The 144,179-nt window shown below is 42.7% G+C and overlaps 3 protein-coding genes and 1 long non-coding RNA gene across 9 annotated transcripts in view; 1 reads left to right on the forward strand and 3 right to left on the reverse strand.

Moving 5' to 3' along the window:
- Positions 1–6,387: 6,387 nt before the first annotated feature.
- LOC142740625 (uncharacterized) lies at positions 6,388–7,748 on the reverse strand. The gene is made up of 2 exons (XR_012880821.1): positions 7,436–7,748; positions 6,388–6,624 (listed from the first exon to the last, which is right to left on the reverse strand). It is a non-coding gene; the product is annotated as an uncharacterized LOC142740625 (long non-coding RNA).
- A 239-nt stretch (positions 7,749–7,987) lies between these two features.
- On the forward strand, positions 7,988–57,104 carry INTS6 (integrator complex subunit 6). Of its 3 annotated transcripts, none has more exons than XM_075851774.1 (19): positions 7,988–8,530; positions 8,696–8,773; positions 14,441–14,590; positions 25,482–25,571; positions 28,428–28,611; positions 30,271–30,396; positions 32,630–32,784; positions 36,289–36,441; positions 37,259–37,391; positions 38,844–38,938; positions 39,018–39,128; positions 39,382–39,597; positions 39,677–39,803; positions 40,488–40,630; positions 41,164–41,395; positions 49,313–49,678; positions 55,580–55,673; positions 56,470–56,604; positions 56,721–57,104. In XM_075851774.1, the coding sequence occupies exons 1-18, from the start codon at positions 8,420–8,422 to the stop codon at positions 56,561–56,563; spliced, it is 2,658 nt and encodes an 885-aa protein (XP_075707889.1). In that variant the 5' UTR covers positions 7,988–8,419; the 3' UTR covers positions 56,564–56,604; positions 56,721–57,104. The 3 variants fall into 3 exon arrangements, with proteins under 3 accessions (XP_075707889.1, XP_075707892.1, XP_075707890.1); XM_075851775.1 differs by having other exon boundaries at positions 8,460–8,530; positions 8,701–8,773; XM_075851777.1 differs by lacking the exon at positions 14,441–14,590 and having other exon boundaries at positions 7,989–8,530.
- A 1,403-nt stretch (positions 57,105–58,507) lies between these two features.
- On the reverse strand, positions 58,508–87,215 carry SERPINE3 (serpin family E member 3). Of its 2 annotated transcripts, XM_075850049.1 has the most exons (9): positions 87,073–87,215; positions 80,093–80,378; positions 75,883–76,116; positions 73,965–74,162; positions 71,243–71,441; positions 71,030–71,130; positions 68,401–68,487; positions 63,110–63,193; positions 58,508–58,720 (listed from the first exon to the last, which is right to left on the reverse strand). In XM_075850049.1, the coding sequence occupies exons 1-9, from the start codon at positions 87,163–87,165 to the stop codon at positions 58,677–58,679; spliced, it is 1,326 nt and encodes a 441-aa protein (XP_075706164.1). In that variant the 5' UTR covers positions 87,166–87,215; the 3' UTR covers positions 58,508–58,676. The 2 variants fall into 2 exon arrangements, with proteins under 2 accessions (XP_075706164.1, XP_075706165.1); XM_075850050.1 differs by lacking the exon at positions 63,110–63,193.
- Positions 87,216–143,951: 56,736 nt separating this feature from the next.
- The window catches only part of FAM124A (family with sequence similarity 124 member A), a 74,746-nt gene continuing 74,518 nt past the window's right edge, over positions 143,952–144,179 (reverse strand). For all 3 annotated transcript variants that reach the window (XM_075850054.1, XM_075850053.1, XM_075850051.1), the window contains exon 4: positions 143,952–144,179. This exon is cut by the window's right edge. The gene's annotated coding sequence lies outside the window, so the exon portion shown is untranslated.

Below are 144,179 nucleotides of genomic sequence, written 5' to 3' on the forward strand. Positions count from 1 at the left end.
AGTGGTTTACAGAGGGAGGGAGCTCCCTCTGTAACCCCCGGGCCCCACCCCCCGCGATGGATCGCGGGTGGCGATTGTTGCTATGGCAACCAGGAAGCCGTTACTAGGCTTCCTGGTTGCCCAGGTACGGTAGCCTATTAGGTCCTGCCCGAGGCAGGACCTAATACCATAACTGTCAAATGAAGAATGACAGTTACGATGCACTACATTACATAAGTAGTGCAGTGCATCGTAACGGGGATCAGAAGACCAGATCTTCAAGTCCCCAGGTCAGTGTAAAAGAAAAAGTAAAAAATTTGAAAAAAAAAGTGAAAGAAAAATAAATAAATAAAAGTTAATAAATAATAAATAAATAATAAAAACAACACTTGTCCTGTTTCCTTGATCAACTCCTTTATTAGAAAAAAAATTAAAATATGAAAAAAAAATATACATAATCGGTATCGCCGCGTTCGGAACGGCCTGATCTATATAAATATCACATTATTTTTACTGCACGGTGAACACCGTAAATTTTTTTAATAAAAAACAATGACAGCATTTTATTTTTTGGTCGTCTTGTCTCAAAAAAAATTTAATAAAAAGTGATCAAAAAGTTGCAAGTAATGCAAAATGGTACCAATAGAAACTACAGTTCGTCACGCATAAAACAAGCCCTCCCGCAGCGATATAAACTAAAAAATAAAAAAGTTATGGCTGTCAGAATATGGCGACACTAAAACATGATTTTTTTAGAAAAGAGTATTTTTATTGTGGGAACGCAGGGAAACCTAAAAAAACGATATAAATTTGGTGTCGCTGTAATCGTCTCGCCCCGCAGAATAAAGTTAATATGTTGTTTATACTGCACGGTGAACACTGTAAAAAAAAAAAAAAAAAAAGACACGTGCTGGAATGGCTGTTTTTTGGTTTCCTCATCTCCCAAAAAATGGAATAAATAGTGATAAAAAAATCGCATGTACCCCAAAATGGAACCAATAAAAATTACATCTCGTTCCACAAAAAACGCGCCCTCACACAGCTCCGTCACCAGAAAAATAACACGTTATGACTCTCAAAACGCAATGATGCAAAATGATGCTAAATGACGGCCCAGACTCATTTTTACGTCCAGTAGAATTTCACTAAATACCCCACATTGTCATTTGCTGGACCCCCCAGGTGGACCCCATGGACACAGCGGTGATGAGGAAACTTTAGGGCCTTGTGCGGCTTATAGGGCTAGTGAAGAAGTAAAATATAAGGCAACACTGGAGCGCAGATATTTTGTATAATACCCAATTATCCCGGCCTGTGTATAAAGGATTGGTTCAAAGCGACCACATCAATCCATGGATTATTCATTCTCCCCATTATTACATCATCCTATTATGACCTGTTGCACTCCGCCAAGCTTACATATACCCCGATGTACTCCGCCTAGCTTACATATACCCTGATGTACTCCGCCCAGCTTACATATACCCTGATACACTCCGCCCAGCTAACATATACCCTGATGTACTCCTCACAGCTTACATATACCCTGATGTACCCGCACAGCTTACATATACCCTGATGTACTCCGCCTAGCTTACATATATCCTGATGTACTCCGCCCAGCTTACATATACCCTGATACACTCCGCCCAGCTAACATATACCCTGATGAACTCCTCACAGCTTACATATACCCTGATGTACCCGCACAGCTTACATATACCCTGATGTACCCGCACAGCTTACATATACCCTGATGTACTTCGCACAGCTTACATATGCCTTGATGCACTCCGCCAAGCTTCCATATACCCTGATGTTCTCCGCACAGATTACATATACCCTGATGTACCCCGCACAGTTTACATATACCCTGATGTACTTCGCACAGATTACATATACCCTGATGTACTTCGCACAGCTTACATATACCCTGGTGTACTCCGCACAGCTTACATGTACCCTGATGTACTCCTCACAGCTTACATATACACTGATGTACTTCGCACAGCTTACATATACCCTGATGTTCTCCGCACATATTACATATACCCTGATGTACTCCTCACATGTTACATATACCCTGATGTACTCCGCACAGCTTACATATACCCTGATGTACTCCGCACAGCTTACATATACCGATGTTCTCCGCACATATACACTGATGTACTTCGCACAGCTTACATATACCCTGATGTTCTCCGCACATATTACATATAGCCTGATGTACTCCTCACATGTTACATGTACCCTGATGTTCTCCTCACAGCTTACATACACCCTGATGTACTCCGCACAGCTTACATATACCCTGATGTACTCCTCACATGTTACATATACCCTGATGTTCTCCGCACAGATTACATATACCCTGATGTACTCCTCACAGCTTACATATACCCTGATGTACTCCGCCCAGCTTACATATACCCTGATGTACTCCGCCCAGCTTACATATACCCTGATATACTCCGCCCAGCTTACATATACCCTGATGTACTCCGCACAGATTACATATATCCTGATGTACTCCTCACATATTACATATACCCTGATGTTCTCCGCACAGATTACCTATACCCTGATGTACTCCTCACAGCTTACATATACCCTGATGTACTCCTCACATATTACATATACCCTGATGTACTCCGCCCAGCTTACATATACCCTGATGTACTCCGCCCAGCTTACATATATCCTGATGTACTCCATAGTTAACATATACCCTGATGTACTCCTCACAGCTTACATATACCCTGATGTACTCCGCCCAGCTTACATATACCCTGATGTACTCCGCACAGCTTACATATATCCTGATGTACTCCATAGTTTACATATATCCTGATGTACTCCGCACATATTACATATACCCTGATGTACTCCGCACAGTTTACATATATCCTGATGTACCCGCACATATTACATATACCCTGATGTACTCCTCACAGCTTACATATGCCCTGATACCACATATGAGGTATTCTGGAGAACCCGCTTAACAATTTATGGGATGTGTGTCTACGGTGGTACAAGCTGGGCACAACTCATTGGCCACTGAAATGGCATATCTGTGGAAAACAGCAATTTTCAATCTGCAACATCTATTGTTTACTCATTTTTGCAAAACACTTGTGCGGTCAAAATGCTCACTACACCCCTAGATCAATTCTTTGAGGGATCTAGTTTCCAAAATGGGGTAATTTTTCGGGGGTACCACTGTACTGGTACTATAGCTCAATGCAGCATGGTGTCAAAAAACGAATCTTATAAAATCTCCACTCCAAATACTAAATGGCGCTCCTTCCCTTTAGAGCCTTGAGGTGTGTCCAAATAGCAGTTTATGACCACATGTGGGGTATTTCCCTACTCTGAAGAAGTTGCTTTACAAATGTTACGGTGCTTTTTCTCCTTTATTTGTTGAGAAAATGAAAAAATTGTAACTAATGCTGTGTCTTATTGGAAAATAATGTAATTTTTCATTTTCACTGACCATTTCTAATAAAATATGAGACACATGTGGGGTCAAAATGCTCACTACACCCCTAGATGAATTCCTCAATGGGTGTAGTTTGCCAAATGGAGTCACTTTTGGGTAGTTTCCACTGTACTGCTACCTAAGGGGCTTTGCAAAAGCGACATGGCGCAGAAAAACCAATCCAGCAAAATCTGCTCTCCAAAAGCCAAATGGCGCGCCTTCCCTTCTGAGCCCTGATGTGTATTCATACAGTACTTTATTACCACATATGGGGTATTTCCGTACTCTGGAGAAGTTGCTTTACAAATGTTATGGTGATTTTTCTCCTTTATTTGATGAGAAAATGAAACATTTTTACCTAAAGCTATGTCTTAGTGGAAAAAAATGAAATTTTTCATGTTTACTGCCCAATTCTAATGAAATCTATGAAACACCTGGGGGGTCAAAATGCTCACTACACCCCTAGTTGAATTCCTCTAGGGGTGTAGTTTCCCAAATGGAGTCACTTTTGGGGGGTTTCCATTGTACTGGTACCTTTAGGAGCTTTACAAATGCGACATGGTGCAGAGAAATCAAACCAGCAAAATCTGTACTCCAAAAGCTAAATGGCGTGCCTTCCCTTCTGAGTCCTGCCGCTTCCCCAAACAGCCATTTATGACCACATGTTGGGTATTTCCGTACTCTGGAGAAGTTGCTTTACAAATGTTGGGGTGCTTTTCATCATTTATTTCTTGGAAAAAATAAAAATTTTGAGGTAAAGCTACATCTTATTGGAAAATAATGTAATTTTTCACTTTCACTACCGAATTCTAATGAAATCTATGAAACACCTGTGGGGTCAAAATGCTCACTACACCCCTAGATGAATTCCTCAAGGGGTGTCGTTTCCTAAATGGAGTCACTTTTGGGGAGTTTCCACTGTTCTGGTACCTTAGGAGCTTTACAAATGCGACATGGTGCAGAGAATTGAATCCAGCAAAATCAGCGCTCCAAAAGCTAAATGGCGTGCCTTCCCTTCCGAGTCCTGCCGCTTGCCCAAACAACAGTTTATAACCACATGTTGGGTATTTCCGTACTCTGGAGAAGTTGCTTTACAAATGTTGGAGTGCTTTTCCTCATTTATTTGTTGAAAAAAATAATAATTTTGAGGTAAAGCTACATCTTATTGGAAAATAATGTAATTTTTCATTTTCACTGCCCAATTCCAATGAAATCTATGAAACACCTGTGGGGTCAAAATGCTCACTACACCCCTAGATGAATTCCTCAAAGGGTATAGTTTCCCAAATGGAGTCACTTTTGGGGGGTTTCCTTTGTTTCGGCACCACATGACCTCTTCTAACCTGACATGGTGCCTGAAATATAATTTAAGAAAAGGAAGGCCCAAAAATCCACTAGGTGCTCCTTTGCTTCTGGGGCTTTTGTTTCAGACCCGTATCGCACTAGGGCCACATGTGGGATATTTCTAAAAACTTCAGAATCAGGGCAATAAATATTCAGTTGTGTTTCTCTGGTAAAAACGTTCAGTATTACAGGAAAAATGGATTAAAATTGAATTTCTGCAAAAAAAAAAAATGAAATTTGCAAATTTCCCTTCCACTTTGCTTTAATTCCTGTGAAACGCATAAAGGGTTAAGAAACTTTCTAAATGTTGTTTTGAGTACTTTAAGGGGTACAGTTTTTAAAATGGGGTGATTTGTGGGGGTTCCTAATATATAAGGCCCTCAAAGTCACTTCAGAACTGAACTGGTCCCTAAAAAAATAGGCTTTTGAAATTTTCTTGAAAATGTAAGAAATTGCTGCTAAACTTATAAGCCTTGTAACGTCCTAGAAAAATAAAAGGATGTTCAAAAAACGATGCCAATCTAAAGTAGACATATGGAGGATGTTAACTAGTAACTATTTTGTGTGGTATAACTATCTGTCTTACAAGCAGATACATTTGAATTTAGAAAATGCTAATTTTTTGCAAATTTTCTCTAAATTTTGGTGTTTTTCACACAAAAATATTGAATATATCGACCAAATTTTTTCACTAAATTGAAGTACAATATGTCACGAGAAAACAATCTCAGAATCACTTGGATAGGCAAAAGCATTCCGGAGTTATTACCACATAAAGGGACACGTCAGATTTAAGGGGTTAAAGGGAATGTGTTGCTAGAAAAAATTTTTTTTTTTTTAGTTAAACAATTAGTGTGTAGGTGATTAAACATTGTTCTAATTTTTTTTATGTTTTTCACGAGTCAGGAAATATTATAAATTAGATTCTAATTTATATTTCCCAGCACTGGTCACTAGATGGAGCAATTCCCAAAATTGCAGCATTGCATGTGGTAAAGCTTTATGCTGCAAAATTTGGGAAAACTCACTCGCTCTAGTGAGCTCCCAGAATCCCCCCCTCCTTTATCCTGGCTAGTGCCGGGAGAAACGAGGGAAACGGTCAAACCTCCTACACTGTGTGTCGCCATTTTTTGAGCTAACACACAGTGTAGTAGGTTTACATACAGTAGTAAACACACAGCAAAACACTTACATACACAGAAATAACTTACCTGCTCCAGTCGCCGCTCCCTTCGGTCCGTCTGCTACCCCTGCTCCAAGTGCACAAGTCCGGAAACCGCAACCGGAAGTAGTAATCTTACTGTCCGGCCGCGACTTCCGATCTACAGGAAAATGGCGCCGGACGGCGCAGTTCAACTTGGACTGTGTGGGAGCGGCGCATGCGCCGTTCCCACGCAGACGGCGTACAGCATAGTGGATGGAACGGGCCCCATTCGCATTCACTATGGGACTGTAGCTGCCGTATTCCATGTCTGTATGTGTCGTTAATCGACACATACAGAAATGGGGAAAAAAAATGGCAGCCCCCATAGGGAAGAAAAAGTGTAAAAATAAAAAAAAGTAAAACACAAACGCTTAAATAAATATAAAAGTTTTTAATAAAACACTAACATCAAACTGATGTAAAAAAATGTTTTTTTCGTGACACTGTTCCTTTAAATCATAGGCTAGATATGTTATCATAGCAGAAACACGTTACTCAAGCGGATCCAGGACTAGAAGTTCCTTAGTAAACATGACCTCACACTTGGGTGGGGTTTGATGTTCTCTCTACTCCCATGTCTGGTGTCACTGCCTGTTCAGCACTCACTTGCACTCTATTAATACAGCACAAAGAAAAGTGCAGTTCATATAGGAGTTTGGCACGAAATCTGCGCCAGAACGTTAAACACAAATAGGCCATGGACATTATTTTTTTTTAAATTTCTGAGTCCTCGTCAGAGATGTCTGAAAATATGGCATCAAAATCCAGAGGAACCCAGCAGATAAACATGAATCCCCCGTCTTGCTTTATGCATTATGTAACCTTCAGTTCTGCGTCTGCTGAGAAATATCAGAATACCAACTCCCTGAGCATGATGGGACTTGTAGTTCCACACGAGTGGTGGTAGTGGGGGGTAAGTGGAGTGATGTTACTTTATACAGTTGTGAATGAGGGCAGGTGACTGACTGGTGTCTACCCACCGTATCTCACTACTCAGGAGGGCACGATGCAATGCCACCCTTCTAATAATGGTTAACTGATCGCTATCCCTCGGGCGCAGACCCCCCTCCCCGGGCAGACACCTCAGAACGAACACGAGGGCTGAAATGACAGGAAAGACACTTAATTATCAAATGCTACTCTGCCATACGCCACAATAATAAATCGGCCGATAATCTGCGCTTCACTGCGGACCAAGAGAAACCATCTCATCAGGTTATCGGACACGCTCACTACTCAGCGCTATATTCATGGCATTAACGTGCAACCGGGAATTAAGTGAGGCAATGCAAACATTTTCTCCCCCTCCCCCCGGGGCCTGAATACATTTATATGGTCAATGCCGGGATGTTTCAGCAACAAAATTAATAACGTTCGTCTGACTGCGACACTTTATTTGGAGCTCAAACTAGACTCTAACCTACCCCGAATGACTCAGACATCCATTAGAGATAATATCAAACGAGGCCCTAGAAGGGCAGGTATGTGCCCGGTCAAGGACAAAACAAAGACAGCTCGTCCCGCGAGTCATTCTGCCTCAGATAACCTCTTCTACACTAGCACCGGAATCCGTGGAAATAAGAAAGAACGTAGAGGCTTTTATAGAATCGTTTCGTGCAAGCACACAGCGCCACATCCCCTGCCACCGCTCCTCTGCTGACGACTGAGGGAAAATCACTAACGACGACGCCCGTTATAGACTCGCGCTCCCTCTCATGCGCGCTCGCGACGATAACCTTCCCGCCCATCCAGAGACGCGTTAAGCTCCTCCCCACACAACGCGCGCTCGTTTAACACTTTCGTACCGGGTAGAGTCCTATCTTTGTGATGGGCAGGTACGCATGCGCAGCAACAGAATGAGTTAACACTAGAACACGCTCTCAGACTGAAGCCGACTGCTCATGAATATGCTAAGTAGGCGCAGCACGACTACCAATAAGAGCGCCTGGTCCTCTATCACGTGGCCAGTGACGGAGACGTACTAGAATCTCTAGAACCCCTCCTGCTCGCCTTAAAAGCTGCGAGTGCGAAAGGAAGCGCTCAGTAGAGGGAGACAGAGCCTGCGAGAGGAGAAGTAGTGCTGAACTCATTCAAACTTCTGTCACATCCAACCGGGGAAGGGGCCATAAACCAGCCAGTGCAGCACCCACAAACAGAACACCAAGCCATAGGCGGCGACACGGGGTTACCTTTAGAGTATAAGAGGCCACCACTATAATTAACCCCTTCTAGGCAGCCTCCCACAGGAGCCCGGGGCCACAGACTGTCACACAAAGAGGACATGGTGTTGCTGTGGAGGAGACACATTGCGTAGTGTCAGGGAGGCTCCTCACCTCCTCAAGTCGCTTATCTCCTGTGTTCCTCTCGTTGGCCTCCGTGAATGGGACAGCCCATGTAGCAGCAGCACTATGCCCATTTTACTTTTCCTGCTAGATACGTCCGCTTCCATGAACCAGCGCACCTACCTGGGCACCACATACCTGGACATAGCAAAAGGCGCTGTAGAGACTTTCATGAAGGTATAGTACCCTGTCAGTGAGCAGCGCCCCCTGCAGGCAAGCGAGAGTGCAGTAGCTCCCCGTGTCACACTAAAGGGGGCTCTCCTCTCCCCTCAGGAAGTGCAGCCGCTTCTCTTCGTATGTCCTCTCCCTCCTTGTACTCATCCCCATCTCTCTGTTTCCCAGCTCAGATCTCGGGATCCTGCTAGCAGAGGAGACAGGTACATGCTGGTCACTCTGGAGGAGCCTCCTTATGGGATCAAGGTAAAGCGCTCGCCATGATGCATCATCACTACTTCCTGCCTCTGTGTGTGCCCTGTGCTGTGCCCGGGTCAGTCCTGGCATTCAGGGTGAGCACACACAGCTACACTTAGGAGCTGACAGGAACATGGCCGACATCCCCCGCCGCCCCCTCCCCTCCAGCTCAGCTGCAATGAACTGTGGGAGATGTGGATACAAGTTATAAGTGACATTCCCGGGGGGGAGTTTACATTGCTGGGTTCAGGCCCTGGAGTACTGGGCTCATTACACTCCTGAGGCCCTGGATGTAAACCACAAACAATGTCTGCTTCTTTCTTCCTTCTCTTCCCTTTGTGTAGTTGGCTTAGTCTGACCCTAATAACTTGTCACTGTAGTCATGGGGGTGACTTGTTACATATTCAGGATGAGGCTGCTGGGAAGTAATGTTATAGATCATCTCTAGGTGTAAGGAAATGTCACTAACAATGAGCGCTCTAACCATCTGATATAAAGTGTTGGGGGGGGGGAATCCCACTTGAATGGACATAAGCTCTCATAAAGCCCCCATATCGTAGAGGTTGCAGCCTGTGACTAGCTCCGATAGGGTTCAGGCACTTTATGGGTTTTTATAGCACGTTCCTGTTTGGGAATTGGTGATCTGAGCTCACAGATTAAAGGGTAACTACACATTTGACAAACTTCTGACGTGTCTTCTTCCCAGCACTGAGACACCCACCAATCGCGAGAAGTGCTCTTGTGAGTGCTGAGCTGTTCGGCTTTTTCCGGAGATCAATGTATCGGAATACGGACTCAATAGAAAGTCTATGATCCCGTACTCCGATACATCGGCTTTCCGGAAAAAGGCGAACAGAAACTAAGCTGAGCGCTTCTGCCGCTTCATTTTAGTGGTTGGTGGGGGGTCTCAGTGCTCGGAAACACCAGCAATCAAAACGTCTGACAGGTCACTATGACCTGTCAGAAGTTTGTCAAACTTTTAGATACACTTAAAACTCCCTGATGGCATATTGCAGGGATAAACCAAAAGTTAGTCTAGCTGTATGTTCGACAAACTTCTGACATGTCATAGTGACATGTCAGAAGTTTGGATTGGTGGGGGTCCGAGCACGGAGACCCCCCACCAATCGCTAGAACGAAGCAGCTGAAGCGTTCATGTGAGCGCTCAGCTGCTTTGTTTCTGTTCGGCTTTTTCCGGAAAGCCGATGTATCGGAGCACGGGCTCAGACTTTCTATTGAGTCCGCACACGATACATTTATTTCCGGAAAAAGCCGAACAGAAACGAAGCAGCTGAGCGCTCACATGAACGCTACAGCTGCTTCGTTCTAGCGATTGGTGGGGGTCTCTGTGCTTGGACCCCCACCACTACAAACTTCTGACATGTCATTATGACATGTCAGAAGTTTGTCAAACGTTTAGCTACACTTTAATTCAGGCTTCGTTGGTTCTTTTCCATTAGGCTTCAATTGCTTGACGGTCAGAGGCTCCATTAGGGGCCACCGTTGCCTATTCCGTCATTCTTGCTGGACAAAACAGCGTAACGTGCTGCTCTATTTTTTCCAGTAAAACGACCGACACCATGGTGGAAACTCAATGGAATCCATTAAAGTCAACGGGTTCCGTCAGGTGCTATTGGTTTACGTCATGCAATGGATCAGACTGCTCAGTTTTTCTGTTTTGCACCTATGACGGAGCAGAACGGAAAACCAAAACGCAGATGTTAGCAGAGCCAGAATAGCAGAGCATGCTGCAGTGGTATATCCAGAAAAAAAAATTATACTTGCTGGAAGCATGACTGATGTTTTATAGTCAATGAAGGAAAAAACTGATCAGTCATCATGACGGATCATAACAATAACCATCTTGGCTTCTGTAAGAAGTGGAAATCGTGACGCAAGTGTGAACAGAGAAGAAGGTAGATTTCCCCTTTAAAATTAGGTTTTGAAGCTTTGGTTTCGTTTTGTCTGTATGGGCAATTTTGCATAAACAAATGCGGCCTCTCCCACAGCCGTTGCGTTCTCTGGTATCCGTGAGATAGGAACTGGATTTTAAAATAGGGGAGAACTGACAATGAATGTAAAAAAAAAAAAGTGGGGGAGATGCCTATTGCATCGAATCGGGTGTCAGTTTTCATCTGTGGAAAATAAAATGGTGAATTGGTTGCTATAGGCAACGTCCTCACTTATACTCTGCTATGGGTTTAATAAATACACTAGTGTCATGGTTTAAACTAAGCCATTACAGCTGTGCTGGGTCCATTTTTATTTGGATAATTGCAAATCCAGACGGACCCTCTTAATTGGGCCCTATCCGGGTTCCTGTATTTTTGACTCTTAAGAGTGTGGCAGACTGCAGCCTTTTAATAGCGCTTCATCCATAGGTGCTGAGGGAAAATGTTCGGTGACTGCCTGTCCACCAGCTAGGAGCCTAGTAGTAAAAGCAGACCATTTAAGGTTGCATTTTACACGTCACGGTCATATAACGTTTTTGCTGCGCACTTTTTTTATTTGTAAAACCGTGATTTTTCGTCAATATTCAAGCAAAAAAAGCTGACTGCAATGTGGGATTACGCCCTATAGATTGTCAGATGCACAGCAGTTATTGAGCACTGTCTATACGATAGATTGTCAGCACCGCTAGCTCTATTGGTCATTATGTAATTGTCAGAAAAGTCAAAAAGGATCAGTAATTTTTTTAATGGATACTTTTTATTTTATTCAGTTTTATTTTTTCATTGACCGCTATGGTTGTAAAGAAAGAACAAACTCTGCCCTAGTGGGGTATATTTGCATGTAGTCATAGTGGTAGCAAGAAGACGAACCGGAAAAAGCTTGTACATGCATTTTGCTGCACCACAATTCAGTCACGGATTGCACCCGACGTGCTCAGAATTTCTGTTTTCGATACTTCTACCTCGCTTGACCGATTTGATAACTGTCTAGAAAAAAGGCATGGCTAAAAAAAATATACAATTAAAATGTATTAGACATGCTATTTTTGTATATACACTCCCTAGCCATGAGGTGGCACAAGGAAGGGAAATGTTAACATCTGCGTTGGACAGGTTCTGTCAATAGAGGCAGAATAAATAAAGCCTGCATTGCTATTTCTCCCATCAAAACAATGGACATCTCAGTGGAACCCTATGGATCAGTTTTTAAGCCAATAGGGTTCGTCTGGTGCCGCCGGTATCAGTCACGCAACACATTTTGCACTAAGTCGCGGTTTCTGTTATAAATGAAGCCTAACATAGCTAACGAGTTGCGCCATATTTACCTAGACCCTTGCCATTTTTGCCTTTACAGCTACCACCCTTCTCTAACAAAAATGAAGAGCTCAGTGACAACATGGCCCCTTCCTAGAACGCCATCTTTCGAACAAGTCTTTGTTAGAAATTTCTGCACTACTATATCCTACTGTAGGTTTGTTGGAGGTAAACGGGACTTTGGGACCCCTAGGTTCCAGTGAAAATAAATCTCGTTTCTCTACGATGTCCGTGTGTGCTGCTGCATTGCGTGCCTCCAGCTTTGTGGCGACCGTTGGGGAGTTGCTCTTTCCTGTTTAGCATGGCAAATGCCTCCAGGATGAATTGGAATGCCAACCACGAGCCAGGCATTATTGCCCAACATCAGTGCCTTACATTAGTAATCCTCTAGAGGCTAAATGTAAGGGTGTCCCTCCAGCCTCTTTAAAAAGAAACCACAATCGAGCGGAAAGCCTTGCTAGAACCACCTCCATTTAATGCCCATCTTTTGGCCCACAAACAACTGGCTGTAAAGTCAGGGCCAATATGAAAAAAAGCTTGTAATAAGTTTTGTTCACTTTAGCCCTACTGAAGAAACAAGCAAATTAATTTGTATAAATAAGGTACAGACATGAACCTTTTTGTGGTGTGTAATATTCAGAAATAACTTGGAAAAGTGTTAATCCGGCACACATGGAAAATCCCTAAACTGTCCATGTAATGTATAAAAGACTATATTAGAAACCTGGCAAGTTCAGAACCCCCTTCAAGGAGCGCCCGTCCGTTTTTCAATTGCATTGAAATAGTTTCTTAACTAAAAAAAAAAGTCCTACAATTTTCAATGTCCTGTAATGGGTAATGAGAGGTGTAAACATCTAAAATCTCCTTTCTTATGTGGAGTCTCATATGTAATTGAGACAAATCCAAGCTAGAGGACAGGTCATTAGTATACGTTTGGTGGGAGTCAGACACCCGGACCCTGTTTGGATTAGCTGTTTCGGCTGCCTCCTGGCACCAGAAGTTATGTGGTGGTCAGCGCTGAAAACAAATGGCTCTGACCACTGTGTAGCGGCTGTACGGCAGCTCTGCTCCTATTCAAGGTTTAAAAAAAAAAAAAAAACTTTTGACGTGTCATAAGTTCTGATTGGTATGTATGTGGGTGCTGAGATTCTCAGAAGCACTTGGCTGTGCCCTCTTGGCTTTCATATTGTCTCTATTTTTTTTTTTTGTATTTTTCTCGCCTGGGAGAGGCTAGCCACATATGGTCAGCAGGCTTTCTATTAGACGGTACGCTGCTTTTATACAAGCACTTCTGCATCTTCTATCTAGCTATCTGTGGGAGTCTCAGCACCTGGACCCCCATGATCATGTCCATTTAATAAAAAAAAGGAAGCCGAAAATAAGCAATGTTTTTTGTGGAATGTGAAGATGACCTGAACGTTGGTAAGTTGTAGTAAGTATCATAAACACATCGCTATCCTGGAAATGTCCAAACTTTTGTTATGAATATATTGTGTGAAATGAACTTGTTCATAAATTGGCACTTATTACTCCATTGCTCTCTAAGGCTGGGTTCACACCTGTGTTTTTAGAAAAATACTAGTCATGAAATCGGTCAACAGATAATTTTTTTTTTATTTTTATAGAATGCAAACTGAGGCAGAATCAAATCAGTTTTTATCAGCTCTGTCACAATTTATTTTTTTCTTTTATCCTTGAAGTCAATGGACAGAGGATTAATTTAAGCTGATTGAATTGACGTCCGTTGCAGAATTAATGGTGGCCATACACATGAAATAACTGGTGGTCGAATGCTCATTTTGGTCGACCGTTATTTCACCCAACTTCTCCTTGGCTTAGCATACGTGTTTATTTTAATGGGAAGAGAGGATAAGCCATTGTTAGGCTCCTCAGGCAGCTGCTTATCTGGCATCAGGGGAAAGTGCGGTATCTCTCATTCACATTTTAGGTTCGGGCTACACGGTACGGTGCCTTTGGCTGAAACACCGGTTGCACAGCCAATGATGGTGGCATGCCCCTGCGTGGACTGCACGTGAGTTATTGTGGCCCGATCGCGACCTGCAGATGTCTGCCACTGGCAGTCGCAAGAAGTCCATCAGTTTTCGATTTCTTACGATTGTTGGGTCGCAGCACAGGAACATTGACTTTCATTACTTTCGATACTACCTTCCCCAGCGTGTAATCTTTGGCCGTGCGACCTGTTTGCAGCCAAAGTTGCCTGGTAGCCCTAGCCTTATAGTTGGCCTGTCCTGCTGAAAGCGGCGGGTTCTTGTGTATGGGCACCTTAACAAAAAAAACCTACTGAAAACAAACTCTAGTGTGAACCTGGCTGAATTTATTGCTTGGAGGATATTAGCACTTGGTTCTTTTGCAGAGTTTGAAGAGTACGTATCCTTTACTTTCTTCACAGGCTGGATGGAAAGAAAATCACGCTACTTTTATGAATGAGTTAAAAAATCTTCAAGCAGTTGGACTCACCAGTCTTGGTCAAGCCCTAAGGACGTCCTTTGATTTGTTAAATTTAAATAGATTAGTAACTGGCATAGACAACTATGGACAGGTAGGTCGGAACATGGGAAGGAAAACGCTTTCCTTCGTTCATGATTATTGTATCATTAATATTTTGACACTTAACTTGCATCGGTTTTCATAGGCAAGTGCCATTCCTACAGAAAAGGTCAGGGGTTAAGAGGGGAATATCTTAGAATTTCATGCTGGTAGAAATTCATTTAAGTCTATAATATGACAGGTTTCTTGCAACAAGAAAAACCTTAACATGTAGTTACCGTAAGGTTTTAATATAGTGCAAAAAAATAAATTTAAGAACTCTCACTTGACATACTGTACACCCTTTAAAAGCTGTTATCTGGTTGCCATGGGCAACACTAACCCCTTTTTTGTTAAAGCAGTTTGAATGCCAGAGCATTCGAACCCTCCCCCCCCCCCCCCCCCCAAGGAAAATAAAAATCAACATAAATTTTGTCTAAATATATTTTAGGTACATCCTAAAATGTGTAGATTTATTTGGTCTCTTGTTAAATAAACAGGCACATTAATCTACCCTTAGCAAACCATTAGTTCCCTAGAAGGGTTGTCTGGGACATTTAATTGATTCTTAGGACAGGCAATCAATGGGGATCCTGGAGATTGGACCACCACCCATCAGTAAAAGGAAGGAGCTGCGGTATCCGGCACAGCCAACACAAGACAACATACCTGGATAGACGGGGGTTGCTACAACCCATTTGTTCTACTGGTGGGTGAGGTCTTGGGGGTCTGAGCCCCAGTAATCCTACTTCGGTGACTGAGGATATGCTATCAATTAAGTCTCTGACAATTGCGTTAATTTACTTGAGAACATTAATCTTGCGCTATTGAGTGTAGTGAGAATAGAGCAGGGCTTCTATTGCTGCTCAAGGCCTGCAAATACAGGTGACATTAATGCAGCAAGTTACCTGCACGTGCTGGGTTGTGGGGAGTTTGGTTTCTTTTCTTGTGGCTACTACTATTTCATAAGTATTGAAGCATCAACCTTTTCTGACCTAACCTCAAGCTTCGCTTTAAGGTAAGAATAATCCAACACATAATTCCCAATGCTCACATGAAGAATCGTAACTTTATTCAATATTGGATATTCGTCTGAAAACCTCTACACTAATTTTGCTACTGTCTAAATGTATTTATTCCTTGCAAAAAATTGAAGTCGTAAACTCAAAAGTTCTTCTAAAGGGGCCCAGGACTTCCGTAGCAATCGGTTTGTATCTTACCCTTATACAAAAAATGCAACGAAAAATGGATGACAAAAAGGACTAATGGCCTGTTTACACTGGCCAGTTATCACAGATTGTTAGTTTCTGAGCGATTATAACGATAATTGATCAGTGAAAATGCAAATTGATCAATAATATGATTTATCATTGGCATGATCGTTAACTTATAAATGACGCTCCTCGCCCGCAATGATGGAAATGTACATCAGATCCTCCGCACCAACCGTTTGGGCTTGTCATGGAAATGAATAAAATAGATGTCCAGGACTGATTTGACGAGTATGGTGAGGGTATGTTCACACGGCAGCGTCCGTAACGGCTGAAATGACGGGGCTGTTTTCAGGAGAAAACGGCCCCGTCATTTCAGCCGTAACGGCATGTGCAGGCGCTTGAACGCCGCGTCCATTACGGACGTAACTGGAGCTGGTTGTCCATGGAAAACTGCTCCATTTATGTCTGAAGAAGTGACATGACACTTCTTTGGCGCGGGCGTCTATTTCCGAGCCGTCTTTTGACAGCGACGCGTAAATATACGCCTCGTGTGAACAGACAAACGTCAGCCCATTGCTTTCAATGGGCAGATGTTTGTCAACGCTTTCAAGTCGTAATTTCGGACGTAATTCGGGGGTTGTGACAGACACAAATTACACATTTAAAGGGGTCAATGACCAATACAGATTTATTTTTTTTATATATTATTTTCTAGCGTGAAGACTCCGCAGTCTGCTAACAGTGGTAGTAGTCATGATCGATGGCTAACAGACTATTTGTTAAATGATTCAAACAAACGTGAAGCTCTTTAAGAAAATGTGAGATCAACCCTTTACTAAGTTATAATCTGCAATTGTTCCTGCCCTGTCATTGCAAAAGGCTACGGGTTTAAAGATAAATAAGTGCTGTGACATGCAAAGTACAACTGTTTTGTGGAAGGGTCTTAAACATATAATAGTACTCTACATACTTACTTTCAGGGTTAATTATTTGCCCTCATCCAAGATGGCTACTATATAACTTCCTGTTAGACACATGGTGACTCATCGTTAATTTGTACAGATGCAGCTTCTAACCAGAAGTCGTCCCCCTTTTTTTTTTTTTTTTCTGGAACGAGCTTTGTGTTCAGGGAATAAATTGATTGTAACTTTTTTAAGATCTTCAGTGTGCACATGATATAGATTTATCAGCTTTTCTAGTTATAGTACAAATCAGTCATCAATTGGTTCTTGTAGTGAAATATTTTTTTCTAGGTTTTCTTCGTTTTTGTTTTTTTTATTAAAGATGTGCAAAGAAAAATGATATAGGTTTTAGGGAACTGTGAATAAAGCTGATCTCCCAGCAGTTCTCATACAAAGTTTTTCGTTGCAGCTATTAGACCTGATGCAATGCAGCACAAAAGACTGAAGATTCAGCTTTGTCTCCTCATGTGAGACGCCCTGAGACAATGAAGTTACTTTGTCAGTACTAGCAGATTACAATGCTGCCAGATATTGTGTATTGGAGTTCATTGTAGAGATTATTTCAGGGAAAATCTGTAGTGCTCCTCCCAAATATAGTAGTTGTTACCAGAACCTCATTTTAAGCAGAACTCTGCTCGAAGCCTGTATGGCCAAGGCTAGCTGTAAAGGATTTGCCAGACACCGCTTCTGTGTCGACACCCGTGGGTAATCAGTCTGCACCTGTTCCTATGTCTGTGAGACTGACTCCATCTTCCACCACTCAGGATGGCAGGCTTAGGAGTGGGAGAGCCTATCACAGCCTGGCCAGACAGAGCTAACTCCCTGCCCACTGTCTATTTATACCTGCCTTTCCTGTTCCTCCTTTGCCTGTGATTCTGCTCTACTTGTTTCCTGGCTCTGCTGCTGCTGCTTGAACTACTGATCCTCTGCTTGTTATTGACCTTGGCTTTCTGACCACTCTCCTGCTCAGCGTTTTGTACCTCGTGCACTCCTGGTTTGTCTCGGCTCGTTCACTACTCTCGTTGCTCACGGTGTCTCTGTGGGCAGCTGCCCCGTTTCCCTAGCTTCTGTGTACCCTTGTCTGTTTGTCTGTCTTGCACTTACTGAGCGTAGGGACCGTCGCCCAGTTGTACCCCGTCGCCTAGGACGGGTCGTTGCAAGTAGGCAGGGACTGAGTGGCGGGTTGATTAGGGCTCACCTGTCTGTCTCCCTACCCCGTCATTACACTCGCTGTGGCAGACACAAATCAGCTATGGATTCTCAGCCAAATGTTTCATGTGGATTTCATCCTCTGCAGATTTTTCATTGTAATGTAATCTGTTCTGATTTATTTATAAAAAAAAATTCTGCTACGTGTGGATGCACTGTACTTTAATGGTTGACTCAACGACTTAGTTTCACAAATCCATAATTTTCTTCAGGAAAACAATCAGAGACTTGTTTCGACAGCTCAGGACCCCCAAAATAACTCCTCAATGTCCGCTTCCTGGATATGTGCAAGTGTGACATTTGAAGGACTGTGATAGAATATTAGGTAGAATTGCATAACGCTAAGGCTTAATTCACACATTGCAGATTTTCTGTGCGGTCTCCTTTGAAACCTCTTTAAGATGATATCCCAAAATTGCATTGAATAATGGTCTTCTAGAGCCTCTGCGCTCAGTCTATGGTATGTGTATGCCAGAGGGTACATGCCATTCCTCTAGGGGTTACTGAGGAATGGCATGTGCATTAACTCCTTAAAGGGGTAGTCCAGTCCTTAAAGTGATGGCCTATCCTCCTGGGACCCCTGCCGATCAGCTGTTTTTGAAGGGGGTGCAGTGCTCGTTCGAGAACTGCTTCCCCTTCATCTCTACTTGCTCACCGTGACTCGTCGAAACACATGTAGCGGCGGTTCACAGGTGTTACAGCATTCTCCCATTCACTTCAATTGGAGAAGGCAATACCTGTGAATCGCCACTACATCCGTGTCGACGAGTGACCATGAGCAAGTAGAAATGAGGGGGAAGCAGCGCTCGTACGATTGCTGCACCCCCTTCAAAACAGTTGATCGTGGTCCTGGGAGTCTGACCCCAATTCATGAGCTATTGATGGCCTATCCTGAGGATAGGCCATCAATTTTTAGGTACTGGACAACCCCTTTTAACGATCACGCCCGTTTGTGCTTTAATGACCAAACCTTTTTTTCATCCTTACATTACAAGAGCCAAAACTTTTTTTATGAGGGCTAGTTTTTTGCGAGGCATGTTGTATTTTTCAATGGCACAGTTTTGGGGTACATTTAACTTTTTGATCAGCTATCCTACTTTTAAAAAAAAAACGCAACTGTTTTTTGTTTGTTTTTTCTACACTTGCCGTAAAAGATGCGGCAACTGGGTAATTTGTGCTACGGGCCGTTACGATTGCGGCGGTATTAGTGGTTTTTTTTTCTAAATAGGCCATTTTTTTAAGAAAAAAATAAAGTTTTTTTTATTTAATATTTTTTTGGGGGGGGGTAGTTTTTGAATTTTTAGTAAGCTTCATTAAACTCCATTATTTTATTTTTTTATGTACCACTAGGGGACTTTAAAGAGGCTCTGTCACCAGATTTTGCAACCCCTATCTGCTATTGCAGCAGATAGGCGCTGCAATGTAGATTACAGTAACGTTTTTATTTTTAAAAAACGAACATTTTTGGCCAAGTTATGACCATTTTTGTATTTATGCAAATGAGGCTTGCAAAAGTACAACTGGGCGTGTTTAATGTAAAAGTCCAACTGGGCGTGTATTATGTGCGTACATCGGGGCGTGTTTACTACTTTTACTAGCTGGGCGTTCTGACGAGAAGTATCATCCACTTCTCTTCAGAACGCCCAGCTTCTGGCAGTGCAGATCTGTGACGTCACTCACAGGTCCTGCATCGTGTCGGCACCAGAGGCTACAGTTGATTCTGCAGCAGCATCAGCGTTTGCAGGTAAGTAGCTACATCGATTTACCTGCTAACGCCGATGCTGCTGCAGAATCATCTGTAGCCTCTGGTGCTGATGCGGCCGACACGATGCAGGACCTGTGAGTGACGACACAGCGTGATCTGCCAGAAGCTGGGCGTTCTGAAGAGAAGTGGATGATACTTCTCTTCAGATTGCCCAGCTAGTAAAAGTATTAAAAACGCCCCGATGTACGCACATAATACACGCCCACTTGGACTTTTAAACACACCCACTTGGACTTTTGCAAGCCTCATTTGCATAAATACAAAAATGGTCATAACTTGGCCAAAAATGCTCGTTTTTTAAAAATAAAAACGTTACTGTAATCTACATTGCAGTGCCGATCTGCTGCAATAGCAGATAGGGGTTGCAAAATCTGGTGACAGCCTCTTTAAGCAGCTTGCATAATGCTTTGGAATACATAGTATTCCAAAGCGTTACTGCCTGTCAGTGTGTGGATCTGGCATGGCCTAATACAGTTACTGATGGTGGACCTCTGCTATAGTAACCCATCGGCACCTCACAATTGCGTTGCAGGTAGCCGATTGGCTGACAGAGCCCCCTCCCTCTGTCAAACACCTTAGACGCTGCAGTCACTATTGAACGTGACATCTAAGGGGTTAAACTGGCGGGATTTGAGTCCTCTCCAATCCTGGCAGTTGTGGCAGGACCATGGATGTGTTTAACAGCCCTGCTCCTGCCGCTGATCTTGTGGGCACAGTAGCAGTACCCACAAGATCCCAATGATGTGTATATATAGTAGGAAATAGGACCCGCTTGTGACGGATATATTAATCAGGGGTCGTTAAGTAAAATAAGCAATAGTGTAGGATCATAGCCCGGGAGTGGGGGGTGTTTATTTGAGATGGGGTACTTTGCTTAGGCTTCGTTCACATCTGTGTTTGGACTCCGTTTATGGGTTCCGTCGAAGCTTTCCGTCAGGGGAGCCCATGAATGGAAACCATAGGTATTGCATCACCAATGGTGACGGATCCGGTGCAAATGGTTTCCATTTGTCACCGTTGTTTAAGGGTTCTGTCGTTTTGAGGGAATGAATAGCGCAGTCTACTAGGGTTTTGATTCCGTCAAAACGATGGAAGCCTTAAACAACGGTGACAAACGTAAACCATTTGCACCAGATTTGTCACCATTGAAATCAATGGTGATGCAAACGGAAACCTATGGTTTTTGTTTGTATTCAGTTCATGGGGTCCCCTGACTGAAAGCTCCGATGGAGTCCCAATGCAGATGTGAATGAAGCCTTAGGAATGTTGATAAACTGTTCTAGAGGGATGGTCCTCCCAAAGAAGATGGCCAGTATGCATAGTATATGATAGAACGGAAAATCTGATATGGATATAGAGGTGGTCTTCTCAAAGGTGTACTAATCTATACTGAAGAACAGTTTATTTGATATAAAGACACAGGCTCCTCTATCTTTAGCTTTATGCTAGTGTCTGGGTTTCTGGTATTTTTGAGGGCAAGAACAGCAAAGTCTACAGTGGCATCCTTTCTGTTAACCCCTTAGTGACCAGCCCATTTTAGGCCTTAATGACCAAGCTATTTTATTCGTTTTTCTATAGTCGCATTCAAAGAGCTATAACGTTTTTATTTTTTCGTCTACATAGCTGTATGAGGACTTGTTTTTTGCGGGATTAGTTGTGCTTTTTAATGGCACCATTTTTGGGTACATATAATTTTTATATTAACTTTTATTAACCTTTTTGGGGGGGGATTATAAAAAAAACTGAAATTCCGCCATTGTTCTATGCGTTTTTAAATTGACGTCGTTCACTGTGCGACGTAATTAACATGTGACCTTTATTCTATGGGTCGGTACGATTACGGCGATACCACATATGTGGAGGTTTTTTTATGTTTTACGACTTTTGCACAATAAAAACACTTTTGAACTAAAATTATTTGTTTTTGCATCGTCTCTTTCCAAGAACCGTAATTTTTGTATTTTTCCATCAATGTAGTGATTTTTTGGGCTTGTTTTCTGCGGGACAAGACGTAGTTTTGAATGGTACTGTTTTGGGGTACATGGGACTTATTGATTCATTTTTATTATGACTTTTTTGGGGGGCAATGGAAAAAAATTGCAATTTCGCCATAGTTTTTTGCGTTTTTTTTTTACGGTGTTCACTTTGCGGTTTAAATTACATATTAACTTTATTAATGGAGTCATTACGGTGGCGGCGATACCACATATGTGTACTTCTTTTTTTTTTTTTTTTTTTTTTTACACTTTTACTAAATAAAACCCCTTTTTATGGAAAAAAATGGTTTTATTTATTTTTTTACTGTACTTTTTATTAATAATATTTATTTCACTTTGATGACTTATTTTATTAGTCCCACTAGGGGACTTTACTGTGCGATGTTCCGATCGCTGCTATAATGCTCTGGTATACTTTGTATACCAGAGCATTATTGCCTGTCAGTGTAAATCTGACAGGCAATCTGTTAGGACGTGCCTACGGCGCGTCCTAATAGGAATATGTCCAGGGCAGAACTGGGGGCTTTTATCAAGCCCCCGGCTGCCATGACACCCCATCGGAGACCCGCGATTGCATTTGCGGGCCGCCGATGGGTGACAGAGGGAGCGCACTCCCTCTGTAAACAAAGTTAAATGCCGCGGTCGCTATTGACGGCGGCATTTAACGGGTTAAACGGCCGCGATCGAAGTAAACTTCGATCGCGGGCGTTGGAGCAGGAGCTCAGCTGTCATCAGACAGCAGAGCCCCGGCTCCTGCCTGCACGGGAGACCCGTGCAGGACTTAGACTAGGCTGACGTGAAAAGGCGTCAGCCTAGCCTAAAGCCCATTAGTGAATCACGTAAAAATGCGTATTGGTGGTCACTAAGGGGTTAAAAATTCCAAAACTCTGACAAGTCAATGGTCTGTCAAGATTTGTTGGATCACCGCTTTTATTCCTCCATTATGAACAAAGTGAAGTTCTGCACACACTACAAGTTACAGAATGTCCTTTGAATAACATTATATACCCTATGATACTATTAATTTTAACAGGTGTTACAGCAATCCTATTTTTATTTTTTCCCTCGGGCTGCAGCACAGCACTTTTTTAGAGATGTGAGATACAAATTTATGTCCATCTCCATCACTGTTCCCCACCAAACTTCAACAGTTCATATAGTGTGTATAAAATATTGTTACATTATGTCTAGTGCCCTGTTAATTATAAAAAATAAATAGTGCAAAAAGAGAGCCCAAAAGTAGCTGTCGAAATGCACTTCTCGGCTTAATGAAAATTTGTAAGCCACCTATGCTTTTACAAGGCAGTGTGCTATGTCGATCGCTTGTTGTACTCTGCACAATTCACTTTGAATCCTGAGGAACATAATGTTTTTAATCCTCTTTTATGAACTGTAGCCAGTAGGTGGCTTGTTATACTGAGTTAGTTTTTTTTGTTTTTTAAATTGACCTTTAAAAAAAAACAAACAACCTAATTCTTGATGCAGCTTCTATGTATCCTTTATACATAGAAGCTGCATCATTCGCTATCAGCTGAATCAGTCAGTAACGTGAACTGACGGCTCGGCTGAGAGCAAGTCCTGTGTCTTAATTAACTTCGATGTGATCGATATTATGGTGATCCTGTGTATTTTAGAATCACACAGGTCCCGCTCTTTACCCAGCTGTCAGGTCACTTCACTGACTCTTCACTGAGAAAAATGTCTATAAAAAGACTTCAAGCTGTTCACTCTCTGAATTTACTGCTTTATCCATATGGACTATCTGCTCACTGAGGGATGAGGTTACAGCTGCCCATAGGAGTCTATGGAGAGGAGAGGAGGGAGTCGGAGCAGAGCGGCAGGTACACGTGCCTCAGCTGCTGGTAAATGTTCTTTCTCACTCCAGTGCTGGATTCTCAGCTACACTGCTCCAAACCTCCTGTATAATCTCCTCCATTATGCTGCAGCTTGTATATATGAGAGCAGGATTCTTTTCTGCACTGTATAGAAAACATGATCGCTATTAGTTGCCGCCCACTAGCTCCAAGAAAGCTGAGAATTAGAGAGTGAGACTGCAGAGGGGAAAACTGCTAAATAATGCAGAATACAAGTCATAATGGCCTGATATAGTGTTAGTCCTCATGTACACATATGCTGGCTTATTCTGAAAGATTAGGTATGCTTTAAAGTAGGATGTCCTGATGGCAAAGTATTATTGGTGACTTTTAAATACACGGTTTCAGCTAGGAATTTGATTCCGCTGCGTTTGTTTCGCTCACAAGAACTTGGTTGCCTCACCTCTATGTGCAATAAGATGGCTTTTCACATCCTGCATGTTGTAGGCACGTTGTAGACTTTGGCCTATTATCAGCCTGGTCACAACTTTGCTATTAAAGGAAAGTGAAAACAGTCGTCTACACCTTTTCCATTCTGCAAGTAGGGAGGAAAGGGAGGCTTTCATTTGTCTGGTGGGGTTTGCTAAAATGCAAAGCCATATACTAGGGCAGCCTCTGGATATAAGGGTATCCTAGGAGTTGTAGTTTTGCAAGTGCTGTAGAACCACCGTTTAGAGACTCTTAATAGGGGAGGTGTTCCGAAAAACCAAAGTATGGCTTCATAACCCCTCGCAAAAGGGCTAATACTTGTTGTGACCACCTGTTAACATTAGGAAGGGCAGCTCTGGAGTACAAATCGCTGCTGTAACAAGTGAAATTCCAAGCAGACACAGAGCAGGAACATTCACGAGCATATGTACGTTTAGAGGATATATTATGCACACTGTATTCTGCTGGCAATTTTAAAGAATACCTGGCTTAGATTATATATGAGAAAAGTATGGATAAAGCTAAGGCTACATTGTGGCTAAGTTGTGATGCAACATTTCTCCCAGAGAAAATATGCTGGAAGTGATTTAGCAATTTAGCTTTTTCCCCATACAGAGTGCCATCACATTAAAAATAAAAGCAAGTTATCCTAAAATGCATCTGGAGAATTAATGAGCGAATACAGTCATTGCCTTGATGACCCTGTAGGGGGAGCCGTTGCCAGCATAAGTTGCTCCTGCTGCATATTGATTTTATCTTTGTAATGATGACTACTATGTTTTGCATACTCCCCTATACTACATGTATACAGCACACAGTGATGACATTATGTGAGTCATAAATCCCTCCATTTTTTAATGTCCCTATTCCATAATTTATCCTTTTATCTCAACTATATCAGACCCCGAGATCACGGCATGCAAGGTTGAGATTGGGGGTTGAATTCACTCCAGGGGAAGCATCTTGGTTCAGAATCAAAAGATGGGCCAAATGATGTTAGAAAATTCTCCAAACTAATAGGAATACCACCTAGGCTTTGAGATGAATGATCACTTTGTTGCTAATAGCCCTGACGCACATTACTACTCTGCACTTGATTTAGTGCTTGTATTGCTGGGTGTTGTGCACACAAGATAATTCAAGCCTACTAGCCTGACCCGTATCGGCTCTGTTAACGAAGGTCAGAGGTGTAACTTAAAGTTCCTGGGCCCCAAAGCAAAATCTGAAACGGGGCCTCCATCTATCGTGCCATTTATAATACTGGTGTCTTCATATGTGACCGCTTCTTTGGGCCCTTTTAGGCACCAGGACCTGGTCGCGACTATCTCTGCACCCTCTATAGCCACGCTGCTGGCTAAGGTCTATGTTGAAACTATGCCGTTTTAGTTGGCTGCTTTTAAGTAAATTACTTTTATTTTATCATCTTTTTAATTTTGTTGTCTAATTTTCTACAGGGAAGGAATCCATTTTTCTTGGAGCCTGCCATCATTATAGCAATAACTGATGGAAGTAAACTAACATCAACAAGTGGTGTGCAGGAAGAAGTAAGTAACTTGTGTTCTTTAGGTCTCCTGCACACTGCAGAACCATGTGCACGGAGCCTATAAGGGGGCGCATGGAGTTCCTACAGCTCTGCATGCTCGTTTATCGGCTGTACTGCTACTTTATGCCACATTAATAATCATCGTTGTCGGCAGCACCTCTTCCTGTGTAAACAGGGAGATGTGCTTCCGACATGATGAAAATGTATCCGGATGAATTATCGGAGTAACATAAGAAATCATTACTCCTTGTTGAAAGGAGCAAACGAGTGCCGATCAACGAGCTGTCTCGTTGATTGGCACTCGTTTTCCAGGCCTGTGTCGGCCCGAGTAACTAGGGTTGTCGTGATACCAGAATTTGGACTTTGACACCGATGCTTTTGTGTAGTATTGCGATACTCGATACCAAAACGATTCTTTGCCAACAATAATAATTTAAATATTCGTATTGTAACATGAATTTAGCCTGAGTGGGCGCACAGTGTAGTATCGAAGTACATGAATTAACTGTATTGAACAGTTTGAGGGTCCACAGCATCAAAATAGTATCGCTATTTGCAACCCTACATGTAATATAGGACCTAAAGGTCTGGGAAATTTTGCAGTGATCTTTTCAACACCTATGAATTTAATTGAGCTGATAACACAAGTGTCCGATTTTATTTCATGTGTTTGGACAATTCTCCCTGAAGATGGCCATAATCTTTAGAAATCCACTAAGAGCAAAGTCCTATAATGCCCTTATATTATCCAGTTAACCCTTTTAGGACCAAGGCTCCTGATGCCTGAATGTCCACAGAAAGACTTCACCTTTTGGAATGCCACATTCTCTAAGGGTGGATATATTTTTATTTTATGTTGTACTTTAGCCCAATTGTATTTCTTTGAGGGGGGGGGGGGCACAGATAGGACATTAATGTGGTACCAAGATAAAACCGGTCTCCATTTTTTACAATTTATGCAGGGGGAAAATGCTAATTTCCCTAATTTTTTCTTTTTTGTCATTTATCATGTTTATTTTAACCAGACAAACATATGTCCCAAAATATCTGCTCTCTCCTTTGTATAACGATACCAAAAAAGTGGACTTTGCACCACCTCACATCTTCGCTATAATGCATGAACCAACGGTCACCTTTTTTTCTTTTTTTTTTTTTTTTTTCCAGGTCCCTCTTAGAGGCTCTGTCACCAGATTATAAGTGCCCTATCTCCTACATAATCTGATCGGCGCTGTAATCTAGGTAACAGGAGTGGTATTTATTTTGAAAAACGATAATTTTTTAGCAAGTTATGAGCTAGTTTAGATTTATGCTAATGAGTTTCTCAATGGACAATTGGGCGTGTTTTTACTTTTTACCAACTGGGCGTTGTACAGAGGAGTGTATGAGGCTGACCAATCAGTGACCAATCCGCTTCATACACTTCTCATTGTTCCAGCCCAGCATGATCCACAGCACAGTGTGATTGTGCAGTGAAAGAAGCTGGGCGGGAACAATGAGAAGTGTATGACGCTGATTGGTCACTGATTGGTCAGCGTCATACACTCCTCTGTACAACGCCCAGTTGGTAAAAAGTAAAAACACGCCCAATTGTCCATTGAGAAACTCATTAGCATAAATCTAAACTAGCTCATAACTTGCTAAAAAATTATCGTTTTTCAAAATAAATACCACTCCTGTTACCTAGATTACAGCGCCGATCAGATTATGTAGGAGATAGGGCACTTCTAATCTGGTGACAGAGCCTCTTTAACTTTACGTGGGATCTGTAAATGGGCGCAAAGCACCCGTGTACATAATTTTGTATTGATGGGATAAGAGCAGATAGAGGTGGGCTAGAGAGATGAAAACTAGTGATGTGTAATAATTTGTGTGGTTTTGATGTAACATAGATTCTGTGATATAGATGCATTATTTTATACATGTCCATGTGAATCTCGTCCCGGTCACAGAATATAGTCCCAAACGGTGCAGGTGGCTTGTGGGAGGTGTTAAAAAAAAATGAACATAAAAAAATAATAATTTGGCCTTGATTTTTATTTTTTGTTTTTATTACTTGTACTATTTTTCTTTTTCTGGAGGAAGCTGGGATAACATGTTTCCCAGCATTCCTCTGTAATCAGATCAGATATTAGTTATCTAATGCCCGCTGGGTATTAGATCACGATTAGCCGTGATCTGCATATAGAGGAATGCTGGGAAGACACAGATCATGTCCTCCCAGCATGCTCCTCACCTCCCTTAGACTGTTGGAAGCCAGTGACGTCTTGGAGCGTCACATTTCCATGGCAATGGCCAGTCTTCCTGCGTTTGGGTCTGCATTTGCAGAACTCGACACTCCTGACTTTTTGGTGTGTTTTGTGACAGGGATCTGATCATTTCAACTCCTTGTTACTTCAGGAGGAACGAGCTGATAAATTTCAGCCCGATCTCTTTAATGGCAGAGCGCTTTACCGCTTGATCTGCCATTAAACAGGATGAAGTTAGTTTACATAGCTGCAGCATGAGGAATATGCTGCAGCGGCAGAAATGGCCAGATTGGCAATGTAAAAGTGTTAACCTGTAGGTGGATGACTTCTGTCCTGTGGCCAAAAACATAAAGGAGGCGTTTCCTTCAAAGCAAAAAGTACAGTTGCCCATAGCAACAAATAAGTTTTCAGTTTTCATTTACGAAGGGCCTCTTAAAATTTGGTTGCTTTGCGCAACTGCGAATTATTATCCATGCACCAGCTCTGAGAAAAGCCCTCACATTGTACTCCGATTCTAACTTTGATTTATATTTCTGACTATTTAGGTTTCTCGACAAGTCATGACCTGTCATTTGTTTATGTATAGCATCTTATTCTATATTCTTCCTTAGCTCCACTTGCCTTTAAATTCTCCATTGCCTGGAAGTGAGTTAACAAAGGAGCCTTTTCGCTGGGATCAGAGACTTTTTGCTTTAGTTCTTCGGCTTCCTGGTGCAACATCTGTTGAGCAGGACCAGGTGACTGCTGTTCAAGTCGATGAGTCCCCAATCACGCCTATGTGTGATGTCACAGGTGGTGAGTATATTTTTGAGCAGAAACATGGAAAACTATAACCTATTAAAACGCTAAGGCTGTAGGATTTGGATCCACCAAAAAGTGGTGGAAATTCTCAATCTTGCAGCATTTCAATTTATCTACGTAAATTTAGCGGAGTTTCCGACTATAAATTTGGCAGCCTTTCTGTGCTAAATACCAAACACTAGACACATGCAGTACACTAAAATAGTTACTGCTAAAATCTTGGTGACCAGCACGGATCTGCATCACGTGCATCCTAATCGCAACTTTGTACATAAAGATAATTTTATGTAGCACTTTCACCCAGCCCTAATATGGGAGTATCGGTATTAAAGAGGCTCTGTCACCAGATGATCAAACCCCTATCTCCTATTGCATGTGATCGGCGCTGCAATGTAGATTACAGTAACGTTTTTGTTTTTTTTAAAACTATCATTTTTGGCCAAGTTATGAGCAATTTTATATTTATGCAAATGAGCCTTTCTAATGGACCCAACTGGGCGTGTTTTCTCTTATTTCCAACTGGGCGTGTATTGTGTTTGTAACATCTGGGTGTCTTTACTTGTTTTACTAGCTGGGCGTTGTGAATAGAGGTGTATGATGCTGACGAATCAGCATCATTCACTTCTCATCGTTACCACCCAGCTTCTGGCAGTGCAGAGACACACAGCGTGTCCTCGCTCGTCCGACGCGATGAAGTTCCTGTGGGAGGAAGTGACGTTACAGCGTGATCTCGCGAAATCACGCTGTGTGTCTGTGCACTGCCAGAAGCTGGGTGGTAACGATGAGAAGTGAATGATGCTGATTCGTCAGCATCATACACTTCCATTCACAACGCCCAGCTAGTAAAACAAGTAAACACACCTAGATGTTACAAACACAATACACGCCCAGTTGGAAATAAGAGAAAACACGCCCAGTTGGAAATAAGAGAAAACACGCCCAGTTGAGTCCATTAGAAAGGCTCATTTGCATATATATAAAATTGGGTCGTTCATTGTATATGGAATGTCTGCATAGGGGACAGTAGCATTGTTTTACACCCAGCGCTAGGAGATCCGGTGATTGTATACGGACACTGGTGCACTTTGGGGATTGTACTACTGTTGTGCCCAGGTTAAATGCTGTTTCCAGTGAAATATTGTTACAAACACTGAGATATATTTATCATAATGACTCAGTGTTTTTTGTTTAATACGCTTTTAGATTTTCACGGTGGGGCTTATTTCACAGTGGTGTGTTACCCCTGTTTTTAAAACGAGTTACTATTAAAAGGTATATTTTACTCAGTTGTCACTTCAGTGAACCTTCTAATTTCTTTATATTGTGGGAGCACAATTATATTTATATCAATTTATACAGTGAATTTAACTTTGATAATTGCTCTCAAATGTATCATTCCTCTGCCGAGCCTTGGTTAATACTTGTATATTATTGATGCCTGACCTGGTCTAGACACCATTTCTTACAGTGCATTAGTATTTACCCCCATCTATTGTTAAATGTGTTCAGATATCCGCTCAAAAACCGTCTGATAATTATAGGCTGAGTTGCCTCTTCCTTTTTTTTTTTTTTTAACGTTTTTGCTCCCGATCTTAAAAGATAATGTTAACGTCTTGTATTTATTTAACGTGTCACTTTTTTTTATTTCGTCAGGTCGTTCATATTGTGTTTTCTCGCAGCGAATGTTAAACCAGTGTCTGGAGTCCTTGGTGCAAAAAATTCAAAGTGGGGTTGTCATCAATTTTGAGAAATCTGGGCCTGATCCCCCACTTTCTGAAGGTAAGTGAACTTTGTATTTTCACTTGCTTTAGATGTTTGTTAGTTTAGCTATCTGTTATCTTGTTACAGAGCTATACGGTTCACACGGCAGAATTTGCATGGCGGTTACCGCCACAGAATTATTCCTGCCATTGACTTCAATGGGAGGTTTGGCCGGAATCCGGCCGAAGATCGTGCAGGACGCTTCTTTTTCCTACTAGCTGAGAAAATCTGCTTGCTGGAAAAAGAAGCGTCCGACTCATTGAAATAAATGGGAGCCGAAATTTTGCGGTGGCCTCCGCTGTGTGAACAGGACCTTATACTACAGATTTAAGTTTTGCTACTTTTTATTTTTTTTGTAATTTTTTTTTATCTTGCCCTATTTTTAGCTAGTTAAACAAGTGTTTTATTCAATTATTGAATTTTGGTTACAGGTTTTGTTATTGCTATGCCTAACACGGTTATACAGTGCCAAACTAACAGGCCCCCACTGCTACTGTATGCAGATCCCGTTACACCTCTTGTGCCTCGGAAGACTGCATACAAATGCTGCAGTGGTGCTTTCCTGCCAATAAGTTACTATGGTGATTGAGCACTCTTTATCAACCTCAAAGAATAGTCCCCCGATCTGTAACCAATGATTTATATTCGCAACAAAGCTTATAAAATACAGATTTTCAGAATGTTTTTTCTCATGCTGTGTGTCTTGTCAGGCCAGCTGGCGTGAAGTTAGAATAATTTGATACTTGAATGGAATCTGGGAGGCAGAGATGTTCAATATTCTCCATGGGGAGAGGGAGTTCTTGTCCTTAGTATTTTGGATCACTACCTCTGGCTGTTGTACAATCTGAGGCTGCCCTATACTTGTCTTACATCTTGGCAAGAACTGCCCGTCTTACAGTGAACCTACCTGTAACTTACAGCTTATTTGCATTGCAGTTACGTATTCTATCTCATTAACTTTGCCCAGTAAAAATGTTGCCATTTTTCTATTTCCTGAGTTAAGGTTAAATAATAAAGGAACTATGTACACAGCGCAGCAGATTATAAATCTCCTAGGTCTAGGCTATACAGACCCTATGGCGCAACTATGTATTACATTATACATTTTGACCATTGTAACTATGTAAGGCTCTGTTCACACTTCGTTCTTGCCTTCCGTCGGAAGTATACATTGGTGGGATTTCCTGACCTATGTCTGAGTGCCAGCTACTGAATGTGCAACTGTATAGGCACAGGTCGCTCATATGACCTAGAAAGAACTATACCAGGCCAGCGTATGGCAAAAAGTCTTTTGGCAAACGTGAAAGAGGCCGATGGATATAATTGGTGTATGTGCTGGCGCTTTACTGGTACATGCGCTGAATGTAGTGCACAAGTGTAATGTAAACACATCCTAATACTCATTTTCAGCCACCTGTATCTTCCACAAGGGGTTGCAGCAGCCGTACCTGCAACAATATGCTGATCGCCAGCACGGCTTGTCTTCGTTATTCTTAGATACTAAAGAGGAAAGGTGCTGCTTTGCCGATGTGTAGTCTAATGGCTTTGTTCACACGCTTAGCAAAAAAGTCTGATAATACGGAGCTGTTTTCAAGGGAAAACCGCTCCTGATTTTCAGACGTTTTTTTTAAGCCACTCGCGATTTTCACTGCGTATTTTACGGCCGTTTGTTTGGAGCTGTTTTTCTTTAGTCAATGAAGAACGGTTCCAAAAACGTCCCAAGAAGTGACATGCACTTCTTTTTCGCAGGCGTCTTTTTACGTGCCGTTTTTAGAAAACGAGGCGTAAAAAAAGCCCCATCTGAACAGAACCCCGTATTTCCCATTTAATCAATGGGCAGATGTTTGGAGGCGTTCTGCTTCCGTTTTTTTTCAGGCGTTTTTCGAGGTAAACCCCCCGAAATACGCCTGAAAACACTCCGTGTGAACAAACCCTATCTGTAATCGCAACTGACTGGACTGCTATGATGCAAGCTGTATTCTTGAACAGATTCTGGAGATTATATAGCGATCTATGGTCTAACTAGCTATTCCTCCAAGTTCTCCTTTTGGATAGATTTGGATTTCTTCTGTCTTTAACTCCGTTAGCGAAACTATAAGCTTGTTGAATTTGCACATGATGATTTTAGAACTCCTGTTTGTATTGATTTGTATTCTGTCTGCTCTCCAGAACTGTAAGCTGGGGGTTCCTCATATATTACAAATCTTTTGTTAAAGATTGTTTGTTAAACCTTTCTTAATGTATACTTTAGATGGAAGTACAGATGCCATCAAACCAGTCGGACTTCAGGCATGGCACAACTGTCGGAAATTAATCTATGTTCGACCAAATCCTAAAACAGGAGTACCACTGGGCCACTGGCCGATACCTGAATCATTTTGGCCTGATCAGAATTCTCCGACCCTTGTAAGTTCACAAACATTGTGCATGACATAGCAGTGCAGGTATCTTATTGACTAGATGGAAGTGATCACATCAGGAACAGCCAAACCATACAATCGTAGACGAGAGGGCAATGAGGAAGAACGCTGCAATGTTTAAAGTTGTTACATTCGCATTATCTATAAGAAAATTGCAGTCGGGGGGGGGGGGGGGGGGTTAGGGTCCTTTCACTCCTTGCGTAAATACCATGGATTTGCGGAAAATCCGCAGCATAATACAGTAGCCGCAAAGTGGATATGACTGCTGCAGCGGCAGCTAGCGGGCCGGCTAAATGCTTAGCAGTTTTCCGCAATGGACATTCCAGGCGAAAAACTGCACCACAGTCTGGTGCGGTTTTTCACCGAAATTCCCTGCGGATACCAGATACCGCGGCCCGGTGGTTGGGATCACTGATCTATACAGTTGCAAGAAAAAGTGAGTGAAGCCTTTGAAATTATCTGATTTTTATTGATTAGTAATAAAATGTGGTCTAATTGTCTATAAGGCCTTGTTCACACGGCGCTAAAAAAACAACCTGTGTAAAAGCATCAAACACTAAAGTACAGGTGTTTTTGACTCCTTTCTTGGCGCATTTAATTAGGACTCACATTGACTATGGGAATTAGGCACGTTTTCGGCGTGTCTTACGAATTGACCTGATTTTTTTTTTTTACACGACGCGTTTTTAAACACGTCCATGTAAAAAAAAAAACCTCGTCTGCACTACAATGCGTTTTTCCATTGTCAATGGGAAGCTTAAAGCATGCGTTTTACAGCGCGTAAAACGTGCAGAAACTCGTCAAACACCGCGGGAACAAGGCCTAATTGTGACTCAGATAAACACAATCTAACGAAAACCCCACAGACCGTTGTACTGTTCATGTTTTTTGAGCACATTGAGTAAACCTCCACGGTGTCGAAGAAAAAGTGAACCCTTGAATTGAATAACCTGTAGATCCTCCTTTAGCAGCAATCGCCTTCACCAAACGTTTTTTTTGTAGCGCAAATCTGATTTGCACAACGTTAAGGAGGAATTTTGGACCATTTAGCCTGCAAATTTGTTTGTTCATTAATATTTCTTGGATGCCTTGCATGCAGTCCTTCAGGTCATGCCACAGCATCTCGATAGGATTGAGGCCATGGACTCTGACTTGGTCATTTCAAGACACAAACCTTTTCAACCATTCTTTAGTTGATTTACTTGTGTTCATCGTGTAATTTTCTCGTTGCATCACCCAACGTCTCCTGCTTTAGGTCCCTGACTGCTGCCCTTATATTCTCCTGTCAAATCTTTTGATACATCTTTGCAATCATTGAGCAAACAAATTCAAAGCGTCCAGGCCCTGAGGCAGCAAAACAGCCCCAAACCAAGATACTCCCTCCACCATGCTTCAGTTAGGATGAGGTGTTGGTGTGCAGCGTTTGTTTTTTCTGCCAAACATTGAGTCGTTCATTTGTCCTAAAAAAGATTCCCCTTTTGTAACTGTCCATAGAAAATTTTCCCAGAAACATTGTGCAACATCTTGGTGGTCTCGGGCAAACTCAAGACACCCTTTAATGTTTTTTACATCTGCGGCTTCCTTCGTGATTTCCTTCTATGAACACCATTCTTGTTCCGTGTTTTTCTAACAGTGGACACATGAACAGAGGTTTATGGAGTTTGTCGATGCTTCATTAGGTCTTTTGCTGTTACCCTTGGGTTCTTTCTCACCTCTTTCAGCATTGCCCGTTGTGCTTTTGGAGAGATCTTAACAAGACGACCGTTTCTAGGGAGAGTAGCAACAGTCCTGAATTTTTCCCATTTGTGGAAAATTTGTCTAACCGTGGATTAATGTATAACCAGGTCTTTAGAAAATCTTTCGCAGCTTTTTCCTGCTTTAGCCATTTCTCTAACACATCTTCTGAGGTCTTCTGAAAGTTGTTTGCTTCAAGGCATGGTTCATACTAACCAATCTTTGTCAGTCACCAGGCTTTGTGTGCCTTTAATGAGAAAAGCTCTTGAGAAATCCACACTTTTTTTCAATCTCCTTAATTGAAAAACTTTTTGCCAATCAGCTCTTGGAGAAGTCATTAACACAGAGGTTCACTTAACCCTTTCTCCCTGCACTGTGGATGTTTACTCAATGTGCTCAAAAAAAGACATGAACAGTTCAATTATTTGTGTTATTAGTGAAGTCAGATTGTGTTGGTCTATAATTGTAACTTAGGATCTGTCCACAGCTTCGTCAGGGCATACTGTTCTTGCGAAGTCATAGGAACAGAACGAAAAACCGGAACCACGCATGATGGAAACCAATGGCACCTGAAAGGACCATTGACTTTAATGGATACCGTCAGGTTTCCGTCTTTGTGTCTGTCGTTTTTCCCAGAAAAAAACGACACCTGATGCAGCCTCTAATGCACTTGATGGCAATTTGACCATGTTTTATTAGTAGTTAAAGAGGGTCTGTCACCACATTATAAGTGCCCTATCTCTTACATAAGGAGATGGGCGCTGTAATGTAGGTGAACACAGTGCTTTTTATTTAGAAAAACGATTATGCTAATGACTTTCTTAATGCCCTACTGGGCGTATTTTTACTTGGGTCAGCGTCATACACTTCTCTGTACAACGCCCACTTGGTCTAATCCGTGACCAATCCGCGTCATACAATTCTCTCCATTTATTTAGTGCTGTCTTATACTAACACATTAACGTTACTGAAGTGTCTTGACCGTGAATAGACATTCCTTCCAGCCAGGACGGGATGTCTATTCACAATCCTGACACTTCGGTAACGTTTCTGTGGTACTTACAGCAGAGCAAGCGTAATCTCGCGAGATCACGCTATAAATGACAGGTTACAGTGAGCTTATGCTTGCTGTGCTGTAAGTGTAGGAAGGAAAGATGTAAAACTAGCAATGTTTTGAAGTTGTTGCTGTTTAAGGGTAATGTGGGACATAATTTAAACATTACCCATGACTGACCTATCTGGTCACATGCCCCTCCATCAGCAGCCATCTTACGGACAGGAGGGAATGCTTGCTGACAAGGGTACAGGGCTTCGCCGATATAGCAAACCGTGCAGAACTTAGAAAAATAATGCATTAGTAAGTGGCATGTATTCATCTTAAACACACATTAGTTAACATTAGACCTAAAGTAGCCGACCCCTTTATGATGGAATAACTACGGCTTGGGGTTGCAGGTTTAAAAATAATAGATTTTAAAGTAACTTTTGATAGAGATCCCTATATGACACATAATTTGGTTTTAATTTAAAATTAAGAAAGTTGGAGGGGGGTAAATTCTGCACAACGTTTTCTTGTGCAGACTGGCTGGATTTGGATGGTGAGAACTGGATAAAATGTTTGTAGATTAGGCAGTTTTTATGCACAACAGACGTCTTGCAGTAGATTGAATGAGAACCTGTATATGGCTCAATGGAATGTCTGCAACCTTCAGTCCCCTGTGTATAGGCGAATTGTTTTTCTTTTTTCCTTCTACAGCCCCCTCGAACCTCTCATCCCATTGTGAAGTTTTCTTGCACCAACTCTGAGCCAATGGTTATTGAGAAGCTGCCATTTGACAAGTATGAACTGGAGCCATCACCACTGACTCAGTATATTCTGGAGAGGAAATCACCACATACTTGCTGGCCTGTAAGTTCATTTGCGTGTGTGTTTGTGTGTGTGTGTGTGTGTGTGTGTGTGTGTGTGTGTTTTGTATACTTTCTCAAAGATCTCTGGGTCAAACTATAACTCCGATGCTTTGTTGCATTAAGTTAATTTTCAAGCAATGTCTTATTTAAAATATTGAAAGTATTGAGTTTGTCTAACATTCTATATCCTTTGGACTTGAAGCAGTTTCCAGATGTAATTCAGTGTACCTATTTTCCTTTGCTTTTTGCTTGGTTGTGCCATTTTAAAGGGGGTTGTCTCTTGATAGACGTTGGTGGCATATTGCAAGGATATGCACCAAGGGCCAGTGATTGGCAGGGATTTCATTGTTTGGATTCTTCCGATCAGATATTGGTGGCATTTCCTAGCGATATGCTGCCAGTGTCTGATGAGACAACCCCTCCTAATAAACACTTTACAGGGATTCTCTCAACAGACCGTTAGTGTCAATAATTAAATTATTAATAATTCTGTAAATGTATCAACTTGTCTGTGTTTTTTTTATATCTGCCAATGCTAGGGCAATGGGGCGCTGTCTTCCATGTATGTGTGTTGCTCCCCCTCCCGTCCTGCTCATCATACATTGACCGGACAGCAGTCCTGCTCTGATCTTAATATATATTTAAATAAATACACATACAAGTGAAGTAAATTTTATGTTGATTTGGCCCCCCCAAAAAACTGACATGAGTCAACCCCCTATATGACTGCGTGCATATACTCAAAACCATCGGGACTTGTATACAAGGGTTTGGTGATCTGAACTATTTGCGTTTTGTAACTATCTTCTTATTTCTAGGTGTTCGTGGTAAACAGTGCTAAGTACAGTGAACTCGGTCATCCTTTCGGTTACTTGAAAGCCAGCACTGCCCTAAATTGTGTAAATCTCTTTGTGATGCCTTATAACTATCCTGTACTTCTCCCTTTACTAGGTAAGTATTTGCCACTGATTTTTCTGCTGAATTTAGCTTTTACTGCTTTCAGATTATCCTCATATGAATGGTTCTATTTATTAGACGTATAAGCGCTCAACTTACTGAGTGGAAAATGTCCTAATGAGTTTTAGTTGCTCAAACGCAAAAGACCTCTGACGTTTTATGTAATGACTGATACTTCTGAAAAATAGGACGTTAACCGTTTAAAGGTCACCAGGGTCCAATAGCCTAGACTCCAAAGAGGTTGTACCACCATAAAAATGTATCCCCTGTCAAAAGGATAAGTGCTTGATCGCTGGGGTCACCCATCACAAGAACAGGTGTCCCAAGTCCGCTGTTTGAATAGAGCAGCGGTCACACATGCGTGCTGCGGCGCCGTTCATTCTCTGGGATTGAATGAGATAGCAGAGTACTGTACTCTTAAAAAAAATAATAGGGCATTTATAATCTGGTGACAGAGCCGCTTTAAAGAAGCTTGTTTCTATATAGTGCAGCATAGGCTATTTTTAAAGAATAGTGTATAGGCTCTTGTGTATACCTGGTTTAGTTTTCATTTATGGGTTGTCTACCATCTTGGTTCCCTCTTCAGCTTTGATATGGTTCCCCTAATGCAGCCTATATTTCTTATGCGTCTGTATTTGCGGAGGGCGGGTGTCAACACACTGCACTTGCTCTGCTTTGAGTCCTATCTAAGTGCAGCAAGTGATCGATCAGTGACCTAGAACTTCTGTCCTCACATTGCTGTCTCAGTGTATCCTATGTGGTGCAGCTTTAGCCGGTCTCCTGCTTGTGATAAGTCTGTTTTTACACAGGAGACAGTGAGGAGCAGCATCCCACAGAAATGCATTAGACTTTGCACACAGAACTCATAGTATGAACAGTTAGTGTAAGTCAGGGGAGTTTAGACTGCAGCTAATCATTGTATGGACTCTCCTATTATATCACTGCACTCATGGTCCCTTAGGGCAGAAATGATCTCTTCAGCAGCACTATATGCAATCGGGAATACAGATGAACAAGGAGAGGAGTTGGGTGGGGAGAGGGGTGGTCTTAGAGCTGACAGGAGGGATTTGATTGATGTAATCCTGTAGTTCACAGGAAGTCAGCCACACAGAAGAGACTGCACCTGTCTACACATGAGATCATGGTCTGTTTTAGTGGTCAGACTAAGATCACATGACACAGGTGCCCATAATGAAAGGGTTCAAAATACAAGGAAACCACTCAGCTGGGAAGAAACAAATGACACTTCTAGAATATTTCTTGCTGAGTTAGCATGATATGTGCAAAAAAAAAAAAAGGTGAAAAATTAGGTAACTTTGTTTAGTCTTTAAGAATCGGTTTTGAATGTACTGGGACAATAAAAAGAAAAAAAATGTCTGCATAGGTGGAACTTTTTGTTTGTCTTGGACTAAAGAAAGCCTATTAAGACGCCTCTTTTCTTTACAGATGACTTGTTTAAGATCCACAAGATTAAGCCCTCTATGAAATGGAGGCAACTTTTTGAGAACTATGTGAAAACAATGCCTCCTTACTACATTGGAGTATGTATCATGTCCATGATTTATGTTTATGGTTTGCAGGTAGCCAAAATCCCTTGTAACTTGATATTTTATTTTCCAGCCTCTAAAGAAAGCATTAAGGATGATGGGTGCTCAAAACCTCATACCAGAAAATCTGGAGTATGGACTGAGTTATAGTGTTGTCTCCTACCTCAAAAAACTTAGCCAGCAGGTACAGTGTGATACATTTGTTGTCTGGATCTGTCATTGCCTATCTGGAGCAATACAATACTACGTGCCATGTCACAAAATGCTACTGTTATGACCTAGTTGGCTGGCAAACAGCTAGATGTCTGATCTGCTGCCTTACTAACATTTGCTGGAAGTTCAGATATACCCCATCGATTAACTCTGATATGCAAATTCCGCATGTGATTCTGGAAAGTTACTTCTGACAAAATGTCGGTTTTTTTTTTGTACTTTAGGCGAAAATGGAATCTGATCGAGTCATAGGTTCCATTGGGAAAAAATATCCACAGGAAACTGGTATTAAAGTCATAAGTGGCACAAGTATACCGTCACTGGCCGTCAGGAAGGACTTTAAGCAGTTATTGCAGGAAATTACCGGAGAAATGCCACAGAGAATGCTTGAAGTGAATGTGAAGGAGTTTGCTGGCTTCCAGATAGCCCTGTTGAATAAGGTATGTGTCGGACTTATCTAGTGTTTTTACATAGCATCTAGTGTGCGTTCTCATGTATTCACTTTTTTTTTTTCTGCAGGACCTAAAACCACAGACATTTAGAAATGCCTATGACATCTCAAGAAGTAATCTCTTGGATCACCTGACCCGAATGAGGACAAATCTCCTTAAGTCATCACGCAGGTTCTTCAGCGGACAAGATGAAGGTGAAATGGTTCTGTCTGTTACCTCACTATTTTTACAGTAATATACCAGCCTCGGGTTAGTTTTTATTACCATTTTGGGAAGTACTGAGGGTAGAAAATTCTGTGGCTACTGATAAAGTTTGTGCTGAGCTGAAGAGGCTTTTCCTGGTGTGATGTAAGAGCTGTGCTCTGGGCCAATTAGAGGTCTCGCTCCTCCTGCTGCTCCTCATCCCCTTGCGTAGCATGTCATCTTCTACAAACACTCTAAGGCGAAGTTCACACTAGCGTTAGTATAAGTTTACCTCTCTTCCGTCAGAGGAAAAGAGGCTCGAAAGATTTAACGGAAAGCAACGCTTCTGTTAAAATTACCATTGATTTCATTACAAACTTTCATATTCTCACATGTACTACTGATGCAAAAACATCATAAAGAATACTCTTCATTTACATGGGACGCAAACTAATGCCAAATTTTATCAGTTTGCTTTAGTCTTTATCAGTCCTGATGATTTTTCTACAGGATCAGATGTAATGTAGGTCAATGGGTGGCAGATTTCTGTCTATTCTTGATCCAGTTTAGATGTAGAGCAAAAAAAGTACCTAAAAAAACAACTGAGAACATGACCTGTTATATATTGTAATGTGGTCACTCACTATGTACTTGGCTTTGAAGTCAAATAAAAATTCATCATTGTCCTTCCACAGACCAGTTACACAGTATACCTATAGTCCAGATGGGAAACTACCAGGAGTATCTAAGGAATATCCCTTCACCACTAAGAGAGCTGGATGCTGATCAGCCCAGGAGAATGCATACATTTGGAAATCCCTTTAAACTGGACAAAAAGGTACGGTTTTCAAAATCATAGCATTTTAAATAATTAGAAGTGTAATGTCTGTGTGTAAAATTAAAGGAGGAATTGTATTGCTGATCCTTGCGTAAAAGAGGACACAAAAATGCCGCTCCGTTCATGCTCCATGGGACTGCCCGAGATGGCTGAGGACTGTACTCTATCTCCGGCAGTCCCATAGACAGTGAATGGAGCAGGAGGTCGCATGTGCAACTTGCCGCTCCATTCATTTGGAGGAACGGGACCTCTGTTCTCGTGATAGGTGGGTGTACTAACGGGACCCCCACTGATCAGCATGTTCTCACCCAATCTGTGTTTAGGGGATTACACTTAATCTTGAGACAACTGCTTTAACTTGGCTTGGATTGATTGAGCTGTGAATCTTAACATTCAGCTTCTACATTTGATTTGTTCTGATGAGTTGTAATCCATTTTTTGTTTCCGTTCTGCAAAAATGTTATGGTCTTCCATTGTAAATGCTCTCACTAATGCCTGGTTAAACTGCATAATTTCATTTTCTCTCTCCTCAGGGTATGATGATTGATGAAGCTGATGAGTTTGTGTCAGGTCATCAAAATAAGCACAAGCGACCAGGAGAACCGAATATGCTAGGGATCCCGAAAAGGAGGCGGTGTATGTCTCCATTGTTACACAACAGACCTCTGTCTCCAGTTGTACACAACCACATAGGAGAGACAGGTCCGCCATCTCCTGCAACCCAGGGTTCGCCAGATATGCAAAAAACAGGGGCGATAAATAAACGTATGTATTTAATACTGGTTCACATCCTATTTATAACAGCACAGTGTAGAACTACAAATGTTTGTCTGGAAAATATATATATATATATATATATATATATAATAATTTTTTATTTTTCAAGGTCTATACGATTTGTGCTTTTAGTAACTTGAGGACTGCTTGCAAAGTGTTTCAGTGATAGAAATGGGTGTATTAAAGTTTGGCCTATATCTACTTAAGAAATAGTAGCCCCTCAACTGATTTGGTTGTTAAAGGAAATGTATCAATATTGAATATTTGGATCAGGTTTTTATCATAAATAGGTTCTTTTTTTTATTTATAAAAACGCTATATATAAAAAAAGAAAAACGTAATAATCCAGTTTTCAGTCTTTGAATGGAAGCACACACAATACGCTGACATTTTGTCTTTTCTACATCTCGCTTGTACGTTTTGTTGTGTAGACTTGGACAGGGTTAGCAGAGGGCCAGGGGATTTTAATTACAGCTCTATTGTAGGGCTATAATCCTAGATAAGGCAGGATAGCAACACTGTATCCGCAAAGCTCTGTGTGCATCTCCTGGTCTTTGGGGGAGGGGACTGTACTCTCACTCCCTGTAAACTTTACTTGGTTATTGAAAATTCTGACTCTTTATTCATTGCAACTTCCTTGAAGCGCACGTACACCCTGCAAATCCAAAAGGAAGTATGTTCAGGGGCCGGATTCAAATTTAACAGGTTCCCTAGTTGCCTGACAAAGATATGCGTGCGGATGTCGGTAGAGTAGCAAGGAAAATTATTCTTACTTTGATGTGCAAATAAAATGACAATATTCCAAATACACCATTTATCAATGTGGAATATAAATGAGTGTATGTAACAGTAACAGAGTGTACATTTTCTAAGACAATTGGTACCAAAACTAAACTCCGTACATAAATACAGTACTAGAACCAAGCTCGTACATATATACAGCACCAGAACCAAGCTCAGTACATATATACAGCACCAGAACCAAGCTCAGTACATATATACAGCACCAGAACAAAGCTCCTAACATAAATACAGTACTAAAACTAAGCTCAAGGGTTCACACCTATCCGTTGCATCAGCAACAGTTTTTTTTTGTCTTTTAGTGATTACAATTGATGGCAACTGATACATTTTTGCATCCGGCTTTTTCACAATTTTTTACTAAAAAACAATCGGTTATCGTTAGTTGTCAGTTCTTACCAGAGTGGTCCTAAAAAATGTAGTCTAGGCTCTGAAAATGTGCCAATTTTATCAGGTGGTGAATAGTTTGATTGGATACATGATCGATTAGATACATGTTGTGTACTTGTCATTTCACAAAACTTCTCACGTGTGTCCTATTCAGTGCAGAGCCGAGGCAGGCGCCGAGTGGGAGAGCCCAGAAGGCAGCTGGCACTCACCTCACCTTAGGTCAGAGCTGTGTAGCAGCCTTGTGAACCTGCAAAGGCGCCAAACACTAGCCCTAACTTAAGGGAGGAGATAGTTTTTTGGCACCTTTACAGCTACTCAATCCCACCCCACATTTCCTACCCACCTCATACCACACCAGTAATGCTGTTTCTATTCACATGACCGGGTCCGTTTTCACATGACCGTTTTGACGAACGTTTTGCATTTGTTCCGTGTTTGTGATCAGTTTTGCATGTTTTTCACTCTGTTTTAAAAACTGATGAATTACATTTGTAGAAAAAAATGATCCGGAGTTCCAAATATAAAATGTAACTTTTACTATTTTTTAAAATTCAAAGTACAAACCTACAAATTTCATATATGCCATCAATCATATTCTTGGTGCAGCTTATGAATTGTATTCCTTTCTACACGCTGATATGCCTGGTGTAACTTAAGGGTGTAAAAATCATAGCACCCATCTGGCTACAATTCATACAGTGACTACAGTACTGATTAGAGGCAGAATAAATATTTACATTAAGTGACTCACCGGTGACTTCTCAGATTCTAGTTCTTTTCTTCTCCCTCTGGTCCAGACATCTATGATTGATTATTCCCGGCCACGACCCATTTATGCAGTTTTCCGCAAGACTGGGTGGCCTTTGCTTGCACCGGGGCCCCCTCCGGTGCTAGCGACGCCTACGGGCATGAGGGCCTGTGTCACCCGGTCCATAAATGTTAGAGGCTCGGCGGCGCGGGCTCCGTAGTAGCGCCGCCACCGGGCCCCGTACCGGGCATATAGGGGGTGTGTCGGCTGGCGGTAGAGGCCCCCTCAAGCCGCGGGCACCGTAGCAGCTGCTACCGCGTTAGTTACGCGACTGCATACATTCAGGTCTGTATTTGCCCATTCAAGAGGGATTTTAGTTGTCCCCAATCTGGACGATCTCAAGTCCCTGTACAAGGAGTGCAACTTGACCAGCCTACAAATTACTCTGGAATGAGTGACTTGTTTCAGATGGATACTCATCCAATCCAAATCCTGTCTGACCTGTCCGACTCACTTTTCTGGGAATGATGTTTGATACAGACGTCTTTCTCAGGAGAAATTGTCCACCCCGCACCATAGGGAGTCTGCACTCAGCGGGGCACTCGCATCTCTCTGCTTTTTATATGAAAGTTCAGGGCACAATGGTGGCTACCATCAATGCCATTCCCTTTCCCCAGTTTCATAGGCGTCCAGATTGCGATCTTCTCCAGGTGGAATCTCTCGATTTCGTAGACCACCGAATCCTACTTCCCTTGACTGTCCACCGGTCTTTTTTTTTTTTTGTTTTTTTTGTATTGCTCCTCACCCTGGCAATCCCTCGAGGCCACATCTTTCTCCTGCTCCGCTGGCAGATCCTCTCAACAGACAACTGACGTCGGAGGTGCCTTCGTGAATTTTATAGGATCGGACATCTGTCCCACCAGGAACCTATTTCCCCCCCCCCCCCCCCCCATCAATATTTTGGATCTGAGGGTTCACTCTTCCTCTGTCACTTGGACAAGACTTGTGGCCGTCAATTTGGTCCAATTCCAGACAGACAATGCGACAGCAGTCACCTACCCTCAATCACTGAGGCGGGACACAGAGTTTGGGGGCATTAGTGGAAGCATCCAATATTGTGAAATGGGCGGATCTTCATGTTCCTGCTCTCTCGGTAGTCCACATTCCCGGGGTTGACAATTGGCTCGTGCCTTATCTCTGTTGCGAATGAGTTGACCCAGGGGATTGAAGCCCTTCATCACGAATTTGTTAACCTAAAATGCCAGGTCCCCCTCTTCGTCTCCAGGTCTCGGGTACCCAAGATGTACATGGTTAATTCTCTGGGATCGCCTCAGCCTGATTTACATATTTCCCCACTGCCTGGTATTCTTAAGCTCATCAGTTGGATCAGAGTCCTGGGGATTCCGACAATCGGTGTCACTCCAGACTGGCCCCACCGTTGTTGGTACACCAGTGGCTCTACTAGCAGACTTTAACTGGTGCTTACCATACGGCACCATCTGCTCTCTCATCGGCCTCTCTTCCACCCAAGTTTACAGTAGCTATGTTTAGTAGCGTGGCTATTGAAGCTGCAGTGCTCAAGGCTTATCGCTGCAGGTAATTCAAACCGTGTTTAAAGGCCCGGAAGCAATTTTCAGCCTGCATTTATCATCTTACTTGGAAGACTTATCTTCAGTTGTCAGGATCGGCATCTTCTTCCCTTGGTCTTCTGCTTGCCCAGGCTCCTGGCTTTCCTCCAGGAAAGGTTGGTTTTGGAGGGTCTCTAAACTGACGATCCATCTGGTCATCCTCCTTTGACTCTCCAGTAAAATAAGGCGGAGCTCTGCACAGTACCCTTTTTTTTTTCCCCCCAAAAGTAGTCTCCTCCTAACGATGATATCATTTTGCTGTCCTTCTGCCAGTCTCCGGTGTACCCTAAGTAGCGCTCTGTTCAGAATTTCAATGTCGGTGCCTTGCGGGTTTACCTTTTGGTCACTGACTCCTTGTTTGTGGTAGCAAAGTGTCTGAGGAAGTGCTTTGCAGCCTCTAAGGCTATTATCGCTCGATGGCTGGGGTTTACTATTCGCGAGGTCTTTTGGATTGAACCCCTGCTCTACACTACGGCCTATTCCACTAGAGCAGTTGGTGCTTCCTGTGCTGCATACCATCAGGCTTCGGGGTCTTCTGTTCATGTCTGCACAAATTCACCACATTTTACAGACACATACATTGGTGTCAACAGACACTTCTCTTGGTCGCAAGGTGTTGCGGGTTTCTGTATAGTAGATGCTTACGTTTCCACCCATTTGGACTGTTTTGCACCTCCCATGGTCGATGTCCTTCATTAAGACTAACAAAAAAATAGGATTTTTTGAGTGCCCACTGTAAAATACTCTCATCCAGTCCAGGAGGGACACTGCTCTGACCTTCTTCTTTTTTTTTTTTTTTTTTTTTTTTTTGTTATGAAGTTTGAGGACGTGGTGGTTGTTCTGTTTTTTGTTTTTTTTTCTCTATGGTTCTGATATTATTATTATTCTATTACCTTGTGATCTCCTTCTCTACAGACTAGCTCAGTGCCTGAAAGAGGGATGTATACTGTAGGAGGAGCCAGCACTTTCTATTTCTTTTTTGTGATTAGTGTCATGCCTCTTAGGGGTAACCTCATATACCCATGGTCTGAGTTGTCGCCCTCCCCCCTCTCTCAATGGACCGGACGAGAGGATTTTTGAGTACTCAACGTAAAATCCTTATTTTCTGCTGTGTTGTGGTAACAAAATGAGTGGTTAGATAGTACAGCTGTCAGTTTCCATATTCTCTCTCCTTCCTTTAGCTACAGCAGAACTTGGAATGGTAACCAAGACTACTGAGGCTACTGTTACTTCTGTAGAAAGATACTATTGTATAGTTATCTTTTCAAAACTTGGACCAGTCTTCTGCTCCAAAGAAAGATCTAAAATCAGTGAAAGTTTTGCAACTCTTTATGTATAATGGATTGGTGTGCACCACAGAACCACAAACACATTGCACAGAGTGCTGTTTCCATCTGTTTTCTACTTGTATATAAAGTAAATTTGAATCAAATTGTTGTGTAAAACTAGTCTTTACTTGATGGGTGTGTATTGTAGTTTAAAGGTAAGAGTATTTTAGGGACTAGATATTTAGAATGATTTAAATAACGAACACCAATGTGGCTAAATAAAATGTCTGGGCTTTGTATTTTATATTTTTACCATTTTTATTTTCTATGTATATTGTGGCTGCTGCAGAAACACCATCTATTAACGGATATGTATGTGTCAAATCTCTGCCTTCCGTGGCAGAGGATTCATTTTCTAGATGGTGATGATGTATAGTTGGTACTTTTTTTTTTTCTTTTTTTTTTTTTTTTTAACCCGGGGGAACAACGTAATGCAGTAGATACATAGTAAAGTCTAAATAAATGTCTATCTCAAAAAAAGGCATGACAAATCAAACCGTTGACCATTATGATCACGCAATGTAAGATTATGGTGGGGGGTGAGAAAACAAATTACGTTTCTTTGTTGACTCGCCGTGCATGTAAATTAAACCATGCAGATGATGATATTCACATATTTTAGTATAAACGGCCCCTCCCACATCATTAAATTATATGGAGCACAAACTTAATACGACCCATCACATGGAGGCGAGGACAGGCGAGGATCTAAACCATAAGGCCACGAAGTGAAGAAATAATAATAATGTGCGTTGTTCTCGCCCACACCAAAAAACATCCATGATCCTGATCACGTCTTACAAAGGTGTATTCTCCAGGAGCACCTGTTCTTGGAAGCAGATCTTTCATTCAAAGCAGCATTTTATTTTCAATTGAAGACTATGTTGAAGCAATGAAATCAAAGTTTTCCAGGTGTCAAACTGTTGAACCTGAATTTCCTTTTGGAGTGAAGCCTCTACCCAGTCCATTTTTAGTACATCGGAATGTTTATCCAGGAATAATTTGAGGGTGGGCCCTGGTCAGCAAGTTAGGTTTGTAATATGGCTTACACCCCTGCCGCTACCACGTAATGTAGTAATTTGTGTGCTCCGGGTGAACGTTTGTGGATCTCTGGGTCCATATATCCAAACACTGCCCACAATGCTGTATCGGGGACGAGAGTTGTAAGGTGAGCAGTAGTGAACGTGCATATACAGGACCAAAATGTGCGAGCCAGAGGGCAGGACCATAAACTATTATAGAGTGGGGCATATGTGAAGTGTCATAGACGTGGATTTTATAGCCCACAAGCTGGGTCAGGTAAGACCTGTGGGCAATTATTAAGTAATTTCAAGCAGGCCGAAGGGCGAAATTTGTGTGCCTGTTCTAGATCTGCTAGTATGGCGTTGTAAGTTGGGGTCCGGTCATCATTCCTCCATTTAGTTAGAGGGGTCTGGGTTTGAGAGTAGTCAAGGGTAATATGAATGAATTGGTAGTTTTTAGTTATTTGGCTTTTGGGGGAGTTTTGTCTAGAGAAATTTAGGAGTAGGGTTCCATTCCTGTTCTGATAAGTGTTTTAGAACCTGTTTTTTATATAACTCTCGACTTGGAGGTAGTTCAAGTGGTCAATGGGGAAATCTGGAAACTTGGAACAGATCTTCGAAAACGTATACTTAGAACGACGCAGGATTCTTTCAAGTTGTTCTAAGGTGGTAATCCCTGACATGTGCCTTCTGTGGAAGATTGCATGTGGGTTGCCATCCCGGAAGTGGGGGTTACATATTAAGGGTAGATTAAGAGATATCTGGGTGGAAAGCCGGCGTCTAATTTTCTGCCAGGCTTTCCAAGTGTTAAAGAGTAGGGGATTAGTTCTCGTGTCAATTGATCATCCCTCATATGGGTGGTATAGTAGACCCGACAAAGCACGTCCAGAAAAAAAAAGCCGTAATCCAGAGAAACAGATGTGACCTTCAAGTGTGAAGTGTTTCCAAGCGGAAAGTCTTTTTCCTAGTTCTTCAATATGTGAGATGTTAATTCTATAACGTTTAGCTGGATGCCTGGAAATTTGGATGCCCAGGTATTTAATTGCATTAACGTTCCAGCAGAATGGGAAGGCTGATGCCAAGAGAGGTTTAGAGGGTCCTGTTAACAAGAATGTTTGTCGTCTTTGTTGAGAAAATGGCCTAATAGTCGGCCCACCTTTTCCAGTTCAGCAATAAGTGGAGATAACACCTTTTTCGGATCGGAGACTATCAACCGGATATAGTCGGCAAAAGCAGCGACACTTAGTTCTAACTCCTGCAGTGTAAGTCCCTGGAAAGTTGAGGTCATGGAAAGGTGACGTAGGAGGGGATCAATGGGGTGATTAAACAAAAGGGGGGAGGGGAATTGCTACATATTTAGCTTGTGCTTCTGGATTTATGACCAGTTCTTCTTTTCTGCCCTATGGCTAAGGACAATGCATCGATCAGTAGGGTAATTTGAAAACTGAAATATAATCAGATGCATGCTGTAAATTAAATAGCCACTCTAAAACACCATGTCCTTTTTTAGGTCCATCAGTCTGATGAATAATTTCTTAATATCTCTATTAGGGCTCTCGCACACAGTGCCACTCGGGCCGTTTGTCACGGCATCTGTTGCGCCCAATAGTTTTCACAGACCCATCCACTTCAGTGAGTGAATCGGGTTCATGACAACTGACCCGACTCTCCGATACGTCGAAAGATAGAACATGTCCTATCTTTCCACGGACGGGACTCAGGCAGCACACGTTGGTGTGCAAGAGCCCGAAGGTGTTGGTGCTCAGATTTTCTGATTTGTCAGATACATATATAAATGAGAAAAATGTCTTCAGCCTGTATCCGCCAATAGGGGGAGCCAGGGAGCTTAATGCATACAACCTTTGTGGTCAATCTACCAGCAGTAAGCTCCCCATAGTGGTGGATGCAGTCTAAATGGGGTATTTTTAGATTAGACAGATTATTCCTAGGTACTTAACTATTTATTTTTCTATTTTGTTTATATAAAGTTCCTGGCTTGCATAATACGATGTTGGCAACAGAAAATGCAGAGAATCATGTTGAAGACCAACTATCCACAGATGTGTTCATGGATAACTCAGAACAGTTTGAGACTTTGTCCCAGGTTTCCTTAAACTCTCTGGAAAGTGCTGAAGATTCCGCAGAAGATGGAGACACTGACGGCTTTGGTTCTGATCACTCAGATCTATTTATTGGAAATTCAAACGCTCCCGGAGACATGGGAAATTGCTTTGGAAATGACACGGCTGCGTTTTCACTCAAGATGAGAAGGTTACGGCCATGTCGGAGCTATGAGGAGGTCAATGTAGAGCTAAAAAGCAGAATAATAAAAGAGATCAGGAGGCCTGGAAGAAGTAAGTATACGGATCATGCAGCCTGAAGTCATGATGATCAATGTCTTTAACCCCTTCCCGACATTTGCCGTACATGTACGTCATGGAAAGTACTGACTTCCCGCATCTTGCCGTACATGTACGCCAAATGTTTGGGACCGGCTCAGAAGCTGAGCCGGTGCCATCATCACCGGATCTCAGCTGTATCTTACAGCTGACATCCGGCTGTAACGGCGGGGACCGAAATTAGCTTCGATCCCCGCCATTAACCCCTTAAGTGCAGCGCTCAAACGCGATCGCTGCACTTAAGGTGTTTGCAGCTCATCGGAACCCCAGTAATGAAATTGCCGGGGTTCCGGTGGCTGCAATGGCAACCGGAGGCCTAATACTGGCCTCCCGGTCTGCCTAGCACCGAAGCCGGTCAAGATCCGCCCGGCGGCGGAGCCTGATCGGCTTCCGTAGCTGCAGGCAAGATGGCGCCGGGTCAGGAGCTGATCCGGCGTCATCAGCGGTGGAAGTCAGCTGTACTGTACAGCTGACATCCACCTGTAACGGCAGGAACCGGAGCTAGCTCCGATCCCTGCCATTAACCCCTTCGATGCAGCAATCGAAAGCGATTGCTGCATCGTAGCGGTTACTAGCAGATCGCCAGCCCTGACAGGCAATCGGGACTGGCGACTGCTGTTATGGCAACAGGAGACACAATGGTCTCCTGCTCTGCCATTACGGAAGCCGATTTAGGCCCCGCCGGGAGGCGAAGCCTAATCGGCTTGCTGTCAGTGAATGACTGACAGATCTAATACATTGCACTACATAGGTAGTGCAATGTATTAGAAAAAAAAAAATCTGACCGTTGGAACTTCAAGTCCCCTAGTGGGACTTGAGAAAAAGTGTAAAAAAAAGTATAAAAAAGTGTAAAAAAAAGTGCACAAAATAAAAGTTTGAAAACAGTAAAAGTTTCAAGTAATCAAATAAAACACAATCCCCCTTTTACTCTTATCAAGTCCTTTATTATTGAAAAATAATAATAAACCATATGTATTTGGTATCGCCACGACCGTAACGACCGGAGGTATCAAAATATGATATTATTTATTGCACGCGGTGAACAGCGTAAAAAAAACCGTAAAAAACGTTACCAGAGTTTCTGTTTTTTGGTCACTTTGCCCTACAAATATTAGAATAAAAAGTGATCAAAAAGTCGCACGTATCCAAAAATGGTACCTATAAAAACTATAGCTCGTCCCGCAAAAAACAAGCCCTCATACACCTCCGTCGACAAAAAAATTAAGAAGTTATGGTTCTCACAACTTGGCGACAGAAAAAATACATTCTTTTTACAAAAGTAATTTTATTGTGCAAAAAGTTGTAAAACATGAACAAGTTCTATAAATTAGGTATCGCCGGAATCGTACTGACCCGCAGAATAAAGTTAACATGTAATTTATAACGCATGGTGAACGCTGTATAAAAAAAAACCGAAAAAAGCTGTGCCAGAATTGCGTTTTTTTGTTTACCTGGCATCCCAAAAAATAGGATAAAAGGTGATCAAAAAGTCGCATGTACCCCAAAATGGTACCAATAATAACTACAGCTCGTCCCGCAACAAACCAGCCCTCATACCGCTACGTCTATGAAAAATAAAATTAGTTATGGCTCCAATAAGTCAGGAAATAAAAAAATATGCAGTTGTGCCCGAGGGGAACATTTCTTCTGTTTGAAGAGGCGATTTTTCAAGGACCTAAAATTAGGGAACCAGGAAAGGGAGGGCCCAAACATATCCGCTGGAAGCGACGGTGCCCGTATTATACCAGGACAACACTTTCCCAGCAAAATTCCCCAAACTACAAAGGCGCGGAGTGTGGACCAAAAGGGGGATAAGAAATGACACCATTTATCAGTGCGACACCGGCCTGTGCGGAAAGGATTGCTTCACAGCGTAACACACATCTATGGATTATTTTATTTTATTTTTTTTTAACCCCGTTATTATACCACCTGACTATGCCCCTTATATACTCCGCCCGGCTTACATATGCCCTACATTATAAACGGAAACACCAGTAAGACTCCAAACAAAACTACTACCAAGCAAAATCCACGCTCCAAAAGCCAAATGGCGTTCCCTCCCATCTGAACCCTACAGCGGCCCAAACAGCAGTTTCCTTCCACATATATGGCATCGTCATACCCGGGAGAACCCTTTTAGCAATATTTGGGGTGTGTGTCTCCAGTGGCATAAGCTGGGCACGACATATTTGCCACTGAATGGCATATCTAGGGAAAAATATAAATTTTTAATTTGCACCATCCGCAGCGCATTCATTTATGGAAAAGACCTGTGGGGTGAAAATGCTCACTACACCCCTTAATAAATGCCTTGAGGGGTGCAGTTTCCATAATGGGGTCACTTCCCAGGGGTTTATTTTTATTATTTCACATCTGAGCCTCTGCAGTTGTGAACCAATACTTTGTAAATCGCCAAATTAGGCCTCAATTTTACATGGTACGCTTTCACTCCTGAGCCTGATCGACTGTCCAGGCAAGAGATTAGGGCCACATGTAGGGTGTTTCTAAAACCAGGAAACCCAGCATAATAATTAGAGAGCTGTCTCGTTATGGTGGCACAAGCTGGGCACCACATATTGTCCACATATCTGTGGAAAAAATCCCATTTTCACTCTGCAACATCGAGTTCACACTAATTTCTACAAAACACCTGCAGGGTTAACATGCTCACTACACCCGTAGGTAAATGCATTGAGGGGTGTAGTTTCCAAAATGGGGTCACTTCTGGGGGGTTTCCACTGTTTTGGGCCCACAGGCACCCAGAAACCAATCCAGAAACATCTGCACTCCAAATGGCGGTCCTTCCCTTCTGAGCCCTGCCGTGTGCCCAAACAGCAGTTTATGACCACATATGGGCTATTGCCGTACTCGGTAGAAATTGCTTAACAAATGTTGGGTTCTTTTTTTCCTTTATTTGTTGCGAAAATGAAAAAATTTGCGCTAAAGCTACGTCTTATTGAAGAAAAAGGATTGTTTTTATTTTCACTGCCCAATTCTAATAAATTCTATGAAACATCTGTGGGGTCAAAATGCTCACTACGCCCCTAGATGAATTCCTCAAGAGGTGTAGTTTCCTAAATGGTGTCACTTTTTGGGCGTTTTCATTGTTTTTTCCGCTCAGGGGCTTTGCAAATGTGACATGGCCGCCGCAAACCATTCCTGCTCAATGTGATCTCCAAAAGCCAAATAGCGCTCTTTCCCTTCTAAGCCAAGCCGTGTCTCCAAACAGCCGTTTATTACCACATGTGGGGCATTGTTTTACTCGGGAGAAATTGCTTTACAAATTTTGTGGTGCTTTTTCTCCTTCAGTCCTTGTGGAAATGAGTAAAAATAAGCTAAACCTACATTTTCTTTGAAAAAATGTTGATTTTTATTTTCAGGGCCTACTTCCAATAATTTCTGCAAAAATCCTGTGGGGTCAAAGAGCTCACTATACCCCTAGATAATTTCCTCAATGGGTGTAGTCTCCAAAATGGGGTCACTTGTGGGGGGTTTCCACTGTTTTGTCTCCTCAGGGACTTCGTAAATGTGACCTGGCCTCCGCAAACCATTCCTGCTCAATGTGATCTCCAAATCCAAATAGCGCTCTTTCCCTTCTCAGCCCTGCCGTGTCTCCAAACAACCGTTTATTACCACATGTGGGGCATTGTTTTACTCGGGAGAGACTGGTTTACAAATTTTACGGTGCTTTTTCTCCTTCAGTCCTTGTGGAAATGAGAAAAAATTAGCTAAACCTACATTTTCTTTGAAAAAATGTAGATTGTCATTTTCAGGGCCTATTTCCAATAATTTATGCAAAAAACCTGTTGGGTCAAAACGCTCACTATACCCCTAGATAATTTCCTCAATGGGCGTAGTTTCCAAAATGGGGTCACCTGTGGGGGGTTTCCACTGTTTTGTCCCCTCAGGGGCTTTGTAAATGTGACATGGCCTCCACAAACCATTCCTGCTAAACTTGAGCTCCAAAAGCCAAATAGCGCTCTTTCCCTTCTCAGCCTCGCCGTGTCTCCAAACAACCGGTTATTACCACATGTGGGGTATTGTTTTACTCGGGAGAAATTGCTTTACAAATTTTACGGTGCTTTTTCTCCTTTAGTCTTTGTGAAAATGAGAAAAAAAATCGCTAAACCTACATTTTCTTTGAAGAAATGTTGATTTTAATTTTCACGGCCTACTTCTAATAATTTCTGTAAAAAAGCTGTGCGGTCAAAATGCTCACTGTACCCCTAGATAATTTCCTTGAGGTGTGTAGTTTCCCAGATGGGGTCACTTTTGGGGGATTTTGACTGTTTTGGCACCGCAAGAGCCCTTCAAACCTGACATGGTGCCTAAAATTTATTCTAACAAAAATAAGGCCCCAAAATCCACTAGGTGCTCCTTTGCTTCTGAGGCCGGTGCTTCAGTCCAGTAGCACGCTACGGCCACATGTGGGATATTTCCTAAAACTGCAGAAAATGGGCAACAAATATTGAGTTGCATTTGTCTGGTAAAACCTTCTGTGTTATAAAAAAAATTGTACTAAAAATGTATTTCTGCAAAAAAATATGAAATTTGTAAAATTCACCTCTACATTGCTTTAATTCCTGTGACATGTGTAAAGGGTTAAGACATTTTCTAAATGCTGTTTTGAATACTTTGAGGGGTGAAGTTTTTAAAATGGGGTGACTTTTTGGGGGTTTCTAATATATAAGGCCCTCAAAGCCACTTCACAACTGAACTGGCCCCTGTAAAAATGGCCTTTTGAAATTTTCTTGAAAATGTGAGAAATTGCTGCTAAAGTTCTAAGCCTTGTGAGGTCATAGAAAAATAAAAGGATGTTCAAAAAACGATGCCAATCTAAAGTAGACATATGGGTGATGTTAATTAGCAACAATTTTGGGTGGTATAACTGCCTGTCTTACAAGCAGATACATTTAAATTGAGAAAAATGCTAATTTTTGCAATTTTTCGCTAAATTTTGGTGTTTTTCACAATTAAATACTGAACATATCGAGCAAATTTTGCCAGTAACATAAAGTCCAATGTGTCACGAGAAAACAATCTCAGAATCGCTTGGATAGGTGAAAGCATTCCGGAGTTATTACCACATAAAGTGACACATGTCAGATTTGAAAAATGAGGCTCGGTCAGGAAGGTCAAAAGTGGCTAAAGAGGGAAGGGGTTAAAGAGGATCTGTCACTACTTTGTTAATGCCGAATCTCCTAATCTAATAGGCACTATCACACTGATAATTCCAGCGAAAATTGTGTCCCAAAACCTTTTATTTTAAAAGTTGAGCTGATTTCTAAATATGTAACTGAGGCTATACTAGCCAAAGGGGCAGTAACGCTTGCTTTCTCTTTGGGTGGTGGTTGTGTAGTCTGTATGACACTGTCCAATCGGCATCATAAAGCTTCTCCCCTTGCCTGCACGGCATGATCTCCGCTTCAATCATGAGATCACGCTGTGTTTACACTTCTGGCCGCAGCTCCTTCAACACATCGTCTCTGCGCTCATCCAGGAAGCCAATCAGAAACGAAGCGACTCGGCACTCACCCGAGGTGCTTCTGCTTCGTTTTAGCGATCTAAGAAAAAAACGACACCGCTTCTATGTATACAGGATACATATAAGCTGTAGTGTAAAAAATTTTTTTCATTAAAAAGTACTTCAAATCCCAAAACACGGATTTCAATTAAAAAAAAAAACATTCAAAGGTGTACATATCCTTTAAGGGCCAATATGTGGTATTTACACCATTCGCTTCTGAACGTAGTTTAAAATGTACCTAAATTATCTTGTCAAAATATGTTCTAGTATTCATTCATTGTATTCCAGGCTGTTTTGTATTCATGTTTCTATTCATTTTCTTGTAGAGTATGAGACTATTTTTGCATTGTTAAAAGATGTGCAAGGAAGTCTGCAAACACGTCTCATCTTCTTACAGAATGTTATCAAGGAGGCTGCAAGGTGAGTGGCACTCGATTGTTAAAAATTCTATGGAATTCCATGAGATTTTTTTTTTCTTCTCGGGTATGGGAGAAGAAGAGGAATCTACTAAATCTACTAAATGTATTTTATTTTTTTGTATCTGATTGCAAAGCGAGAAAAATAATTCTGGAACGCCAGTGTGATTCCGTAGATACTAGAGTAGTGACGTTTTGTGTGGGTGTATACTATAAAATGCTGCATTGATTTCATCTGCGCTTTATATACAGCTGAAACTCAATGCAGCTGTTATAGCACAGACCCATAGATCTCAGATCATAAGTTTTAAATGTAGACTGTAAGTTCTAAGGTCTAGACCAGTGGTCTACAATCTGTAGCTCTCCAGCTGTTGCAAAACTACAACTACCATCATGCGCTGAAAGCCTTACTTGAGGGCCTCAGGTCGGAGACCACCAGTCTCTACTGCTTCTATCCTCCCTGCTGTGTGAACAAGTCCTATTCATTTCTTGCTGTATAAAGAGCACAGTGGTTCACTGGTTAGCACTGCTGCCTTGAATGAATCCAGATGATTGTGTGGGCTTCCTCCTACACTACAAATACATACTGATTGGTTCATTTGAGGGCTATGAAACTGGCACTAGGATGAATGGTGCTGTGGGATAGGGAAATTAGATCGAGTCCATTGGGACACCGCGTCTGATCTGGTGGTAATTTCTGTACAGCGCTGTGGAAGATGTTGCCGCTACAAAAGCACCAGTAAAAAAGCTCCCTGTGCTGTATATCTGTAAATTGATATCTCTTTTGTCCTATTGATCAGGTTTAAGAAACGAATGCTGATTGAGCAGCTGGAAGGATTTTTAGAGGAAATTCACATGAGAGCAAATCAAGTCAACCACTTCAATAGCTGTTAAATGGCCTCGTGGAGACCCCTACTCTCTGTTTTGGGTGTAAAGTATGTGCACAAATGAACATAAATTGTGGCCAAATGGTCTGAACCGTCTGAACACTGACTTGATATGCTTAAATATGCTTCCCTTTTTTTTTTTTTTTTTTTATGTACATGGATAGTATCAACATGATGCCTTTAATGGAATAGTGGGACGTTTTTACGAAGATCCCGGTGATCACTGACGAGCTATGCTGATTTCTCTCAGGTTTCACGGCATACTCTCCTCCACCTCACATACAAGTGCATCACCGGCTGCAATCAAGGTATTTGCCAAAATCTTACCAGGATTAGAGGTTGTTCAAAGACTGATTTTATAGCATTGGAAGTCTGAAGTGTCTGCATCGGACGTGCCCGCTTTCCACAAAGACTTTTTAAATGCAATTTGTCATTGATACATAGCTAGACAGAAGCACATGTGTTGAACAAAGTAATATTTTGTACATAATTATTTTGAATATATTATTGTAAGTTGTACAGGTGTATTTTGAAAACTATTTAAAAAGAGGCACTTTTGTTATTCCATTAATAAATAAAAAAAGCTCTATTTTAATATTTGTAATTTGGGTATTTATTTAAAGGTCTTCTTTAATTTTTATTAAAACCTTTTTTATTTAGTGGTTAAAGGCCCTGTTCACTGTATTGTTATGGTTTCCATTCATAACCGCTACGCTGGATCTGTTTCCTTATTGACCAGATCGACTTATAAAATGGGGTCTGTTGGTGCTCCGCTATTTTTGAGGGAAAGAATAACTAATTTTAAGTATGTAGATTAGTATTGTGTTTTTGTAAAATGTTGACAATAGTTTTTACTTTAAAAATTCCCTGGGTGTGGCCATATTGAAGACACACCCTTCCTGTATTTTTTTTTTTGTACAGACCGTACAGCCAGGTTTATGCTTTCACCGCTAAAATGAATGGAAGTCAATTGACAGAGAAATGTCTTAGATTATCATAGTCTCCGAGAAGTGATGTTGTACAGCGTCTACCCCCAGAAACCAGGGAGTGGCAGGAGACGTGCATCCTGAGACTTTTCTGCGTATTTGCTGTTACTATACTTCTATATCGAGGCTTCCAGTAGATCTGTTTATTTGCCCACGACGACCCTGTTTCAGTGGCCAGTGTGAAAACGGCAATGCTACAAGATTTTTCTTTTTTAGGTTCGTAACAAAGAATAAAACTCTATTATTGTGAAGGTTTAAATCCTCCTGTGATCAGGGACAGAGGCTTTAAGACCAGGCACGACTATCGTTAAATGCATAGTCCTACTCCTTGGCGATAACAGACGGTTGTGGGGAGAAGGTAATAGAAGCTGGACACGCAGCACCCGCTGAGCAATTCCTTGAGTAAAAATTTGGCGTGGCCACATCCACAGCATGTTATGAACTGCAGCAATCCAAGCAGGATCTCTCAGTGCTACATCTTTAGGTATGGTCCGATCAAGAGGTCATAGAACTAAGAATCGAAAACGTACTCATTTGAATGATCTGACATTTTAAGGCCAAAATGGATGTGACACTGTATAGTCTAAACAAAAACTACCTGTCATGTAAACTGCACCAGCCAAAATGAGTGGCCCCTTATAGCCATGTGAACTAGTGGGCATGGAAATGGCTTTCCTAAGAAAGTTGTGTATTCATCTTTTTGGAGAGGTCCGTGACGGTTTCCAGGCTCCAATAGCAGATAACGTGATATTCTATGGGGTTTGTCCGCTAAACAAAAGATAAGTATGACTAGTCATCTATGGCGGTGAACTGGATTCTACTGCCTATGGGCAGCTTGTACTGCAGACTTTATCAGTAGCGGTATCCAAGAGTCTTGCTTAGATATTGTTCCTAATGAATGATTTATTATGCAAGATATTTATGATTTATGCTTTTTTTTTTTTTTTTCTTTAAAAGTCGTTTGGTTTATTTATCGTAGTCCATTACATGGCGTATTTACATTTGTTGTGGTAATAATATAAACGTAACAAAGCGTTGATGTTTTACAATTAAGTATCTATAAATATAAATGGTTTCATATTTCATAAAAGCAGACATAATAAATATTCAGTATCTTTGTAACTGTACACACATTCAATGCAAAGGATTGGTAACTCTTCCGATGAACAGCACAGATCCTGCAAACAAAAGAAACCAAGATGGTGTTAGCGCAGGAACCTAGGCCCGTTTTAAAGGACGATGGAAGCATTGTGTGATTTCTTTCAACTACCTTTCTTTTGTTTTTTTGCTCATCTTTTTTACACTGTAGTTTACAAATATTTGATAAGTCAACTAACCGACTAGGATCTCATGGCTCCATTATATTTTACATATGGAACATCAGAACAGTGGAACAAAGCATAAATAAGTGTAATTTATTTTTGGAGATTATTTGTTAGAATACAAACCCTATTTTGTAAAGTAGTTTGCCTTAAGATATTGACGCAAAGTTTTATTTCTAACTTTACAGTAGAATTTCCAAATCTCTCCACCCCTAACCCTAGTTTATGTTCATGGGAATCCACTGCTAAAACTGAATTTGCAAGTGGACTGAGCAACACAAGTCCAATGTCTGCAGAAACCATTGATTTTATTTTTTGCAATTCTATTATTTATTGGAGCTGATATGGTTCTGAAAACATTAGACTATATTTGAATCTAGCAATACAGGTATAACTTGATACATAACAAGGTTCCCTATTGCCCGAAGCGGAATGTTTAATCAGAAAATTACATATTCAAACCTGGTTTTAAGTCTATAAACATATTTTTAAAACTGACTAGCCAAATAAAAAATAAATTAAAATCTTAATTCAAATTTTCACACTGAGCAGTCCAAATAAGCAGAGGTTTCCTTTTTATATCGCTCACTAGACAATTTTGTTCTATAGACTGGAAGAGTATGAGTAAAGAACGGGGAATTTAAAGAGGCTCTGTCACCAGATTATAAGTGCCCTATCTCCTACATAATGTGATCAGCGCTGTAATGTAGGTAACAGTGGTTTTTAATTTGAAAAATAATACTTTTTGAGCAAGTTATGAGCAATTTTAGATTTATGCTAATTAGTTTCTTAATGACCAGCTAGGCGGTTTTAAATTTAGACCAAATGGGCATTGTACAGAAGTGTATGACACTGACCAATCAGCGTCATATACTTCTCTCCATTCATGTCGATTTGTACTCCGCAATAAGATTTTGTGAGATCACGCTGTGCTGTCACATACACCCACATTAACTTTACTGAAGTGTCTTGAGAGTGAATAGACTTTCCTTCCAACCAGGACGCGATGTCTATTCACACTCCCGACACTTCGGTAAAGTTTGTGTGGGACTTACTTGCACAGCGAGATCATGCCGTGCTGTCATTCACAGCGTGATCTTGCGAGAATCACACAGCACAGCAGAAGTCCCACACAAACTTTACTGAAGTGTCGGGAGTGTGAATAGACATCGCGTTCTGGATGGAAGGAAAGTCTATTCACTCTCAAGACACTTCAGTAAAGTTAATGTGGGTGAATGTGACAGCACAGCGTGATCTTGCGAGATCATGCGGTGCAGAGTACAAATGGACATGAATGGAGAGAAGTGTATGAAGCTGATTGGTCAGCGTCATACACTTCTCTTTACAACGCCCACTTGGTCAAAAGTTAAACGCCCAGTAGGGCATTAAGAAACGAATTAGCATAAATCTAAAATTGCTCATAACTTGTTAAAAAAAAAAATGATCGTTTTTCAAAATAACAGTGGTTTTTATCTACATTACAGCACTGATCAGATTATGTAGGAGATAGGTGGTGACAGAGCCGCTGTCATGACTGGTCACCTAGATAAGGCATGATCGCTGGGGACGGGGGCTGTACCACATTACCTCCTGGGGTCCTGTTAATTATTACTTCCTGTATTAATTGACCCTACATTGTCCATTGACTTCCATTTATTTCAGCTACCGTAAAGCGTGCGCACACTACTGCACTGTCTATACAGACAAGAACTGAAGATTGTTTTGCCAATGTGGCCACCTACAGGAAGTATTGGAAAGAAAAATGGCAAACATTTCTCTACTATAGTCTTGTATTTAATTTGAGCTTCATTAACCCCTTCCCGTCGTAAACAACTCTCAGATTTTCATTTTTTCCTCCCCACATTCCAGAAGCCATAGCGTCTTTATTTTTCCGTCGATATAGTACTATGAGGGCTTGATTTTTGCGGGACGAGTTGTAGTTTTTCGTAGCACGATTTATTTTGCCGTATAATGTACTTGGAAGCGGGGAAAAAATTATTTGTGGGGTAGAAAATGAAAAAAAACTGCGATTCCTCCATGGTTTTTTGCGCGCTGTTACGGAATTCACTGTGCAATTAAAACAACATGTTAACTTTATTCTGTGGGTCAATACGATTACGGCGATACCAAATATATATATAGTTTTTTTTCTATATTTTACTATTTTTACATGTAAAAACCCTTGTGTGAAAGAATTTATTTTGCGTCGCCAAATTCCGAGAGCCACAGCTTTTTTATTTTTCCGTCGATTAAGTGGTATGAGGGCTTATTTTTTGCGGGATAAGCTTTAGTTTTTAATAATACCATTTTGGTGTACATGCGACGGTTGATCACTTTTTATTTCATTTTTTTGTGAAAGATTAGGTGGCCAAAAAATAGACATTCTGCCATTTACAATTTATTTTTTTTTTTATGGTGTTCACCGTGCTGGTTAAATAATGATATATTGTAATAGTTCAGACTTTTACGGATGCGGCGATACCAATTATGTTTATTTATTTTTTTTACTATGCTCTAGGGGGAAAAGGGAGGTCTATTGAACTTTTAATATTTTTTTTTTTACACCCCAAAAAATTTTTTTTAAACTTTTTTTATTTTTTATTAGACCCCCTAGGGGACTTCAACCAGCGATCGTTAGATCGCTTGCACGATATACTGCAATACTAATTTCTTGCAGTATATCGTGATTCTGACAGGCACCTATTAAGCCCTGCCGGAGGCAAGGCTTAATAGGTGTACAAAGATGGCGGACCTGGGGGCGTTCATTAAGCCCCCAGGCAGCCATAGCAACCATCGCCCCCCCCCCCCCGCGGTTGCGGGGGGCGCGATGAGCTGATAGAGGGGGTCGCTCCCCCTCTTTCTGACGATTTAAATGCTGCGGTCAGTATTGACCGCGGCATTTAATGAGTTAAACTTGCGGGATCGCGCTCGAGCGCGATGCCGCTAGTTACTCTGAAGTGTCGGCTGTAACATACTGCAGACACCCGCATCATATGGAGCGAGCTCACTGTTCGAGCCCGCTCCATACTTCCCCCTACCCATCTTTGGCGTATGGATACGTCCGATGTCGGGAAGGGGTTAAGATGCATGACACATTCCCTTTTTAAAGAGGCTCTGTCACCAGATTTTGCAACCCCTATCTCCTATTGCAGCAGATCGGCGCTGCAATGTAGATTACAGAAACGTTTTTTGTTTTTTTTTAAACAAGCATTTTTAGCCAAGTTATGACCATTTTTATATTTATGTAAATGAGGCTTTCTAAAGTACATCGGGGCGTTTTTACTTCTTTTACTAGCTGGGCGTTGTGATTAGAAGTATCATCCACTTCTCTTCAGAACGCCCAGCTTCTGGCAGTGCAGACACACAGCGTGTTCTCGAGAGATCACGCTGTGACGTCACTTCCTGCCCCAGGTCCTGCATCGTGTCGGACGAACGAGGACACATCGGCACCAGAGGCTACATTTGATTCTGCAGCAGCATCGGCGTTTGCAGGTAAGTCCATGTAGCTACTTACCTGCAAACGCTGATGCTGCTGCAGAATCAACTGTAGCCTCTGGTGCCGATGTGTCCTTGCTCGTCCGACACGATGCAGGACCTGGGGCAGGAAGTGAGTGATGTCACAGCGTGATCTCTCGAACACGCGCTGTGTCTGTGCACTGCCAGAAGCTGGGCGTTCTGAAGAGAAGTGGATGATGCTGATTCGTCAGAATGCCCAGCTAGTAAAAGAAGTAAACACACCCAGATGTACGCACATAATACACGCCCAGTTGTACTTTAACTTTAAACACGCCCAGTTGTACATAACTTTAAACACGCCCAGTTGTACTTTAGAAAGCCTCATTGGCATAAATATAAAAATGGTCATAACTTGGCCAAAAATGCTCGTTTTAAAAAAAAAAAAAAAAAACGTTACTCTTATCTACATTGCAGCGCCGATCTGCTGCAATAGCAGATAGGGGCTGCAAAATCTGGTGACAGAGCCTCTTTAAACTGGTTGCTTTTATTTATTTTTTTTCTGGAAACTACACCACACCTAGCTATGGCCTGTTTGGTATTGAAGCTTCGCTGCATTCAATTGAATGGGATGAGCTACAATACTAGAAACAGCAAATGGATATGTGTGGTGCTGTTTCTGGGGTGGGGAGAGCAGATAGTAAATATTGTTAGAGGTTGTCCAAGATTAGGAAGAAGAAAAAAACCATGTGATTTACAGTTTGGGTTAGTCCATTAAAACCCCTACTATACCTGAGCTGGCTTGTCTTAGAAAAAAGAAAAATGGTCTATCGGCTTTAAACACAGGCATGCGGGATCTTTTCAGCAGCACCATTGCTGTAAGATACAAACGTTAATAGGAATTATTAGTATTGGCATCAGGGCTGGCTCCAGGTTTATGTGGGCCCTTGGGCAACACAGACTTAGTGGGCCCCTTTGCAGGGGATCTCACGGCGGCAGTGTAATGGCAGAAAATGTCACTTTGTGGCCCCATATAAAAGTTAGGCCCTGTTTATGCCCCCAGTTTGTACCCCCATAAATTTAATGCTCTCTGTAGGTAGTGCCACACAGCCCCCCCAGGTAGATAATGTGGCACAGCTCTCTGCCTTCATACTTAACTAGGCCTCGTTCCTGCAACAAACTGAGCGAATGAACATTGACTGGACCCTTGCGTAGGCTGGCCTGATCCAGTGATGTCATCATGCCGGCCTCCACGGGGAATCCTGTGCATGATAGGCTGCAGGCCCTGTAGCAGCCGCTATGGGAACTAAAGCGGTAGTTACACCGCCTCCTAGACAGGGGCACCCTCTAGAAGCAGAATCCCCGGCAACGCTCTGGACAGGGATTCCACACCTGGAGGAGCCATGACGGCAGCACCCGGTGGCCAAGTGGTCCCCCCAAAGGGTAGTGATGCCAGCCCTGATTGGCATAATACTGAAGTCAAAGAAGGTATGAATGCGGCATTATCAATAATTATTTACGTGGAAATTCAGATGGGTGTATAAATGAAAAATGCAGCAATTAGCTCGTGACCTTTTGAAAAGCACACACTTTTATGTCGGTGACTAATTTATGGCTGCAATGAGGACAGGAACTGACTGAGAATTAGGAAGGTAAGCTTTGTTAGCCCTGCAAAAAGCTACTGTTAACTAAAGCAGATCTTGTCTATGTTACACGTACAGTGGAGCTGCAGCTCGGTCATGGTCCCTCTACAAGCTTGCTAGCTCACATTACACCTGCCACACCTTTTTCCTTCTCTGTTAGGATATGTGCACACGCAAACTCAAAAAACGTCTGAAAATACGGAGCTGTTTCAAGGGAAAACAGCGCCTTATTTTCAGACGTTTTTTAAGCCACTCGCGTTTTTTTAGAGTCTGAAAAACGGCTGAAGAAGTGACATGCACTTCCTTTTCGCGGCCGTTTTTTTTTTTTTTTTTTTTACGCAGTCGTTTTGAAAAACGGCCACGTAAAAAAGGCCCCGTCGGAACAGAACGCAGTCTTTCCATTGAAATCAATGGGCAGATGTTTGTAGGCGTTCTACTTCCGACGTACCCTTAGACTGAATTCACACACAGCATTTAATTTTGTTTTTGGTGATGTTTCCCCAAAACTGCAGCTAGATATTACTTTAACCCCTTAATGACCAGCCTATTTTGGACCTTAATGACCAAGCAATTTATTACGTTTTTCAATCGTCGCATTCCAAGAGCTATAACGTTTTTATTTTTGCGTCGACATAGCTGTATAAGGTCTTGTTTTTTGCGGGACAAGTTGCACTTTTTAATAGCACCATTTTTAGGTACATATTATTTATTGATTAACTTTTATTAACTTTTTTTTGGGGGGGAATAGAAAAAAATCTGAAATTTCGCCACTCTTTTTAGCGTCCTAAATCTACGCCGTTTACCGTGTGATATAAATAACACATTAACTTTATTCAGTGGGTTGTTACGATTGCAACGATACTAAATTTGTATAGTTTTTGTATGTTTTACTACTTTTACACAGTAAAAACGCTTTTTTTTCAAAATTATTTGTTTTTGTGTCTCCATATTTGAAGAGCCGTAACGTTTTTATGTTTTCGCCGATGCGGTCGTATGAGGGCTTTTTTTTTGCGGGAAGACTTGTAGTTTTTATTGGTACCATTTTGGAGTAGATGCGACTTTTTGATCACTTATCACATTTTTTTTAAAGTCAGTATTCACAGAAAACAGCAATTTTTCCATAGTTTTTTATTATTTTTTTTACGGCGTTCACCGTGCTGGTTAAATAATGTAATAGATTTATAGTCGGGGTCGTTACGGACGCGTTGATACCAAATATGTTTAACTTTATTTTGTTTTTTTAATAGTAAAGCATTTTGTAAGGGGAAAAGCTGGGTTTTTTTCATTTTTTTTCACATTTTTTTTAAAATTAACTTTATTAAACTTTTTTTTCACTTTTTTACTAGTCCCACTAGGGGACTATAATATGCGATTCTGCGATCGCATTTATAATACACTGCAATACTTTTGTATTGCAGTGTATTACTGCCTGTCCGTTCAACACGGACAGGCATCTGCTAGGTCATGCCTGCGGCATGATCTAGCAGGCATTCACTCCAGGCAGACCTGGGGGCCTTTATTAGACCCCCGGCTGCCATTACAGACACAGACACTCGGCGATCGTATCGCCGGGTGTCGGTGGGAGAGAGAGGGAGCTCCCTCCCTCTCTCCAAAACCACTCAGATGCGGTGCTCGCTATTGAGCACCGCATCTGAGGGGTTAAACGGGTGAGATCGATACTGATATCGATCTCACACAGCAGAGCAGGGACGCTCCCAGCCCTCAGCTGCCTCTAGCAGCTGAGAGCAGGGAGATCTGACAGTTCCCTGCTCTGTAAACTTATTCCGATGCCGCGACGTAAAAAGTCTATGGCATCGGAATAAGGCCCGTTAGTGACCGACGTAGAAACACGATGGGCCGGTCACTAACGGGTTATAGTCTTCAGTAAAATAAAAGCGCCTACATACACAATTTTTAGGTTTGTAGTGTTTTTATGGGTTGGTGGGGTTTTTCCAAATGCAGGGGATGCTCTAGGTACGGTGTATTTTCTGAAAAAAAAAAAAAAATCTATAGGTTTCCCTATAGAACTTGAAAAAAATGCATGTAAAGATTGCAATAAATTGCCAGGAGAAACACTTAAAACGCATGGCGTTTTTACATGCATTAGTAAAATGCTGGAAGTGTGTGAGGAGACACCTGTACTTATCTCACACTGCTGAAATTGAATCCGTGCTGATGCAGCCATGAATCCCAAAACTACAGACCCCTTGCTATTCCGTTTCGCGAAGGCCCTGTTCATCAGTTGTCAGTTTATTGTGTACATCGGGAGAGCTTTCGAAGTACACACTAAACTTGTCCATATGGCTCCATTAGCCCAATGGAGGCCAAAAGCGTGTCCTTTTGGCCTCCGTCAGGCTTGTATATGTCGGTTTAACTCTTTTATTGAAGAATAGAATTGTGTAGTAGACTATGCTATTCCATTGCTGTAAAAGTATACCACACAGTATACTTTTTTTTTTTAAAACCTGGGAGCCTATGGGTGATTATATCCAATGTATGGCATATGTCACAGGCATCTATTTAATAGATACATCGTGAGCTTTCCAATAGCCTTTCATGACGTATCTGTTAAACTGATTCCATTATAGTCTATGGGTGACTGCTCCATTGAACTGATGCAGTGGCATCTGTCACTCATAACCCCAGTTCACGATATATCACAGATACCAAGTCTATGTTGCCGCTGTTGGGAGGCTTCACATGTTGAAGCTTACATTCGGGTCATGTATATCCTTACTTACATTACCTAGCCTAGTATCCTGCTGTCACATTGCATATATATTTGTATCCTATCTCTGTTTTGAGTGGAATTATTTTCATTTGCACTTTATTCCATATTTCGAACTACTAGTAACACCAGGTTAGGTGTAGATTTTAGGACATAGATTTCTTTGTTTCCTTCATTCTATTGTATATTACAATTGTCATGACCCTACGTATTTCATACAGTCATCATACCTTACTATGGGTTGGTACTGCATTTGGTCCTGTGCTATAACGCACATGGACCGGTTCTTGTTTTAGATGCTTTTATATAAATAGATATAATGCTGTTTATTTTGGGTGTGCGCTAGTCCATAATGTGTTGCTTTACTCTCAGTTAAATTGTGCTTTTGTGCACATTTTGTAGCACCCCTCCTTTTTGCCATGACCTCGGTGCCCGGTCCTTTTCAGTTTCACAACTGTTAGGCATGGGTCGCAGACTACGTTTAATGTAAACGGCGGGAACTTTTTTCCAACGTATACGCTAAACGTATACAAAAAATGCTGATGTGAACATTGCCTAAGATCTTTAAGGTAGTGTAGCATATCTCAGCAAGGTGGAAGTTAAGAGCTGCAGTAACTCAAGTCTCCTCTGCTGCATATTGAATTATTTGGAGTGTGCAGCCTGCAAGTGAAAAAAAAAAAGCTAATAAACCGCATACAGCGCTCTTCAGTTTAGATTAGAAACTTTATTTTATACACAGAGATTAGTATACTAAGAAGTTTTTAAGTGGATCGCTGGCGGATAAGCATTATAGAGTAAAAATGCCCCAAATTCCATCTTCCCTATCCTGAAGTTCCAGACTGTGAAGCTTTTTGACTGGAGTTGTGAACTACTGACACTCCGAGAAGCAGTTGCTCTTTTGTCAATTATTTTTCGGTGGCAGCACTGGGGTTCTCCGTTTAAGGGTATGTTCACACGAGGGCGTCCGTTACGGCTGAAATTACGGGGATGTTTCAGCCTGAAAACATCCCCGTAATTTCAGCCGTACCGGCATGTGCAGGCGCTTGAACGCCGCGTCAATTACGGGCGTAATTAGCGCTGCTATTCATTGGAGTCAATGAATAACGGCTCTAATTACGGCCAAAGAAGTGACAGGTCACTTCTTTGACGCGGGCGTCTATTTACGCGCCGTCTTTTGACAGCGGCGCGTAAATATACGCCTCGTGTGAACAGACAAACGTCTGCCCATTGCTTTCAATGGGCAGATGTTTGTCAGCGCTATTGAGGCGCTATTTTCGGGCGTAATTCGGGGCAAAAACGCCCGATTTACGTCCGTAAATAGGCCGTGTGAACATACCCTAATTCTGACTAATGGCAAGATCTAGGAGCCAGCACTATAGAATGTAATGTGATCCTACACTACTGGCACCTGTACTGTAGCTATGAGAAGTCTGCAGCATGTGCTGCGGCTGATGTCTGCAACTATTTAGAAGCAAAATCTGCTTGTTTTATATAGAAAAACTATTATTTTTCAAAATCCTGCACTATAATCGTATATTTCTATGATTGAAGGTACACTTTAATCGGTTTTATATAAAATTGACCCCAGCTATGTAGTGAAATTGTGAGCCCCAGTGGAGACGGGGACATTTTTGGCATTCTTTGTACAGCAATAGCACAATATGTTGGCACTATATAACCTGGAGTATGACTAAGTGTGACCCTTTACCCACCTGTAACACCTGAGCCTCTTGTGCCACCTTCTTCCACTTCAATCTCTGCTTTGTGTATTGCTTGAGAAACGTAAAGATTTCTCTGTTCTGAAATTAAAATAAATGGGAAGTCCATTTCAACAAACTTTGCATAAATTAATAGTACAGGCGATTATAAGAAACTTTGTAATATATCTCATCAGAGTAACAAGCCTCTTTCTGCTCTTATCTGGCTGTTTTTCTGCTCCCCTCAACTGACTTTTACTATGAAAATTCAGCTATATCTGTCTCTTGGACTGCAGCTCACATGTATCAGATTAGATGTGTCTATGGAGAGGGGAGGGGGAAAGTATGAGATGGAAGTGCAGGAGATAAGAGCAGAATGACAGGCATCACAACCAAAGCACTTTATTCATGTCATTACAGGTCAGTACTTCTCTATATACAGTAGTGTTCAAAAATATAGCAGTCCAACATCATAAACCTGATAAATCAATGTTTTTGGTAGAAGTGATATTTCTGCATAGCAAATAATTTACTTGTAAGTGTAGTAGGAAAAAAATAGAGCCAAGAATTAGGACATGCATTAAACCATTAATTGAAAGGGGGTTGTACAAAATAATAGCAGTGAGAAGTTCAAATGGAGAAGTCATTCATTCTGTGGCATAACAGGTGTCTATTTTGGCCCTTATTTAAGGTAGGAGGGTGGCAAATGTTGCACATGTTGGTTATAGTGTGTTTCCTTCTGAAATTCTGGGGAAAATGGGTCGTTCCAGACATTGTTCTGATGAAAAACGTACTTTGATTAAAAAGTTGATTGGAGAGGGAAAAACATATAGAGAAGTGCAGCAAATGATAGGCTGCTCCGCTAAAATGATCTCAAATGCCTTGAATTGGCAACCAAACCCTGAAAGACGCAGAAGGAAGCGGGGAACTACTGTTCGAATGGATCGAAGAATAGCCAAAATGGCAAAGGCTCAGCCAATGATCACCGCCAGAAAGATCAAAGAAGATCTGAAGTTACCAGTAAGTACTGCTACAATCAGAAGACGATTAAGTGATGCCAAGTTACCAGCAAGACCTTCCCGCAAAGGTCCACTTTTGAAAAAAAAAAAGGCATGTCCTGAATAGGTTAAAACTTGCCAAGGAACACATTGACTGGCCCAAAGAGAAATGGCACAACATTTTGTGGTCTGATAAAAGCAAAATTGTTCTTTTTGGATCTAGTGGCCACAGACAGTATGTAAGACAACCCCCGAGCACTGAATTCTAGCCACAGTCCACTGTGTAGACAGTAAAGCATGGTGCTGCAAAAATCATGATATGGGGGTGTTTCTCATAACATGGTGTTGGGCCTATTATCGAATACAAGGGATCATGTTGCCCTATGCCGAAGAAGAAATGCCCTTGAAACGTTTCAACACGACAATTACCCAAAACTCATCAGTAAGCGAACAACATCTTGGTTACAGACAAACAAGATTGAGGTATTGGAGTGGCCAGCCCAATCCCCTGACCTCAATCCCATAGAGAACATTTGGGGTGACCTAAAAATTCAGAAGAACTGTGGAATGTCGTCCAATTGTCCTGGACTGAAATACCTGTTCAGAGGTGCCAGAAGTTGGTCGATTCCATGCAACATAGATGTCATGAAGTTCTCAGAAACAATGGTTATGCCACTAAATATTAGTTCAGTAAAGTGAAATATATGAAACATTTTTTCCGTTTATAAAGAAAAATATTGGCACTACTTTTTTTTTGAACAGCCTAAGGCCTGATTCACACGGATTTTTTTGGAGGAGGAAAATTCTGCCTCAAAATTCCGTTTGGGATTTTTAGGCAGATTTGGACCTGCCTGCATGTCGTTTGCCGCGAGTTTCGCTGCGTTTTCCGCTCGCGCCCATTGAGTGCTACGGGCAGAAAACGCAGCGAAATACACTCTCTGCCTCCCATTGATGTCAATGGGAGGTCAGAGGCGTAAACGCCCAAAGATAGGGCATGACGCTTCTTTTCTCGACGACACGGTTTTTCCGCTCGCAGTAAAAAAACGCCTCCGCCTCCCATTGAAATCAATGGGAGGCATTTCCATCCGTTTTTTGGCGTGGTTTCCGACGCGGTTTCCGTGTCAAAACTCTGTGTGAACAGGGCCTTCTATTCCTTTTTCTTTACTTTCTGTAAAGGATTAACACAAACTGGATACATTTTGTTATTGTTTTGATTTGGAATTGAATGTGGAGTATTGTATTGTAATTGAATGTATTGTATTTCCAGTGCATTTGCACTTAGGCAAATAAAAGTTATTATGATATTTTACTTTTATTTGCTTTTTTATACTCCCTGCTATATATTTTATTTTTTTTAAACTACTGTATGTCCTGCATGATCTTGGGGCTGTTTCTGAGTGAAACAGAAGGTTATGGAGAAGATTCTCCTCTTCTTACTGTGTGTAGTGTATGACAGCCAGTTTGCACCCCCAGCTCAGGGTGAAATGTAAAAATCAAAGTCCTATAATGGTCAGAATTAGTGCTGCTCCTCATGTACACACACGGTAGCTTATCCTGAAAAGTCAAATGAAACGGCAGGTATCCTATTCTACATAATAGTATTTAGTGAATGTTTAATACATACATATTCCATGTAATAAAATTACCTGAAATCCCCTTAAAATTGGCTTTCCTTGGATCGAATAGATCTGAGACTCCTAGGGCCGGCAATGTCCTCCTTAAATCACTGTAGCTTTCTAATTTAAATCTGTCAAATATAGACAATTCCTAAATATACATTTTTTTTTTTTTTTTTTTAATAACATTAAATTGGTTTGTTTGAGCCCTTATTTACCTATTTTAGAAAATAACATTTTTACCTGGGCAAAAAGACGTCCATTTTAATTCTTTTCATAGAGTTGGACCACGCTGCAATGCTCTTTGATGTCAAGTTAAATTCAATGGAGGATAATGGTGTGTTCCTGTCTGTAGGACGTACCACAAACATACTGACTGTATTCCCAAGATAGGGCAGCTCGACTACTGTAAACTTTTCAAGGGATGGAGTTTCAAATTGACCTGTAAAAGAAATTGACAGAGGACGGTCATAATGTGGTTATAATGGAACATCATTTAAGGGGTCTACCCAAAATGTATATTTATACATAGAGACGTGTCAGTAGATTACATCATGGAGTTGGTAACCTTGCAACTCAGCCGATTTCAAAAACTATAGAGCATCTAAAGCCTTTGGCACCACCGAGAGATTGTCATCGATAAAAAAAATTCTAACACTACAGTCTAAGGCGGGATTCACACGACCGGGTCGTTCCCGAGCCCGAGTGTCGGCCGGTAAAATCGGCCATTTTGCCCGGCCGGTTTGCATAAAGTTATGCATCCGTGCCGGGCCGGGCAGATCCGGACAGTGACATCAGCGGCAGCTCCTGAAGGGGAATCCCCATGTGTTCGGGGATTCCGCTTCAGGAGTTTCCCCTGATGTCACTGCCCAGATATGGACAGAGACATCAAGCGCTCTGTCCAGGAGCGGAATCCCCGAAAACACGGGGATTCCGCTCCTTTAAGGAGCTAAAGTGCGGCTAGCACATAGCAGAGCGGGGAGATACCTCCCCGCTCTGCTATAGTGGCGTCGCTACAGTAGTAGTAGCAGCCGCAGCAGCTGCTGCTACTACTACTAGCGGCGCCATCGAAGGTGTCGCCGGGCCAGGGTGCTTTTAACAAGCAGGGGAAGGGAGCCAGCGCAGCGCTCCCTCCACCTGCTGTACACCCCGGCCCTGCAACACAGTGTACAGCGATGCCATTCGTCAGAATGGCATCATCTCCTCCTCCTCACATGCACTCTGCGCTGTGAGGAGGAGGAGATAGAGCGCAAGCGCCGGGAAACCCGGCCATCACTCGGAACACATTCCGGTGATGGCCGTGTAATACCCGGCCCCATAGACTTCTATGGGAGCCGGGCGGCCGGGTGTCCGGGCAAAGATAGAGCATGTCCTATTTTTTGACGGCCGGATTTTCCGGCCGTCAAAAAATCGGTCGTGTGAATAGCCCCATTAGGGGTCTATTATTCCTAATGCAGCCGGGTGCCAGCCGATTTATCAACGGCCGGCACCCGGCCGGGAAACCCTGCCGTGTGAATGAGGCCTAAGCAGACTACTATTCATTTTAATGGCCGAGAGGGAGCACCACAGCCCCTTCATTCTGGAAATCGGTGCCCGTGGTGAACTATGTTGCTGTTCTCTTCTGACGCATATCCCATATCTGACACATTTTAGATGGATTTCCCCTTTAAATAACATATCAGATCTAGCACTCACATTTTAGAGGACAACTAAAGAGTTAAGAGTCTTACAGCTTCTATGGCAACCTATCAGCACCTCGCGATTTCGCCGCAGGGCTTCGATGGGCTTCGAGGGAGCTCCCGCCCTCTTAGGTGCCAAGGTCAGTAAAAGCTACTGATTTCTCCCACACGCACACTAATTATTGCTTTCTAGTCCTAATTGTGCGCTGCTGTAGGACGATCAGGAAAGAAAGAATTGCTTACCTGAAATTGTAATTTCTTGGAGTTTGCAGGCAGCACAGATTCCCACCCTAAGGGTATGTGCACACACAAACTCAAAAACGTCTGAAAATATTTTCAGAAGTTTTTTTTTTAGCCACTCGCGTTTTTCACGGCCGTTTTTGGAGCTGTTTTTTCTATAGAGCCTATGAAAAACGGCTGAAGAAGTGACATGCACTTCTTTTTCGCGGCCGTTTTTTACGCGGCCGTTTTTCAAAACGGCCGCGTAAAAGAAACGGCACGTCGGAACAGGGGCAATCAATTGGCAGATGTTTGGAGGCAATCTGCTTCCGATTTTTCGGCCGTTTACGGCCCGAAAAACAGCCTAAAATAACCTGTGTGAACGTACCCTAATACATTCTTTTCACTGCTGCATAAAATACGGTTTGAGTGGTCATTTCTGCCTTTTATAGGCAAAGCTAAGCTAATTGGTGATAGGTTAATAACAATTAACTGATCTCTTCAAATCGTACCATAGTACACTATGCAGAAAAGTGATATCGGGTCATGATAAAACCGACTAGGCTATGTTCACACAGAGTTTTTTGACGCGAAAACCGTGCCAAAAAACTCGTCAAAAACGGGCTGAAAATGCCTCCCATTGATTTCAATGGGAGGCGGAGGCGTCTTTTCCCGCGAGCAGTAAAAAGAATCGACATGCCCTATCTTCGGGTGTTTACGCCTCTGACCTCCCATTGACTTCAATGGGAGGCAGAGGAAGCGTATTTCGTGGTGTTTTATGCCCGCGGTGCTCAATGGCCGCGGGTGAAAAACGCCACGAAAATCGGCGTGCAGGGAGAGAAATCTGCCTCAAACTTCCAAACGGAATTTTGAGGCAGAATTTCCTCCTGCAAAAAACTCGGTGTGAACATAGCCTTATTCAGTATTTCAGTTTGACTCCTGGACAGCTTCGAAGTCTGTATTAATAAAATAACGGCAAAGCAGCCGATAACTTCAGTCTATTACATAATTTTGTATATTGATTGTATTCAGTGACTACTGTTATTGTACCATCAGTCATTCCTTACCATAGTTTACATCTGCAGTTTGATGCATCATGGGTACTTTCATAACTGATCCATCTGTGCTAATAAAAGGCAATGTCTGGGTGTCGGTGAAAGAGAATTTTGTCTTCCATTTACTTTTAAAATACATTGTGCTCACAAGTGCGATCTGCGTAAAACCAGTTCCAAAATGTCCCCCAGGCACCAGTGTCTCTATTCCACCTGTAAAAATAAGCACGTTTCTCTTAATTTCAGTTCTTTATTTTACACGAGACACCCTTGTATTTCCTTAAATTGCTCACTAACTTTTTCAACAAACTTTGAATAGATCAATTGAAGAAAAGACCAGATGTATATGTATAATATTTTTTTGCTTGTTCATCTCTCATTAAAATTATTACAGACAAAAACTGGAGGTGATGACCGTAGCAACTCCGCAAATCACTGCGATAAATTGCTTTGGGCAACAACTACAGTTTTAATACATGAGGTGCAAAGTACATCTTAAAGGGGTTGTCCTCTTTGGACAATCACTTTTTGTTAGACGAGTCCCCTGACAAGCTGATCTCAAGGTATCCTGCTGCTGGGTCACCCAGCATAAGCTGTATTCTGTGGAGGAGCTAAGCAGCAAGTCCTTAACTTTCCTGCAGTGCCACCACAGGTCAAATGAAGCATTACACAGTTCCTATTTACCGTGTAAATTTACCTATTTACCGTACTATTGACCGTGTAATGCACTGATGTGCTGGCTCCTCCAGGTGCCACTCTCTGCTCTGCCTAATAGTAGATGAAGGTCAGAGACATTTCCATCTATGAAGTCAGAAAAATAGGGAATTTGAAAATGGGTTTTTGTAAACGAGACAACCCTTTTAAGTGAAGACAGAAAGTAGTCCGTAGTCCCTTGCCCATTTTTAGAATGCTCCTTCAATAAAAGAACCTTCATCCTTTTATATAATACATCGCAAAAAGGTTTCCTAGCATGTTTGAAAATTAGTTTTGAGTGATATCCAGGGCTTCTTAAATGAAGTACAGTACGAGGGTCTGTTTGTGTATATTCTGTACTGTTCAAATATTTTAGGCAGTTGTGAAAAAATGCTGCAAAGTAAGAATGCTTGCAAAAATACAGCAGGACCGGTCACAGGACGGAGTGGTGTCGTCCTGAAGAAAGACTGTGCAACTAGACTCTGGTCCCCCGCCAGCGCTATAAAATCTCATAATCAGCGCGACGGGGGACCGGAATATATTAGTGAGTACACTGCTAACACTTTTCGATCCCCACATATCCCTCATACATTTAATTTTAGTTTTATTAATTAGATTTAAGTCTGTGGAAGAGAAATTGCGTGTTCTGTTTTTGTAGCTATTTTTTTTATTTTTAAAAGCTTCCCTAGGTGAGGCCATATTGGAGATATTGTCTGTGTAGACAGTGCAGCAGGGTGTATGCTTTATGGCAACTGAAATGAATGGGAGTCAATGGACAGAGAAACTTCATAGAGTATTACAGTCTCCCGAACATAATAGAGTACAGCTCCCTCCCCCAGAGACTAGGGAGTGCATACAGAGCCTTTTCTGTGTGTATAGTGTTACTATTCTGCCTTATCTAGGACTTCAGCAGTAAAATAAAGTGGTCATTAAATCCCCAGCCCCCTGATGATAGTTAAATGACTCTGCTCATCCTTTCCCAATCTATACACCAAAGCTGACAAGTGAGCTTCCGAAAACAGGAAGCATCAGCTTACTCTGTCTGCTCTAGTGGTCATTGTGAAAACTGCAATATTTAAAATTTTGTTTTATGTGAATAGTAATAAAATAAAAAAAAACATTATTAAACATATTGAAAAATAATGTTTAAAATTAAAACCTGAAAAAATAATGTCATTCTGAGGCTACATTCCCTCTAAAGTATATAAGAAGTGTATACGTACTGCACATAATTACTCACCTCCCGTGTTCCTGTTTACCCACTGGTTTATCTGACTGGCTGTCCTGTTGTGCTCAGTAAAGTTAGTCAGCTGGAGGCTGCTGTTTGCCCATTGTGCAGCGTACTCCGTAAACTGGGTGGAAAGAGGTGTCCCTGCTTGGACAAATAAGGCGCATGCCAAATGGATGGAAGTATCTTGGCTGGAGTTGGTGAGTTCCCGATGCATTCTTTTCATAAAGTTCTCCCCTATTTTATCTGGTAGTAAATACAAAATGTACAAATGCAAATCAATATTTACATAACGGGCACAGAAACATGTTTTATATTACATTCTCAAAAAAAGCAGGTAACATGCAATTCTCCCACTTGCTAGTATGAACAGTGCTAAAATGGAGCAGATCTCAGGGAGCAATAGCTGTGTGAAGATTGTTTATTAATATACGGCTCATCCATAAATATGTTCTATTTGCATGAGATACATATCATAGATACATACGGCTTGTACGGATAACTGACATGTAAATAAACAACACTCTCCTCCTCGTGTTCAGCCATCGCCCCAAAATCTGTGCTCCGCAACCAAATTGTACTTTTTTGGATCTGCTGTTGGAGACCTCCATCAGTACTCTTATAAGCTGTTATGATTTATGACTGCTCTTAATGCAGAAGGGGACACTTAAAGGATCATTGGGACTATAAATAACAGGCACTAGGAATTATATCTACATATACGGGACGCTCTATGCAAACAAACCGTACAGCCTCAAAATCTGCTTTTGGGGACCACATTCAAATACATAATATAGCAAAGTTATATTCAGTGCTCTCTTCAAGAACTATGCAACAACTATTGAGGCCCTGTTGGATCTAGTGAATGGTTGAAGCACACTAGCCCATAGAGCAGCCTTGGTGGCCACAGTAATCAGAGTTCACCTTTTATGGCTGCTATGATTGGCATTGTGGTGAACAACAGTGACATAACTAGCGGCCGCTATGGGGCCCGCGGAATGAGGGGGCCAGTGCCGCCCGACGTCATGGGCCCCCCATGCCCAGTGGTGCCGCTAGCAACCACAGCGACACCACATTCAATAGTATCTGCGTCCTTAGGATGCAGATACTATTGAACACTATGGTAGAGCAGGGAGGTATCTCCCCGCTGTACCATTTTTGGGGTTGTCCCACAAAACACATATCCCCTATCCACAGGATAGGGGATACATGTGTGATCGCTGGCGGTCCGACCGCTGGGACACCCAGCGATAAGGACAACTGGGGACCGAAAGTCCCCCGAAGTGCTCCATGAGAAGCATGGGACTTCCGAGTCTGTGTCCGGAGGGGGGCTGTATGGCGCTATCTACAGGAGGGGGGCTGTATGATGCTATCTACAGGAGGGGGGCTGTATGATGCTATCTACAGGAGGGGGGCTGTATGATGCTATCTACAGGAGGGGGCTGTATGATGCTATCTACAGGAGGGGGGCTCTATGGTGCTATCTACAGGAGGGGGCTCTATGGCGCTATCTACAGGGGGTTGTATGGTGCTATCTACAGGGGGGCTGTATGGCGCTAGCTGCAAGGGGGAGGTGGGGCGCTATCTACAAGTGGGTGTGACACTACAGGGGGGCTGTATGGCACTATCTACAGGGGGCACTATCTACAAGGGGGTGCTGTGTGGCAGAAACTACAGGTGGCACTATCTACAAGGGTGGGCTGTGTGTTGCACCCAGGGGAGGGGGGCAGTCTTTCCTAGTTACGCCCCTCGTGAACAAGGTCACTTTTTGGCCTCATGCATACATCAGTGGAGTGTGCATGGAGAATGTATGGAGACACGTTCCATATTATGGAGCCATAGGCACTCCATGTTCCGCTGAATGGTGCCCTGTATGGCACTGTATTATGGAGATATTTCTACCTACAAGCAGTACCTATAGGGGAGAATAGCTCTGTAATTCGGCATGTTTTGGACCATGGCACAATATTTTAGAGTCATACGGAGGTACAGCAGAGCCCCATTAAAAAAAATCTTTGTGCTGTGTAACGGTCCTGTGCAACTCGGAGGTTGTATGGAGCCATAATACTCTCGTGTTCATGAAGTTTTTCTCTGAGAAACTTTTATACCAAAAGCCTATTATCACAACAGCACATTTCTAGTGAAAGCCTACAACCTTGTATTAAGAAATGACGGCAGTCCTGTAAATACTTTCGTCACTCTCCACGCGATCTTGTAGTACCTAGACTAGATCCAGCCTTGTGTACCGGGGCTCTAGGTTTGGTTCCTCCTCTAGCAAAGTCTTGCAGACTTGTACTATGCATTGGATGCGGCCGAGGCGCCGTGCAGCATAGGGTGTGCACCTAATCCTGAAATCTTGATTTATTTAAATGGAAATCCTTTAAGTATTTAATTAAAATCAAATACAAGCGTTTAAAACTAATTTCCTTCCCTCATGCTGAATGACCCTTTGGAAGTGAAGTTGTTATTGTAAATTATTAAAGGATTAGTAAGGAAAGAAAGCTGATACACTACTTGGCCAGTAAGTAACGCTGCCGGGGCTGATCAAAAGCTCACCCTCAATATGACTTTTATTACATGCATTATATACTGACTAGTTCATATGTACCTCATTTTATAATCATTGATAGAAAGACAGCAGATACAGTATATAGAGAGGTTTTGTGTCATATTGTATTCAGTGTACTGTATATGACACTTGTATAATAGAGTTTGTCTACAATATTTGTTTAGAAATACACTTTTTGACTACCGGCTTATTTGTTTATTTCTAATTCCTGTTGCTTATATAGCACCAACACATTCCACAGCGCAGTATAGCTTGTCACCATTCACGTCGGCCGTTGTTCCTAATCGGGGTTACAATCTAATTTCCCTGTCTCAGACACACATTGGGGCCAATTGAGTGTAGGAGGAAACCAGGGAACCCAGAGGAAACCCACGCAAACATGGGCAGAACTGTATGGATATGTTGCCCTTGGTTGGATTGGAACCCATGTACCCATCTTACGTCTGCATCGAAGTTCAATCTTTTGTACCAAATATGGAACAGATCCTTTATGTTATTAATACTTTCCTTGTTCCCTCTACAATAAGTCTGCACCGGACAATCCCAATGTACCAAGTCTACGCACTCAACCAAAGAAGAACATGAAATTCGTAAATATATATATATATATATATAAAAAAGGAATAGAAATGTTCCATGAAAATTGTACTGAAGGTGATTTCTGATAGTTACATTGGGTGAGTGCATTAAATGCTCATGCTTTGTAATATACAGATGTAGCCATCTTTATCTTGACTGATGACTTGCTGCAGCGTGGTCTCACACAACAAAAGCCATTGAAAAAGTCTGGTTAAAGTTTCTTTCCACAGTGTATTCAATGCGTTAAGAGTCCGGATAAAGACGGCTACATCTGTAGTCTGTGTAGCTATTTGGTCCCTGAACGTAGATCCTTGGGACCATAGATACGACATTCCTCAGATTGTTTACATGGGCATGTCCCTAGACAAGGATTCTGTATGTAGAAGGCTTTTGTCCATGACCTCATGCATAGCTAATCATTGCAGTGTGGGGCCCCAGGATAATATTATACAGCACTAGTTTCTGTAGATGTAGCAGAGCTGAGTTTCCCATTTAGCATTCCTGGTTTCCATGTGACTGTATTAGGTGCATCTTGATAATTCAATTAATCAACATAATAGATAAGAAACAGATTCAGCTCAGCGAAGCGGGTGGAAGGAATTTCACCAAATTAGACCTTGGTCTGCAATGCTCTTGTAAGATTTACATATAGAAGTTTGTGAGATATATGAAGTTTATTTAAGAACAAATTACATATATGCCCAAGTAAAGGTTTCTTATTGGTATTGTCTGTACCAACCTTCACTTGTTTTATATAAAAAACAACAACAACGTTTTGTGGTTTACATCTTTGAACTAGCAGCGAGCTATTGCCATACTGGTATAGGGTGAGTGGCTAAGAGAGTCATTGATCTACTGTGAGCTCATAAGCGACTGAATAGTTAACTACACTATACAGATGTAGCCATCTTTATCTGGACTTTTAATGCAAGAAACTTTAACTTGACTTTTTCAATTTCTTTTCAATGGCTTTTGTTGTGTGATATCACGCTGCAGAAAGTTATCAGAGTCAAGATGAAGATGGCTACATCCGTACATACACTCAATAAATGACATTTGTAATATCATATTTACCATGAACATTGTATCCCAAAGCTTTTTCTATCTGAGTGAAGGTGCTGCCTTGAGCTCCGAGCTGCAGTAGCCCCAGAGAGCTGGCCACACTGCTTGGGGAGATGACTACGTTTGTCCTATTTTCTGTGGTCACTATTGTCTGGTACAACTTCACTGCAAACTCCGTGTTCAGCTCCCTGAGTCTGTCATAACGGTGGCAGTGACTTCGGCAGAAGCAACATGAATACAGGAGGACCCAAAACAAAACTGGAGGCATGGAGTATGTTCTCATAGCTGGAAACCAGACCTGGAGGAGACACAAGAATAGAAGATGGTTTTTCAGATGCGTTGTTCCAAAATATTTCAAAGGGTTTTGTGGAGCAAATTCTAAAAACTCTATACCCTAAAACCCTAAATACTGCCCTTACTTTTATGCATTGCAGAGATCTCAGGGGTCCTCCTGGCCTGTGTCCCCTGGATCCGACATCAACGCCTCCGTGAAGTGGTGTCACGATCACCCATCCTCTGTGTAAAGCAATACTCCGTAATACAAGATCCAGAAGGTCTAAGGCTGGATTCACACGAGCATGTTCGGTGCGTAAAAGACGGAACGTATTTCGGCCGCAAGTCCCGGACCGAACACAGTGCAGGGAGCCGGGCTCCTAGCATCATAGTTATGTACGACGCTAGGAGTCCCTGCCCGGCTGCAGGACAACTGTCCCGTACTGTAATCATGTTTTCAGTATGGGACAGCAGTTCCACGGAGAGGCAGTGACTCCTAGCGTCGTACATAACTATGATGCTAAGAGCCCGGCTCCCTGCAGTGTGTTCGGTCCGGGACTTGCGGCCGAAATACGTTCCGTCCTTTACGGACCGAACATGCTCGTGTGAATCCAGCCTTAGACCTTATTCACACGAACGTGTTAGGCTGGGTTCACACGACCACATTAACGTCCGTAATGGACGGACGTATTTCGGCCGGAAGTCCCGGACCAAACTCAGTGCAGGGAGCCGGGCTCCTAGCATCATAGTTATGTACGATGCTAGGTGTCCCTGCCTCACTGCAGGACAACTGTCCCGTACTGTAATCATGATTACAGTATGGGACAGTAGTTCCACGGAGAGGCAGGGACTCCTAGCGTCGTACAGAACTATGATGCTAGGAGCCCGGCTCCCTGCACTGAGTTCGGTCCGGGACTTCCGGCCGAAATACGTCCGTCCATTACGAACGTTAATGTGGTCGTGTGAACCCAGCCTAACACGTCCGTGCTATGTTAATGAATGAGGCCGTTCAGACTGTCAGTGAATTTCACGCAGCGTATGTGCGCTGTGTGAAACTCATGACGTCCTATATTTTCCAGTGATTCGTGCTGTACGCACCCATTGAAATCAATAGGTGCATGCAAATCGCGCTCGGCACACGGAAGCACTTCCGGGTGCCGCGCGTGATTCGCGCAACAGTAGTAAAAACTATGAATGAAAACATAATTGTAAACATAAAACCAGAGTGTCATCATGATGCCGGCTGCGGGAAAATCACGCAGCCGCGCACCATATGCTGATGACACACGGACCTTTTGCGCGCGCAAAACGCAGCATTTTTTGCGCGCACAAAACGGACACGTCCGTGTGAATAAGGCCTAAAGGTCATGATCCAGGGGAAGCAGTCCAAGGAACCCCCATTCTTTTCACATCAGAATCCCAATTAAATAGTTTTCTCCTAAATTGTATCAATTAACAATTAGTACAATTTCAATACTGACAAATGTATGAAATTCTTGGGATATTTTCCATGTTAATATAATTATTCATGTGCTCATTAAAATGAACAACTTTCCACAGGAAGTCGAGAATAAAATATTTATCTACCGTATTACAGATTTTATCATTTTAGGTCTCCTGATTTGCATGCATGTATTATTATCTCAGTTTTATAGATGTTCTACACAGTTTGGTTTACTTTTACTAATATTGCTTCATGTTATCTGATCGTCAATCATTTTATTAAGTTGTTCTCCAAAATAACGTGTCCCCAGTTAAAATAAAAAAAGCTTAACATCTCCTAACCCTAATTCATTATAAGTCAGGTTATGAGAAATCAAACTTTCAATAGATTCTTAGTGGAACTGGGACAGAAGTACTACTATTCTCCAAGGCACTGGTTTGGGTCCTCCAGATAAAAGATCCTGGTCCCCAATAGTACAGGCAGGAAGGATTTTATTTAAGCAAGTGTAAAATGCAACGTGTTTCAACCCTCAACTGGGGTCAGGCTTGTGTTCATAGGGTCAGTGTCCATGTTTAAATAACTAAAAGCCACAGGGTCTAAAACGAATGCGGGACATAAATAAAAAACGTAAATGATACATATCAACAGCGTGTATAAGATATAGCGCAGATTTACAACGGTATATTATTATATAAAGTCACAAGAAAAGTATTCTACTAGTAAGATTTTCGTTAACAAGAACCCCCAAAGTAACTAAGTCGGTGAGTTCACTGTGAGGGTATGTGCACACACACTAATTACGTCCGTAATTGACGGACGTATTTCGGCCGCAAGTACCGGACCGAACACAGTGCAGGGAGCCGGGCTCCTAGCATCATACTTATGTACGATGCTAGGAGTCCCTGCCTCTCCGTGGAACTACTGTCCCGTACTGAAAACATGATTACAGTACGGGACAGTTGTCCTGCAGCGAGGCAGAGACTCCTAGCATCGTACATAAGTATGAAGCTAGGAGCCCGGCTCCCTGCACTGTGTTCGGTCCGGGACTTGCGGCCGAAATACGTCCGTCAATTACGGACGTAATTAGTGTGTGTGCACATACCCTGAGTCCCTCCCGTGTAAGGATCAAAGGTCTTATATTCTGAATGACACAGCGAGGACGTGAATTAAAAAACAAACAAAAATGACTATGGATATGAAGAATTGTCTTAATAGTTAGGGAAATTCCTCTAGTAAACAGATTATGATAAATGTGGTGTCTGTAAGGGCATGTTCACACACTGAACAAAAAAGGCTGTAAAATACTGAGCTGTTTTCAAGGGAAAATAGCCTCTGATTTTCAGCCGTTCTTATGCATCAAGCGTTTTTTGATGCATTTTTTACGGGCTGTTTTTGGAGATGTTTTCCTATTGAGACAATGAAAAACTGCTCCAAAAACAGCTCAAGAAGTGACATGCTCTTCTTTTTACGAGGCGTTTTTTTACGGGCCGTATTTTCAAACGGCCGCGTAAAATAACGCCCCGTGGGAACGAAATGCCGTTTTTCCCATTGAAATCAATGGGCAGATTTTTGGAGGCGTTCAGCCCCCGTATTTTCAGCCGTTTTTCGGGGAGTTTACGGAGGAGGTAGCGTCCCTGAGATTTTTGAGATCTTACTTGAAAAGGCACAATAATTTTTGTAATAGTAACAATGGCAGATAGTTTATGTACATCTTGTTCAATTATTTTGTTAGTCTAAAAAAGTAGAAGAAACGGAATATATTTTTACAAGACGCAATAAAATCCAATTATGTGATTTAAAAGGTATTGTCTAAGCTTTTGCAATAAACAGAGACAGCAACAGGGAAGAGCAAATATAAACAATTGAACAAATGGTGGAAACGATGTCAAAATATTATTACTACTATTGTTCCAGGTCAAAAAATATAGATTGATTAATAGGTTTATGGGGGCATAAAAATGTGTCCTTGAGAATAAATATATAACAGGGTATACATGTATATTCAGTATTCTAACCACCAAGTTGTACATGTATTTTACTATATAAATATTTTAAAAATATATTTAAGTTTTTTAGAATAAATATGAAAGTTTACAAAAAAATCAAATGTGTGTTTGTAAAGATGACTTGAGGATGACATATATATCAGTGTAATAGAGCTTTATAGGGGTGAGAGGTACATCAAATTCCTAGCTCTATTGCTTCTTTAAGACCATCTGGGTAAAGGCAGTTTAAAAATCCAGAAGGCATCTCGCCTATTCATGGTTACTTGTTCGTTGTAACCAATGGGGGATCTTGGTTGATCGGCAAGTACCTGATTATGTCCGATCTCCCTTAATGGACCTCCCAGAGATGGCGAGACAGGCTATGTTTCATAAATCCCGTTTTTGCCTTGCGTCTCTGACCATTTATTTGATTTCTGAAAGTTTGAGATGTGCGACCTACATATTATAGTCCACACACATTTTATTAAATAAATGACGTTCGTGGTGCTGCAGTAGGGGACTCTTTTTTTGCTGCATTAGGGCTCATTCACACGAACGTAGACTACATCCGTGTGACGGCCGTTAAAAAAGACGTCCGTCATACGGACGCATGTATTTCAATGGTGCCGTTCACACGGCCGTTGTTTTAACGGACCGTGTGAAGGGTCTGTTGAAAAATACATGTCCTATTTTCTTCCGTTTTCACAGATCCCTCGATAGACTCAAGTCTATGGGGATCCGTGAACACATATCCCATACGGGTGAAACTCGGACGTGGAAAACTGAAGTTTTTCATGTCCGAGTTTGCACTCCTTCGTCTGAATAAGCGCTTAGGCTGTTTTCACACGGCAGTATTTTGGTCAGCGTTTGTTCAGTATTTTGCATCAGTATTTGGAAGCCAAAACTAGGAGTGGGTTCAATGCATGGAAGAGGTGCAAATCTTTCCATTACAATTTATTTCTGTGCAGGTTCCACTCCTAGTTTTGGCTTCCAAATACTGAAGCAAAATACTGATCAAATACTAACCAAAATACTGCCGTGTGAAAGTGCTTGGGCAATGATTTTGTGAGTACTCCTTCAAATTTTATCTGGAGGACCCGAAGCAGCACGTTGGAGAATAGGAGTACTTTTGTCCCAGTTCCACTAAGCTTTCACCTCTTGGTGAGTTAGGTGATTTTAACCAACTTTTTAATTGACTTTGATTAAAAATGTTGTCTACTTTTTAAGATACAGCCTTTAGGCTGGGTACACACGAGCATGTTACGTCCATTAAGGACGGAACGTATTTCGGCCGCAAGTCCCGGACCGAACACACTACAGGGAGCCGGGCTCCTAGCATCATAGTTATGTACGACGCTAGGAGTCCCTGCCTCTCCGTGGAACTACTTTCCCGTACTGAAAACATGATTACAGTATGGGACAGTTGTCCCGCAGCGAGGCAGGGACTCCTAGTGTCGTATATAACTATGATGCTAGGAGCCCGGCTCCCTGCAGTGTGTTCAGTCCGGGACTTGCGGCCGAAATACGTTCCGTCCTTTACGGACGTAACATGGTCGTGTGAACCCAGCCTTTATACCTAGAAGCTGTGTCTTGCCATCAAAGCCCATCCAGATCAGCTGGACTGACGGATCGGCTGAAAGCTGGTCCTGCGTCTCTCTGACACGCAGGACCTGCTAATAACGATCACATCTAAGGGTATGTGCACACACACACTAATTACGTCCGTAATTGACGGACGTATTTCGGCCGCAAGTACCGGACCGAACTCAGTGCAGGGAGCCGGGCTCCTAGCATCATACTTATATACGGTGCTAGGAGTCCCTCTCTGTGATCATGTTTTCAGTACGGGACAGTAGTTCCACGGAGAGGCAGGGACTCCTAGCATCGTACATAAGTATGATGCTAGGAGCCCGGCTCCCTGCACTGTGTTCGGTCCACTACTTGCGGCCGAAATACGTCCGTCAATTAGGGACGTAATTAGTGTGTGTGCACATACCCTAAGGGTATGTTCACACGAGGGCGTCCGTAACGGCTGAAATTACGGGGATGTTTCAGCCTGCAAACATCCCCGTAATTTCAGCCGTAACGGCATGTGCAGGCGCTTGAACGCCGCGTCCATTACGGACGTAATTGGCGCTGCTATTCATTGAAGTCAATGAATAACGGCTCCAATTACGGCCAAAGAAGTGACAGGTCACTTCTTTGACGCGGGCGTCTATTTACGCGCCGTCATTTGACAGCGGCGCGTAAATTACGCCTCGTGTGAACAGACAAACGTCTGCCCATTGCTTTCAACGGGCAGATGTTTGTCAGCGCTATTGAGGCGCTATATTCGGACGTAATTCGGGGCAAAAATGCCCGAATTACGTCCGTAATTAGTGCGTGTGAACATACCCTCAGTGTCTCTGACTAGCTTGCAGCTGACCTGACGGAATCGGATTTGATAGCAAGATACAGCTTCTATATATACAGGATTCAAAGAAGCTGTATCTTAAAATGTTATTATTATTTTTTTTATTAAAGTCAAATGAAAAGTTGCCTTAAATCAAATCTTGAGTACATAGCCTTTAACCTTTTTCTTCTTCTTTTATGCTGAACCCAATTGATATTGCCCAAGGGAGCACCAGTAATTTTCGGTAAGATTATTTCAGTAAGATTATTTTACGGAATAGTTAGTGATAATATAATATAGGATAATGCACCACCTACTGTAAATTATAAGAATATTAGAAGTCACCTTGGATTTCCATGACCATATAAAAGCACACGGCTGCAGGCAAGTGCATTTCTACAGCTCATCTCTGAGGTGACCCTTATAATACAATCCTCGGCTGCCTCAGAACCTCATTTTGAAAAGAAAAGTGGAGCTTCCTGTTAACTGGTTGATATGAAAACCCCCATCCTTTTGGTCTGCATCATATGAGGTGTGTATTATGATGTTCCGCAACAGCTGAAGAACAGTTCTGTAAAAAAATGCACTGCAGCTGCTGAAGAACCTCTTTTTAGAAAATGATGTATCAACAAATGTCAGCCAAAAAGCTGTTGAAGTAACTTCCTACAAAAGTGATCTGCTTCAGACCTCTTCTGCAGGATGAAACAAGTAGTGCCCGTGCAGTGCCCGTGCAGTGCCGCTCATCCCTGTGTAATCGTCCGGTTCTGACATCAGAATGTCATGTTAATGCAGATATTATTTACAGATATGTCAATGGGAATTTTTCTTTGACATGTATTATAATATTAATAATTTAAGCTGTTTTAAGTCATTGATAACCCCAGTCCCATCTACTTACAGTGTGTGCTGTCCTTTGCTGTCCTCTGTGTGTGACTCCCTGTGAATCTCCTTCTGCCGGGCACTTTAATGTGTACATGAATAAATCAGTCATGAGATGGCACTGAGTGGCATATCCAGTGGCTGCCGCCTCTCCTGGTGATGTCTGTACCACTCTGGTGAAATTCCTGTGCACTTGTGGCTCTATATAGAGACAGGCGGAGAGGCAGGTCACCAGCCGGCAAATCCAGAGTAGGCGCAGTGAGGGGGAACGTTTGGGATGCAGCGTGCACATTATGACAGGACTGTGAGATCTCATTACACTTCAGTAGTTATTACTACATGATCTACATTAGGCTTACTCTGCCTTTACATGCTCACATTTTTTAACCAATTCCCCAAGAAAAAAATATTATTTTTGTATAATTATTTTCAGCCCAGATAAAGCTCACAATAAACATGAAATTTCTGACAGTACTTGTGCTCCGTACCATACAAAAATTCATGGCCATCCATAGTCAACGAGCGGAAGTAGGTACAAAACAAAACCTTAATTGTATAACCTCCATAAAATACAGGTTTGGTGGGATAACTGGACGGAAAAATCCAACACAGCAGATGAAAGTTTTTACAGATTGGCTATTGGTTAGTGGTTGTTTGCAGAAAAGAGCATGACCAATTAACCCCTTCCCGCCGCAACCTTTTTTCAGATTTTCATTTTCGTTTTTTCCTCCCCACCTTCCAAAAGCCATAACTTTTTTATTTTTCCGTCGATATATTACTATGAGTGCTTGATTTTTGCGGGACAAGTTGTAGTTTTTCGTAGCACCATTTATTGTGCCATATAATGTACTAGGAAAATGAAAAAAAAACAGCGATTCCTTCATTGTTTTTTGTGCGTAGTTTTCACGGAATTCACTGTGCAATTAAAACAACATGTTAACTTTATTCTGCGGGTCAATACGATTACGGCGATACCAAATATATATTGTTTCTTCTATATTTTACTACTTTTACATGTAAAAACCTAAGTGTAAAAAAGAAAATTTATATTGTGTCGCCAAATTCCGAGAGCCACAACTTTTTTATTGTTCCGTCGATTAAGTGGTATGAGGGCTTATTTTTTGTGGGATAAGCTGTAGGTTTTAATGATACCATTTTGGGGTACATGCAATGTTTTGATCACTTTTAATTTCATTTTTTGTTGGAAATAAGGTGACCAAATAATGGAGATTCTGGCGATTACAATTTATTTTTTTTACGGCGTCCACCGTGTAGGTTAAATAATGATATATTGTAATAGTTCAGACTTTTGAGGACGCGGCGATACCAATTAGGTTTATTTATTTATTTTTTTTACTATGCTCTAGGGGGAAAATGGGAAAAGGTTTTTTTTTTTTACTTTTAATTGAAAAAAATTTTTTACATAAAAAAAAACAACTTTATTTTACTCATTTTTACTTTTTTTATTAGTCCCCCTAGGGGACTTGAACCAGCGATCGTTAGATCGCTTGCACGATATACTGCAATACTAATGTATTGCAGTATATCGTGATTCTGACAGGCTTCTATTAAGCCCTGAAGCGTCGGCTGTAGCAAACAGCCGACACCCGCCCGTTCCATACATCCCTTAGGGTATGTTCACACGGCCTATTTACGGACGTAAATCGGGCGTTTTTGCCCCGAATTACGGCCGAAAATAGCGCCTCAATAGCGCTGACAAACATCTGCCCATTGAAAGCAATGGGCAGACGTTTGTCTGTTCACACGAGGCGTGTATTTACGCGCCGCTGTCAAATGACGGCGCGTAAATAGACGCCCGCGTAGAAGAAGTGACCTGTCACTTCTTTGGCCGTAATTGGAGCCGCTATTCATTGACTCCAATGAATAGCAGCGCTAATTACGCCCGTAATTGACGCGGCGTTCAAGCGCCTGCACATGCCGGTACGGCTGATATTACGGGGATGTTTTCAGGCTGAAACATCCCCGTAATTTCAGCCGTTACGGACCCCCGCCGTGTGAACATACCCTTACCCGACTTTGGCGTATGGATACGTCAAATGTCGGGAAGGGGTTAAGGGATGACAAGTAGTACATTTACCTAATGTTTATGGCTAGCATTAACTGGTTGATGACTAGTATGCTCACCATGAATGTCAGGTAGTAGCCACATAATGACTTTAATACTCGTCGCACAATGACAATGGCTGAAACCCCCGGACCTGCTCTAACGGAGGTGATCAGAGAAACTTCTGATCTCTGCCATTTAACCCTTTGTATGCCATGATCTATTCTGATCATCACATAAAAAGGCAGATTCAAACGGGGGGACCCCTATTTGATCGCATCAAAGGGAATCCCTGTGATGTGATCGATGGCCATACCACGAATGGGCAGATAGTCCTGGATTCATTGACGGACCCGGGGTTGTCATGTCATATTGTCTGGCCCATCAAAGTATTAGAGGATCTCCATTGGGCCCAGGCTCTTACACAAAAATGAGCCCCAAAGGTCAACCCAATTTGGAGCTGATTTTGGAGTTAAATCAATTACCACAAGGGTCTATTTCTTATAGGTTAATTTAAAAAATAACCTAATTGACCTTATAGAAGATATGTCCTGCAAAAATACAACAATTCATATAAAGAAATGTCATGCCCCCCATACCAAAAATCAATAAAAATTAAATGCTAATTTATATCTAACAAAAAATGTCACCATTCACTTGAGTGGGCTGGAGCTGCAATACCATACACAACCCATAGAGAAGTGAGGCGCTATTTTGACGGGTGGAGGGGGATTAGCTATGTTTTTCTAATCTCAGACAACCCCTTAAACAGCAAATAACAGATTGCCAAGGCACCAGGAATCTTCTTAAAGTGTAACTCTTAGTTTTTGACAAAAATAAAAGCAAATAACAATGTTTCAGCCACTAAGACCCTTTTTCAATATATATATATACACAATCAAATTAATGTCAGCCACTCCTCCTACTTATCCAGTGACGCCCATTCTCTTCCAGCAGACCCACAACCGTAGCCACTAGCCACACTACAATTGAAAGCATTTTTCAAAAAAATTATTAAAATCACATAGTTATGACAAACCTCAACTGTATGCACTTTTCCAGCACCAGTTCATGTTTAAAATATCCAATTCAGCATGTACTACATTGTAAAACAATATATATCATATTTACCATGCATCCACATACTGTAGGTGTTATTGTGGATGTGATCTAATTGGTAATTCCGACCCTTAAACAGCAGGTGCTCAGAAATTGATCATGTATGTAATCTATTAGCTTGATGGAAAATGGCCAAGGGGCAGTATCAGGTTACATGGGTAAGAAGTTTGACTGTTCGACCATGTGATAATATTTGTACAGGTACTAAAGTGGTGCTAGGGACTACATTGTATATATAGACAACCCTTTTTAACTTCCACTGCTGGGGTTAATTTAAAAGAACACATTCTCAACCTATTAAAGGGAATGTAAAATCAGATAGTGACCTAGTGTTTTTTAATTCTCCATGTCACTATCTATACAGCTGTGTCTGAGCAAATTAAATATTGATAAAGCCCATGGCCCAGACGGCATTCATCCACAGGTATTAAGGGAATTGAACTCAGTAATGGACAGACCATTGTATCTCATCTTCTAAAGCCCCTATTACATCGGCTGATTTTGGCCGGTTCAGCAAGCGCCGATCAACGGGACAGCTCGTTAAAAAATTTGTTAAAAAACAAAAGATATGTGTGAAATGTTTACTTTAAAAACCTGATTGGCATATGTTGGGTGTCTACTTTCAGAAAAGATATAAGATATGGGTCTAGGGATATGATATGATATGAATTTTTTATTATATTATTCATGATTTGTCAGAAACATTTGAATTGTCCCAGCTACTAAAGTATTAATATGTCCAGAAGCCCCTGGCAGCTAAATACGTTTTTTTTTTTTTAACTTTAGGAGACCTTTACAATTTCAAGCACCCAAAAGGGAATAAAATTTCCCTAAGATAAGCAACCGTGAGAACCATTCCAGATTAGTGAATGTTGTCCATTCTTACAAACTAAGTCGTGTTCTGCTGGAGCCGGGACTCTTTTACATGTCACTCATTTATTACTAAGGCACATGTCGGGAAGTTTTGAAAAGGAAAAAATAAGATTTGCCCAAGTGAGACATACACAATTGTTATTGCTCATTAAACTGTAGAAGAACGCGTGGTATTTGCTGGTGCCCACATTCCACTGTGCATCTCCGATATGCAGCTATCTGCTGCTCTATTCACTCTTTAATTATGCAGATTCCTGAAAAATACCTGGCCTTGTTAGGGAAGTTTCACATCAAATAGACAGAAAAATTGGAGCAAAACTGAATATTTGCACATCAAGCAAATAATTATCTATAAAAGGGTCTTTATACCGTCACCAGAAAACATGTAGCTGCATTCTGGGGTACAATATATGCTCGTTTCTTATTTTCATCTTGATACTGTTGGGACTGCTGTATGTAGTAGTTAAAAGTATCTGGTATAGTAATTGTCACGTTTGGTGCGTGGACCCACTGGGCCGTACTGCCTTGACGGTATGGCAGCTGGCCAACCGGACGCAGGTCACAGTCGTATAGTGTACCTGTGGCAGCTCGGACAGTAGCAATGACAGCCTCGGCTGGGACTTAGGCAGCAGGCAGACGTCAACCACACCTTGGCGTTCATGCCCTTCTTGGTGAGGTTAGAGATAGGAGATGTCAGTGAGGAGAAGTTTGGAATGAACTGTCTGTAAAAATTGGCGAATCCCAGAAAGCGATGTATGGCCCTCAAGCCTTGAGGGCATGGCCATTCCAGGACAGACTTTACCTTTTCAGGATCCATCTTGAGACCTCTATACGAGACGATGTAGCCCCGGAAGGGTAGAGCATCTTTCTCAAACACGCACTTCTCCAACTTGGCGTACAGACGATTCTCCCTTAACTGCAGCAAAACTTGACGAAAATGTCTCCGATGAGTCATAGGATCTGGAGAAAAAATCAAGATGTCATCAAGATAGACCACAACACAAACATAGAGGAGGTCACGGAAGATGTCATTAACGAACTCCTGGAAGACCGCGGGAGCATTACACAGGCCGAAGGGCATTACTAGATACTCATAGTGTCCATCACGGGTGTTAAATGCAGTCTTCCATTCGTCACCCCATCGACAAGACAAGAAACGAGAGAAGCTCGGAGTGGAGAGCTCCTACTTGGAGCCTCAGCGGCTTGGTCACAGCTATAACTGGGTCTGGCAGAGGTAGTCCATTTACCGATGCAACCATCAACGGCCTCTACAGAGGGGTTGTGGGCAATTGGAGAAGATCCACCAGGTCTCTACGAATGAAATTAGCAACGGATCCAGAGTCCAGATACACAGAGACCCGATGCGTTTTCTTGCCGGACACTATGGTCACGGGTATGGACAATTTAGATGGAAGTCCTTCTTTACTTAAGGTTGTCTCTCCTACCAACCCTAGGCTTTGGGGCTTTTGGGGACACAGATGCACAAGATGGCCTCTGAGGCCGCAATATAGACAGAGTCCCGAGGTGCGTCTGCGTTGTCTCTCCTGGGTACATAGCTTAAACTGGTCCATACTCACAGACTCCTTAGGAGGATCAGCATCTGAGGGCGGTAGGGGTTGCTGCAAAGTAGGGACCGGACTAGAAGGGCCTCCCTCCCGACAAGCTTCTTGGAGCCGTTCTCGGATCCTTATATCAATCCAGGCGGCTAGAAGGTTGAGGTCATCCAGGGTAGATGGTAGATCTCGAGCGGCAAGCTCGTCCTTAATCTTAGGAGACAGTCCCTGCCAGAATATAGCTACCAGAGCCTCATTGTTCCACAACAGTTCTCCCGCCAGGGTGCGGAAGTGGATAGTGTTCTCGCTCACGGAGGTATCTCCTTGGCGTAAGTTCAGCAAGGAGGCTGCTGCAGACGAGACTCGTCCAGGCTCCTCAAACACCGTGCAAAATCTCCGGAGGAACCCCTGAAAGTCACGGGTCTCTGATCCTTGTCTCTCCCAGATAGGATTCGCCCATGCAAGGGCCCTGCTCAGTGAGGAGAGAGATGATGAAAGCGACCCTTGCGTCATCAGATGAAAATGCCCTTGCATACAGGCTGAAATGGATCTGGCACTGGTTCAAAAATCCACGACAGGTCCCTGCGTTTCCATGATAGTGGTCAGGAAGTGGCAAATAAAATCGATCATCCACACCGCCAGGAGGTGTAGTCTGAAGATCAACACTGCCAGGAGGTGTAGAAGGAGGACCGGCAGCTTGTGCCTCCTGCCGACGTGCGAGAATGCCAAGGCTTGGAGGAGTTGGCCCAGTCGGGACCGGAGGTCCAGCATATCAGTCCGCATCTCTTGTGACGTCATCTTGGTCTTGGATCGACCAGCGGGGTCCATGGCCTGAGCATACTGTCACGTTGGGTGCGTGGACCAACTGGGCCGTACCGCCTTGACGGTATGGCAGCTGGCCAATAGGACGCAGGTCACAGTCTATAGTTCGTATAGTGTACCTGTGGCAGCTCGGACAGTAGCAATGACAGGCTCAGCTGGGACTTAGGCAGCAGGCAGACGTCAGGCGTGGTGTAGCAAGACAGGCGTGGAATACAGCAGAGCATGACTACAGCTCAGCATGGCACTTGACCAGGTAGCACTGGATACAGCATACAGGTACAGGAACGGGGAACTGGAAAACACTAGGAGACCATTTGCTAGACAAACTTAGGGTATGACAACAACGCTCAGGCATGGGAGGAAGGGGCTGGGCCCTTCTTATAGTCCAGGGTACTCATGGGCTAATTTTGACATTAAACTCCCTACAGGACCCGGCCAAGATAAGCGGAACCATGGCTGCGGCCGTCAGGAGGTGAGTGAACCTGACGTCCTGCGGCCATGGATATGACAGTAATATCTGTATTTTCTAATATATATCCTTTTATGAGCACTATTCAAGCCATATTGGGCCCCTATATTTTGTAGGGTGTGTCCATACATCTGACTATTGATCTGTCGTCCTTTCCAATTATAATAAAAGTTCCCAATATTTTCCAAGATTGATCTAGATGCTTCGCCTTGTAAGGAAGCCACCCCGATAGGTCGTGTAAGGGCCAATGCAGGTGTGTCGAGGGGAAGATGGTATAAAGACAGGAGATTTTTGTGGCAACTAAACTTTACTAAGCCAGTGTGAGTGGCACACAGCAGTACAACACTTCTCAATTTGAGAGGCACAGTCTCTTAACTCTGGCGGTTCTGGCTGGAAGATGATGGCTGGCTTTATCACACTTTGTCGTGGAGAGGGATGAGGACCTCCTGTTACATAGGTGGGTCCAGAAATTTTAGGCCTACTAGGCCACATCTGGCTTGCTGTATTGCTACACACGACACACATGGGGCGGCTTCTGCCCATCACCCACCACAGCTCACACGGCTCTGCACACGCGGGGAGACTCCTGCCAGTCACCCACCACAGATCACATGACTCTGCACACACGGTGAAACTCCTGCCCATCACCCACCACAGATCACACAACTCTGCACACACAGGGAAACTCCTGCCTGTCTCCCACCACAGATCACATGACTGCACACATGGGATAACTCCTGCCTATCAACCACTACAGCTCACCCGACTCTGCACACATGGGGAGGCTCCTACACATCACCCACCACAGCTCAAATTACTCTGTACATGGAGGGAGGCTCCTGCCAATCACCCGCAATGCGCTCCAAGACCACAGACTCAGGCCCATTGTTAGTGCTAATCGCACCCACAGCAGCTCTCTCTTCGTTCTCAGCAGCTCTCTCTTGTCACGATCTAGGGGTATGTGAACACACTAGGTCGCTCCGCCATAGCGGAGAGGCAGCTGACCAAGTCACAGTTTATGCAAAAGTCTATACGAGTTCATAGCACAAGGGTACCTGAAATAGTCCAGTTGGGGGCAGGGGCTCTGGCACAGATGGTAGTAGGTGCAACAGGTTGAGCCAGTCGTGGTGGTTGACAGCAGGTGCAGCAGATTGCGCCAGACGTGGCAGATGATAAGGGGTGCAGTAGGTTGCGCCAGACGTGGTGGATGACAGTAGGTGCAGCAGGTTGCGCCAGACGCGGCGGATGACAACGGGAGCAGTAGGTTACGACTCCAAACACTAAGGCCTCATGCACTCGACCGTAGCCATTTGCACAGCCGTGATTTTCGGGTCGGCTGGCAGCGGACTATCAGCCGCGAGCCGCCCCCGCAAATCGCGGGCCATAAACATGGCCACGGCCATTATTTTCAATGAGCCCGACCCGCAGAACACTGCCGTAATAAGACATGTCCGTTCTATCTGCGGTGCGGGCTCCCGGGCCATGCACGGACCGTAAAAACTACGGTCGTGTGCATGGCCCCATAGAAATGAATGGGGCCGCAATTCTCCCGTGAATTTTCGGGGGAATTGCGGCCGCAAAAGCACGTTCGTGTGCATGACGCCTAACCGGCTCAGGAACAAGGACACAGCACGTGATACAGGATACAGGTAGCAGGGCACGGGTAACAGCGGGAACAGGATAACACTAAGGGACCATTTGCAAGACTGACATGGGAATTCTAACAACGCTCAGGCAATGAGCAAAGGGGCCTTCTTATAGTCCAGGGGGATCATGGGCTAATTGATGATGATTCCCATGTGCGCGCGCTGGCCCTTTAAGGCCAGGCATGAGCGTGCGCGTGCACCCTACGGGACACAGCGGACTAAAGCGGAAGTGAGCGCTGGTGTCTCCTGGGGAGGAGATGCGGGCCAGCGCTCACAGATCCGGGGGGGTGAGTAATCCTGGCAGTCTGCGGCCATGGACGCTACATCTCTTCACTCTCAGCAGCTGTCTCTTTACTCTCAGCAGCTCTCTCTTAGCCAGGTTTCTCCTCTTCTACTCGAACACTGGTTGGCTGGAACACTGCCATTTTATAGAAGAAGCGCCTCCTCCAGAGTCAAGACGTGGCCACTCCTCTTCTAGGGGGTAAAAGCAACACGACAGCACACAATCTTAAAGACACAGTGCATAAATAAATGTACCATACTTTGGCACATATACAAAGTTGGGGTTCTCCCCAACACTCTTACAGTCTCAGTACCAAATTGTGTGTATCGATAAATTTGGTTGTGACCCTATTGCTCAACACTCAAGTTTGCCATATTAGTAGTTAGCTAACGAGTGACTTAAGACGGCCATATGGTGAATGACTTGCCATTAATGGCCTGAATAGGTTGCCATTTTTAACAACTCTGTATATCACATAAAAATATTTACATCAATACATAGATCGATATCTGCCTTATTCTGTGATCTGGTTGGAAGCAGTGAATGTTGATGGTCACAACAGAATTTTATAATTATGTCAACGACTGCATGTACCAAGGACCGAGAAAATCCAACAAGTCGGATTGATTTTTCAAATTAGATACTTTAATACCAATATGGACACCACTGAACATTTTTGTTGCTCGTCTCCAATAGATGTAGGAGGCCAGAGTCGTAGCTAGGCTTTCCTTCATATGGGGTAAAAATTATATTTGTTGTTCTAGCCATGTATGTAAATACCCTGACCAAGCGAGAGTGGCTTGTGGACACCCCTCCTGGCACTAGCACATAGGAACACATGCTCTGCCAGCCCCTCCAAGCTACACCCCTGCAGGAGGTAGTGTCACAAGTAATAGTACCAGGAACCTGACACAATTCTTTTTCTGCAAATTATCTGTATTCCTGGAAGTTCTGAGTAGACATTAAAGGTGCTAAACCTAATATATAGCTCTTATATCTGTAAAACATGGGGTATATTTTATTGGAATTTAAATATGTGGCATTAATAAAAGATAATTTTTTATTAATACAGTTTTATTCCTAATAAAATGTAAGAGGGGAAACTGGTGTTTTCTGATGGTTTGTATTACGCAAGTGAAAATGTAAGGTACTTAACACTTTCTAACCTCTAGTGCCCTATTTGTGCACACAGGAGCTGTCAGCATGGATTATTCTGATCCTAATTAAACTTGCTGATATTTGGAGGTTGGGTAGTAATGTGCTGCCAGGTACAAAGAGGTAAACTGATCTGGATTATCTGTTGATATGAATGTATCTATTAGGGTGAGACCATTGCTGGGTAGAATGTATCCATAATTAAGAAGAGAATGATTTGTCGTAGGCTTAGATTTAATTTAGATTTAGATTCAGCACCAGCTTTCAAACGTGCTCTTTTTATCTTTGCATGATAATCTTTTACATACAAAGTTACATTGTGCTATGAAAATAAAATAAATCCTTGTCGCCAGGTTCCCATAGTAACTGAGAAAAGCGCCATTGGAACCATCCCCTTTACCTTTTATCAGAATATACCTGATATCTCAAACTATTTTAGAACCCTAAAAATAACCTACAGAATTTACAGTAGCGACCTAATCTGTATAGGGTGGACAATTTCGACAGTGCTGTCAGTGCTTAAAGGGTTTGTACACTTTGACAATTTCATTTTCTTAAGAAAAGTGTCCCTTAATGATAATCTTTTCACAGGGTGTCCCCATCAATCAGCTGTAATCTGTAAGGGAACCTGGCAAGTGTTGAATTTCCCTGCAGCACCACCAAAGGGAAAATGAAGCACAACACGGTGCTCATTGAAATCTGTGGGCTGTCCGTGTAAGGCCCCTTTAACATCGCATTAGTGCCCCAGATTTATCAAGTATGTTGGGAAATGTGTTCATAGGGCTCCATTAGCCCAATGGAGACCCAAAGAGTGTCCTTTTTTTTTAAAGTATGGAATAGCGTCCATATATGGGAGCCATACAGTGGCATCCGTCACTCATAGGCTCTTACGTTCAAAAAATTATACCACGTGGTATACATTTTTTAACATAAGAGTCTATGGGTGACGAGTGGCACCGTATAGCTCCCATATATGGACAGTGATGTCAGGAGCTTCCCAATGCCAGAGTCCCAATACAGAGCGTTGCCGACGCTCTAGCCAGGAACTACTGCATTGAAAAGCTCTTGACCTCACTGTCCATATATAGACGTGACGTCAAGGGCTATCTCATGGCCAGAGCGCTTCCAATGCTCTGGCTGGGGACTCTGGCATTGAAAAGCTCTTGACATCATTGTCCATATATAGACAGTGAAGTCAAGTGCTTCCCCAGAGCAGGATTGCCTGGCCAGAGTGCGTTTGACGCTCTGTACGGGGACTCTGGTATTGAAAATCTCTTGGCATCACTGTCCATATATGGACAGCAACTTCAGGAGTTTCCACAGTGCTAGAGTCCCCAGCCAGAGAACTAGCTGATGCTCTAATCAGGGACTCCAGCCCCGGTGAAGGTCACGGAAGTCACTGTCTGACATCAGGAGCTTACACAGTGTCGGAGTACTAGTGCAGAACTCTAGTAGATGCTCTCCCCGGGGACTCCGGTCCTGAGAAAGCTCCTGACGTCATGGTCCATATATGGACAGAGACTTCAGTAGTTTCCCTAGGGCCAGTCCTTGGGTGATATACCCCACTCTGTGCACTACAGTGGGATATGTTTTGGCCCTCCGTCGGATGTATCCCTTCGACAGAAGGACAAAATGCAATGTGAAGGGTGCCTAATGTAGTGACATGATGAGTCCTCGAGAAAAAGACAGTCTTTGTAGCCATTTTCTACTTTGGCTAAATGATGAAGGTCCCAAATGAGAGACTCCTCCCTATTAACTCATAATACCCTTAGGGTACTTGAAAACATTTCTAAACCAGATAACACCTGTAAACAACTAAGATACAACATAATCACCACCAATCACTAGGACAAAGGGCTCACTGCACTAGTAAAGCACAGCAACCCCTTTGTATTTTTTCCTGTTTAAAGCCACTACAGACCCAACTGTGTGCAGGAACTTCCCTAACCACAATTCCAGGTTGTGAGCATCACTGTAAAAAATAATGCTGAAGGGTCTTGGCCCCTTATTTCTTAACCGTACCAACATTTTATGTGCAACTGTTTCCATCTTCTGACATATTAAATTGCAGCAGACAGCATTGGTGGAGGTCTATGGACTGTGACCACAACCAATTGCTAGAGTGAAGTGGCCTATTGTAAATTTCCAACTTCCATGCCATATTATACTCATTTTTAAAATATTTAAAGAGGACCTGTCGCTAGGTCATATAAGTTGAACTGGTTTACTGACCTGAATAGCGCTGTCTCCCTAATTCCAGCGTTGTTATTTGCACATAAACAGTTGACATGCAGCTGTTGATGGAGTGATGAAATCCTGCACTCCGCTCACTCATTTTCTTGTATTGCTTGTAGACCAGCGTCGTTTTTATTATCTCTACTCTTCAAGTGCCAACAGACCTTGTTTTCAGGATTTCAGTATCATTATTGTCAGGAAATTTAGGATTGCTGCAGGTGTTCCCTCTATGGCATACCCTCAAATATTGTCCTGTTAGGGGTACTGGAGGAAATACCGGGCTAGAATATCCTAGATTTTATTTGTTATGTAGTATTTGGTAGACATGCAGCTTTATTTTGGTTTTACGAGCTAAAAGTCGTTTGGATGTTATTCCTGGTCTCTTTCACACGGCAGTATTGTGGTCAGTATTGGGAAGCCATAGCCAGAAATGAAACCTACACAACGAAAAAGTATAATGGAAAGAATTATACCTCTCCTGTGTTTTGGATCCACTATTGGTTTTGGCTTACAAATATTATAGCAAAGATTTAAGAAGAAATAATCACTTCCAAAATATAGGGACCATGAAGCAATGTGGAGTGACATTCAAACATCTCTTTGACTGGATGGATCTTCTCCCAGTTGTTCCTTCACTGCTATACAGATGAAGGAAAGTGCCAATCGCTCTGAGATAAATAAGGGGAGACATGTTTCACAATTGGTGAGGGTCACATCCAGCATCAACATCTCTTATTGAGACTCCTCCTTTAGTTAACTGGCCCCTTTTGAAAAGCTGCAGCATTATGTGAACAGTGACGTGTCATCCAAGCAGTACTCCACATGGCATGTGCACCGGAGCCCATGTTATTTGTCAGACCAGGGGTGTATTTGTCTCACCATGGCGCCACTATGACACCACAGAGAAAACCTGCCATCTCATTTTCTCTCCATCTTGTGCAGTACACTGGATTAAGGGGTCTCCTTTGGTGTGCAAGAAGGGACAGAACAGGATGATAAAAGAGGTCATGGTTGGTGTTACTCATTTTTTTTTTAACTTAAAAGCTATGTACAACTTCGAAAGTAATTTTTTTCAAAATAAAAATGTCAATCAGTGTGTTTTGTGCAACTTTCAAATTAGTTTTTATTAAAAATGATTTTTACTTTTTGAGATACAGCTGCTTTGTATTCTGTATGCAGAGCAGCTGTATTGTGCGCTAAGACCTGAATCCGTCAGGTCTGCTGCACCGAACACACTGACTGACATTTTTATTTAAAAAAAAATCACTTTCAGGGGTTTACATAGCCTTTAAGTGTCCCTTCAAAGTGTAGATTCAATATACATGACTATATTATACTGGTTTGGGGATAACACACACCGCAGTGTCTGCTTATAGCACATTTCAGATTTCCTACAGCTCGGGATGTGTGTAATACAACATTTCAACACTATATTACAGGATTTGCAATGTTATATGGATGGATAGGCAGAATATAATTTACATTTCACTGATCATTGCAGACATCATTATGACATAAGTATTTTAGAAAACTTAACTCAATTTTCATTTTCTATCAAGAACAATTCTTTTCCTGTGCCCAGGAACCGCATGGTGCCATATCAGTCCCAGCTTAGAGGAATAGTCTGCTACAAGCTCTTAATCTGGTGTTTGGTGGCTGGCACTGAAGTGTTAAGATGTTCCAATTTCTTCCTTTCATGTTTTTCCCTTCTCTGCTCCAAGGGGAAATCTTTGCCTAATAAGTTAAAATCTCACAGCATGTGCTCATAGTGTTGTGAATAGTCATACCAAAGCCCAGAGGTGGGAATAGAAAATGCTACATGACAAGCGACACTTTGTATGACAGAACCATTTGAGCTCTTAACAGTTGTAATGTTGCATTCTTTGTTATTAAAGCAATGTTCACATCTGCGTTGGAGGCTCCGTCGCAGATTCAATCAGATTTGCAGGAAAAAATAACGCTGCCCGCCTCCCCATGACGAAACCCATTAAAGGTCAATGGGGTCTGTCAGGCGCCATTGGTGTCCGTTGTGCGACGCGTCCGTCAGATCAACGGAATGCAAGAATGCAGATGTGAGCAAGGCTTAAAATAAGCATGCACATTACGAATTATAAAAAGGAGCATTAGGCTACATTCACACGACAGTGGAAAAAAATGGCCAATAAAAACTGATAAATTGTCAGTTTAAATTTTCATCCATTTCAAGTTCGTCTGACCATTTTTAAAGGCCGTTTGCCATCAGTTTTTCATGGTCGTTAAAAAAAACGGATGAATTTAATTTGTCATGGGTTTTTTTTTGTCCCAACTCCCTGAAAACACCAGTGTCAATCTAGATAGTACAGCAATGCACCTGTAGATAGTGCCACAATGCCCAATGTAGATATTGCCCACATAAACAGTGGCAGTGCCCACATATAAAGTGCCATAGTGCCCACATATAAAGTGGCAGTGCTCACACAGTCCCTATGTCGATAGTGCCACACAGCGCAAATGTAGATTGCACCACAATGTCCCCTGTAGATAGTGTCCAAATAGTGCCACAGTGCCCATGTAGATAGAGCCACATCCCACATCCACTACACCCCTTCTTTAGATAGCGCCATACAACCCCCTTCAGTAGGTAGCACCACATCCCTCCTGTAGATAGCGCCACACACACTCCACCCTGTAGATAGCGCTACACCTTCCCTGTAGATAGCGTCATTCGGGCTCCCCCTAGGAGTGGAATCCCCAGCCGGAGCGTTGCCATTCTATGAGACCCGTGAGGCCTAATTCACACCGAGTTTTTTAGCGCTGTTTTTGCATTTAATTAATATTTTTAAAAAAGCTTTAAAAAAATGCCTTAAAAAATCCCATATTAAAAAACGGATACTGCATGATACGTATACTTTTTTTTATTTTTTTGCTGGATGCCTCTGGATAGAATAGCGTAGACAAGTACGCTATTCCATCTAGCAAAAAAACAGTATACGCCAGGAGCTTTCTCGACGCATACTGTATGTCAAACGTGCAGGAAAAACGCAGTGTAAAAAAGGCCAACTGAACCACTACCTCTTCCTATAAGCAGATAACCTGGCCTAAAAAAGCCTCCTAACCAGTGATTCCACACCGTCTCCACCAGAAAGGTCTAGAACGGCTTACTCCTTTCCCTGACCTCTCATCTATTCCCTATAGATTGGAGCTCATATGGGCAGGGCTCTTACTGACGGTTTCACTTGTGTGGACCAATCTGTCTTTTGTAATTGTTACAATGTGATATCCCAATATTGTCCTATATAAAGCGCCACGAAAGTTGATGGTGCTACATAAATAAATAATAAGGAAACAACAAGAATGCAGACGTGTGAAAGGCAATGTTCACAGTGGTCGTAGTCGACTACGGTATTCATCCCGTCAAAACGATGGAACACTTGCACAACGGAGACAAACTGAAACCATTGGCACCCGATCCATCACCATTGATTGAAACGGAAACATTTGGTTTCAGTTTGTGTCAGTCAGGGCTCCGTTCCGACGGAAAGCTTAGACGGAACGGAGCCCTGACGCAGATGTGAACGAAGCCTAAGTGATGTTACTATTCCGTTTTTGCTACCAAAGCGTTGCATGTATAGTATTTAGTAGAGCCGTAATATTTTGTCTTTCATGATAAACTGCTTGTTCTGACAACAATATTAGTATTGAGCCTGACAGTCGTGTTTACTAATGTAACAGGTAATGCTGTCAGCGTCAGGAGACGTGACTACTATTTATTACTCCTGACAAGCCGAGCTCAGTCTACAGCCAAACATATAAAACATGACTTTAAGATTTATCTACGTCACCTGTCTCTCTTAGTAATCCTTCACCAGTAGATGCATTATTTATAATAATGACTGTAATAACCGTGGAGAAATACTAAGACGCTTCCTTCTGTATTAATGGCTTCTTCTGTCTGAATTGTGTAATTACAGAAAGATCAAACATATCTCAATCCTTAAAGGGGTATTACGGTTCCAGCAAATAAAGCTAATTCCATATATAATGAATTGAAATAAATGTAATACAATTTTCCAATATAATTCTGTATCAATTCTTCAACAATTCTGGTTGTCCAGTATGAGCGAACAGCAGCACACAGTTTTAATGGGTCCATACTAGGGAGCTGTAGGCACTACATTTTCCACTAGGCGCCATATTTTCTACTGGAAGCAAAGCTTATGGGGGAGAAAACCTCTGTGCAGAATTATTTTGTTGTGGATTCTCATGGCCTCCATAAGTGTAAAAAATAAATAAAACATGGGTGTTTCCATATACCATCGTAGGTACAGTATGGGCTCGGGTTAAAAATGGTGGTGGATGGACAGTTTGGAGGCCGAGATCATCAGCTGTGCCGAAATCCACATGTTCAGCTGTTTTTTTATCTCATTTGTATGACTAGCTTTATTAGGGTAAGGCCACACGGAGCGGCCCTGACACGGTCTCGACGCGTTATTCCGGGTAAAACGGCCGTATCCCTGCAAATTCATGCGGCAATAAAGGGTGTATTAATGAATGCCCATTAACAGAGTTGACAGCCGTGCCGAGCATGGTGCCGGTGTGGTTGTTGGCCGCCTCGCGAGCGTGCCAGGGTTGCTCCGTGTGGCCTTTATGTGTAGTTAGCAAAATGTAAAGTGCTGTTTTGTATTGATGTACTCAAATGAATGATAAGGACCAGGACCCCAAGTACATTCGAAATATTGGAGAAGTATTTATAATTTATCTTTTATTGGTAAGCCATACCATAAAGATATTAACGATGCAAAGCAAAATATAAACAAACAAAGGGCGGTTCAGGAACATCATGACCTATGCCAACTGCATAATGTTGTAATAAGGCTAGATAACACTACTGTACAACACGACTCATTACCATTTTTATAGTGTTTATATATACTCTTAAAGCAGTTGTCCACTACCGGACAACTGAAAGGTCATCAGTATATTATGTGTGGGGGTCCGACACCCAGACCCTGCACCGATCATCTGCTCCGGCTACCTGCGGGCACCGAATGTCATTGCACTGTATGCAATGTTCAGAGCCGGAAGCAGTTGGCTCCGTACATTGCATAGCGGTCGTGCTGCAGAACTGCAGCTCGGCTCCAATCCACTTAAAGAGGCTGTCACCACATTATAAGATAGATAACAACACAGTTTTTTATTTTGAAAAACGATAATTTTTGAGGAAGTTATGAGCAATTTTAGATTTATGCTAATTACATTCTTAATGCTCAACTGGGCGTTTTTTAACTTTTGACCAAGTAGGCGTTGTAAAGAGGAGTGTATGACGCTGACCAATCAGCATCAGACACTTCTCTCCATTCATGTCCATTTGTACTCAGCACAGCGTGATCTAGCGAGATCACGCTGTGCTGTCACATTCACCCACATTAACTTTACTGAAGTGTCTTGACAGTGAATAGACATGGCCTCCAGCCAGGACGTGATGTCTATTCACACTCCTGACACTTTGGTAAAGTTTGTGTGGGACTTAATTGCTGCACAGCTTGATCTCGCGAGATCTAGGGGGCTGATGGTCATTTTACTATGGGGGACGGAGGCTGATGGTGACTTTACTAGGGGGGCTGAGGCTGATGGTCACTTTACTGGAGGGGGCTTATGGTCTCTTTACTGAGGGGTCATTATACTGTGAGTGGGGGGCTGATGGTAATTTTACTGTGAGTGGGGGGCTGATGGTCATTACTGTGAGTGGGGGCTGATGGTCATTACTGTGAGTGGGCGGCTGATGGTAATTTTTCTGTGAGTGGGGGGCTGATGGTCATTTTACTGTGAGTTGGGGGCTGATGGTCATTTTATTGTGAGTGGGGGGCTGATGGTCATTACTGTGAGTGGGAGGCTGATGGTCTTCGAGTGGTTTCCGCCTCTGACCTCCCGTTGAAATTAATAGGAGGCAGAAATAACCAGCGGCGCTCGTTTGGTGCTTTTTTGTCTGCGTTTTTTGCATTCGCTTCAACGGCTTCAAAAAAATGTGGGCAAAAAACACAGCAAAAAAAAAAGTCAAACAACGCTGTCAATTCAAAATCTTAATCCTAAATGAATTTGCAGGCAGATTTTTAGTTTCTGCCTTACAAAAAAACGTTGTGTGAACATACCCTAAGAGTGTAGTGCTTGTTTTTAGCCATTTTTTGTCGTTTTGTAAACAATTTTTGGTAGGGGTACCCTGAGAATTTTTTTTTTAACTTTTAATTTTTTTTTTACATAAAAAAACAACTTTATTTAACTCATTTTTACTTTTTTTTTTATAAGTCCCCCTAGGGGACTTCAACCAGCGATCCTTAGATAGCTTGCACGATATACTGCAATACTAATGTATTGCAGTATATCGTGATTCTGACAGGCTTCTATTAAGCCCTGCCGGAGGTGCACAAAGATAGCGGACCTGGGGGCCATCATTAGGCCCCCAGGCAGCCATAGCAACCATCGCCCACCTGCGATTGCGTTGTGGGGGGCGCGATGAGCTGTTAGAGGGAGTCGGCCCCTCTAACGATTTAAATGCGGTCGGTATTGACCGCAGCATTTAACGAGTTAAAATGGCAATATATGACAAAAAAAGGGCATTTGAAAAATACAAATCTGAGGGTACATCTGCAGCCTTTGTAAATTATAAAGAGCTCAATAAAATCTACAAAAAAGTAATAAAATCAGCAAAAATACAAAATGAAAGGCAGGTGGCCAAGGATAGTAAAACAAATCCCCAAAAATGTTTTAAGTATGTAAATGCAAAAATGGATAAATTAAGGACTATAGGTTTAGAAAGTATCGTTTGTAATTGGATTGAGAATTGGCTCAAGGACCGTATCCAGAGAGTTGTGGTAAATGATTCCTACTCTGAATGGTCCCCGGTTATAAGTGGTGTACCCCAGGGTTCAGTGCTGGGACCACTATTATTCAACTTATTTATTAATGATATAGAGGATGGGATTAATAGCACTATTTCTATTTTTGCAGATGACAACAAGCTATGTAATATAGTTCAGTCTATGGAAGATGTTTGTAAATTGCAAGCTGATTTGAACACGCTAAGTGTTTGGACATCCAATTGGCAAATGAGGTTTAATGTAGATAAATGTAAAGTTATGCATCTGGGTACCAACAACCTGCGAGCATCATATGTCCTATGGGGGGCTATACTGGGGGAGTCACTTGTTGAGAAGGATCTGGGTGTACTTGTAGATCATAAACTAAATAACAGCATGCAATGTCAATCAGCTGCTTCAAAGGCCAGCAGGATATTGTCGTGTATTAAAAGAGGCATGAACTCGCGGGGCAGGGATGTAATATTACCACTTTACAAAGCATTAGTGAGGCCTCATCTAGAATATGCAGTTCAGGTCTGGGCTCCAGTTCATAGAAAGGATGCCCTGGAGTTGGAAAACAATACAAAGAAGAGCAACGAAGCCAATTAGGGGCATGGAGAATTTAAGTTATGAGGAAAGATTTAAAGAATTAAACCTATTTAGCCCTGAAAAGAGACGACTAAGGGGGACATGATTAACTTATGTAAATATATTAATGGCCCATACAAGAAATATGGTGAAATCCTGTTCCATGTAAAAGCCCCTCAAAAAACAAGGGGGCACTCCCTCCGTCTGGAGAAAAAAAGGTTCATCCTCCAGAGGCGACAAGCCTTCTTTACTGTGAGAACTGTGAATCTATGGAATAGTCACCGCAGGAGCCGTCACAGCAGGGACAGCAGATGCTTTAAAAAAGGGTTAGATAATTTCCTAGAACAAAAAAATATCAGCTCCTATGTCAATGTGTAGAAAGGTTTCCCTTCCCTTTTCCCGTCCCTTGGTTGAACTTGATGGACATGTGACTTTTTTCAACCGTACGAACTATGTAACTATGTAACTATGTTACTTAACTAGAGATTGCTACAGACAGAGAAAGGCCTGTGTAGCATATGATCACAAATCTGCCTGCCCAGCTGCATCTCACCAACAAGTGGGGGGCACCTCACCAGTGAAGCCCACGTCAGTTTGAGAAGCACTGGTCCATAGACAGTCAGAGTTTCCTGGGAGTTGTAGTGTTGGAACAGCTGGAGAACCACAGGTTGGAGATCATTGCTCTAGAGCAGGGGTACTCAACTACTTATAGCAAAGGTCCACTTACCGGGGTCTGTCAGGTGAAGGTCCGGAATGAACACCACTAGTAAAGATGTTGTCTTGCTAACTTTTTGCAAGCTTTGTTGAACTATTTTCATCCAGATTTATTGTTTTTTTTAGTGGAAAAACTGGCATCTCTTCTCTTTCACCAGCCCGTTGAAATTAGGTTCAAAGCAGGGGGAGTGCCATTGGAAAAGCCTGATGCTCATCTGTGATCTGAGTGCGGTATCTGTTCTTCACTAGATTCATAGTGGAGAATGTAGATGCACAAGTATATGTAGAATCAAACATCGTAAGAACATGGATTGCTGTTTTACTAATGTGAGGCATATGAAGATACTAAATCAGTGACCCCATGTGTCTTAACTCCTTAATAACATGTCACGAACTAGTATGTGACAGCCATTAAGGGGAGGTATGGAGCAGTCTCACAGGCTGAGCGTGCTCCATAATGAGCGCGTGACGGCTGTGTAATACAACCAACACCTCACTGCAACGGGCGAAATAAATGATCACTTTGATTCCGCCTGTTTAACAACTTAAAGAGGCTCTGTCACCACATTATACGTGCCCTATCTCCTACATAAGGAGACCGGCGCTATAATGTAGGTGACAGTAATGCTTTTTATTTAGAAAAACGATCTATTTGAAACCACTTTATTAGCGATTTTAGTTTATGCTAATGAGTTTCTTAATGCCCAAGTGGGCGTGTTTTTACTTTCGACCAAGTGGGCGTTGTACAGAGGAGTGTATGACGCTGACCAATCAGTGACCAGTCAGCGTCATACACTCCTCTCCATTAAGTTAAACAGCAGCATCGCGTTCTTACTAGAACACGATGTGCAGCCACATACACAGACATTAACTTTAACCCCTTAACGCTCATTGACGTACTATTACGTCATGGTAAGCGCCCTGTTCGCGCTCCATGACGGAATAGTACGTCTCGGGAGTAACGGCCGTTTCGGCCGTCCTCCCGACACATAGAGGAGCTGTGACAGCTGCTGTCTTGTACAGCAGCTGTCACAGCTCCTACAGCGGGGACCGATCGCTGTGTCCCCGCTGATTAACCCCTGAAAAGCCGTGTTCAATAGCGATCACGGCTTTTTAGGGGTTAAGCTGCCATCGCCGGCCTGCTACACGATAGCGGCCGACGATGGTGACTATGGCAACTGGACACCAAACAATGGCGTCCGGCTATGCCATAGACGGAAGCCTACTGGGTCCTGACGAAGTCGGGACCCACTATGCTTGCTGTCAGTGAGTAGCTGACAGTTCTAATACACTGCACTACGCATGTAGTGCAGTGTATTAGAATAGCGATCAGGGCCTCCTGCCCTCATGTCCCCTAGTGGGACAAAGTAAAAAAGTTAAAAAAAAGTTAAAAAAAGATGTGTAAAAATAAGAAAATAAAAGATTTAAAAGTAATAAAAGTAAAAATCCCCCCTTTTCCCTTATCAGTCCTTTATTATTAATAAAAATATATAAACAAACAAATAAACTATACATAATTGGTATCGCCGCGTTCGTAACGGCCTGAACTACAAAATTATTTTATTATTTATCCCGCGCGGTGAACGCCGTAAAAAAATAAATAATAATAAACCGTACCAGAGTCACAATTGTTTGGTCACTTCAATTCGCAAAAAATGGAATAAAAAGAGATCAAAAAGTCGCATGTCCCTAAAAATGGTATTGATGGAGACTACAGTTCGTTACGCAAAAAATAAGTCCTCGCACGGCTTTGTTGATGGAAAAATAAAAACGCTATGGCTCTTAGAATAAGGTAACACAAAAAGTGAATGATTGTTTACAAAACGTATTTTATTGTGCAAACGCCATAAGACATAAAAAAAAACTATAAACATATGGTATCGCTGTAATCGTATCGCCCCGCAGAATAAAGTGAATATGTCATTTATAGCGCACGGTGAACGCTGTAAAAAAAATAGAATAAAAAAACAATAGTAGAATTGCTGTTTTTTAGTCACCGCGCCACTTAAAAATAGAATAAAAACTGATCAAAAAGCCGCATGCACCCCAAGAAAACTACAATGAATTCCTCAAGGTCTCTAGTTTCCAAAATGCTGTCACTTTTGGGGGGGTTTCCACTGTTTTGGCACCACAAGACCTCTTCAAACCGGACATGGTGCCTAATAAAAAGGAGGCCTCATAATCCACTAGGTGCTCCTTTGCTTCGGAGGCCGGTGCTTCAGTCCATTACCGCACTAGGGCCACATGTGGGATATTTCTCAAAACTGCAGAATCTGGGCAATAAATATTGAGTTGCGTTTCTCTGATAAAACCTTTTGTGTTAGAAAAAAAAGTGGTTTAAAAAGGATTTTCTGACAAAAAAAAAAGTAGATTTCACCTCTACTTTGCTCAAAATTCCTGTGAAACACCTAAAGGGTTCATAAACTTTCTAAATGCTGTTGTGAATACTTTGAGGGGTCTAGTTTCTAAAATGTGGTGTTTGATTGGGGTTTCTAATATATGGGCCCCTCAATGCAACTTCAGAACTGAACTGGAACCTAAAAAAATAAATAAATTAGGCAATACTTCGCTTCTTACATTATACTGATAATGAGCCGTGCCCACCCCGAGATGACCCCAGTTTTGACCGTTTGTATAAATGGAGACCCCTATTAGACCGTTTCAGTGCCCGGTTTTCCAAAGCATACACCCCCGAGAAGTGTATTTCTATTGATGAGTCCTTGGTACATTTTAAAGGGAGGGTTCAATTCCGCCAGTACCTGCCGGGTAAGTGGGCAAGGTATGGTGTAAAGATGTATAAGCTGTGCGAGAGTGCATCAGGGTATACCTACAAATTTAGGATATATGAAGGGAAGGACACCAGTATTCAGCCCCCAGAATGCAGCCCCCCCCCCTTACTGGGAGTTAATGCAAAAATTGTGTGGGATTTGGTGCACCCACTGCTGGACCAGGGTTACCACCTCTACCTGGATAATTTTTATACCAGCGTCCCACTCTTCAACTGCCTCGCTTCCAGAAGTCCTGCGGCATGCGGCACTGCTAGAAGAAATCTAAGAGGCCTCCCTAAGACTCTGCAGGGCAAACGCTCAGAAGGGGTGAGAGCAGGGCACAATCTAGCAGCAACATATTGTGTTTCAAGTACAAGGACAAGAGAGATGTCACACCAGTACCCATGTACCTGTACGAGGTACCAGTACAGAGACCCCCAAACCAGACTGCATCCTGGACTACTATAGGTACATGAGAGGGGTGGACTTGTCAGATCAAGCCCTGAAGCCCTACAGCGCCATGCGGTGTGGTATAAGAAGCTGGCCAGGCACATCATACAGATGGCATTGTACAATGCGTACGTGCTACATCGATGTGCAGGCCAGACGGGAACTTTCCTGGAATTTCAAGAGGTGATTATCAAGAAACTAATTTTTATGGACCAAGAAGGGGGGGGGCACCCAGTACTTCTGGAGGCAAGGCCACACACATCGTACCAGGGCAACACTTTCCAGGAGAAGTTCCCCAAACTGGCAAGAAAGAAAAAAGTCAAAAGAGGTACAAAGTCTGCTATAAGAGGGGGATAAGGAAGGACACAATATATCAATGTGACACATGTCCCGAAAAACTAAGGCTCCGTATGAAAGAGTGCTTCAAAATTTATCATACATCCCATGATTTTTAATCTACCCCAGTTTTACTTACCCTGATGCACTTCGCACAGCTTATCCCCCCTCGTCTTTCCCCTCTGAGCCCTGCTGCGTGCCTAGGCAGCTGATTACAGCCACATGTAGGGTATTGACGTACCCGTGAGAACCCACATTACAGTTTATGGGGTGTATGTCTCCGGTCAAAATGCTCACTACACCTCTAGATGAATGCCTCAAGGGTGTAGTTTTTAAAACGGGGTCACTTCTTGGGGGTTTCAACTGTACCGGTACCTCAGAGGCTACTGCATACATGACTTTGAACCAAAAAATCCCCAGTAGGTCAAATGGTGGTCCTTTCCTTCTGAGCCCTCCCATGGGCCCAAACGGCAGTTTATCACCACAAATGGGGTACTGCCGCACTCAGGACAAATTGGGCAACAGAATGGGGTATTTTATTTCATGTGAAAATTAGAAATTTTCAGCCAAAACTACATATTATTGGAAAAAATAATTTTGTTTTAATTCCCAGCCCAATTCAAATAAGTTCTGTGAAAAAACTGTGGGGTCAAAATGGTCACAACACCCATAAATGAATTCCTTGAGGGGTGTAGTTTCCAAAATGGGGTCACTTCTGGTGGGTTTCCATTGCTTTGATACCTCTGGGGCTCTGCAAATGCGACATGGCACCCGAAAACCAATCCAGCAAAATCTGGACTCCAACAAACACATAGCACTCCTTTGCTTCTGAGCCCTCCCATGGGCCCAAATGGCAGTTTATCACCACAAATGGGGTATTGCCGCACTAAGGACAAATTGGGCAACAAAATGGGGTATTTTGTTCCCTGTGAAAATAAGACATTTTGATAAAAAATGCCATCTTATTGGAAATAATTTCATTTTTTTTATTTCACAGACCAATTCAAATAGGTGCTGTAAAAAAACTGTGCAGTCAAAATGATAACCACAACCATGAATGAATTCCTTGAGGGGTGTAGTTTCCAAAATGGGGTCACTTCTGGTGGGTTTCCATTGCTTTGATACCTCTGGAGCTCTGCAAATGCGACATGGCACCCGAAAGCCAATCCAGCAAAATCTGGACTCCAAAGAACAAATAGCGCTCCTTTCTTTCTGAGCCCTCCCATGAGCCCAAACGGCAGTTTATCACCACAAATGGGGTATTGCTGCACTCAGGACAAATTGGGCAACAAAATTGAGTATTTTATTTCTTGTGAAAATAAGAAATTTTGAGCTAAAACTACATATTATTGGAAAAAATTATTTTTTTTTAAATTCCCAGCCCAATTCAAATAAGTTCTGTGAAGAAACTATGGGGTCTAAATAGTCACATTACCCATAAATGAATTGTTTGAAGGGTGTAGTTTCCAAAATGGGGTTACTTCTGGTGGGTTTCCATTGCTTTGATACCTCTGGGACTCTGCAAATGCGACACGGCACCCGAAAACCAAACCAGCAAAATCTGGACTCCAACAAACACATAGCGCTCCTTTCCTTCTGAGCCCTCCCATGGGCCCAAACGGCAGTTTATCGCCACAAATGGGGTATTGCCGCACTCAGGACAAATTGGGCAACAAAATGGGGTATTTTGTTCCCTGTGAAAATAGTAAATTTTGATCATAAATTACATCTTATTGGAAAAAATTTCATTTTTTGAATTTCACAGCCCAATTAAAATAGGTGCTGTGAAAAAACTGTGTGGTCAAAATGATAAGAACAGCCATAAATTAATTCCTTGAGTGGTGTAGTTTCCAAAATTGGGTCACTATTGGGGGATTCCTACTGTTTTGGCACCTCAACACCTCTTCAAACCTGGCATGCTGCCTAAAATATATTATAATAAAAAAGGGGCCTCAAAATGCACTAGGTGCTTCTTTGCTTCTAGGGCTTGTGTTTTAGTCCACAAGCGCACTAGAGCCACATGTTGGACATTTCTAAAAACTGCAGAATCTGGACAATACATATTTAGTAGTGTTTCTCTGGTAAAACCTTCTGTGTTACACAAAAAAAATTGAATAAAATTGAAATTCAGCAAGAAAAATGAAAATTGCAAATTTCACCTCCACTTTGCTTTAATTCCTGTGAAATGCCTGAAGGGTTAAAAAACTTTCTAAATGCTGTTTTGAATACTTTGAGGGGTCTAGTTTTTAAAATGGGGTGTTTTATCAGGGTTTCTAATACATAGGCCCCTCAAAGCCAATTCAGAACTCAAGAGGTACCTTAAAAAAAAGGCTTTTGAAATTTTCTTAAAAAAAAGAGAAATGACTGTTTATGTTCTAAGCCTTGTAACGTCCAAGAAAAATAAAATAATGTTCAAAAAACAATGCCAATCTAAAGTAGACATATGGGAAATGTGAACTAGTAACTATTTTGGGTGGTATAACCGTCTGTTTTACAAGCAGATGCATTTAAATTCTGAAAAATGCTATTTTTTATAACTTTTCCCTAAATTTTGCAATTTTTCAACAATAAACACTGAATATATCGTTCAAATTTTACCACTAACATAAAGCCCAATGTGTCACGAGAAAACAATCTCAGAATCGCTTGGATAGGTTTAAGCATTCCGACGTTATTACCACATGAAGTGAAGTATGTCAGATTTGAAAAATGGGCTCTGAGCCTTAAGGCCAAAACAAGGCTGCGTCCTTAAGGGGTTAATCAAGTGTCCTGATAATGAATATACATGACCTCCAGCCTGGACATCATGTGTATTCAGAATCCTGACACTTCTGAATCTTTTCTGTGAGATTCCAGCAAGCCACGCGTAATCTCGCGAGATTACGAGGTAAACGAGATTTCGTTTCCCTTGCTGCAAATCTCACAGAAAAGATTCAGAAGTGTCAGGATTCTGAGTACACATGACGTTCTGGCTGGAGGTCATGTATATTCATTATCAGGACACTTGATTTGACGTTAATGTCTGTGTATGTGGCTGCACATCACGTTCTAGTAAGAACGCGATGCTGCTGTGTAATTGAATGGAGAGGAGTGCATGACGCTGATTGGTCAGCGTCATACACTCCTCTGTACAACGCCCACTTGGTCGAAAGTAAAAACACGCCCACTTGGACATTAAGAAACTCATTAGCATAAACCAAAATTGCTAATAAAGTGGTAAAAATAGATCATTTTTCTAAATAAAGAGCATTACTGTCACCTACATTATAGCGCCCATCTCCTTATGTAGGAGATAGGGCACTTATAATGTGGTGACAGAGCCTCTTTAAATGCTGCGATCAATCGTGACCGAGGCATTGAAATTGTTAGAATCAGGGGGGCGTCCCCTTTCAACGCACCATGGCCCCCCTAGGGCTTTAAAGGAGACTGTTAGTATCACTATATACACCGCGTTCCAAATTATTATGCAAATGTTATTTTTCGCTGATTTTCCTAAATAGTCGATGCAAATGACAGTCAGTATAATCTTCAAGCCATCAACCGTTGGAGTATAATGCAAATTTTATTGAACAAATCTCCTAATGATAACAGATTTTTTTTTAGAAGTAAAAAACTCAAAATGCACTGTTTCAAATTATTATGCACAACAGAGATCAAAACCTTTTAAAGGTTGTAAAGAGAACTAAAATGGTAATTTGTTGAATTTGCAGCATCAGGAGGTCATATTTACAGAAATCAAAAGCTCTTTCAATCAAAAAAACTTAGCAGGCCAAGTTACATGTTAACATAGGACCCCTTCGTTGATATCACCTTCACAATTCTTGCATCCATTGAATTTGTGAGTATTTGGACAGTTTCTGCTTGAATATCTTTGCAGGATGTCAGAATAGCCTCCCAGAGCTTCTGTTTTGATGTGAACTGCCTCCCACCCTCATAGATATTTTGCTTGAGGATGCTCCAAAGGTTCTAAATAGGCTTGAGGTCAGGGGAACATGGGGGCCACACCATGAGTTTCTCTCCTTTTATGCCTATAGCAGCCAATGACACAGAGGTATTCTTTGCAGCATGAGATGGTGCATTGTCATGCATGAAGATAATTTTGCTACGGAAGGCACGGTTCTTCTTTTTGTACCATGGAAGAAAGTGGTCAGTCATAAACGCTACATACTTTGCAGAGGTCATTTTCACACCGTCAGGGACCCTAAAGGGGCCTACCAGCTTTCTCTTCCCATGATTCCAGCCCAAAACATGACTCCGCCACCTCCTTGCTGACGTCTCAGCCTTGTTGGGACATGGTGGCCATTCACCAACCATCCACTACTCCATCCATCTGGACCATCCAGGGTTGCACGGCACTCATCAGTAAACAACACGGTTTGAAAATTAGTCTTTATGTATTTCTGAGCCCACTGCAACCGTTTCTGCTTGTGGGCATTGTTTAGGGGTGGCCGAATAATAGCTTTATGCACACTTGCAAACCTCTGGAGGATCCTACACCTTGAGGTTCGCGGGACTCCAGAGGCACCAGCGGCTTCAAATACCTGTTTGCTGCTTTGCAATGGCATTTTAGCAGCTGCTCTCCTAATCCTATTAATTTGTCTGGCAGAAACCTTCCTCATTATGCCTTTATCTGAACGAACCCATCTGTGCTCTGAATCAGCCACAAATCTTTTCACAGTACGATGATCATGCTTAAAGGAACAGTGTCACCCCCAAAAAAATTTTTATATCAGTTTGATGTTAGTGTTTTATTAAAAACGTTTGTATTTATTTGTGTGTTTGTGTGTTACTTTTTTTTATTTTTACACTTTTTCTTCCCTATGGGGGCTGCCATTTTTTTTCTCCATTTCTGTATGTGTCGATTAACGACACATACAGACATGGAATACGGCAGCTCCAGTCCCATAGGGAATGCGAACGGGGCCTGTTCCATCCACTATGGTGTACGCCGTCTGTGTGGGAACAGCGCATGCGCCGCTCCCACACAGTCCAATTTGAAATGCGTGCCGTCCGGCGCCATTTTCCTGTGGACCGGAAGTCGTGGCCGGACAGTAAGATTACTACTTCCGGTCGCGGCTTCCGGACTTGTGCACATGGAGCAGCGGCAGCAGACGGAGCGGACGGACCGGAGGGAGCGGCGGCGACTGGAGCAGGTAAGTGATTTCTATGTATGTTCGTGTTTTACTGTGTGTTTACTAGTGTATGTTAACCTACTACACTGTGTGTTAGCTCAAAAAATGGCGACACACAGTGTAGGAGGTTAGACCGTTCAATCCCCTCGTTTCTCCCGGCACTAGCCAGGATAAAGGAGGGGGGGATTCTGAGAGCTCACTAGAGCGAGGGATTTTTTCCCAATTTTGCAGCATAAAGCAATGTGGTTGCTTTACCACATGCAATGCTGCAATTTTGGGAATTGCTCCATCTAGTGACCAGCAATGGGAAATATTATAAATTAGAATCCAATTGAATCCAATTTATAATATTTCCTGACTCGTGAAAAAAAAAAAAAAAATTAGAACAATGTTTAATCACCCACACACTAATTGATTTACTAAAAAAAACAAAACATTTTTTGCTAACAACACATTCCCTTTAAGTTTTCTTGAAATATCCAATGTTTTCATACCTTGTCCAAGGTATTGCACTATTTCACGCTTTTCGGCAGCAGAGAGATCTTTTTTCTTTCCCATATTGCTTGAAACCTGTGGCCTGCTTAATAATGTGGAACGTCCTTCTTAAGTAGTTTTCCTTTGATTGGGCACACCTGGCAAACTAATTATCACAGGTGTCTGAGATTGATTACAATGATCCAAAGAGCCCTAAGGCTGGGTTCACACGACCTATTTTCATGGGTAAACGAGGCGTATTATGCCTCGATTTACGCCTGAAAATACGGCTCCAATACGTCGGCAAACATCTGCCCATTCATTTGAATGGGTTTGCCGACGTACTGTGCCGACGACCTGTAATTTACGAGTCGTCGTTTGACAGCTGTCAAAAGACGACGCGTAAAATTACAGCCTCGTCAAAAGAAGTGCAGGACACTTCTTGGGACGTTTTTGGAGCCGTTTTCTCATAGACTCTATTGAAAACAGCTCCAAAAACGGCCGAAAAAATGCAGCGAAAACGGCGCGAAAAACGTGAGTTGCTCAAAAAACGTCTGAAAATCAGGTGCTGTTTTCCCTTGAAAACAGCTCCGTATTTTCAGACGTTTTTGGCTCAGCGTGTGAACATACCCTAAGGGTATGTTCACACGAGGGCGTCCGTAACGGCTGAAATTACGGGGATGTTTCAGCCTGAAAACATCCCCGTAATTTCAGCCGTAACGGCATGTGCAGGCGCTTGAACGCCGCGTCAATTACGAACGTAATTGGCGCTGCTATTCATTGGAGTCAATGAAAAACGGCTCCAATTACGGCCAAAGAAGTGACAGGTCACTTCTTTGACGCGGGCGTCTATTTACGCGCCGTCATTTGACAGCGGCGCGTAAATTACGCCGCGTGTGAACAGACAAACGTCTGCCCATTGCTTTCAATGGGCAGATGTTTGTCAGCGCTATTGAGGCGCTATTTTCGGACGTAATTCGGGGCAAAAACGCCCGAATTACGTCCGTAAATAGGCCGTGTGTACATACCCTTAGACACAATACCATCCATGAGTTTAATTGAAAAACTAATAATTAAATGTTTATGACACTTAAATCCAATGTGCATAATAATTTGGAACACGGTGTACTGCAATACATTAGTATTGCAGTATATTATGCAAGCGATCTGATTGCTGGTTCAAGTCCCCTAGGGGGACTTGTAAAAAATAGTTAAGTAAAGTTTTTTTTAACCCCTTCCCTCTTTGGCCACTTTTGACCTTCCTGACATGGCCTAATTTTTCAAATCTGACTGTAATGACGGGGTAGGGAGACAGACAGGTGAGCCCTAATCTACCCGCCACTCAGCCCCTGCCTACGTGCAACGACCCATCCTAGGCGACGGGGTACAACTGGGCGACGGTCCCTATGCTCAGTAAGTGCACGACAGACAAACAGACAAGGGTGCACAGAAGCTAGGGAAACGGGGCAGCTGCCCACGGAGACACCGTGAGCAACGAGAGTAGTGAACGAGCCGAGTCAAACCAGGAGTGCACGAGGTACAAAACGCTGAGCAGGAGAGTGGTCAGTAAGCCAAGGTCAATAACAAGCAGAGGATCAGTAGTTCAAGCAGCAGCAGCAGAGGCAGGAAACAAGCAGAGCAGAATCGCAGGCAAAGGAGGAACAGGAAAGGCAGGTATAAATAGACAGTGGGCGGGAGCTAGTTCCATCTGGCCAGGCTGTGATAGGCTCTCCCACTCCTAAGCCTGCCGTCCTGAGTGGTGGAAGATGGAGTCAGTCTCACAGACATAGGAGCAGGTGCAGACTGATTACCCACGGGCGTCGACACAGAAGCTGTGTCTGGCAGATCCTTTCACACGACCTATTTTCAGACGTAAACGAGGCGTATTATGCCTCGTTTTACGTCTGAAAATAGGGCTACAATACGTCGGCAAACATCTGCCCATTCATTTGAATGGGTTTGCCGACGTACTGTGCAGACAACCTGTCATTTACGCTTCATCGTTTGACAGCTGTCAAACGACGACGCGTAAAAATACAGCCTCGTCAAAAGAAGTGCAGGACACTTCTTTCAGACGTAATTTGAGCTGTTCTTCATTGAACTCAATGAAGCACAGCTCAAAATTTACGGCTGTCAGAGAAGCCTCGCAAAATGCGAGGAGGAGCAATTACAGCTGAAACAAGGCAGCTGTTTTCTCCTGAAAACAGTCTGTCATTTCAGCCGTAAATGACAGCTAGCGTGTGCACATACCCTTGCACTGACATGTTTCACTTTATGTGGTAATAACTCCGGAATGCTTTTACCTATCCACGCGATTCTGAGATTGTTTTCTCGTGACACATTGGACTTTATGTTACTGGCAAAACTTGCCCGATACATTCAGTATTTAATTGTGAAAAATACCAAAATTTAGCGAAAAATTGCAAAAATTAGATTTTTCTCAATTTTAATGTATCTGCTTGTAAGACAGGCAGTTATACCACACAAAATTGTTGCTAATTAACATCACCCATATGTCTACTTTAGTTTGGCATCGTTTGAACATTCTTTTATTTTTCTAGGACGTTACAAGGCTTAGAACTTTAGCAGCAATTTCTCACATTTTCAAGAAAATTTCAAAATGATATTTTTACAGGGGCCAGTTCAGTTGTGAAGTGGCTTTGAGGTCCTTAGATATTAGAAACCCCCAATAAGTCACCCCATTTTAAAAACTGCACCACTCAAAGTATTCAAAACAGCATTTAGAAAGTTTATTAACCCTTTAGACATTGCGCAGGATTAACCCTTTCACGACCAAGGACGAAAATGCACGTCCTGGTCGGCTGCTAGTTCCCGCTCCAGGACGTGCATTTTCGTCCGCATTTCAAACTGTCACTCTGTGTAAACAGAGTGACAGACGCGCGCTGACAGCTGTCCTAGACAGCTGAGACATCAGTCTCGCCGGACAGCGGACCATCGCCGCTGCTTTCGGCAGTTAACCCCTTAAGTGCGGCGACGGATTGCCGTCGCCGCATTTAAGTGGTTTGAAGCACATCGGCAGCCCCCACGAAGTGATCGTGGGGGCTACCGATGCTTGTCACGGCAATCGGAGGTCAGATAATGACCTCCGGGTTGCCATGTACGGAAGCCTCGGAGGAACAGCCTCCGGCCGTTCCTCCTCTGCTTCCTGTCAGTGTGACAGTCACGTCACAATGACAGTTGGAGTACATTACACTAATGTACTCTAGCAGCGATCAGAGCTGCAAGTCTAAGTGTCCCCTAGTGGGACAAGTAAAAAAAAAGTAATAAAAATGTTTTAAAAAAAGTGTAAAAATAAAAGTTATAAGTTCTATAAACACTAAATGCTTTTTTTCCTATAATAAGTCTTTTATTATAGAAAAAAAATGAACACGTTAAAAAAGTACACATATTTTGTATCACCGCGTTCGTAACGACCCCAACTATAAAACTGTAATGTTATTTTCCCCGCACGATGAACACCCCAAAAAAAATCAATAAAAAACGACGACAGAATCACAATTTTTTTGGTCACCACCGCTCCCTAAATAAAGAATAAAAAGTGATCAAAAAGTCGCATGTACCCGAAAATAGTACCAATAAAAACTTCTATCCGTCTTGCAAAAAACAAGCCCTTACACAGCTTTTTTGACTAAAAAATAAAAAAATTATGGCTCTCAGAATGGTGGTGACACAGAATTTTTTTTTTTTTTTATAAATAAGTCATTTTATTGTGCAAACGCTAAAAAGGACCAAACCTATATACATATGGTATCGCCGTAATCGTACCGACCCGCAGAATAAAGTAAAAATGTAATTTATAGCGTACGGTGAGCGCCGCAAAAAGAAAACCTAAGAAACGGTGTCAGAATTCCTGTTTTTTGCTCAGGATTGCAAAAAAATTGAACAAGAAGTGATAAAAAAAAAATCGCACGTACCCCAAAATGGAACCAATGAAAACTACAGATTGTCCCGCAACAAATAAGCCCTCACAGGGCTCTGGTGGTGAAAAAATAAAAAAGTTCTGGCTTTCAGAATATGGCGATGCAAAATGTGCAGAGTGTCCAAAAGTGGATAAGATCGGGCGCCATTTATCAGTGCCACATCGGAGCACACATCTATGAATTATTATTTATTTACCGCATTTTTATACCCTCTTATTATGCCCTGATGTTCTCCGCACAGATTACACATACCCCCACACATACCCCCACATTATAAACTGAAATACCAGCAAAACCCAAAACAGAAAAACGACCAAGCAAAATCTGCGCTCCAAAAGCAAAATGGCGTTCCCTCCCTTCTGAGCCCTGCAGCGTGCCCAAGCAGCAGTTTGCGCCCACACATATGGCGTCGCCATACCCGAGAGAACCCGCTTAACGTATTATGAGGTATTTGTCTTCTGTGGCACAAACTGGGCACAACATATTATGCACTAAAATGGCATATCGGTGGAAAATTGCAATTTTCACTTTGAACCATCCGCTGTGCATTAACCCCTTTGCGCACTATGACTTAATTGCCCATCATGGTGCGGCGGTTGATGTATGGAGCCGGCTCACGTGCTGTGCCCGCTCCATACGCTGCGGGTGTCGGCTGTGTATTACAGCAGGCCCCCTCGGTACTAACGGACAGGTACAGCGATCGCTCTGTTACAGAAGCCTGTAAGAATAACAATATACTGCAATACATTAGTATTGCAGTATATTGTACCAGCGATCCTAAGGGGATTGATTAATAAAATGTGTAGAAGAATTATAGTTATTAGTAGTGAGAATTTTTTTTTTAAAGTTAAAAAAACAAAATACCTTTTCGCATTTTTCTTCTAAAGTAATGTAAAAAAATTAACAAAATTGGTATCGCTATGTCCGTAAAAGTCCGAACTATTACAATATACCATTATTTAATTTGCACAGTGCACACCTTAAAAAAATGTAATAATTGAAACCGCCAAAATCGCTGGTTTTTTTTTTGTCACCTTCGATCTAAAAAAAAAATGTAATACAACTTTTGAATAACTTTTTATGTACCAAAACATGGTACCAATAAAAACTGCAGCTCCTCCCGCAAGAAATAAGCCCTCACACCGCTCTATTGATGGAAAAATTAAAAAGTTATGGCTCTTGGAAAGCGGGGAGTGAAAATCTAAAATATGAAAGCAAAAAATGGATCAGTCCTGAAAGGGTTAATTCATTTCTAATGAAAAAACGTATGACCCCATGTGGGGTATTTCTGTACTTGGGAGAAATTGCTTTATCAAAAATGGTTGTTTTTTTCCTTCTTTATTCCTTGTGAAAATGAGAAAATTCAACATTTTAGTGGAAAAAATGTTGATATTAATTTTCGCGCCCTAATTCTAATAAACTCTGCAAAAGACCCGTGGGGTGAAAATGCTCACTATACCCCTAGAAAAATTCCTTGAAGGTTTTTCCAAAATGGGGTCACTTTTGGTGGGTTTCCACTGTTTTGGTCCCTCCAGTGCATTGCAAATGCGACATGGCAACCATTCCAGCAAAATCAAAAATCAAAATGGCGCTCCTTCCCTTCTGAGCCCTGCTGTGGGTCCAAACAGCAGTTTATTACCACATATGGGGTATTGTCGTAATCGGGAGACATTGCTTTACAAATGTTGGGGTGCATTTTCTTCGTTATTCCTTGTAAATAATAAAAATTTCTATGTTTCAGAAAAAAAGTACATTTTAATTTTTACAGACTAATTCCAATATATTTAGCGAAAAACCTGTGTGGTCAAAATGCTAACTATACCCCTAGATAAATACCTTAAGGGGTCTAGTTTTCGAAATGGGGTCGTTTATGGGGAGTTTCTATCGTTCTGGCAGCTCAAAGCTTCTCCAAATGTACAGTGGGGCCTAAAACATTTTCAAGCAAAATATGAGTCCTGAAAGCCTCCGGGTGCTCCCTTCCTTTGGGGCCCTGCCGTGTGGCCAAACAACGCATTAGGGCCACAATGTGGGTATTTTTGAAAACAGGAGAAAGAGGGTGATAGATTTTGGGGTGTGTTTCTTCATTTTCATGTTCGCTTTACAAAGAAATCGGTCTTCAAACAAATACTTTTATGAAAAAAGTGAAATTATTTTTTTTTTCACCTGATATGCATTAAATTTAGCAAAGAACTGTGGGGTCAAAATAATTACTATACACCTAAATAATTACGTTATGGGGTCTAGTTTTCGAAATGGGGTAGTTTATGGTGAGTTTCTATCGTTCTGGCAGCTCAAAGCCTCTCCAAATGTACAGTGGGGCCTAAAACATTTTCAAGCAAAATATGAGTCCTGAAAGCCTCCGGTTGCTCCCTTCCTTTTGGGCCCTGCCGTGTGTCCAGGCAGCGCATTAGGGCCACAATGTGGGTATTTTTGAAAACAGGAGAAACAGGGTGATAGATTTTGTGGTGTGTTTCTTCATTCTCATGTTCGCTTTACAAAGAAATCGGTATTCAAACTGATACTTTTATGAAAAAAGTGAAATAATTTTTTTCTTCACCTGTTATGCATTCAATTTAGCAAAAAACTGTGGGGTCAAAATACTTACTATACCCCTAAATAAATACCTTATGGGGTCTAGTTTTCTAAATGGGGTCATTTATGGGGAGTTTCTATCGTTCTGGCAGCTCAAAGCCTCTCCAAATGTACATTGGGGCCTAAAACATTTTCAAGCAAAATATGAGTCCTGAAAGCCTCCGGTTGCTCCCTTCCTTTTGGGCCCTGCCGTGTGTCCAGGCAGCGCATTAGGGCCACAATGTGGGTATTTTTGAAAACAGGAGAAACAGGGTGATAGATTTTGTGGTGTGTTTCTTCATTCTCATGTTCGCTTTACAAAGAAATCGGTCTTCAAACTGATACTTTTATGAAAAAAGTGAAATAATTTTTTTCTTCACCTGTTATGCATTCAATTTAGCAAAAAACTGTGGGGTCAAAATACTTACTATACCCCTAAATAAATACCTTATGGGGTCTAGTTTTCTAAATGGGGTCATTTATGGGGAGTTTCTATCGTTCTGGCAGCTCAAAGCCTCTCCAAATGTACATTGGGGCCTAAAACATTTTCAAGCAAAATATGAGTCCTGAAAGCCTCCGGTTGCTCCCTTCCTTTTGGGCCCTGCCGTGTGTCCAGGCAGCGCATTAGGGCCACAATGTGGGTATTTTTGAAAACAGGAGAAACAGAGTGATAGATTTTGGGGTGTGTTTCTTCATTTTCATGGTCGCTTTACAAAGAAATTGGTCTTCAAACTGATACTTTTATGAAAAAAAGTGAAATTATTATTTTTTCCACCTGCTATGTATTCAATTTAGCAAAAAACTGTGGGGTCAAAATACTTACTATACCCCTAGGTAAATACCTTAAGGGGTCTAGTTTTCTAAATGGGGTCATTTGTGGGGGTTTCCATCACTCTGAGACCTATGAGCCTCTGAAAACCTGGCTTGGTGCAGGAAAACAAAATGTACTTCAAAATTTATAAAATGATTATTCAATTTGTAAGTCCTCTAAATTGCTGAAAATTTATTTTATTTTTTCAAAAGTGCTGCCAAAATAGAGTAAAGAGATAGAAATATATATTTAATTAAAAAAATTGTACTGTATGTGTGTACATATGTGACATATTGCAGTTAAAAATAGGAGAAAATGGTAATTTTTACAAAATTTCTTCCATTTTTCTATTTTTTCATTAATTTCCGAAAATTGTATCAGTCTACTTTTACCACTAAAATAAAGTACAACATGTGACGAAAAAACAATGTCAGAATTACTTGGATATTCAAAACTTTCACAGAGTTATTCTCTGATAAAGTCAGACATACCAGATTTGACAAATCTGGCTTGGTCATTAAAGGAACAGTGTCACCAAATTTTTTTTTAGAATATCAGTTTGATGTTAGTGCTTTATTAAAAACGTTTGGATTAATTTGTGTGTTTGTGTGTTACTTTTTCTTATTTTTACACTTTTTCTTCCCTATGGGGGCTGCCATTTTTTTTTCTATTTCTGTATGTGTCGATTAACGACACATACAGACATGGAATACGGCAGCTACAGCCCCATAGGGACGGCGAACGGGGCCCGTTCCATCCACTTTGGTGTACGCCGCTGTGTGGTGAACGGCGCATGCGCCGCTCCCACACAGTTCAATTTGAAATGCGCGCCGTCCGGCGCCATTTTCCTGTGGACCGGAAGTCGCGGCCGGACAGTAAGATTACTACTTCCGGTCGCGGCTTCCGGACTTGTGCACATGGAGCAGCCGAACCGGAGGGAGCGGCGGCGACTGGAGCAGGTAAGGGATTTCTATGTATGTTCGTGTTTTACTGTGTGTTTACTACTGTATGTTAACCTACTACACTGTGTGTTAGCTCAAAACATGGCGACACACAGTGTAGGAGGTTAGACCGTTCAATCCCCTCGTTTCTCCCGGCACTAGCCAGGATAAAGGAGGGGGGGATTCGGAGAGCTCACTAGAGCGAGGGATTTTTACCCAATTTTGCAGCATAAAGCAATGTGGTTGCTTTACCACATGCAATGCTGCAATTTTGGGAATGGCTCCATCTAGTGACCAAAAATGGGAAATATTGTAAATTAGAATCCAATTGAATCCAATTTATAATATTTCCTGACTCGTGAAAAAAAAAAAAAAATTAGAACAATGTTTAATCACCTACACACTAATTGTTTAACTAAAAAAAAAAAAACATGTTTTGCTGGCAACACATTCCCTTTAAGGTACAAACATGCCCGGTCATTAAGGAGTTAAGGCAAAGTAGAGGTGAAGTTCATTATTTTTTTACAGAAATTCATTTTGAATCCATTTTTTTTGTACCACGGAAGGTTTTACCAGAGAAATGCCATTCAATATTTATTGCCCAGGTTCTGCAGTTTTAGGAAGTATCCCACATGTGGCTCTAGTGTGCTGCTGGACTGAAGCACCGGCCTCAGAAGCAAAAGTATCACCTAGTGGATTTTGGGCCTCCTTCTTATTACAATATATTTTAGGCACCATGTCTGCTTTGAACAGGTCTTGTGGAACTAAAACAGTGGAAACCCCCCAAAAGTGACCCCATTTGGGAAACTACACCCCTCGAGGAATTTATTTAGGGGTGTAGTAAGCATTTTGAAACGCCAGTTTTTTTGCAAAAATTTTTGGAACTAGGCCATGAAAATGAAAATCTACATTTTTTTCAAATAAAATGTAGGTTTAGCTAATTTTTTTTCATTTACAAAAGAACTAAAGTAGAAAAAGCACCACAACAATTGTAGAACAATTTCTCCCGAGTAAAACAATACCCCACAGGGCTTAGAAGGGAAAGAGCGCTATTTGGCTCTTGGATCTCAAATTTAGCAGGAATGGTTTGCGGAGGCCATGTCACATTTACAAAGCCCCTTAGGGGACAATACAGTGGAAACCCCCAACAAGTGACCCCATTTTGGAAACTATACCCCTTGAGGAAATTATCTAGGGATATAGTGAGCATTTTGACCCCACAGGTTTTTTGCAGAAATTTTTGGAAGTAGGCTGTGAAAATGAAAATCGAAATTTTTTCAAGTAAAATGTAGGTTTAGCTAATTTTTTTTCATTTCCACAAGGAGACCGCGTCACAAAACTCGTCAAAAACGGCCCGAAAATGCCTCCCATTGATTTCAATGGGAGGCGTCGGCGTCTTTTTCCCACGAGCAGTAAAACTGCCTCGCGGGAAAAAGAAGTGACATGCCCTATCCTCGGGCGTTTCCGCCTCTGACCTCCCATTGACTTCAATGGGAGGCAGAGAAAGCGTATTTCGCTGTGTTTTATGCAAGCGGCGCTCAATGGCCGCGGGCGAAAAACGCCGCGAAAAACTCAGCGAAAATCGGTGTGCAGGGAGAGGAAAATCTGCCTCAAACTTCCAAACGGAATTTTGAGGCAGATATTCCTCCTGCAAAATACTCCGTGTGAACATAGCCTAAAGGAGAAAAAGCACCATAAAATTTGTAAAGAAATTTCTCCCGAGTAAAACAGTACCCCACATGTGGTAATAAACGGCTGTTTGGACACACGGCGAGGCTGAGAAGGGAAAGAGCGCCATTTGGCTTTTGGAACTCAAATTTAGCAGGAATGGTTTGCGGAGGCCATGTCGCATTTGCAAAGCCCCTGAGGGGACAAAACAGTGGAAACCCCCAACAAGTGACCCCATTTTGGAAACTATACCCCTTGAGGAAATTATCTAGGGGTATAGTGAGCATTTTGACCCCACAGGTTTTTTGCAGAAATTTTTGGAAGTAGGCCGTAAAAATGAAAATCTACATTTTTTTCAAAGAAAATGTAGGTTTAGCTAATTTTTTTTCATTTCCACAAGGAGACCGCGTCACAAAACTCGTCAAAAACGGCCCGAAAATGCCTCCCATTGATTTCAATGGGAGGCGTCGGCGTCTTTTTCCCACGAGCAGTAAAACTGCCTCGCGGGAAAAAGAAGTGACATGCCCTATCCTCGGGCGTTTCCGCCTCTGACCTCCCATTGACTTCAATGGGAGGCAGAGAAAGCGTATTTCGCTGTGTTTTATGCACGCGGCGCTCAATGGCCGCGGGCGAAAAACGCCGCGAAAAACTCAGCGAAAATCGGTGTGCAGGGAGAGGAAAATCTGCCTCAAACTTCCAAACGGAATTTTGAGGCAGATATTCCTCCTGCAAAATACTCCGTGTGAACATAGCCTAAAGGAGAAAAAGCACCATAAAATTTGTAAAGAAATTTCTCCCGAGTAAAACAGTACCCCACATGTGGTAATAAACGGCTGTTTGGACACACGGCGAGGCTGAGAAGGGAAAGAGCGCCATTTGGCTTTTGGAACTCAAATTTAGCAGGAATGGTTTGCGGAGGCCATGTCGCATTTGCAAAGCCCCTGAGGGGACAAAACAGTGGAAACCCCCAACAAGTGACCCCATTTTGGAAACTATACCCCTTGAGGAAATTATCTAGGGGTATAGTGAGCATTTTGACCCCACAGGTTTTTTGCAGAAATTTTTGGAAGTAGGCCGTAAAAATGAAAATCTACATTTTTTTCAAAGAAAATGTAGGTTTAGGTATTTTTTTTCATTTCCACAAGGACTAAAGAAGAAAAAGCACCATCAAATTTGTAAAGAAATTTCTTCCGAGTAAAACAGTACCCCACATGTGGTAATAAATGGCTGTTTGGACACACGGCGAGGCTGAGAAGAGAAAGAGCGCCATTTGGCTTTTGGAACTCAAATTTAGCAGGAATGGTTTGCGGTGGCCATGTCGCATTTGCAAAGCCCCTGAGGGGACAAAACAGTGGAAACCCCCAACAAGTGACCCCATTTTGGAAACTACACCCCATGAGGAAATTATCTAGGGGTACAGTGAGCAGTTTGACCCCACAGGTGTTTTACAGAACTTATTGGAAGTAGGCCGTAAAAATGAAAATCTACATTTTTTTCAAAGAAAATGTAGGTTTAGGTATTTTTTTTCATTTCCACAAGGACTGAAGGAGAAAAAGCACCATAAAATTTGTAAAGAAATTTCTCCCGAGTAAAACAGTACCCCACATGTGGTAATAAATGGCTGTTTGGACACACGGCGAGGCTGAGAAGAGAAAGAGCGCCATTTGGCTTTTGGAACTCAAATTTAGCAGGAATGGTTTGCGGTGGCCATGTCGCATTTGCAAAGCCCCTGAGGGGACAAAACAGTGGAAACCCCCAACAAGTGACCCCATTTTGGAAACTACACCCCATGAGGAAATTATCTAGGGGTACAGTGAGCAGTTTGACCCCACAGGTGTTTTACAGAACTTATTGGAAGTAGGTCGTAAAAATGAAAATCTACATTTTTTTCAAAGAAAATGTAGGTTTAGGTATTTTTTTTTCATTTCCACAAGGACTGAAGGAGAAAAAGCACCACAAAATTTGTAAAGCAATTTCTCCCGAGTAAAACAATACCCCACATGTGGTTATAAACGTCTGTTTGGACACACGGTAGGGTTCAGAATGAAGAACCATCATTTGGATTTTGGAATGGTTTCTGGGTGTCATGTCATATTTGCTGAGCCCCTGTAGTACTAGTACAGTGGAAACACCCCAAAAGTTACTCCATTTGAGAAACTGCACCCCCTGAGGAATCCTCTAGGGGTATAGTGAAAATTTTGATCCCAAAGGTTTTTTGCTGAATTAATTAGAATTAAGCCATGAAAATGAAAAATATATATTTTTTCCAACAAGATGCTGTTTTAGATCAACATTTTTCATTTTTACCAGGAATAAAGAAGAAAAAGCACCCCAACATTTGTAAAGTAATTTCTCCCGAGTACGGTAACACCCCATATGTGGTTATAATCGGCTGTTTACATATATGGGAGCATTCAGAAGAAAAGAAACGGTATTTATCTTTTGGAGCGTAGATTTTGCTGGAATGGATTGCGGACAGCATGTTGCATTTGCAAAACCACTGATGTACCAAACAAAAGTGACCCCGTTTTAGAAACTACACCCCTAAAGGCATCTATCAAGGGGTGTAGTGAGAATTTAGACTCCACAGGTGTTTTTCAGAAATAAATACGCAGTGAATGGTGCAAAGTGAAAATTGCAATTTTTCCACTGATCTGCCCATTCACTGCACAATATGTTGTGCCCCTAGAGAATCTTACCCCATAAATTGTTAAGCGGGTTCTCCCGGGTATGGTAATGCCTTACTTGTGGCCATAAATTGCTGTTTGGGCACACTGTAGGGCTAAGAAAGGAAAGACCGCTATTTTGAGCATGGATTTTGCTTGGTAATAGTTCTGTTTGGGGTTTTGCTGGTATTTCAGTTTATAATGTGGGGGCATATGTAAACTGTGTGGAGTACATCAGGGTATATGTAATCTGTGCGGAGTACATCAGGGTATATGTAATCTGTGCGGAGTACATCAGGGTATATGTAATCTGTGCGGAGTACATCAGGGCATAATAAGAGGGTATAATAATGGGGTAAATAATACAATTATCCATAGATGTGTGTTACGCTGTGAAGCGATCCGTTATGCACAGGCCGGTGTCGCACTGATAAACGATTTTCTTTCTTATCCCCCTTTTGTAACGCTCTGCACCTTTTGGGGACTTTTTCTCCTTCGTAGTTTGGGAAATATTACTGGGAAAGTTTTGCGCTGGTATAATACGGGCGCCCTCGCTTCCAGCGGATGTGCCATGTCCCTTCCCTTTCCTAGTTCCTAAATACTAGGGCCCTGAAACTGAAGGAATGTTCCCCTCCGGCCTGCGCATTGAGATGTTTTTCATCACCGCATTACTAGTGCCATAACTTTTTTATTTTTCAGTTGATGGAGCTGTGTGTGGGCTTGTTTTTTGCGAGACGGGCTGTAGATTTTATTGGTACCATTTTAGATCACATACGACTTTTTGATCACTTTTTATTTCATTTTTTGGTAAAGGAAATTACCAAAAACAAGCAATTCTGGAATAGTTTTTTATTGTTTTTTTTTTCGGCATCCACAGTGCGCCCTAAATTACATGTTAGCTTTATTCTGCGGGTCGATATGATTACGGCGATACGAAATTGATATTGTTTTTTTTAAGTATTGCAGCTTTTGCACAATAAAATCACTTTTTTTATAAAATCATTTGTTTTCTGTGTCGCCATATTCTAAGACCCATAACTTTTTTATTTTTGCGTGCACAAAGCGGTGTCAGGGATTATTTTTTTGCGGGACGGATTGCCGTTTTTATTAGTACTATTTTGGAGTAAATGTGACTTTTTGATCATTTTTTGAAAGGAAATGTGACCTAAAAACAAAGATTCTGGCGCTGCTTTTCATGTTTTTTTTTACGGCGTTCACCGTGCGGGACAAATTACATAATAGTTTTGTAGTTTGGGTCGTTACGGACGCGGCGATATCAATTATGTATATTTTTTTTAATTTTTACGGTGTTTCCCATAATAAAAGACTTACTATGGGAAAAAAGTCAGTTTAGCTTTATTTTTAATTGAAACGTGTGTGTTTTTGTTGTTTTACCACATTTTTATTAACTTTTTTTGTACTTTTTTGACTTGTCCCACTAGGGGACTTGAGGGCCTGATGCCCCGATCGCTACTCTAATACACTGCACTACATACGTAGTGCAGTGTATTAGCGCTGTCAGTTATTCACTGACAGCAAGCCTATGAGGACACACCGCACAAGGCAGATTCGGACGCCATTATCTGGCGTCCGATTGCCACAGCAACTCAGCGATTACGTCACTGGGTTGCCAGTCGGGTTAAAACTAATATTGAGCGCAGCATCTGAGGGGTTAATCTGCCGGATCGGAGTCCTGGCAGTTACAGGAGGGTGCCAGCTGTATAATACAGCTGTCACCCCGCGGTGATGGTGCCGGCTCTGCTTCTGAGCCCGCACCATCACCGCGACGTAACTGTACTGCGCTTTGCAGGAACACCTTCCCGGCAGCGCCGTATATATACGGCGGATGTCGGGAAGGGGTTAATAATGAAATAAATAAATAAAAAGTTAAAAAACCACCCTTTTCAAATTTTTTCCCTAAAGCAATGTAAAAAAACAAATAAAAAAGTTCACATAACTGCTATGGCCGCTTCCGGAAAAGTGTGAACATTACAATATGGTTGTTTAACCCGCTCGGTGAACGCCGTAAAAAAAAATAATACTTTTTTTTCTGGTCACCTTAGCTCTCCAAAGAAATGGAACAAAAAGTGATGAAAAATTCCCCAAAATGGAATCGGTAAAAATGACAGCTCGTCCCGCAAAATTTAAGCACTTACACCGCTAAATTGATGGAAAAAATAAAAAAATTATGTCTCTCAGGATATGGCAAAAGATTTTTTTTAGCAAATAGTTTTATTTTTCTAAAAGTGGTAAAACATAAAACACAACATAAATATGTTATCGCCATAATTGTATCAACCTGTAGAATAAGGTTAATTTGTATTTTTCACTGTCTGATGGACTCCGCAAAAACAAAAGCCCCAAAAAATTACGTAATTGCAGTTTTTTGCCCATTTCAACCCACAAATAATTCTTTTTCAGCTTTCCAGTACATTATGTGGTACAATAAATGGTGCCATGAATAACTACAACTTCTCCCACAAAAAACAGGCCCTCATACGGCTATCTTGACGAAGAAATAAAAAAGTTATGGCATTTGGAAGTCGAGCTGTAAAAAACTAAATTGAAAAAACTCTAATTGGCTGTGTCCTTAAGGGGTTAATAAGATGTAACATCATTATTTGTTTACCTTTGACATATCCAATGTCTTCACATTGGATCACTGATTAAGAGGCATAAACACGATGGGAACTTGCCACTTACACCGTGGTAGGCAGTCTTTGCCTTCACGGATGCGATCCCACCGTGCTCTTCCTCTGCCCTTCCCCCTCCCGTTCTCTCTCCGTCCTTTTCCAAACTGTTTATTTCATTGGTGGCAGTGGTCTACGTCCCTCCTCTGCTCCAGCAGCACCTAAGTGTGCTGAAGAGCTAAAAGCTCACTTACAAAAGCAGGAGGGACCTTCCTCCTTCACCGCTGTAAATCTAGGACTAAACCGGGACTAAACCGGCACTACCAGTTTTGTCCTGACACCGGCATAAAACAAAGTGCTGCTTGCCGGTCCAGATAACAGGGGTCCGAAAAACTGCTCTCCGCAGTCCGCCAGTTGAGGACCCCCGCACTACAGCACGATGACACCAAATAGGCTGTTAGCTGGCGGGCCGAATACTGGGACGCAGGAGGTCAATGCTAACTGTGCATTATATCCCAATAAAGTAATATATTCTAAACCAACTAAAAAAAAGCCTCATCACAGGCAATAAACTCCAAAATAAAACACTAGAATGATATGGTGATGAGCCAGTTCTTGGGTGCAGTTTACTATTATAATGTTCACCAGTAATGAGTTTATGTTCTCAGTAACGATTGTTCCTTTGTGATACAAATAAAATCATTGTGTGAGTCATTTGTGCGCTATGATGCATTGACGCTGCTGATAATGAACAGACCACACACTTTTTTACTTCACTACTTTTCCATGATTTAGTGGGTGCTGAAGAAAGTGAATTCTGCAATCTGTCATCACAAGTACCGAGAATTAGTGGGAGAGAGAATAAGTCATGACAGCATAATGCCAGGGAAACAAAATTACCACTGGGCTTTAGAAACCAGAATGCTCCATAGAGTTGTCTGTAGTGCCCCCAGTGGAGAAAACCCAAAGCTGTTTTTGTAATTAATGTGAACTGAATATAGAAAGCAGTGGAGCAGCTACACATGGATTGCATTGCGTGGTACAGTGCACAGGGACAGCCAGATTAATCAGACACATTTCTTCATATACAGCTTTACGATTATATCAACAGAAAGTTTGCAAGCAATAATGTCCTACAAAACAGTGTACAAATCTAAAAACCTAAACCATAGCTCATTATAAACTTTTCTGTACTTCTGCCCAAGTTTGAATGTGCCGCTGGAAACCGCAAGAGGGAGAGCAGGCGGTACTACATCCTAGGCACCGTAATATGCTAAAGACGCTCCTGCAAAGCATCTGTTATATTATTGATCTCTACACCGATCACTCATAACATTAAAACCACCTGCCCAATATTGTGTAGGTTCCCTTCATTCCACCAAAAACGCTCTGACCCATCAAGAAATTGACTCCACAAGACCTCAGGAGGTGTCATTTGGTATCTGGCACCAAGACGTTAGTAGCAAATTCTATAGGTCCAATAAGATCCGCTATACTGTATCAGCATGGTATAGGCAGATACAAGGCTCTTCCTGGCACCCAATCACAGAGTAGCAGATGAAGCATTGAAATATAAAGGTACTGTGAGCGATCTGTGTCTGTATTATATACAACTTTGATATGGCACAATGACAAGAGTAGGCAGAGGTGGTTGTAATCCATGCAGAGTACTTACAGATGGAGGGTGGCAACCTCTGCTCCAAGCCCAGTATTGTGAAGATGCATTGTCTACACTTGTGGGGCCATTGGCCACTGTAGAAAGAGCACCTGGAAAACGTGCTTTAGGGGAACAATCCGGACAAATCTAAAGAATTGTGTTTTATGCAGGCCTGAGTGTAATGTCTATGGCCGCGGCCCGCCGTTCTGACTTACCCTCTGATGGCCGCAGCCATGGACATGTGAGTTCTTGGCGGCATCTCCCTCCTGGAAGACCCCGGCACTCACTTCCTGGTTCAGAGACAGTCTCCCGCAGGTAGCGCGCGCCCACGCGTGCACGGCCTTAAACGGCCAGTGCGCACACAATTGCAGGAGATCTGTAATCAGTCTAGAATGCTGCTGGACTATAAAAAGGGCTCTGCCCTCTTGATCATTGGCTGAGCGTTGTTGTGTACCTAAAGTTTGTCTTGCAAATGGTGTCCTAGTGTTTTCCAGTTCCCAGTGTTACCCGTTCCTGCTGCCTGTACCCTGTATCCTGTGCTACCGTGCCTCTGTGCCGTTTAAAGTTGAAGTCGAGTTGTGTCTTCCGCTGCATCTACTGTGTTACACCTACCAGGTGTCTACCTGCTGCCGGAGCCTTATCTTAAGCCTGAATCACTGCTACTGTCTACATTGCCACAGGTACCCTTTCTGGACTATAGACATTGTAATGTACCTGGTTGGCCAGCTGCCTTTCCGCTACGTGGTACGGCCCAGTGGGTCCACACCCCGCATCGTGACAGTACGCTCAGGCCATAGACCCCGCTGGTCAATTCAAAGGTCTGTCACCCTCCCAAGCCATGCAGGCGGACCTGCAGGATCTGCGAGCACGACAGGATCAACTTCTTGTGGCAGTAGATTCCATGGCACAGCAGCTTGGGGCGCTAGCTGCTTCCTTCTCTGTCCCTATTCAAGTTCCTGCGATTGAACCTCCTATTACACCTCCTGGCAGCTCCGGTTCTGATCCTTGGTTCTCGCTGCCACTGCCACCTCATTTCCATGGAGACGCAAGCGCGTGAAGGGGATTTCTTAACCAGTGTCATATCCACTTCACCCTGCACGCCAGAGCATTTCCTTCTGACGGAGTCAGGATTGCCTTCATTATCTCCTTACTTGCCGGCAAGACACTGGCGTGGGCAAACCCAATCTGGGAACGACAGGGACCCGAGGCCAAAGACTTCCAGGGTTTCGTGCAGTATTTCGAACGGTGTTCGAGGAGCCTGGACGAGTCTCATCGTCAGCCACTGCTATGCTGAACCTTCGCCAGGGGGACGCTTTCTTGGGCGAGTACACCATCCAGTTCTGGACCCTGGCAGGAGAACTGTCCTGGAACAATGAGGCGTTGGTAGCTTCCTTCTGGCATGGCCTATCACCAGAGATCAAGGACGAACTTGCCGCTCGGGATCTACCATCTACCTTGGACAACCTGATTCTACTTGCCACTCGAGTGGACATAAGGCTCAAGGAGAGATCTCAAGAGGTTCGCCAAGAGAGATGGCTACCTAGACTGGCGCCCAACTTCCAGCAACCCCTCTTGCCTTCTTCTACTGCTCCACCCAAGGTCCCTATGCAGGTGGACCGGCTTTAACTGTCAGTCCAGGAGAAACAGCGCAGGCGCACCTCTGGACTCTGCCTATATTGCGGCCTTGCTGGCCATGTTGTGCGTCTGTGTCCCCAAAAGCCAAAAAACCCAGACGCCTAGGTTTGGTTGGAGAGACAACCCTGGGCGATACAGCATTTAATAGAGAACTCCCCTCCAAACTGTTCATTCCTGTGACCATCATCGCTGGCGAGAGGCCCCATCCGGTCTCTGCCTACTTGGACTCTGGCTCTGCGGCCAATTTTATCTGCCAAGAACTTGTGGATCTTCTTCAGTTGCCCACTGTTCTGCTGGAAAGGCCGTTGATCGTTGTCTCGGTAGATGGACTGCCGCTGCCTGACCCAATTTTGTCTGTGACCAAGCCGTTGAGGCTTCAAGTGGGAGCCCTTCACTCTGAGCTTATCTCCCTGTTTGTCCTGCCCAAGGCCATCAACCCCGTGCTGCTGGGTTTGCCTTTGCTCCGTCTACATGCCCCTGTCCTGGATTGGAACTCCAGTGAAGTTCTCCAGTGGGGTCCCAAGTGTCTCAACCGCTGTCTGGGGCATATCCATCCGCCTCAGTCTCCTCCGCATCAGTCATTGGAAGGGTTGCCTCCTTGTTACTCTCTGTTCTCAGACGTCTTCGACAAGAAGGAAGCAGATACACTGCCACCACATCGAGCGTATGATTGTCCTATAGACTTGGTTCCCGATTCGTCTCCTCCTCGCGATAGAGTATACCCTCTCTCCTTACCTGAAACCCAGTCTCTGTTGGCCTACATTAAGGAGAATCTGGAGAGGGGTTTCATACGCAAATCCTCATCCCCGGCCAGATCCGGGTTTTTCTTTGTCAAGAAAAAAGATGAATCCCTCCGACCCTGCATTGACTACCGAAACCTCAACCAGGTCACGGTGAAGAACAGGTACCCATTGCCTTTGATTTCGGAACGGTTTGGTCGTATACGGGGGGGGGGGGATTTTTTTTCTAAACTAGACCTGCAGGGGGCCTACAATCTAATCTGGATTCGTCAGGGTGACGAGTGGAAGACTGCATTTAATACACGTGATGGGCACTATGAATACCTGGTCATGCCCTTCGGCATGTTTAACGCCCCCGCGGTGTTTCAAGAATTTGTCAATGACATTTTTCGTGATCTCCTCTATGTCTGTGTTGTGGTGTATCTCGAAGACATTTTGATTTTTCCCCCAGATCCTGTAACTCATCAGAGTCATGTCCGCCAGGTTTTGCTTTGATTAAGGGGGAATCATCTTTATGCCAAGCTGGAGAAGTGCATGTTTGAAAAAAAAGTCTCTACCCTTCCTGGGCTATATCATCTCAGATCAGGGCCTCAAAATGGACCCTGTGAAGGTAAAGGCTGTCCTGGAATGGCCACGCTCCGAAGGCTTAAGAGCCATACAAACGCTTCCTGGGATTAGCCAACTTCTACCGGCTGTTCATTCCCAACTTCTCTTCATTGACAGCTCCCATCTCTACTCTCACCAAAAAGTGCATGAATGCCAAGGTGTGGACGTCGGAAGCAGATGCCGCATTTAAAACCTTAAAAAAGGCCTTCACGTCAGCCTCTATTCTTCATCACCCTGATGTATCCCTACAGTTTTTGTTAGAGGTGGACCTTCCTCTGTTGGTGCTGGTGCACTTTTGTTCCAGGGAGGTTTGAAAGGCAAGACTGTGGTATGTGGCTACTATTCTAAATTGTTTTCTCCCGCAGAGCGCAACTACTCGATTGGTGATCGGGAGTTACTGGCCATCAAGCTGGCTCTGCAGGAGTGGAGATACCTACTAGAAGGCGCAGCTCATCCTATCCTGATCTTCACGAACCACAAGAACCTGACCTATCTTCAGACGGCTCAGCGGCTGAATCCTCGTCAAGCCAGGTGGTCGCTGTTCTGTGCTCGGTTCCGGTTCGAACTCCACTACCGACAAGAATGTGAGGGCCGATGCCTTGTCTAGGTCGTTTGAGACAGAGGACACTGTGGAGTCCCCACACAATATTATTGATCCTTCCTGCATCTTCTCTGTCAACCCTCTGAAAGTTAGAGACATTCCTCCGGGAAGGACTTTCGTACGTCTGGCAGACAGAGGAAGAATCCTTCGCTGAGGTCACAGTTCCAAGCTGGAAGGTCACGCGGGTGCCCTTAAGACCCGAAATCTAATTACCCGTCAGTTCTGGTGGCCCACGCTCCCTAAAAACGTCATGGACTTTGTCTCCTCCTGTACGGTATGCGCAGCAAATAAAGTTGCCCACTCCAGTCCAGCTGGTCTGCTCCAACCACTGCCTGTGTCCGATGCCCCCTGGCAACATATTGCAATGGACTTCGTCACAGATCTGCCTCTCACTGCTGGATGCAGTGTGATCTGGGTGGTGGTGGATCGATTTTCCAAAATGGCTCATTTTGTTCCCCTGGCTGGCCTGCCTTCTGCTGCTCGACTGGCCGATCTCTTCGTTCAACACATCTTCCATCTGCATGGCTTGCCTCTGCATATTGTCTCGGATTGAGGGGTCCAGTTCACCTCGAAGTTCTGGAGAGCACTCTGCGTTCTCCTCGGTGTAAAGTTGGACTTCTCCTCGGCCTACCATCCCCAGTCCAATGGTCAAGTCGAAAGGATTAATCAGATTATTGGAGAACTATATGCGGCACTTTGTCTCCAGGTGGCACAATGACTGGGTGCAGCTGGTCCCGTGGGTTCTCCTATAATAACCATACTAGTGAGTCCACCACCTTCAGTCCGTTCTTCATTGTCTACGGCCAACATCCTCGAATACCTCTTCCTGTCTCTACTATGTCCCAGGTGCCTGCAGCCGACTCTAACTTCAGGGACTTTCTGCAGATATGGCAACAGACGCAATCTTGTATTCTGCTGGCGGTGGACTGCATGAAGAAAAAGGCAGACACTAGAAGACGAGAGCCTCCCCAGTTTCTTTCAGGTACAAAGGTCTGGCTGTCTTCCAGGAATATCCGGCTGAGGGTGCCGTCTTGCAAATTTGCTCCCAGGTTCCTCTGACCCTTCGAGATTCTGCTACAAATTAACCCTGTGTCTTACAAACTTCGGCTGCCTCCTACCCTCAAGATCCCTAACTCCTTCCATGTCTCCCTGCTGAAGCCCGTGGTTCTGAACCGCTACTCCAGGACTCCTAGTTCCGCAGTGGCTCCTGGCGGCTCGTCAGGGACTTTCGAAGTAAGGGAAATCCTGGAAGGACGTCTTATTTGGTGGATTGGAGAGGATTCGGTACAGAAGAGAGGTCTTGGGAGCCAGAGGAGAACATCGATGCTCCTATCCTCGTGAAGAAGTAAGACGGGGGATACTGTAACGTCTATGGCCGCGGCCCGTCATTCTGACTTGCCCTCTGACGGCCGCGGCCATGGACATGTGAGTTCTCGGCGGCATCTCCCTTCTGGGAGATGCCGGCACTCACTTTCTGGTTCAGAGATGGTCTCCCGCAGGGCGCGTGCGCGGCCTTAAAGGGCCAGTGTGCGCACAATTGCAGGAGATCTGCAATCAGTCGAGAATGCTGCTGGACTATAAAAAGGGCTCAGCCCTCTTGATCATTGCCTGAGCGTTGTTGTGTACCTAAAGTTTGTCTTGCAAATGGTCTCCTAGTGTTTCCAGTTCCCAGTGTTACCCGTTCCTGCTGCCTGTACCCTGTATCCTGTGCTATCGTGCCTCTGTGCCGTCCAGAGTTGAAGTCGAGTTGTGTCTGCCGCTGCATCTACTGTGTTACACATACCGCGTGTCTACCTGCTCCCGAGGCCTTATCTTAAGCTACTGTCTACATTGCCACAGGTACCCTTTCTGGACTATAGACATTGTATTGTACCTGGTTGGCCAGCTGCCTTTCCGCTACACGGTACGACCCAGTGGGTCCACACCCCGCATCGTGACACTGAGTAGGCAAAGTGCTAAAGGGGTTTTTCCAGTAATAAAAAAAGTTCCCTGGCCTAAAATGTTGAAATAAGCTTTTCAATATACTTACCACACCGGTGTTGCACCCATCTCCAGCCACCAGTTTCTTCAGTTCCCTGCCATAATTTACCATCCTACATGATGAAGTGCCTTCAATAATGCCCACAGGTCATCATGTAGAGTGGTGGGGGAATGATCCAAAATCAGTGAGGTGAGTATTTTAACATAAAGGGTGATTCCAAAAGGATGGTGCAAAATTGTAGCTTCTGCATTTATAACCGAGAGAAGAATCACAAATTTATTAACATGAAGAGACACACTATCTATCCAAGTTTTATCTATACGCTACAAATGTTTAAAGTGTTTTCCATTGGTGACACGGCAGATGGTTAGGCGGTAGTCCAGTTCTGTCCAGACGCATGCCAGGATGTTCTCCGATATAGACCCCACTGTTTCAGTGATGCGTTGTCTCAGGACTTTCAGGTCTTAGGTGAAAGGTCGCCTCATCACTGAACACCGGCCTGTCAGTGAATTTGTCCTCTTCCATTTGGCCCTGCAAGTAACTGCAAAAGTCACAGCGTTTTGGCTTGTCTGGATTCATGTCCTGAAGAAGATATAATCTGTATGTCTTACAACGCAGACGTTATCGTAAGATACACCATACCGTGGATTGTGGCATCTGTAATTCCATACTAGTTAGCCTGGTTCGACTTTCTACGACTACTCTCATACACAGCTCGAATCCTGCTCACTGTCTCTTCCGAAGTTTTTGTGGCCCGTACTTTACCCATGGCAAATACCCAGTGGTTTCAAATTGCTTCACCCAACGCGAAATGCAGTTTCTATGTAGAGCACATTTACCAAATTTATTCTGAACGTTTCACTGTGCTGTCACAACAGACTCCGTTCTTGAAAACTCCAACACACAACTCGATGTTGCCATCTTATGTCACACTATGTAAGCACATTTCAAATTGGTCTCTTGAAAATTAAAGTTGTGCTGTGATTGGTTGCTAGGGGCAGTAAGCCAGTTTTGCTTTGATTTTCAGTCACTGGCCATTTACCACTAATGTTACTTTAACTACAAGCCTTTACTTTTGCACCATCCTTTTTGAATCACCCTGTATTAAGGGACAGAGAACTATTGTTATAACCTGGAAAACCCCTATCAAGTCATGCTGAGTCAGTGCTCTGGATCCATTCATTTCTATTTGTGAATAGTTGTGAAACTCTGGCAAACAAAATCATAATAGTTAGAATGGACACAAGAGGCATTTAACATACTAGATAATTTACATTGTTCAGACTGTTCTCCCAAAGTCCATTTTCCAGGTGTTCTTTCTACTGTAAAAATTCATGGCCCCACACGCATAGACAACCACTCTTCAGATTGCTGGGCCTGCGGCAGAGGTTGCAGCCCCCCTTTTCTTACATCAGTAAGTTCTCTGCAGGGATTGGCAGACGCTGCAGAGCGCCCACAAAATCCCTGCCTGCATTTAAGGGCCGGACTTAGGTGTGTGCAAACTGAGCGGGCGCATTAGCTGCTCCTGTGGAATGGGGCACCAGAAATAGCCTGCTAGGGTCGGCCTTAGGATAGATGGCACCCCGTGCAAAATCGGCTCCCCACCCCATCATAAAAAAAATGCCCCATAAAAAAAAGTATAATGCCCCCCCACAGTATAATGCCCTATATAGAGCCCCCACACGGTATAATGCTAATAGTATTTCATAATATAATATATTATAACCCCTTCAAGGACACAGTATTTTGTCCTCTAATTGTGCCCACACAGTATTATGCCCAAGTGCCACACACAGTATAGTGCCCCCACACAGTATTATGCCCCTCTCCCCTGGCTGCCACAACCCCCCCTTTTGTAGATAGTGTCCCCTGTAGATTGTGCCATACAGCCTCCCTGTAGACAGTGCCATAATCCCCCACCTCTTCCTTGCAGACAGTGCCATAATCCCCCACCTCCTACTTGTAGACCGTGCCATAATCACCCACCTCCTCCTTGTAGATCGTGCCATACAGCCCCCCACCTCCCTCTTGTAGACAGTGCCCCAAACAATACTCACCTAGGCCCCATTCCCACGACAAACTGATCTGCTGCACTACGAGATCCTTACATAGGCCAGCGTGATTCTGTAGCCTAGCACAGTTTCCCAACTTTTCGGACTCGAGGCACCCTGGAAAAAGAAAATTTCCTCAGGGCACCCCTACCAAATATTTTTTCCAAGACAGAAAACATCTAAAAACAAGCACTAGACTCCTGAAGGAATTTTGAGGCAGATTTTGAATTAACAGCATTATTTGACTTTTTTTGAAGTAGTTGAAGCTAATGCAAAAGGCACAGGCAAAAAAAGCTTGCTGCGTTTATAAAAACCGAGAGCCGCAGGTATTTTCTGCCTCCTATTAAGTTCAATTAGAGGTAAGAGGTGGAAACCACTTAAAGATCATCAGCCCGCCACTCACAGTAAAATGACCATCAGCCCGCCACTCACTGTAAAATGACCATCAGCCCGCCACTCACAGTTAAATGACCATCAGCACACCACTCACAGTAAAATGACCATCAGCCCGCCACTCACAGTAAAATGACCATCAGCCCAGCACTCACAGTAAAATGACCAGCAGCCCGCCACTCACAGTAAAATGACCATCAGCCCAGCACTCAAATTCCCCCTGTAGGTAGTGCCACACAGCCCCCTTGTAGGTAGTGCCACACAGCCCCCTTGTAGGCAGTGCCACACAGCCCCCTTGTAGGCAGTGCCACACAGCCCCCTTGTAGGTAGCGCCACTGTAGCACCCTGAGAAAGCGGAATCCCCCTGTGGCCGGGGATTCTGCTCCTGGACAGAGCGCTTGATGTCTCTGTCCATATATGGACAATGAAATCAGGGGCAACTCCTGAAGCGGAATACCCGTCCACTGCGTTGCCAATGCTGTGACAGGGGATTCCACTCTAGAAGCCCATGACGTCTGTGTCCATCTATGGACAGTGACGTCAGGGGCTTCTCCTGGAGTGGAATCCCCGGTCACAGCGTCAGGGATTCCACTCCTGGAGAAGCCCCTGATGTCTCTGTCCATCTATGGACAGAGACATAAAGAGCTCCATCCAGGAGGGGAATCCCCGGCCACACGGGGATTCCGCTCCTTCAAGGAGATACAGTGGCGCTAGTAGATAGAGCAGAGAGATACCTCCTTGCTCTGCTATCATGTTCAATAGTATCTGCGTCCTAAGGACGCAGATGTTATTGAATTGGCCGTCGCTACCGCTGTAGCAGCGGCTGCTAGAGGCGCCACCAGGCCATGGAGCGGCCCGTCCCTACGGGCGCCCTCATGCCCAGCGTCGCCGCTAGCAGCTGCTATGGCTGCTACAGCAGTAGCGACACCACTGAGAGAAGCGCCTGGGCTGAAAGACAGCTGCTGAGTTGCCGGGCGCTTCTGAAACAAGCAAGGGAAGGGAGCTAGCGCAGCGCCCCCTTCCACCTGCTGGAGTGATGCGCCCTGTGCAATAACACAGGTCGCACAACCTTAAGGCTGGCCCTGTAGCCTGCCACCTGAGACTTGTGATCACCAGGAACTGTTAAGGTGTTATCAGGGATTTTAAAACTGATGGCCTCTATGCCGATGTTCGGACCCCATCAATTTAAAAATCCAAAATAACCCCTTTATTATTAATTGTATAGCAGTATTATTAAGACATTGTAATGCAGTTTTTAGATTACTTTATGTATGGAGCTGTTATTTGGTTAATGTACATTGGTTTTTCCAGTGTATTTGCACCATACAGCGGAATGGGGCGCTAACAGAAGGTACTGCACAGGGCACCAACCAACGTAAAACAAGTTCTGGACGAAGGCCGCTCACAGTGTGTAATGTCCGTGGCTGCGGGCTGTCAGCTCCAACCTCCCCCTGACAGCCGCAGCAACGAGTCGGCAAGAGCTGGCCCCAGCCTCCCGCTCAGGAGACGCCAGCGCTCACGTCCACTCACCTCTGCCGGATCCCGTAGGGTGCGCGCGAACGCTCGTGCCCGCTCTTAAAGGGGCAGCACACGTACCGGACCGACGAACTTTGACCCGTGAGTACCCTGGACTATAAGAGGGGTCCAGCCCCCTAGTTCTATGCCTGAGCGTTGTTTTGTATCCCTTAGTCTGTCTATGCAAATGGTCCCCTAGTGTTTCCTGCTCCCAGTGTTCCTATTCCCGTCCCGTACCTGTATCCCGATCTAGTGCCGTGCTTGCTATTGTCGTGCTGTGCTGGATACCACACTTGCCTGCTTCTCCACGCCCGACGTCCACCCGCTGCCTAGTTCCTGCCAAGCTACTGTCCGTGCTGCCACAGGTACCCTATATACCATAGACTGTGACCTGCGCCCTGTTGGCCAGCTGCCCTACCGCCAAGGCGGTACGGCCCAGTGGGCCCACAGACCCTTTGTGACACAGTGCCTCTTCATTCTAAAGATTTCACTCTCTATCCTGCGATTGGGTGCCAGGAAGAGCGCTGCACCTGCTAATTCCATGCCGATATCTGTATCAGAGCAGGGTTCAGAGGTCACGAGATCACAGACTTCACCAATGTAATCTTCTCACATGTATTTATAACATACCAGAAGATTATTTTCACTGGATTTCCCTTTTAAGCTCAATATTTTAAACAGAGAATCAGGTCATATATGGGAGATCAAGCACATTCATCAATCAGAAGAGCTCAATATTGCCTGAGGAGATTTGGCAACAATGATCAAAATCTCTGAGAAAAAGTATGAACTGCACCCCCGCTGTGCTGGAGAATAAAAATAGAGGGGTAGTGGTGTGTGTGTGTGTGTGTGTGTGTGTGTGTGTGTGTGTGTGTGTGTGTGTGTGTGTGTGTGTGGGGTCATAAAACAGTACATGTCTCACTGATAAAACATACAGAAAAGAAGAAGTATAAAAATACATGAGGACCACTACATACAGCACTGAGGAAAATGCACCGATATTTATTCTGATACCAGTTTGGATACAGGTTATTAATTTGTCTCCGTAACGATAGACTCAATTTTAGTTAATTCGTACAGTTGTTATGACAATAGAATAAGGCACAAGCACTGGTACACTCTTCTCTACACTCCTAGCAGCTCATGTTGTGAAAATTTTAAGAATTACTTAAATTCTGAGCAGATTTCACATCATCAAAAAATA

Source organism: Rhinoderma darwinii, chromosome 2 (genome assembly GCF_050947455.1).
Source record: "Rhinoderma darwinii isolate aRhiDar2 chromosome 2, aRhiDar2.hap1, whole genome shotgun sequence".
Taxonomy (NCBI): Eukaryota; Metazoa; Chordata; class Amphibia; order Anura; family Rhinodermatidae; genus Rhinoderma; species Rhinoderma darwinii.

Coding starts and splice junctions, on each gene's coding strand:
- INTS6 (XM_075851774.1), top strand. CDS start 8,420: ATGCCCATTTTACTTTTCCTGCTAGATACGTCCGCTTCCATGAACCAG. Junction 32,785..36,288: donor ATCAGAATTCTCCGACCCTT/GTAAGTTCACAA, acceptor TTCCTTCTACAG/CCCCCTCGAACCTCTCATCC. Junction 41,396..49,312: donor AACAGGGGCGATAAATAAAC/GTATGTATTTAA, acceptor GTTTATATAAAG/TTCCTGGCTTGCATAATACG.
- SERPINE3 (XM_075850049.1), bottom strand. CDS start 87,165: ATGACTGATTTATTCATGTACACATTAAAGTGCCCGGCAGAAGGAGAT. Junction 80,379..87,072: donor AGCAAAGGACAGCACACACT/GTAAGTAGATGG, acceptor TGTCTCCTCCAG/GTCTGGTTTCCAGCTATGAG. Junction 58,721..63,109: donor TCTAAGACAAGCCAGCTCAG/GTATAGTAGGGG, acceptor TTTTGTTTGCAG/GATCTGTGCTGTTCATCGGA.